We start from the raw sequence: 142,549 nt of genomic DNA, 5'->3' as shown, positions 1-142,549 counted from the left end.
AGGTAAAATTTGTATAATTATAATAAACATTCCTCTCGTTATGTTGTGTACAATTCAATTCAACAATTCAATTCAACACTCTTAGGATACGAAATTTGACACATTTCTTAGGTTAAAACAGTTTACCAAATTTGAGAGTAGTATACCCACAGCAATGGAACCGGCAACGCTTTAAGTAAACTATTCATTGTGGTTACTTTTCTTCATCCGCACTTTTAAAATCATTCATTGTTCAGTGTTCAATCCCCCTAGAAGTTAAAATTGTTTGAACAACGAGTCGTAAAATGTCCTCTAATGCAAGACTTTTTAGGTGCAAAGAAAAATGTCTCATTTAAGATACGCGGGGGGTGATTTACAAATTTGAATGCATACAGTGAGTGTTTGCGGTGAAAAGGGCCAAAGATGTTTTACCATTATCGGCCAAGTGATCTTTTCCAGCCTTCTTGATCGAGGTCGCAGCATATTAATAAAATTTTCTACGTGAGAAACACAGCAATGTTTGGTTCTTATGGTGATCTCTGTTTAAGTTTCTTTCTACAAGCCAGGCAAGTCTGTAAACTTAATGATTAAGTCATCACTGCCGTTAGATCTTGCACCACTGTCAGAATGCGCGTTCCTCTCGTGCTGGGATGTTCACGCTGACCACTATGTTATATATAGGATGCCCGTATGTACTCTATATCACGTATCTTTCCTTATATAACCATTCACCGAGCCGTTCATGTGCCGCTTTTTAACTTCAAAAACAGTCGACTCCGCATCGCTGTCCTCGTCCGTATCGCTTAACATCAAGCTTGTACTCAAGTATTTACCTGGAGGAAAAATAACTAAAATTGACGGATGATCTCATACCAACGTTATTACTGAGCCGATAATTATGGCGGCAATGACGTGATTGACAATTCAGAACTCAAAACAAGCATGAAAACCAATGGCAGGCACGAGAAAACATGAGACTAGAGGCAAGCAAGCGCGGGAAAACGTCTCAATGGTGCTAAGCGCGGAAAACACGTCACGGATGGTGAGCGCGGGAAAACGTTGATGAAGAGGGCGGGAAAAGTGCAAAATCACGCATGATTGGTCGAGGGAAAACAATCGATACTAAAAATGATTTTTGAGGTTGAAGAAGTGATCATAATGCGAAGCCCAAAAATAAAAATACTATATGGTTATCTTAAGAGATTCCCGTGAGATACTCTTAGCGGTATTTGCACAGGCTGGCTCTTGAACATATTTGAGAGTGAGGTTAGCAAACGAAATTCCAGCAGCAAAAGGGACAAACCCTTCGAGTCGCTTACCTCCTTTTGGTAGCATCTCCATACTCTCAAGCTTGTCATCTTCGTCCTCATCAATAACAGCGTACCGATGGCGCCTCTTCCCACGACCACGCCTCCTAAACAAAACCACATCAAAAAGTAAGCTCCCCTATCACAACCCAAACAATAACTTCTAGTAAACCTTTAAGGCACTCAAAGCGCAACTGATCTAAGTAAGCAACTCTGTTCAGTTTTGGAGACTACAATTTGCTGGTTCTCTCGGAGGCGTGATTCACATTCCCAAGGCTTTTAAAATCTTTACCATTCCTGCCTGTTTTTTGTTTTGTTTTATATTTTGTTTCATTTTTTTTTTTTTCTTTTGTTTATCACAACCTGTTTGGGGTTTTCTTTCTTATTGAAATAACAACTTGAGCTCATCTGTACGAAGCCAAGAACGACAGTATCATTATTAACAACAACGACCAAGAGAAAACAACAAGAAAAGGAAAAATGGAAAGACTTGCAAAAATAAAAGAAATGCAAGGGAAAAAGAAATATAGCGGATAAAACAAAGTGACAAAGTGCAAGAAAATAAAATATTTATCACGAGAAACAAAGTCGGAAATAACACAAGAACGGTTAGAAGATAACCAAGGCATACAAATCTAACTCGACCTCTAGATGGTCTAAGGAATAAAACAGAAAAAAAATCAAATGGAAACAGAACTGTGGAAGAAGTAAATAGCGTTATATTTCATGGAAGTTACAAGATTAAGTAACACCATTCCCAACGAGAGCGACGTTGTTGGAATAAAGCTGTTGTTGTTGACGCCAAGACTGCGGTCGAGAAGGGCAAGGACAAGGACACAAGACATTTAGTCTTGAAGATGATTGTAAGACCTAGTACACCAAGCTAGCGGCGTCATGCAGTTTAGTTCCCTTTATCCAATCAAGTCAGCTTATATAAATTCCCAGACGGCGAGGGTAGAGGGCTAACACATCAAGCCAGTTTTGTCATACAGTTTATTACCCTGTACCCTGTGCTCAAGTAAGTCTTTAAGTAGTTCCCAGAGGACGAGGGTAGAAGGAGCTAACATTCTTAAGGACGTTTAGAACATCTGGCACACCAAGCCAGTTTTGCCTTACACTTTACCACCCTGTACCCAAGAAAGTCTGTAAGAAGATTCCCACAAGACAAGCGTATAAGAGGCTCACAATCTTAATGACAATTACAAGGTTTCGCACACCAAGTCAGATTTGTCATGCAGTTTACATGTAGTACCCTGTACCCAAGCAAGTCTGCACATACATTCCCTGAGGACAAGGGCAGAAGAGGCTTGCATTGTCAAAGACATTTCAAGCCAGTTTTGTCATGCAGTTTACATGCAGTACCCTGTCCCCAGGCAAGTCTTCAGCATACCTATGGTCAGTTGAAGAGGCATCCTCTGTACTAGGAGGGTTAACAGAGACTATAACCTTCTTACGACGAAGTCTAAAGATAGAAAGAAACAGATACAGGAAAGAAAACAAGGCAGACGACAATGGAGGCGTTGAACAATAAAGGCAAGGAGAGGAGACACGTTGAATGGAATAGAGTAGAATAGAAAGGAATGACCATGACAAAATTTGGATCAAGGGAATCCCATTTGTGACAGAGTTCCTAATTCGGGCTCTAGTAGCAAGACGTCGTTAATATCACAACTGGATGTTCTAACAGGCGAAAATACATCATTTTATCACTTCAAAGCTAATCAAACATTACTTGGGCAACGGTGATTTATTATGCTAGGAAGATTCGTAGAATTGAGCTTTTGTTTCAAGCACAGTATAGATAGGTCTAAAGAGTGATTTGAGGACTGTGTATGTACACTGTATGTTAGGATCCCAAGCAGCGTGGACTGTAAGAGTCACAGAGAACTCACAAGAACAACAAACTACAATTAGCGTCTACATGCCAGCTAAAATCGTTTAAGAGATGGCAGAAAAAACAAAAACAATGTACTAACAGAGAAGAACGGCAAGGAAAACTGCTTCGTTTAAAGACTGGAAACTTGCGACGCCTACCATCATAAAAAGGAGAAAGTTTTATGAACATATAAGACAACAATTACTCAGTAAATGCATGCCAGGATATAATTTACCTTGGAAAGAAAATGAACCAAGGGTGTTTGTTAACAGGGTAAAAATTGACCTCCTAAGTGATCTATCGTGAGCTTTGATATAACCGCAGTCATCTAAGGTCACACTCATATGAAACACATTACTAGTGTTGCATGTGATACGTACCTTCCCATGCAGAAACATATTGCCCACACTATTCCGCCAATAGCCATGATGATTCCAAAGATAATCACAGTTACATACAGTATACTCCAGTCTGCGAAAAACACAATCACTCTTAACAACAAGGAAAATATTGTGCAAGGCACTTCTTACACAAACATAATTTTGTCACGCAGTCTCACGAAAACAAGAGGAAAGGCGTTGCGCGACACCGAACGGCTCACAGAAGAGATAGCATACGACAGAAATTCTAGCAGTGATGTTACCTTTAGGAACATGGTTTACACCAAGCTTATTCTACGAACAAAAGACAACAAAACGTCTTACCACAATTGCTCTCTTTAGTGCCAAAGTGAACTTTGAAAAAATCCTGCATCCAGAAACTCTCACAGACACACAGCTTGGTGCTACGATCACAGTAGCCATGACCTGAGCAGTTATTCCTGCAAACTGAAAACATAGGAGACAGTGAGAAACTAGAGAGCGACATACAATATGACTGTGCAGTACAGTGGAAACATGACTCTGGGCCACGGAGGTCCATCTGGAAACGATCTGTTATTCGTTATCCGGCTCAGTGTTTTTCAACAGTGACCATCCCTGTTCTGTTTTGGTTTTCTGTTATCACTGCGTATTGCCTTCCTTTGTAAACGGAAAGGAGAAGTGGGGGCGGGGGGGGGGGGGGGGGGAGGTAATTCTCTTATATAAACTAAAGAAATATCTGCGGAGCTAGAGGGTATGATTTTTTAAGCTGTTTACTGTGAAATATGGCATAAGCCTTAAGCATAATTTTTGTGTGAAATAGAATCTGCTCTGCCCTCTTGCCTGAAATTGGACATGATGTTTGAAGCTCTTCTCAAACGTTTATGCAAATGAAAGCTGATCATGTATTAAGGAAGGAATTCGCTCTCGAAAATGGCATAATTTTCGACTGAAAGAGGGTAACAGGGTTAAAGAAACAGGCTACACACCCCCACCAAACACTTTAAAGTAATCCCCCCTTCACCTTGGTAAACCTTTACTTTGAAATTCAGTTTGATTTGAAGGAAAGTGTACGATTTACGTCCGAAAAAAAGAGACTTTGGGTTGCTGGCCATAACGAAGCTTATAACGTGGACACTTACTGTAAGGTTCAACTTTCAACATTCCAAATTCGAAGAAGCCTTCCTCGTTACCAATCTTGTCTTTTAACATTCCAGCGACTTCATAACCGTCCTTAGCTTCGAAAACTTTGTCCTTAACGTAAAACATCACCATCAGACTGTGGGGACAAAAAAAAAACAACAACAAAAATTAGGAATCTCTTTTAAAAAAGTTGGCACACTATAATCCAGGCATTCTCAGGTACACTGCTGAAAAAAATTATTTGGGAAACTGGCCAAACGAACATGAATCGTTCTTAGGCCTTGTCCACACTATGCCAGAGGAATTTGAAAACACAGCTTTATTTCTAGCGTTTGGCCTACCGTCTACACTAATCCATCACGAAAACGGAACTTTTTGGTTTTCCGTTTTGGCGTGGGCGGAAAACATTTCGAAAACGAAGCTCTTCGAAAACGATGGCATGTGATTTCCCTAACCGAGTTTTCCTCAAACACAAATCCAAAATGACCGGTGATTGTTGCGCTTTCAAATTCCTCTGGCGCAGTGTGGACGGAAAACATTTGATGCGTTTTCAGAGTGAAACCTCCGTTTTCAAATTCTTCCGGCGGAGTGTGGACGAAGCCTTAAGCATAGTCACAGAAAACTGGCGCTGCAGCTCCTTTCACTAAACCAGTTCCGGGTTGCATTTGGTCTCTGTTTCAAAAACATTCTTATGAAAATGTGTTTCGCTCACAGATTCATTCTCACGCAAATCAAACTCATTTGTCATGTGAAAAGTTTTGCACGAGAATTAGTTTTGAAACAGAGGCTCAAGGCAACTCGGACTGAAATGCCCCATTGCCTGAACGCTTCAGTACACGCTTTGTCGATCTCTAAAGGAAAAATACTCTGCAAGTCAAGAATCATTGTCAGATCTCTTCGCCTTGAAAAGCTTGACTCCTTTCAGGGATTTTTGTGTGCTAAGTGGTGCTTGCTGTTTACCTGTGTCCAACTCCAGCTTCTTTCAAATGCTCCACTATGATGTCTTCATCCTGAACGTCAAGTATCACCGCCAGTTTACGAATCAACTGTTCCTGTTGAACCGAAAAAGATAAACCGAAAAGAAATTAATTTAGTGGTAAATAAATGCTCAGTTATCACGCTTCAATCTGGTTTCATTCTAAATACATGTGGGTTTTAAAGAGGCTTTAATTCTTTACAGTAAAAATCCATGCCCAGATACAAATACAAGCACAAGTATTTATTGTCATCTATGAGTCTCCTGTGTCCTGTACCTTATTCTCCTCTGTGAACTTGGTGATATCCACGTCCAGATATAACTCCACAAGATGAGCACTGTTTTGATCTGCAAAGTGAGAAAATATTACGCTTCCAGGCATGAACAGTCGGATTACATCGAAACAGTCAACTTGGAGAAATGGACTTGGTATGCGTGAGGTTTTATATGCGCTCTTACTTGGACCAGTACTTCAAAACTTTGTTGTGCCGCTTTCAACAGCCAATAACCGCTTGTTCAAGAAAGCGCCTAGAAAACCCTTGGTCAACGTAAAGTTCTGTCTTGATAACACAAAGTTATAAATCTGCATGGGGAAAAACGCACTTTCTCTTTCGTGCAGGTCTATCAAACCTTTATCGTGTAATAATATCGAAATGAGCCTCGTACCTTCCTTGACAGTAAGTACCACGTGATCATTTCCCTTGAGACCCTTCCCATCAGCCACAGTGAGCCTAAACTTGTACATTCCTTCTACTAGATTGGACAGGCGCAACACAGCTTGATGGTCGCTGTTGTTTATAACATCCTACAATGTGTCGACAAAAAAAACCGAATCAATAGTGGGCAATGTCTTAAAGAAGTTCAGTCACGTTATGTGGACTTTTTTAACCTCATACAAAATTAGCTTTAAATTGAAAGAAACTTGAACTTAGTGTTTACTTAGGAACAAAAAAAAACACTAAGGAGATAATAGTAAATCATAAAGGAAGAAGGATGGTTAAGGATGGAGAAAATTAACGCGAACTTAAAGAATTTAGTCTCAACTTTTCAATATGTGCAAACCGTGACGTATGCTAACACTTACACCAGCTGCAGGACTCTTGGGGTCACGTGACCACTCGTACTCGACAATCCCGTGATCATCATAGGACTTGGAACCATCCAGTGCAGCAGCTCTGTTTGGAAGATGCACAACAACATCTGGGCCGGCATTGGCTGTGGGCGGCTTATTGACATCTGGAAAGCCAATGTAGGATGTTGCAGAGTTAAATATCGTTTACATGAAGTAGGAAACAAAGATAACTATATCAAGGAAGTTCTATTGGTCGCCTTGTAACTTTTGTACAATAACTTGCTTCAGAACATGACAAAATTTGGGGATGCGTCTTGCTCGAAACAAAATAACTGTTCACAACAAGATTACCAATTAAACTTCCAGCGAATTGAAGGTATTGTAACAATTTTTTGCCATCTAAACACTTTAGCCTGCATGGAAGGTACATACAGCGCGGGTAAAAAAGTAAATGCGGGAAATGCAACGAAAAGGCATGAAGAAAAGAAAACCATTCCCTGTACGTCGAAAAGAAAATTTGCAAAAAAAACGCACGGATCTGTAAATCAGTGGTTTTAAATTTACGAATACCACGTGAATTGAGAGAGCTCAGTGGCCAAACGTGATTGTTCGGGTAAAGGCAGGCCTAAAAGAGTACTACTGAAAAGGGCTATTGTCAGTGGGTCAACAAAAGCAGTTGTTATACCTCCAAACTCAAATACGTTTTCCGACTGGAGGAGAACGTGTCACGTGTCATGGGTCAAAAACTCCCAAGGGCGAAAAAAATTCACTAACTCCCTAGGGAAACAACAACTTGCACTTTCGACTCGCACGTGATCAGGCCCTGTACCTTGATACCGCTGAAAAATTGTGTACTAGCCAGTATGAAACGAATAATTTTTTAGCAGTTTGTTCTATTTTTTAGTTGGGAGGTATACGGGAAACAGTGAGTTTTGTTTCTCTTCGACACTCAATGACTCGGGGAAACAAAACTCAATCTTTCCCTTGGGGCAAGTCATTCAGTGCTTATCAATCACTGAGTCCTAGTCAGGACTGCCATCCCTTAGACCATTACAGTAGATTAATTACCGATGCTTTATTTTGAACTTCACCTTTTTTAACATTAACAGCCACTGTATCACTTCCTGTGAGTCCTTTGTCATCAGTAACTGTCAGTTTAAACACATAGTGACCCTCCAGGAGTTTCTTTACTGTCACAATTTTCTCGTCGACTCCTGACATCTCAGCTTGGCGTGGACCGCTAGACGAATAGAGAACTAAAATTTAGTACAAAGACTTCTAAATCTGTATTACGTCTGGGAGTTTCTATGTACTACATTTTCAACAGATCACATCAACTTGTTCGACCAGTATCATTGCATCTGTGTGATGTTGTAATGACATGATGTACATGTACTGTGTTCTAGAGGATTTGTTTAGATTTTGTCTACTTTATGACATTTCAAAGTTGTAATTGTTCCTTTGCATTAACGACACAAGTAGAATGTAGACAATGATACAGTGAGCTGTGCTAACAGTGCGTAATAAAAACAAAACCATGGATTATAATGCCTGTAAGCAATTAAACCCAACTTCTTTGAAATCCTGGTAGTTACATGCATGATTTGAAACATCTAAACAACATTCTCAGGAAGATATACAGCTGTAGATGTATCTGTAGTAAGTGCTCAGTAAGCAGACTGCAGTTACGTCAAGCATCAGACATGCTCTCTATACAGTTATAGTCACCTTGACTGCTCCCAGTGGTAACTCACAATCTTCTGATCATCACGACTTGCCGAAGCATCAAGGACTGTAGAGTCATCAGGAAATACCAGGTCCTAATCAAACATGGAGGAATTTGAACGTAAAGCATCTTCTTCCTTTTCCAAGTATATTACAAATAAAACTGGTCGTACCAAAATATTTGAAGCAGATGGCTTAATGGGCAATTCCTTCAATTAGACCCACCTACTGGGAATCATGCTACAAAACAAATATCCAGTCTAAGTTGATGAATACAACTACCATGATTCCCAGCAGGTACGTCGCAAAGAGGGATTGGCCATTGTTAGAGAAGGCAACTGATTGCGCTATCTTTTTAAAGAATCTGGTGAATAACCCAGAAGAGTACCCAGTCCCAGTCATGAAGTGCATTGCTGTAGATAGTGATTTTTGCCAGTTGTTGCTGACTACGTTTTTAAAATCCTGAATTAAACAAATCCATAAAGACCATAGGACATCCTTCCTTACCTTATCTGAGCCAGCCACTGCCACGGGTGGTGCATTCTTCTCAGGTTGAACTACCACTGTCACACTGGAACTGGCTGTCTGTCCCCCTGTATCTGTCACTTTTAAAACAAACGTGTAGTCACCCACCACCATGTTGGACACCTTAAGAGTTGGCGAACTTGTACCCTAAACAAACAGAATTCATGTAACCATCATCATCTGTTCATGTAATCACACTGTCCACGTAGGCATGCAAGGCTTTAACCTAATTTACACAATACAGTAATTAAGATAGGAAACGTGTACCGTGTTTCTACCGAGTTACATGTATTGAAACAGGAGTGGAAGTTTGGGAGAGTGAGAAATGTTGTGGGAGTACGGGCTGAAAGGCAAGGATTTCCACAGCTTTCTTGAGTTCTCCCAAACTTCCACTTATGTTTTTATAACTCGATAGAAACACAGAGAAGAGGTTTTCTATTTCTTTTAGAAAATTCCGTGACAAAAAATGAAAACAACTTGTTTACTTTGATCATCAAAATGTAAATTGTCTTTCCTCATGCCATCATTATGTCAACAGCTCACGTACGAGTTCACTGTTTCTATCAAATTATTATTAGATTAAACATAATTTTAAACCAATCAGCATTAGCATTTTCTTTGAATGGACTATTTTTCTAAACCCATTCGGATTATGATGTATACTTCAACTTGATGGTACTGTGCATACCTGCATGTCCCCGACTGCTGGACTAGAGGGGGTCTTGCTCCACTCATAGCTGACAATCCCCTACAAAAAAACAGCACAAATGGTCCAGATCAAACAACAGTGGGATTATACAGTGTACTGTGTACATCAGTATACCAGTACTCATGTACAGTGGAACGCTGTTAATCCGGTCACCAACGGGTCACAAAAAGCTGCTCAGCCCCTGGACATACTGTTCATGTATTAAAAGTATAAATTAAATACGAAAATGACTGACTGAGGTTTTGGACCAGAATAAACTGACTGTAATAACAAGTTGGCGGTTTTAACAGGATGGCCGTAAGGCATGTAAGAAGCACAGTAGCCTGCATGACGAGCCCAACGAGTGTCTGTGTAGGAGGTTAAGGGGCACTGTGGCCTGATGGTTCATGTGCTGGACTGATGTGCCTGATGGGCCACCAGGCTCAAACACAGAATTGACAATGTACATACTTTATCATTGCTCATAGCTCACTGCATGTACATGCACATGTATTTGAATTTGTAGATTGAAACATAAAAACTGTATTGCAACAAATCATTTCAATCAGTCTACCTTGTCATCAGTACTTCCATTTCCATAAAGTGTCACATGATCCACAGGGAGTACAATCACCACATCATTACCTGCACGTGCCACAGGTGGGTAATCTTTCTCTGATAAGAAGAAATATGAAAAGCGACATTTGTTCAATGTGGATGTCTGGCAGGCCTTTGCAGGTAAATTCCAAGCATGACATCAAAATAATTATAAATTAACATATTTTCCAATTATCAAAATAATTTCTAACTATTAACAGTCATGTTAAATACATCTTCCTATTTGGATAAATTCCTTTTTAGTGTTCACTTTCTCCTGAAATGACCAGATCCTTCTTTCTCACAGTACACCCGCTTGTATTTGTCATAAAAGAGCTAAAGAGAAGTTACTGTACATGCAGGAATCAGAGACTGGTCCTTACCATCATTGACTGTAACTGTCGCTGTTGTGGAATCTGATTCACCATCTGAGTCGGTAACAGTCAGCCTAAAATTGAAAAGCACATTTAACACTCAAATTAATTTGCAGTAATTAAAGCTAGCAAGTAATAATATTTTTGCCAAATTGCAGGCACTTGAAAACTATTACTCATTGCGTTCTGGACTGGAACCAAGATTCATAGACAAACCCCAGCAAAACCTTCATGCACGATGAACATCTAACTTACAGACTGTGGTTAAAGGGTTTGAGTAGGAAAACTGTGTTTCTTAGGAAAGATACTTTACTATACCCCAGTACATCTCTTCACCCAAGAAAATAAATGATAACTGGCTAGCAGTTAGGGAAAGTAGACAATTTTGTTTCCCCAAGGGCCGTAGGGGAAGGTGAGATTTACAGTCAAGAAAAGTACATAGATCTACATTTGCACATGTAACACTGCAATGTGCCATTACTCGTAACCATCCACTCTTAGAAGAAAACAACGTACTGCACAGCACTGTAACTATTTTTTGTTAATTTGAGATAATTGCTGCAGTTGTTCTCATTTTACGTCTGTCCTCAAACCTACACTTTTTATACATGTACACCACATGGACATGTATATGTATGGCAACCACTTGGTGAGCGCATTTTTGTATTGAACACCATACAGCTAAAAGCTAAATAGCCCACTAGGTTTACCCGAGAAAAGACCTACTTAAATGTGTAGATTCCAGGCACAAGGGACTTGAGCTGAAGCACAGGAGTGTCCACTCCAGAACTCATCATCTTTGTCTTGTCATTAAGAGGACCTTTCACTTCTTCCCATTTGTACTGAGTGACTTTGTCATCATCAGAACTCTCTGCAACACACACATGTAACAGGGAATTTAAAAAGTTACAACATTTGCAGTTAGTTAGTCACTTAAGCATTTTTTTCACATAGCCTAAAAAAATTCAAAGTTGTGACACATTGCTGTAATTTTCATACCCATTTTCCCTGGCTACCAAAATTGGGAATGATCACTTCAATTGCTCGGTAAAACACATTATTTTCATGTTGAGCTGCACTTACAATGCTTTTCATATATATTTACTATGCTACTACACTGTATGTTTGCAAAATGTGTGCCCTCAGAGAGGGAAAAGGGCAACAACCATCAGAAAACCTGTTCATGAGTCTACAATAAAATGCACCTGCAGTACATGTACATGTAATGTTCACTGTACTATTAACATGAGTCTGCAGAGCCATACAAAACATGTTCAGCTATGATACAATGCATCTGCAATACTAGAAGTGTTCACTGTACTTGGGAGTCCAAAAGAATTTGTAACTGACATGAAATGACTTTAAAATTAGTTCAGTCTAGCATCAGATAACTTAATGTGGTCCTGTTTTAATACAACCAGATGTACCATACAATGAACATGCTACATGTATGATTAAAATTGCAACTACAACAATGAAACTGCTTTATTAAATTAACACACTCACTTGAGCCATCAAGAACAACCTCATTAGTTGGGAGAGTTATAGTCTGTTCCTTGGGTGAGATGTCAGCACGAGGTGGCTTGTTCACTCGAGGAGCTATAAAGAAAATCACAAAAAAAGTTGCAGTGATCTGACTCGATCCACATGAAGCTATTCGAGGAAAAGGTTGTTGTTATTCATCGTGGTGGATGCAATAATAAAGTGTATTATTGTTTGTCTCACGATGTAGTCACTTGAGCTGTTCCCTCAGTGGTCCGCTGAGGGAACAGCTACTCGCCGGAACAATGGAACAATAGGATCAAAATGCACCAATCACAGCCGACCTTTGTGATATAAATGATACCGTGCAATCAGTCGAACTTATCGCCTGAAGAAGACTAGCAGTAAGCAGTCGAAACATCGCTATCTACATCTCAAGTGACTACATCGTGAGACAACTGATAATACACTTTATTATGAAGCTATTCTCTGATAAGCAGACATTTACATAATCCACGCATACTGGAATGCAATCCATTTCAAACTCAACTCGTAAATAACAACTTTGACATTAACACCTCAGTCTTCAGAATGATGCTTGATGCATCAAAACATCAGTTACCAATATTTTTAATAGATTATTACCAAATAATCAGAATCCCTCTGTAATATAAGTACAGTGTGTATACGTTGCAAAAATGTGAAAATGCATCAAAATGTTAACGCAATCATTTGATGGTTCACAAACATTCATATAGTAACTTAAGTCAAACAGACCTTTTTACCAATTCAGCGGTCATTTTGAATTCCATTGTAAGTTTCAAATAGCCATTACTTACATGTATGGGATACTAGCAGGGCAAATACATACTAATTTGTATCCTGAGTATGCCATAATGTCTCTCAAAACAATAGAAATCAAAATGGCCCCAAGTTCAAATCCTAGGTCACGCTTTGCAAATAGCCAGCTGGTCTGCCTACTGCCAGTTGGGATTTTTAACTATGTTACGTTTATTAATTTTGAAATATTTGTTCCCTTTGTTTTGGTGGCATGTCTGTAAATTAGCTAAGCTTAGTGCTTGTATACAGTAGCTAAGTGCAAGACCAAATAAGATTTACATTTACATTTACAATGGTAAAAAAATCGACTATTATTTTTTTAATGGTTCTAACTTATGATCTATTGAGTACTGTAGATCTACATGTATAATTTTTTTTAGATACATGTAGACAATGTCATTAATAATGTTTTTTTGTTGTTGTTGTTTCTCTATAATATTATAGTAAAACAGCTTCATTTACATGTACATGTATGTAGATTCCTTGTTGCTGTGTACCTGTTCAGTGATAGATCACAGTCCTAAGATGTCAAAATGTCGTAAGAACATCATTGACGCAGTGGGCTATTGCTTTGTGTACCATTTTTTGTTCTTACCACATACAATGTCATCTGTGATCTATTACAGAACAGATGCATGTCAACATGGAACCTATTTGTTAAGGGCAGTACATGTAGATGTACTGTACATGTATATCTGACAAGTACTGGCAGCATTACCAAAACTAATGTGACTTCACAACATCACCAAAATATATGTACAGTAAAGATGACATACTGTCAGTAACATGTACATGTATATATGAGGTATTATAGCATACATCATTCGACTCAAAACCCACCTGGAAGAACAGTGACATTGATGAATGCAAATCCATAAGCTTGATTTGTTCCTGAAACCTTCACTTTGAACTGGTATGTTCCTGACTGATCAAGCTGTTAAGAATTAAGATAATTAATGGATTAATTAAATAACATTTAAGAAATAGAAAACATGTACCATGTTTCTGTCGAGTTTTGGTATAAATCTACTAGCATTCTATCACGAATGCCATCCTCTGATTGGCTATGCTACTCATGTTCTATTCTGTGAAAGATAGTGAGTTGCGTAGCAGCGTGTGCTAGGGGCCGCTTCTTTGTGTTTTCGAAGTGTCTGTGAAGAGGATTTAGATGAAAGTTTTGAACGACTAGTAGATTTATACTAAAACAATTAGATTATTTGCTCTCGGTTTCTATGCGTGATAGTTGACTCAGGCTGCACCCTCATCAACTATCACACGATAGAAATCTCGAGCTCATAATCTAACTGTTTAATAGAAACACGAGTGGAAGTTTGGGAGAATGAGAAATGCTGTGGGAACACAAGCTGCAGGCGAATGTTTCCACAGCTTTTTCAAGTTCCCCCAAACTTTCACGAGTGTTTCTATAACTTGATAGAAACACACAGAACATGTTTTCTATTTCTTTTAGAAAACACTGTTACGAAAAAAAGGAAAAAACTTGTCAACTTTGATTATCAAAATGTAAATTCTGTTTGCTCGCACCATCATTACATCAACAGCTCGTGCTACAATGTAGTTCTGTGTTTCCATTGAGTTATAGAAACACGATTTTTAACCAATCAGTGCACGTATTTTCTTACGACTGTTTTCTAAAAATAATTAATAATTGTATATAGTAGAATGCTACGTATAGTTGTAGCAGGGTATGTTTTGTAAAATACAAAAGAATGTAATCTCTTTCCATAAATGCATGACAGCAGTCGTCCCTTTGTACATAATATCATGTAATATTTGATGTTCATGCACATAATTAATTTTGTATTCACCTAATGTCTGCTTACTATCTTTTGTCAAGAAATCTTCTCCAAAAGAATATCATCTTCTTAAAACAAGCCCAATTTACATACATGTACATGGTACATGTAAAACTACTACATATGCTCTTGCATACATGTACATCACGTGAATGTTTTGGTTTCTTGTAAATCTGTGTTTATTTGCTTGTTTGTTTTTCCATTTGTTTGTTTTCAATATTTTCCAAATATTATATACCTGACTAAGTATGACTCTCCTTGAGTCCTGTCCTTCCATGTAGCCATGACTGCCTTCAGGGGCTGAAATTTGCTGCCAGTGATACGAGTATGGATTGTCTAATGAAACAAAATCAATTAGAGAAAAAAAAACTTTCAAACCTTATTAAAATGTTCATCCACATTGTGAAGGGTTTTAAATTAGTAATTTACTACATGTAGGTACATGTATGATTTTTTCTAAATTCATTTGAATTAAATATTTCTCTTTTACATGTACATGTAGTATTTCACTTTATGATAAATAACGTGAGAAAACACCCAAAGATTTAACTGCTCTGCAAATCTTCTAGCACTACACATACATGTGCAGGTCAACCAACAGAGAGAGTGATTTTCAAAAAAAAATGATTAAAATGCACAATTTACTGTAAAATGCTTTTTGTGTACTATACAGCTATATATTTTATTATTATTATTATATACATTGTACAGTAGCCAAAAGCATTCCTCTCAATTTAGTTCTCACCTGAGGTCTCCTTGGGCCAGGCACTTGCATACAAGCTTACTGTGTTCACAGGCAATGTTAACACTTTGTTGTCTCCAGCAGAAACTTGAAGAGATGGCCATGGTGCTAGGGGAAGAAAAATTAAATCTCAGTTCAAGATATGACAATAACTAACATGCACATAGTACATACGTGTACATAAATTTATTTAAAGCTGATGGACAAAATTTACTTTAGAACACACCACAAATTTAACTGACCTCCAGTGGGTGGTTTTAATGTGTTTTTGGACAAAGTTGTTTCTGTCAAAAAAAAAAAAAAACAAAAAAAAAAAAATGGATCAGTAATCAGAACATGTGTACATGATTTTACAATGTACTTAAAGATAGATTTAAACTAAGTTCATGACTGATCATACTTAAATGTACCACAAGAAATTAATTGTCCAAGGGAGACAGAGTAAGAAAAAACATACACAGCTCTGCACTTTTCTCTAGCATGCACAAAAATAATTCTATTTCAACGACATGTTCAATAAAAGGGTTTCAAACAAGTCCTGTGGTTGTACTAACTGCCAATAAGCTAACAAAGATAACCAACTTGCATCAAACAAGCAAAATGTTTTGAAGATCAGAAAAGGTATACATATGTATATCGTCACTGATTAAAATGCATGGTTTTGAAAAGAGCTCTTGAAACGATGTATACATGTACATGTACATGTTTACTAATGTTCCTAATTTCTACTTTTTTAATATACATACACGTACATGTAGTCTCAGACGTCTCATGCAGTGTGAAAGTGGTAATGTTTTAAAGCAGTGTTCATATAGCAATGAAATAAAATAAATGGGAGCTTCCCAATAATTATAACACCTTACTGTTTGTATAAATGTACAGCCACAGTAATATATTTTTTTAAATATTTTGCATTCATGCTAAATGTTACTAACTTACAGTAAACACTTACAAAGAAAAGTACATGTACAACTGTCATGCAGCTTAAAAACAAGAATGACTTCTTACCCAAATTATTCTCAGTGTGATTAGTGATCGGCACTGAAATCATGTAAAGCAGTGTTAACAGACAACCCTCCTATATTACTTTACGTATGGTGTATGTTGTACATGTAAACCTTAAGCTAAGAAAAACTTGTACAAAAGGATGCAGTTTTCTTATTGGTCTTCTTAAAAAAAAAGAAAGTTTAGTAGACCTGTACATTAACTAATTTATTAGCTATTTACAAGTCTACGTGATCTGTATCACAAAACTTGGCCCCCCAGGGACCAGTCAGAATGCTGAATAATTATTTTAGCTTATTAACCATGTGTGAGGTCTGTATTGGGAAAATATCTAACCTACAGTATGTGACAGTCTTGACAGCAGGGGTCAAACAGTGATTAAGGTCCATACAAAAAACACAGAAGGCCAATAAGAAATTACATGTATTATTCTCTCAATATGGTCCTGCACGGACTTGCTCAATTGCAGAAACTAATATTAAGAAAGTCCAAGATCTGGATAACTTATACGTGTACTACAATGCAGTGCTGTATGTACCATTCTGAATAGCCTTACATGTACATGCATTTAAAAATTGCCCCCACTTCCCAAGTTGTAATAGCAGAGATAACATGTACATCTGTACACTTGCCTGCAGTAACAACTGGAGGAAGTGCTGAAGATACATTGTCACTGCTTTGAGCCAAGTTAACATGATCAGTGTCACTAGTGATGTTGACAAGTGTTGGCTGGTTCACTGCAACTTGCAGTATGGAAGAAACAGTCGATACAGGGCTGGCTGGTGACGGCAGTGGGCCAACCTACAATAAAACACACCAACAAAAATTTATACATTCAATAGGCCACTTTCAGTGCAGCAATTAAAATTTCTAACTTGGTTACAAGGCTTGGGGAAACAAAACAAAGGAAAGTAATTATTTATCCCACAACCTTGATGTGCTTTCTTTTGCTTTATTACCCCCAGCCTAGGAGCCACGTTAGAATTTTAATTAATACATGTATATCAAAATGCCCTATTACAGTATTATAGAAACTGTATAGCACAGGAATATAATTTACAGTACTGAGCTAGATGTAAATGTAGAGTAGACGTGTACGGATCACCTGAGCTTACAAACTTTGATGAACATGTACATTACATGTACATGAACATTTTTTTTTCTTTTTTGTTACTCATTCTTCTCTTTAGAAGCTAATCTATTTACTAGGGCATTTTTATAAGAAGAAATTAATTTTTGTGTTTCAGAAAGTTTGGGGCTATAATTAATAAAATTAAACGGGACCAAATTTGCATTATCCTAAATCATAATAATTATTATGTTACAGCACTTGTGCACTTATAGCTAGGTACCACAATAAAATAAAAACATTCTTGAAAATAAAATGTCACTCACTTTTTCTGTAACATTACTTTGTCCATCCTGAGGAGGTGTTAGAGATGTGTTTTGAGGAGTAATGTCTCCAATAACAGATGATAGCTGAATTTGCTGCTGTTCTGAAGGGCTTATCTCTCCTAAAGAAGCTTGCAGAAAACTTTGATTTTGCATGGCTTCATTCTGCGTCATTGGTGTCAGTGATGAAGACCTGACTGTATTTGCGGCACTTGGTGGCCTTGTCACTGAAAGTTCTTTTGAAGTGTTTTGTAAAGAATAGTTTGTTACAGGTTTAGCAGTTGTAGTTGGTCCAGATTCATCATCGCTATGGGTGAGTAATTTCTTCAGGTCTTTGGAGCTGTTAGCATCCAGTGATTTCGTTTGCTCTTGTGTACTTGATTCTGAAAGAAATCCGTAACCAAAATGACTAATTAATGCAGATGTTTACAACACAAGAGAAAAAAGACATTCAGCATCGAAAAAAAAAGAAAGATATTTTCTCTTTCCTAAATTTTCAAGCTGTTGTTGTGCACCTCTTTGTCAGAATGGGAAATTAAATGATAATAAATTGTATGTACATGTTTTTCATAATTTAGTAATAAAACAGAAAAAGTCTTTAATCTCAAAGTTTGACTTCATGACTTGTACATCGTACAAGTATTTAAAAACTTTTTAAGGAGTTTGTTGTCACAAAACTTTCCAGAAAATGGAAAATTTCTTTCCTAATGTACATAGTAGCTTATACATACCTAATTCAGAAATACCAAGCTTGACACATCCTTTTGCCTCTGCAGATCCTTTGGGTGGTAAAGATGTGCAGTTCGGCAAAATAACAGCCAAATAGTCAAACTCTCTTGCGACCCTAAAATCTGATTCACATACAGTACTTTCCAGCACTTCGCAGTCTTCTTTACAAAGCCTGATTGGCTTAGGTTTACTTGAACTTGAACAATAGGGGTACGTACTAAGGCAAATAGCTTTCAGCGCATATTTTGCACAGACTTCCAGAAGTCGTGGCTTGAGAAGACTGAAGGGACTTCTAAGGCTCTCCTCTAGTATCTTGGGATTTTTGTTTATGTACAATAGTTTGTTTTTATCTAAATAATTGTTGCAGATGTGACCATGGTAGTGATGGCAACTGGCTTGTCTGAGGAAAAAGAAAAGAAAGCTTTGATTCAAAAACTACATGTACCCTCAATTGAAAATGTCTTATGCTATGCAGTGCAGGAAAAAAAAAAGCTGAAACCTACTTGCTCAGTGGACTAATAAATTTCAGTCTTCACTTGTCCTCACTTACATGTAAATATAATTACTAGCCTGATATATTTGCAACGAAACATCCAATATAGCAGCTATTATATGACAATCAGAGGAGAACGCAAACAAAGTACGCTTGGATTTTAAATCCATCCCTGCTTTCAACTCATTGTTTCGCTCATCTGAAAGTCTAAGTTTTTCTAAGTTTTTGTTTTTTCCTGACTGGGCAGGACCCAGAAAAACCAGACTGATATAATGTCTACAGGTTGCTCAGTCTATGAATTCATGAATTATGGACAGCTCCATAAAACAGACACTGTCCGTTTGAAGAGCTTAGACTGTAACTCTACCATTCTTCACTGATGAAATCCTTGCTTTATGCATATACTGTACAAGTTGTACACTGCATGGCACAACTTAGTATTTTCATTTTATATTACTACAGTTTTTTAATATTATAATTGACACCATACCCCAAAACTAAGGAAATTACCAAATTGTACCAAGGGTAAAATTGAATCACAACCTGTACAAGTAGGATTACTGCAAAATGTAAATAAATACTTATAACTATAAATACAGTCCAACTTATAGCAAGTAGCTACATGTATTAAGCGGCCACCCCTTACTAAGCAACCAGTTATCAAAGTCCCAAATTTATTGTCAGTAAAATACTGCCAATAAAATCCCCTATTAACTGGCCACCTTTAGGTCATACCAATGAGCGAAGACGTATAAGCATCTGTAATAGAAGGTGACGAGTGATAAAAACATTCAAATGTATGTTTATAATGATTGTCTTGAAGTGACTCAATGTTCACTAAGAAATTACCCTGATGTTGAAATTATTCAAAGTAGTCAAACCTCCATTAAGTGGCCACCTCCCATTTCCTCGAGGATGACCACTTAATAGGGGGTCGTCTGCAATACCTTTTCTCTCTAATAAGTTCCTTGTCTGGATCATAATCCAGGGCGTTCCTACTATAAACAAAACAAAAAAGTAAATTTAAAGTACATAGTAAATATTTTATGTATGCAGATGTCAAGTCAATTTATGATCAGAAAAATGGAAACACTAAAGAAATTATGTCTTGTTGGTAGAAAAACCACACATAATTAAGGTGTGTGTTGTATAGAAAAGAGAATGTGCAATACCAACCTCTCACGGTCCCTTTTCTTTAAAAACTTGGCTGAAAGGTAAACCAGAATTAATTACTTGATATTTCATATCAGAGGAAAAAACAAAGATCACTGCTACCAAAGGTATCAAAGATTACACCTTTGTGGTAGTGGGGGGACAGCTATATAAGGTCCTGTGTGTTTTAGTAAATTTAAAGAGTTAAATGAGTTATAAATACTTGTAAAAAACAAATAAATCTTGGTCTATGTGCACGGGACTTTTCTGAGGTTAGAGTGTTTTTCAAATTTGACATTTTCAGGCACCATAGTATGGCAGACTTTGTTCAAAATGCATTGAAACAGCAACATGAAGGTTAGTGAAAACAAAATTCATGATCAGGGGTGTTGAAAATGCAACAGTGATCTGCTGACCTTCCAAAATGATTTGAAACTCAGACAGGCGACAAGCCTACAGCAGCTCAATATTACTGCCAGTCATGTCAACATTCAATGATACAAACATGTCACAACTTGTCCCTTAAAGTGAACTATATAAACATACGGCAATGAAGAAATATGAGACTTCCCATTCATAAAGAGATAATGATCTGATGATAGGTTGCTGCTTGCACAATACTTCTACATTCGATTTTTTTCATTTTTCATTTGCTTACTGTCAAATCTTCACCTGAAACTTAAGATTAATAACTAGCTCCAAGGAAACCTTTCTCCCTCAAGAATTTAAAAGAAATAAATAATTAATTCCCTTGTTAAGCCGTGATCTTTCAAGCATTTCCTTAACTTGAAACTACACAAGCATAAAGTCTATTTAAGTTGACTCAGCTGCTTTTAAGATTTCGATGAAGGCAACCATAAATAAAGACAAAATATTTGATCAACTGGCTTTTGGATCGCTTACAACAATTGCAAAAAGCTATAACGGAGATTGTCTCCTATACAGGTACCAAGAGTACAACGAACAAATATGAACAGGGCTTTCAGCTGACCAGACAAAAGGCGCTATATTATAAACTTTTTAGTCTTTGATCACTTCGATTTTCTTCCAAACTAAGAAAAGTACATAGCTCCAGTAGAGATTAACAACCTGATTGCAACAGAGGTGTCAAGAGGATAAAAACTTTCCATCAGAATGCCACACTTTAAGTAGCTTTTAGTTAATCGGATTCAAGCCTACGTTGCAGGAATTCAGTTGTCTCATGCAATCAAAACCATTGTGATCTCTCGCAATTTCCAGCGCTGATGTGTGAAAACAGCACTTTCGATCGCTACTTTCCGTGGGATATTGCTAATCTGAGACAAAAATAAACTCAACTTACCAACGTTCCGCACGAAAATTCGAGGAGCCACAATCCCCGATCGCTTTACAACTTTCTGCGGCATACACGCATCAGCGCTTTTACACTGAACAGAAAAGCAACCACCATTGACAAGCAAGGCTAGTTCGCATGAGTCATTTGCACAGCATAGTTCTTTGCATGTTTTCATACTCGTAGTGCGTCTGAGAATTGAAAAATCGCCAGCCCTGGCGCCTTCTCGAAGAGTAGCTCTGTACCATTCGCGGCCATCTTTGGTACACTTTTTCGCGTCGATGTTACTCGACTTCGAAGCCACAATTCCTGCAATAAACGTTAGCTTGGGTTAAGAAAACTGCACCAGAAACACAACGAATCAACGAATTTTCCATGAACACAAATCCACACTAACCTAGAAATATTAAGACATATAAAAAACGTAGACCAGTTTCGTGTCGTGACTTCCAACAGAGCGCGCACTCCACAGAAGCCATTGCATATCCAACCAAGCTGAGTTTCATTCGAATTTATATCGCTAGAACTCCAAACGACACTGTGTAGCACCAAAACTGTTAACTTGAACGATATAACGTTCAAACGCTTCCTTGTAACTGATATCCATCGTTGTAACCCGAAGAATGAAATTAACAGTGCCACATAACAATTCAAATTCCCGCAAATCTTCACTTCCTTCAATACACGGCCGCCATCTTGATCGGAAGCTGTTTATGGTTTATTGATAACGATGACGTCACCTATACGGGAATCTGTGGATATTCGAAGCTCATTGGTTTGAAATCAGCTGAGTTCAGACGCAGAGTGAAATATGATTTTTGGATTTCAGTGGTGCATATTTCAAAGCATAAATACATGCTAGGTAACGTGCTAAAATAGTAAGATTTTTCTTTCATCGGTCTTGGTTTTGGGAGAATAATTTCTAAAGAGAATATTTATAAAGAAAGTCACGCTCTGGTTGATCACGTGACACTGACGTGTTCAAATCGAGCACGATTGGAAAATTAAGGGAAATTTGTGCTCAAATTAAATATTCTTCAAAAGAAACACCAAAAAAAGGCTTCTTATTTTAATCGTTCTAGTTCCCAGAGCCTTCGGTTCTTTTGGTTACGTATTTTAAAAAACGTAGCACTGGGGACAAGAATCATCCCCAGTGATCCAGGTACGGTCGCTACGGTCGCTTCGAAAAAAGGTTCAGCGGCGATCGTTGTGAATAGATATGACGATGGCAGCAATTATATATGGAAACTGGTAGTCGTGATTATAAGGATCGCTCAACATTTTTGGAACAATCGCTACAATATATATCACAGAGATCTTAGCAGTCTAGCTCGGCAGTCATGCGTTTTGCTTTCAGTACATTTTGGCGGCAAAAAAGCCCGCCAAAAGTTGGCAGACGCGCTCAACAGACGCGCGCCGGGGACTGTAGAAAACAAGTCGCTCAGAAATAAAAAAGAAAACTTGCAGAACTTGCGACTAGATTAGCTTACTGAATGCTAGCTGATCTTTTCATTATTAAATTGATTTTCAAACAAGATGTTATGTGGAAATAGAACTGTACAATCCTGGCCCTTGGATAAATATGCTAAGTTTATTATGACAGGCACAAACCAAGGACAACAGACAAAAGATCAGGGTCACTGGAAGGTTAGTTGTTCGCGTCGGTGAGGTGTTTTATAGATGTACAAAAACAGAGTCAGTGAAAGTTGATTTCACTTAAATTGTATTTTATTTTTCTTTAATGTACTCTTTGCAGCAATTTTTGCCCGCCGAAGATGGATCTAGCAATTTACAAGTGTCTCTACTAGAATCAAACATGGTCGTAAGCGATGGAAAAGTTATTCACGTATGTTTTCATTAATCTCTCTTTAGTCTTACTAGGCAAGTTATAAATCTTGTGTTAACTTAGCACAGTTTTGAGGCCCCATTAGGGGGGGGGGGGGTCTGAATATCCCGTATCCCATTAATTTTTGTCCCAAATATCCCGTATCCCATTAATTACTGTAGTTTGTATCCCTATAATTCAAGTTCGATATCCCACTATCTCTTTTCTAAATATCCCGTATCCCTATAATTTTTCCCCGAAATATCCCGTATCCCTATAATTTTTTTCGCAAATATCCCGTATCCCTAAAACCCCTAATGAGGCCTCAGTTTTTATGTTCATAGTTTCACATTTTGCACTATATGGGCTTAATAAGTACTCTTTGAAGAGCTTTAATATATGACCTGTAACACTGCTGTTTATTCGTGTTTTCTCCATAGGAAAGTTTCTCTTTATTTAATGCCAACAAGTGGTTGAGAGCTGTGGTTAAAGGTGACAGTATGCTATTCATGTACAAGATGAACGTAAGTTTTATGTAGTGTCACTGCTTGTTTGTCTTTAGAAGAGTGAGCGACCGTATTAATCGGGGGGGGGGGGGGGCAATTTTAACTACCAATGAAAATAATAAGAATCAGAAGCTCCTTGCACCAGCTTAGACTTTCCTCACATTTGTTTTCGCAACAGCAGTGCATGTCTTCATCACTTCGGTTTTTGGTAATGCTGCTTTCTGACTAATAACTGGTAAACACTTTGGCCACTATCATTTGTCTCTTTGTTGTCTTATTTCAATAGAACGACTGCCGAAGATTCAGAGTGAAATTCAGCAAAACCTCTGACCGATCAGCGATGGAAAACTGCCGTCATTTCATTTCCGCCGTCTCTCCCCGAATCCCCGTGCGAGAGATGCCGGTAGCTGCGGGACCCGAGTCCGACTCCCAGGTGCAGATGGAGGATTCACAGGTTATTTCCCCCGACTCGCAGCAAGTCAGTAGAGGAACCACACGCGGGGCCGGCTGCAGCTCTACACCAAGCGCTGCTGCGAGTGGATTGACACTGTCTGACTTAGCGCAGAAGGTAGCCTGTCTCCTTGATAGTCGTGATAGAGAACGAGGAGGGGTGGGCGTTTGTAAGGGTTTTGTGTAATAATTGGCTATCCCACAGTCGCTACTGACGGCCGAGGTAACGTATTCGAAGCTCAAAATTCAGGCTTTCCGTTTTTCCTGAATCTATAGCTACCCAAATAGCATCGATATTGCAAAGAGAACACGCCAAGAGCTCTTGAAAATACATATCGTCTACCCATAAAAATTAAGATTTTCAAACATCGCAAGGGGCGTTTTCCATTCGACAAAATTTCTAGTTTGAACTCCAGGAAATTTCTAGGGGCATTTGGAACATTCCAGAAAAGAAGATAACCCAGCGAGGTATACCTAAATTTTAAAAACAATTTTGCCTAGAATTTCCTGTATTTTCTGCCAAATGAATGCTTCGCATCTCGGAAATTCAACAATAATTATTCGAATTTTTTGGAAACTTTTCCAAGACATTTCCACTACATTTTCCTAGATTGTAAAGGTTATAGAATATTTGGTCGAAAAGCATCAACAGATTGACAAAATGATATCCTCATGCATATTTGACGATAATCAGACTTATAAAAACTCAACAGCTTAAGTAATCCGTCTCATTCCCTGAATGCTTTTGTATTTCAGGTTACTTCATTAGAGTCACACAGGGATACCAACCAGTCCAGTAGCCATATTGATATACCACAGGATCAGCTGAGTCTGATGATAAGACTTTGTTTAACCGACAGTAACTTCCCTGCCTTTGTTGAGGCTGTTGAAAAGGAGTTGACAAACTTGACCTCTTCGGAATAAAACTAAACGTTTGAGTGTTGCATTCTCCGTGTTTTACATAAGCTAAGTGTACCACGCGGTAGAAAATACGGCCTGCAATGCAGACAGATTCCAGCTGTTGATTGTCTCTGCAAAAAATAACGTGTTATTATTTTCGGCGGAGACAAGCAACAGCTGGAAATACGACGGTGTTCGCAGGCTATAGAAAACACAGACAAAGAGAATTTAGAAAAGCCGTTAACACTGGTCAAACAATCGAGAATACAGCCGTTACTGAAATACTCGCACAGAGAAGCCCTTGAATCATCAAGAGCGTAGGCGTTAAGTACTCGACAACAGTATTCTCCATTCTCCAATTTTTGGTTATATAGTTACGGCAAACAGATCGAGAAGAGGTCACACTGCCAAAATAGCTAACTAAAGTTATCGCTGTCTTGACTTTAGTCATAGCCTTTTTGATGTGATCACAGCCAAGATCACGTCCATCCATTGAAGCTAGACAAAACAAGCTGTTGTAGATTCTTTTACCTTTCGTGCGTTAGGCTCCGTCCACACTACGCCGGAGGAATTGAAAACGGAGGTTTCACTCTGAAAACGCATCAAATGTTTTCCGGTCCGTCCACACTACTTTGGAGGAATTTAGAAACTCGAGAATCACCGGTCATTTTGGATTTGTGTTTGAGGAAAACTCGGTCGGGGAGATCACATGATTATCGTAATGTTTTCGAAAAGCTTCGTTTTCAAAATGTTTCCCGTCCACATGAAAACGAAAAGTCGTCGTTTTCAAATTCCTCCGGATCAAAGAGCGTTTCAGAAAGCTCCATTTTCGTGACTGATTCGTGTGGACGGTAGGCCTAACCGTAGTTTTATAAAGCTGCGTTTTCAAATTTCACCGGCGTAATGAGGACGCTGTCTTAGAATTCGAAGAAAACAGAGATAGTACTAATGCACGGTTTTAAAAGTACAGAAAATGTTTGCAAGGGAAGTTAAAGAAATACGTACAGCGATAGCAGAGCGTATTTTGAATTGGGGGGAGGTGGGGGGTTTACAAGCGAGCGCCAGTGGTGCTAACTTGTAGGGGGTCTGGAGATATTTGTATTTTTTGCTTGAAATTGGGGGACTAAACCCCACCCCACCCCTCCCGGCTCCTCCCTCCCTGAAATAACCGTAAACGAACTTTATTGGATAACTCGGAAATAATATCAAGATGACGTGTAAAAATAAAATACAATTAAGTTATTAAAATAATTAACAACAATAACAAATCAGGACAGTGGTCCAAATTTTCAGAATATATAACTTTCATCACTTCATGGTCAGAGATATCCACCTCCTTTCAAAATATATGCAGTTCTTGATCAATATAGTAATGTTTGCCAAATATAAATATGTTGCAACTTTATTTAAAATCAGGATGTGTCATTGTTTTTTTCTGTTTTGTTTTTTTTTTCGCAACCAATCATGATCATTGCCATGTGAATATGATATCATCGAAGCTGAAATCAAGTCCAATATTGCGAATCTACAAAAACTAATTTTACAATCTATTATTGTAAACACGGAAAACTTTATATATCTAAGTCTCTTTTAAAACCATCATCTCAATTGAACTTATTTGAAACAAAAAAACCTGCTACTGCCGGAGGTAAGTGAAATTTGTTACATGAGACCACCAAGTGAACGCTCTTCATGATTCAACTGAAAACAAAACGTCGAAAAACTTGAATTGAAACAAATAACATGGCTGCTGTATGTAAAGAGACACTTGTACACTCCTTATTAGCGTATTGAAACTTAAACAATACCATGTGCACTAAAGGAAAGTTGTCAAGTTTCGCTTAGTGATCAGAAACACCGTGATCGAATCGAATAACAGAAGTACTGAGTTTAGCTTCTTTACGACAAAAAAGTCTTTCAAATTTGCCTCTTGAAAACCAGACCAATGCACAGTAATCAGCACATCGAATTTTGGATATTTGTCCACAATGACAGTGCGAAAGTTTTTTCGCTAAAAGAATTCTAAATATAGCATTGTAAGTTGGTTAAAACAGTGTACGCATTGCCTTTAACTGACGGCTTGAACTAACACGTTTTTTTATACTTGGCAAACAATAATAATTTCACTTTAGATATATGAAATCTCGCAGTCGATTTTTCGAACCTCCAAGTGAAACAAAAATTGGTTTGAAAAGTTGAGTAGTTCGAGAATTCGGGGGTTTGAAAATTACAGCGTTTGATTAGCGAGAATTTTGATTTCAGTTTTGGAACTTTTCGGTGAGGTTTTCGGTTTATATTGTTTGGCCTATAGTTTTAGTTTGAATAAAAATAAGCCGAAAAAAAAAAACATTATGCAAGAAAAATTAATAGCTCGGTTAACTTTTAATCCTGGGCAGGAGCCTGGGTTAGCGTTAACCGCTGAACAACCTGGTCCTGGGCCCCGTTTCTCGAAGGTCCCGAAAAGTTTTCGCACCCGAAAAGCCGTAGCAAAATCTCAAACCTTATGACTTCAGAGCTGTTTTATGCACATATTCTCAATAGGAACAGAAGTTCCCTTCATACAAGAAGTTTCAGGCGTATACACTTCTTTATCTTTAAATACCGATTAACAAAAAATGTCTTTGCAATTGCGGGCCCGAAAAGTATCCGGGGCTTTCGAGAAACGGACGCCTGGACCCGTGAAATTGTGCATGCGAAAAAAATCACTGAGTGAAACTTGACCGAAACTCCTCGTTGCGTTCTGAAGAATGCGCACAACCGTTACTATGGGTAAGTTAATGAAGAATGGCGGTATTACGTGGTTCTAGGGTGCCAGACATCTCGAATAGTTTATTTGAACTTAGTTGTAGCCTTTTTTAACAGGTGACTATCAAGGATGATGCACATCCGTATCTTTGATACTTTTATCGCCCTTTTTATCTGCTCAGGCGATGTTTCAGGACAACGGCGGGAGTGCTTGGGTAGCTCCAACTATATTGTTCTAGCCACCTTAGAGCCATGGGCTCCAGCTGTAGAGACAGATACTGCCTGTGTAGTGGACAAGACTATGATTACAATACTTGCTTTCGTAACTGTGTTTTGTTTTGTTCTCATTATCTATACAAAATATGCAATTTATCAACTACCTTTTGTAAAAGACATAATTTAATTTTCAAAAAATCGTGAAAACGAGTTATATTTAGGCGGACGGGCTTAGTTAGCTATTAATTATTATTTTATAGAATTTTGTTTTTTAACTAACCATTTAGTTGCGTAGATCGAGACGAAGCTCCTTTAAAAGCGTCCAGCACCGGTTATAAACTCGAAGAGTCCTTTCCAGGGTATTGTCTCGGGTTACAAAGGTTTCGTATCGTTGTGAACATGTAATGTTAGAACTTTTAAAGGAGGGTCTGAATGGGGTTAACTGACTAGCGACAAAGGGCGAAAAATATTACTGACTACCAAGAAAACGAGGAAAAAAGTCTAACCGACAATAGACATGGTCCGTGGTTATAGGGATTTATTATATGGAGAAGAGTGTTTTACTGGGAACTAAACCACTCGTAGATTCCATACGCCACTTCATCCGGGACCCGAGTGGCGTATTTTCCGTATGTCACCTTTGTGAGTGTCATATCGTTCAATGAAGTCACGATTCCCGCCTTTTGCTTTTGTTGAATTGGTTTCTCCATATAATAAAAAGAACATTACACGTTGGCTCAAAGATATGAATTTTATGTTCTCGTGGCAAGAACAATATCTCACGAGTGAGCGAAGCTCACTCGTGAGATATTGTTCTTGCCACGAGAACATAAAATTCATATTTTCTCGCCGCCGTGTAATATTCTCTATATACGTACTCAGAAAGGACAGCATTTTGAGTTTATTCCTGGCTCAGGAAATGCCCAGATACTTTGGTGGCCTCTATTTCGCCAGAGGTAACCACAACCTCGTTCCCAGGGTCTCTCATCTTACCGCCCCCTGGAGCGGTAGACGTGAATTTGTTTTCCTCGCTCGCTCCAGGAGGCGGTAAGATGAGAGACCTTGGGAACGAGGTTGATGTAACCACACTAATTCCAAATTTAGTCAATTATAAAATTTCCGGTCTTCAAATTACTTTAAAGCCCCGAGATCCTTCTTTTCGGGGAGCAGCGAGGGCCTTATTTCTAGAACAGCGGCTCGTAATCGAACCGAAAAGGCGCCCTGCTGTTGTATTTTCACCGCTCGTTGTTTGTTCATGCCGTGCCCCTTAACTTTCTGCTACAGCTACGATGACACCTTTGCCAGGTGAGGACATAACACCAGGTATGGAAAGACAGATCAAAGAGTGGCTAGAGAGTTATAGACCAGTACACCAAAGGACGGTTAGGAGCAAGACTACAAAAGATAAGGCTGAGGCCTTGCCGCCAGCTGTCTGCGCTGTTCATCGCACCGACAACGAGTCTGAAAAATTCGAATTTGAATTTGTGCGTTTCGACATGTGACGGTAAGAGGTGATAATAGTTGTAAAATCATTAAAGATCCATTAACTGGTGTAGATTGATATGTATGGCAGCGAAAAACCCAAAGAAATCCCACAATAAAGCCACGAGAGCCGTTGAATAATAGTTGTAATAAGTGTTCGTGGACGTCTTGGGAAAAAAAAAGAGACTTCGGTAGCTAACAAAATTCCGTATCCTAAGGGCTAGAGTGGGCGTTCCACTCTTTGTCTAATTTACCTCTTTTGATTTACTTTGATGTCCTGTAATCGACAGGAAAACAAATTTATATCTAGAATAAAAGCTTTGGGGATTCTATCGGTATACTAGATTTGCAAACAAAAGTGGGGTAGACGATCACGTTGCTAAAATATCGGGGTTAACGAGGTTTAAGTGCAATCAAATAATGAAAATTTCAAGTTTTGCACTTCGTCTAGAGTTTTTAAAAAGTCTTAAAACTGCGCAAATTACATAACAAATGTGAATAATAAACTTGCATTTTTAACTATTAACTGAAATTTACTGACAACCGACAAAGGTCAAAAATTTTAACCGACAAAGTAATGAAATTTTAACCGACAGCCGACATGTGGACTCCCCAATTCAGACCCTCATGTTTCACTCGGAAAATAAGCCACACATTTCTGTGGTTCATAATTCTTAAATATAGAGATATTACACACGGTGAAACGAAGATATAGACATGAATTTTATTTCTGAGTGGTAATAACAGTATTTTACGAACGAGCGCTGCGTCGAGCTGCGAGTGAGTAAATTGTTTTACTAAAATATCTTTTAAGACGAGAAAATACAATTTTTATCTTTAAGCCATCGAGTAATTTTCTCCGTTATTACATAGACAAACTGACTGTTTGCACGTCGTCAATATCCTTAGTTTCAAATGAATTTAACGAGTGTCGTATTTTCTAGTAAAACACTCGTATAGTAAAAACGCTGGATGTTGGATCGACGAGCACAAGAAAAAACCAGGTTGACCACTTGATACCGGGTGTGTCCCCTCATAACATTGTGACGTCCTTCACCTCCACTCCACCATGTACCTCTTCGGCTAATACGTTATACAATAGTCAACTTATTTTTATTTTGTTTTAGCTGATACATACGGATGTAAAGTCGTTGAGAATAGTGATGCAGCCTTTGCCAAACCACAGTGTAACAATCAACAGCCCCAGGCAATCTACAGCTGCGCGCCTGCTAGCAGTTCCACACAGTACGAAGTGCACGTACTGTCTGTGTACGAGGTTATTAACACGCGTCCGCCATCAGCCGGTAATACTAATGTGAATATTGTCAGCAGCGGCCAATCAGGACGACCTATTGTACTCGTGTTTGCCAGCTACGAGCCTGTTAACTGGATTCTTAATGTATTAGCAAACATTACCATCAGTAAAATTATCTTGGTGAGTACACCACGGGAGCTAAAACCGACGAAATCGTTTCAGATTTTAAGAGGGAATCCACCAGAAGTTCGAGTAACAAGTGGACAAAAACTTTGTAACAAGCTTATTTACTTTCTATTGCAAACTTCTGTGCGACTGTGTTAAATACCCCCTCAAAAGGAACAATTTGTAACAACACCAAATACCGAAAACCAATTCTGAAGTTCATATGAAACACTTGAAAGTACTAGTTCAATAAAGATGACGATGAAATTTTACCTGTGTTTCCACAATGTCTCTGAACTTTGAAATTAATTTCCTCGAGTTACCATGGGTAATTGGTTTTGGTGTTATTTCAAGCGACTATTCATATATTGAGTTTTTAGAAATGCAAACAGGACTGTAATATACTTAACATTATTCTGGTGTAAGATTTTTGTCCACTTAAAACTAAAATTGCTCGATTTCCTATCGGATTTTGTCTTGATTAAGACTTGAAGACATTGCGCAATCGATCATGCATCATAAGCAGAAGTATTATGGATCTCTGACGCAATAAATTAGAAAAAAAGTAAAACATTTAACATCAAACAAACCCTCTGCGGAATACTTCAGAATTTGCGGTTCAATAACCAAAAAAAGTCAATAAATCTACTCTTACTTTTCTTAACGAGATCTATTCCTTTTTTCCGTCTTTCTCCAATTGGCTCAACCAGTAATTTTAACATTATTAGCCTATGTTCACACTTGGTGCCTGAGTACAATTTAAGCTGGGCACCAATGTGAACACACCCTCCAAGTACTTCCTCCAGTGATTATTCGGGCTCAAACACGGACTGTGTATTTCCTCGCATTAACTTTGAGTAGAGTTCTCGTTAGTAATCCAGAATACCAACACTAAGTAATCTTGCTAATCAAAGTCCTATATGAGCTAAAAATGAGTTGCATTCTTTTTTTAGGTTGCTTACTCCATATACGAAAGTTCTGTTAGTGGAGACGTGAACCAAGTGCGAGTTGTTGACAGAAGGGAGACCCGCACTTGGGAATGGAGCTGGGGATATGGCAGCGATTCAGGGGGAGGAGATACCGTGGGACTTTTGAAGTAAGTAAACAGCAAATGTGTTGGAGTTTGCTCAAAGGACTGCAAAGAAGACGACAAAGACCGTAGACGGAGATTCCATCCATCCATCCATCCATCCATCCATCCATCCGTTCATCTATTCATTCATTCGTTCGTTTGTTCGTGCATTCATTTATTCATCTATTAATTCATTTATTTTAGTGGAAAAGGGTTAGATAGGTGGGGTAGCAGTGAACGCTGTATATCACTCTCCAGCAACTGCCACAACTGCTAATTATGTTTATTTTACTATATACGGCCACAAATGTCATAGCTGCTAACCCTGGAAAAGCTGTGGTCAGCATGATTAAAACATGACGCACTGATAGTCGTATAGATGTAGCTCTCCATGAACAATATATGTACACGCATTTATTTTCCTTTTTTTTTTTCCTTCGTTTTGGAGGCAAGTGTACAACAGGTTTGGTGTAGTAACGTCATTTACAGGAACATACAGAGCTGATGAATGGTCCCTGATGGTATCTTCACACACTGGTACATGTACATAGCTAACACTTTATTTGTTGCCAACTTATCAATCTCATTGGTATGAAACATATTTAAAGTTTTTTTTTAAAAAAAAAAAACCTTTTCATGATACAGGATGTATCTCTAACTGAAAGCCAACCCAGTTTGTAACCTGTTACGTACATTGTGCAACTAACCAAGCAAGAGAATATGCTCAAGTTAATCACGTTCCTGGTGCCTAACATGTATTCTTTCTCGAGGCTTATACTACCCTCAAAGGACGAAATCAGCTGCAAAAGTTTACTAAGGCCCGCGTCAAACGCCGTACTTCATGCACATGAGCCGAACCTAATGACAGTTTGGGTTGACTCAAATAATTAAGAACGCCTGTTTGAGTCAAACGTCGAACTTAATTCAGATAATTAAGAACTGAGATCGAACTGAGATCCGAGGCTAATTCATGATACATTAATTTGAGGTTGAATCATATATTAACATGACTTAAATTTGATTGCCTTTGATTATGCGTTTGGTTCGACTCTTGTGAAAATCGACGTTTGACCCAAAGTCGGTCTTCAGGCGTTGTTCACGGCTGGAACGCCTCTGTCGCTCCAAATAAAGTCAGTCGAACTTAATTGGATCAAGCGCCGAACTTCGCATGAGCCTAATTGGTTGAATTGGGTTTGGCTCAAGTGAAGTACGGCGTTTGACCCGGGCCTAAATATACCTAGTTGTGTTGAACTGAGCACCTTTAACTGATCTCAATTTCATTAATGTCGCTTCATTTATTGCTCGCTAAGATCTTCTTAAAATAACGAAAGCTTCTAAAAAATACGTGGTCTATAAGGCGCCTTATTTCGAAACCAAGCACAGTGGCCCCACATTTGTTATGTACTTATCTTAATACAGGTTCTAAGTTTGAAGACCTCGGTAACAGCTCCACCGCCACACCCACCACACCTGAGTTCCCCCAAAAACAATGTTCCTCTTTCTTCAACTAAAGCCGAGACGACGATTACAAGAATACTTGCTTCCGTAAGTACAGTTTCTACAGTTGATAACAAGTCTGGAAAGCAAAAAGGTATCTCCGATTCAACCTTAAAACGTATAGAGGCAACAAGGGAGACTGCTTTAAGTGAAAAATCAACGACATATCGCATGTTGAAGCTATTTGATCCAAAATGTCAGTACAGAAAACCAACGCTCGTACCCTCTCGTGTTGTAGTTAATTGGAAGATGAGCTATTTATTCTGATCAAGTTCTAAGAATTTGTCGTGATGCTGTCTTATCGATTTATTTATTTCTACAGCTTCTCAGCGGTCCAGAATCCAAATTTCTTGAGTCTGATTGGCTAATGGCGCACGCTACAGCGGTCCGGATTTTCCAGCTTTGGCAACTTTTTAAGCCTTTTGTTGCACCGTAAAACAACGTAAAACGTAAACATTCAACACTGAACAGTATCGCTTTTTGTGCGCGAAATGTCAAATGCACCCGTAAGCCAGACTTGAACTGAACGGCTGTAATTGAAATTCAACTCAAAAGCTGCTTTCAAAGCAATACCCTAGACAAAAAAAAAAAGAAAGAAAGAAAGAAAGAAAAAAAAAAAAACGTTTTTTTGCCAGTCTTGGTCGGTTAGTACTGAAAAAACCTTGCCCTCGGTCTTGCGGCCTCAGGCCGTACTCAAGACCTCGGACACAGTCTTCCCCAATACAGACCTCCCGGCCGGCAATTATCACATATGTATTCAGCAGCACAGTCGATCAGATGCCTGGAAACTTCCTTAATTAAGAGTTGTAAGTGAACAAGGAAATTCCCATGTGCAACTGTTAAGATGTAGCTGATATAAAGATACATGGAGATTTCCATGTATGTTTAGTCGGCAAAAATATAATTTCAGGAGCGAAAACAGTGCGCGATATAGAGAAACATGGAACTTCCCATGTATTTTTAGTCCACAAAGATGTAAAGGACTTTTACATTTCGGCAGTGACTATAATGATGAATACATACATAGAATTTTCATGTATGTTTAGTCAGCAAAAATGTAAAATGCTTTCACTGTTTAGTAGTAGATAAAGTGACGTAGAGATACGTGGAAATTTCTATCTATGTTTACTCAGTACAAATGTAACGCCCCAACCATGTAAAGATACATGGAACGTTTCATTTATTACTTTATGAACCACAGGTAAATAGAGAACGAGAGAACGTTGCATAACTATTTTAAACCATTCCATAGAAAACACAGTGGCCAACATAAATAATGCGACATACTCGTGGCGCACGGTGTGAAGGCTGGCTGTAATTAAACCGTCAAATATAATACGGCTTTCTATTTCCTATATTCTGATTAGCTGTATTTCCTATGGCATGGTATAAATATCTATATACTTATGTGTCGTACACTTCTCGTTTACTTACCTCAGAGATCTCACTGTTTCGCCTACACCTGAATCGCTTCCACATCCAGAATGCCACTTTGAATTTGACAGAATTGACAGTAAGAATTGACAGTAAGAGAACAAGTCAAACTATACATAATGATATTTGTACAACTCGGGACGAGATTATGTCACTAAATTTTAACCGGATACCAGTCAATGATTTTAGCCTCGTAATTTTGTGAATTTCGCAGCAGGAGAAGTTGCTCGAAATTTTGTGAATACTGGAAAATTTCCCAAAATTTCAGTTTTGATTCAAACTGAGCAAATAACCGCTGAAAATGTGTATTATCGTCTACGTTATTTGATTAGTTACTTGTTGTTTTGTGAAAAAGGCGTTTTAATGTAATATATCAAACACGAAAGACAGTGTTTGACCACATTTCCAAACACCTAGAAGAGAGTTGAAAATACGACGCGCAGCGGAGTATTTTTTACGAACTTCGAGTTGTTTGGAGATGTGGTCAAACACTGTCTTTCGTGTTTGATATATCCGTTCTCAATCAAAACTAAAACTAAGGAGAAAACAGAGAATTAAAATTGTAGAAATCTATGCTACTTAAGATCAGACAAAAAAAAAAAAAAAAAAAAAAAAAAAAAGATCAGACATCCAAACACCGTCACGATTATGATTTCCTTTGTTTAAACTTGACGAATTATTAATGAGTTTGAGAAGTTCACAGGGGGTCTCAGCTGTGTGCGGAATCGGACGCATAAAACCTGGTCGGAGAGCTGCGAAACCAGTACGTCCAAAATATTAATCGGAGCGGGGTAAAATATACATTTTAATAACAGTTCACCAAGGGCTATCTTGTGAATTGTTTTTCAGATTTTTCGACTTTTCACTTGGTATATACACTCGCCTAAAGGCTTTTGTAAAACCGAAAAAATACAAGTGACTCGTAGGATACTCCACGGTATACCACTCGAAAGCGTTCCGTAACTAGTTTATATATTGTTATGGCGCTCAGCTTTGCATCTTTGCATTTTTCTTTCTTTTTTAGACGACTACACAACAAGTTTGGTGTAGCGACGTCATTTACCGGCGCTTACAAAGCAGATCAATGGTCATTGACGTTATCTTCTTTACAAGGTAGCGATCCTTAAGTTATTGCCGACCTGAAATGTCAAAGAATGGACAATTGACGACTAAAAAAATCGTACCTTGATTACATTGCGGTTCACCACAGAACAGCAACACCCACGACAACATTTCTTGGTTGTTGCCCTCAAGAAGAAGATTAGGGATAGATTTTAGGAAGTATTGCCTGACAGTAAGATGTATAATGGCATTATTTAACATGCATCATTTGACAAGATGACAAGTTCTCTGTATTTTGAATTAAAGGGTTTGAATTTACCAGCGCCATAGCGGAAACTGCGGAAAAAGATGAGAAGCTGGGAAATTAAAGCCTGAAAATAAAAAATCAGGCTTATACTGAATTCGGTTCCACGACCCGTGCGATACCTGTGCAGTGCTCTACCGACTGAGTTCAGTCTTCGCACCAACCTTTTCACACCTACACGTACTGGCTGTTGTATTTTCTGTCGATGTATCAGTAGCAATTTTTTCATTTCTTCAACTGATGCATATTGATGTACAATATTCGCGAATACTGATAAAACCCTTGCCAAACCACGATATAACAACCAGCCTGTCCAGACGGTCTACAGTTGTACTCCTGGGAACAGTTCCGCCTAGAGTACGAAGTACACGCACTGTCTGTGTACGAGGTCGTCAACCGACGTTCTCCATCCGCCGGTGACGCTACTGTTGATGTGGTCAGTGACGGCCAGTCAGGCCGACCTATTGTACTCGTGTTTGTTAGTTACGAACCTGTTAACTGTATTCTCAATTTACCAGCTGGTGTGACCCGGCATCAGTAAAATTATCCTGGTGAGTACAGATTAGCAAAAAAAAAAATGTGAGTAAGAAAATAATCTAACAGATTTCAGACTCACGAGCAGCTCGGAATCCCTTCTTCAAATAAGAGCAACGACGCTAAATTTTGTTTTATAATAACTTCCGAGTGATTAGCAATACAGAATATCAAGTTGCGTAGGTCAGTTATGTCGTAAAACTAGTTACCATGAGTTCTTTTACTCAGACCCAGTCACATTCATCAGATCTGACAGGTGATATTTGTTCACACGTGTTACGAAGAACCTGTCTATGAATCCAGAAGTAATTTTTAGTGAAAATATTTTGTAATTATCCAGGAAAACATCTGTCATATTGACGGATGCCAGATACTGCAAGAAGGTCCACACGACATACTGATGGACATCACGACGATATGCAGAGTTATAACGAGTGATTTTGTTCTCATCATTTTATACGTTATTTGTTCCGTATCGAGACGAATTGGATAATACGGGCAAATGTTAATAGAAGGGAAGGTATGGTTTGCGCCTTTTTTTTCCGGGGAAGCGATTTGCATGAGGTACCGTCAAATTATCATGCTTAGTCACGACATCGTGTTCTGGCTGCCTACCTTATGTAAATGGCTGTCCTGGAAAAAGGCCCGAATCATCCCTCACTTACTACTATTTGTTCATTATTAATTTATTTAGTAAACCTTTATCCGCCGTTCTTCGATACTAAAACCACAAAATTTTTCTCCAATCCTCCAAATGAGAAAATTTGTATTTGTAGGTTGCTCCTTATGCTAATCAAAGTTCCGTTAATGGAGACCAGAACCGCGTGAATATAGTCGAACACAATTGGCAGTGGGTTATGGGATACGGCAGTGATTTTGATGGAGAGACATAGTAACTTTTTGAAGTAAGTTTGATAAAGAGCAGACATGCAATCAACCATCCAAACTTAAAGTTTTCATGAGAGCGCCATATTATGCAGAGTAAAGTCCTACTCCGACCACTGACGGCGGCTGTTTCACGCTAGACCCGAGACTCCCAGCTCAAACAAGCTGGTAAACAGTCAACTGCTCCAATCAGTTCAGTACGATCTCTAGGCTTGTCATGAATTGTAAATCACTTATAAAAAGGGCAAATAATTTTTCCCCCGGACTCTGGGTAATATTGAATCCAATGGACGTCATTATCACTTCTTTTCTAAAACAAAACATATATGAGACTGCATACAATTACGCTCCTTTTCTTTTGTTTTTGTTTTTTTCTTATAGACAAGTGTACAACACGTTTGGTATAGTTACATCATTTACAGGTACTTACAGAGCAGATGAATGGTCCCTGGAGTTATCCTCTCCACAGAGTAGTCCTAATTGTTTGTCACAGGTTTGTGCGTCTTGCGAATTATACTGCAACAGTTCTGCGCAAAAGCACTGGAAGCGAAATTCTATCGAATTTTGTCGAACTTTCGGCGAAAGTTTGCCAAAATTTCGCTTAAATTTTCATTTGGCCAAACGAAAAGGCGCTGCTTAATGCGTCTTAAGTCTTAATAACCTCACAAAATCGTACCCAAATGAAAGGCAAACTCGTTTGAATTATTTCGTTTTACGACCTTTACGCGCTGTTAACAATAACTCACCTGAATCTTTTCACGTCTGTTTCAGGAAATCGATCAAAAGTGTTCCGGTGTGTCCCCGCACAGGACCCTGGAGAAATTGTTAGGCTTTCTCGTAATACTAATAATGACAACAAATACTCTGTATATATGATAAGTTTCGATTCCTATTTAACCAAACTGTAGTCACACAACTCAATTTCAGAAAATGCTGACTTTGTTCTTGTTAACCGGCCTTCGGTTGCATGAATAGTCATTCTTTAGATTTAATAACTTTACCATTGAGGCATAAGGCAAATACAATACAGTCGAACCATTGCTAACGGACACCTCAATAATTACACCAATGTGGCCCGGGTTCAATTCCAACCCGGTGTCATATGTGGGTTGAGTTTGTTGTTGGTTCTCGCCTTGCTCTAAGGGTTTTTCTCCGGGTTCTCCAGTTTTCCTCCCTATTGAAAAAAACCAGCATTCCAATTCGATCAGGAAATAGGAAACACATGAAAACCTGCTAGGGCTGATATTGCTTCCTAAATATTTATTTTAGTACTCAGCCTATGCAACAGTCGAAATATAACGACTTGTATGGGAAGACGGTTGAATTCTTAAGCGTAAAAAATACGGAGGGATATGAATTAAGATATGTCTACCTTTCTTCAGTTGTGTATTTCCATAGCTCCTATGAGGTTTCTAGGCCGATTTATGGCAAGTTAGGAGGTTTTTAGTCTTATTATGTCGTTTCCCAGGGCTGGGTTCCACTGAAGGAAAACAGCTTTAATTTCGCCAATTTGACGTAAATGTAACTAGACCACTGGCAGTCTGTTTTTCTCTCGAAATTCAGTAGGGGTTATGGGGCGAGACGTTTTGACTAAAGGGGATTGGGACAAGACATGGGCGCACGCACGCTTTCTTCCTTACTCGGCCCAATCTCGTTCCCAGAGTCTTCGTTCACCTTGACCAGCGGTTGGACTAGAATGTAAGGTAAGTTTATTATTGTGTGATTTTGGAGACAAATCGTGCGGGGAATTATGCGGGACTATGGAACGCCAGAACTGTCTTATGATACTTTTTTTTATTATATTGGGTGGTTATGTCATTATATTGAGTAGTTATGTTATTATATTCGGTGATTAACTCATTATACTCGGTGCTTATTCCATTATACTCGGTGCTTATGTCTTTATATGCGGTGCTGTCTTCATTATATTCGGTGCTTATTCCATTATATTCGGTGCTTCCCTCGTTATATTCGGTGCTTTCTTCGTTATATTCGGTGCTTTTTTTCCTTATATTCGGTGCTGTCTTTATTATATTCGGTGCTTACTTCATTATATTCGGTGCTTACTTCATTATATTCGGTGCTTACTTCATTATATTCGGTGCGTACTTCATTATATTCGGTGCTTACTTCATTATATTCGGTGCTTACTTCATTATATTCGGTGCTTACTTCATTACATTCGGTGCTTACTTCATTATATTCGGTGCTTACTTCATTACATTCGGTGCTTACTTCATTACATTCGGTGCTTACTTCATTACATTCGGTGCTTACTTCATTATATTCGGTGCTTACTTCATTATATTCGGTGCTTACTTCATTATATTCGGTGCTTACTTCATTATATTCGGTGCTTACTTCATTATATTCGGTACTAACTTCATTATATTCGGTGCTTACTTCATTATATTCGGTGCTTTCTTCGATATGATCGTCACCAGTCTTCGCAAGGGGTCGTACAATTTGGAGGTAGTCTAGGGAAAGCCGGGAAAAACGGGTGTCACGAAAACTCAGACCCCGAAACAGACCCCGAAAACTCAGACCCCTCGAAATTAAAAACTCAATTGTTATCACCCGAATTGCTCTATGGCCACAATGGGGCGAGATGTTTATCTTCTCCGGTTTATGTTGTCGCGTCGATCGAACGGTGAAACACAAATATTTAACTTCTCAGGTTTATCGCTGTCGCGTCGGTCAAACAGTGAAGAACTAACAAGGTTTAGAACAGCAGCCGACACTGCTTTTCAAAACAGACCTTTTTTATGCAATCGTATGCAGCAAAAAAATGTGTTGTTCTCTGAAACATACTCGTTTGATCGCAATATGGCAAGCCGTTTGTAGCAAAATTCAATCCTTGCAATATATGTTTAATCCTTTAAATAATGGTTTTATTTAAACATATAAAAAGGCATTCAATCCAATGGCAAATAAAATTTTTGGTTCAATTCAACCTTTTAATTTTCATGATTCAATCCAATACCTGGAATATTGATTCAATCCAATACTTGAAATATTGATTCAATCCAATACCTGGAATATTGATTCAATCCAACACCTGAAATATTGATTCAATCCAATTCCTCGAATATTGATTCAATCCAATACCTCGAATATGGATGCAATCCAATTCCTCGAATATTGATTCAATCCAATACCTCGAATATTGATTCAATCCAATACCTCGAATATGGATGCAATCCAATTCCTCGAATATTGATTCAATCCAATACCTCGAATATTGATGCAATCCAATTCCTCGAATATTGATTCAATCCAATACCTCGAATAATGATTCAATCCAATACCTCGAATATTGATGCAATCCACCTCGAATATTGATGCAATCTTCCTGGGCCGAGCGCGGCCAACAGGAACGAGAGTAACTGAGCACTAGAGAGCACTGAAAACATGGCGGGCGAAGGAGAACTAGATTTAGAAGTCGAGTTTCCTAAGTTTCTTGCAGATGTCTTGGATAAAACGGAAATAATTTTTGAGAATTTTGACTCAGAAGTTGCAGAAGCGCACGCCGAAGTTCTTGATCAAACCATTAGTCTGCTTAGGTAAATGAGGCATTGCTACAACCGAGACACAAGGGACAACGAAAATTTAGATTCCATTGCTGTCGCTTTTGTCGATGTGCTCAGTGTGTTGCGTCGCAAAGCTATTACTCCGTCAATTTTTACTGCGGAATCCATTACGATAGAAAGCGAAAAAAGAGGAAAGCATGGAAGACCATTTCTTAAAATTCCTGTTGAGGTGCTTGAGAAACTTTGAGGACTAGGATTCGTCTGGACAACGATAACAGAGTTTCGAGATGGACAATTCACAGAAGAGTGACACACGGTATGGCCCGGGGGGGGGTACTTTGGGAATTTCTGGGTGGGGATGTGCCGCTGGGACCCTGGAACCCTTAGCTTATACCAGAGCTAGGTCAGCTGAATTTTGCTACCCTGTACTAGACTAAACTCCCCAAATCCCCCCATCTATCGACACTGTTGAGGCTGATTTGCATAAATTTAAACTTGCCGATTTGATTTTTTTATATTTTTGAGTGACAATTCCTGGTTTCCCTAGTCTAGATAAAATCTTCAACCAATTAGTCAGTTTTGTGAAAAATTATACCCTATTCTAGACCCAAACACTCTGATTTATATACCCTATCCTAAACTGCTTGAAAACCATACCCTTCAGAGCGTCACATACCTATATAGACCATATAGGCAATACCGCCCCCAGGCGGTATGGCTTAGAAGATGTGAGGGGTTTTTACAGCTTAGCTGATAAGGAACCAAAATCAGTCAAGAGTACATTTCTAACCACAGGAGTGCTACTGGATATAACTTCATTGCAGGTTTCTTTAAGTCCATTGGGTTATGGGTTCAACGGAGAAGAATAAGAGAAAGGTTAACAAAATTAGATCCCCAAAATACTGTCTTGAGATGGGGTGCGTAAATTCGCTTTGGCATCTGGATGGACATCACTCTCTGATCCGATGGAAAATACTAATTCACGGCTGTATAGACGGATTTTCTCGGAGAATAACGTTTTTGAAATGTAGTGCCAACAATAAAGCAGAATTGTTTCTGGATGCTGTTAAGAGAGACGGAGAATTTTGGCCTTTCAGAGTACAAGTATATCATGGTGTTGAAAACGTTGGTGTGTGCGATACAACAGTGCAGGTTAGAAGAGAGGAGAGGGGCAGCTTCACTGCTGGGCCATCAACACAACCAACAAACTGAAAGATTGTGGAGGGATGTTTTCCGTTGTGCTTCCCACTTGTACTTTTACACTTTTTATAGCATTGAATTGTCAGGCATCCTGGACACTGATAATTCAGTGCATCTTTTCACCTTAAACTTAGTTTTTCAACCAAGGATAAGCCAAGCTCTTTGCCAGTTCACTGAAGCTTTCAGCCACCAAAATGTAAGAACAGAAAAAAAACTGGTTGCCATACCAAATGTATGGCAAGCCAATTGTAGCAATATTCAATACCTAAATTCAATTTCAATTCAATTTCAATTCAATTTCAATTCAATGAAAATTCAATTTCAATTCAATGAAATTCAATTTCAATTCAATGAAAATTCAATTTCAATTCAATGAAAATTCAATTTCAATTCAATGAAAATTCAATTTCAATTCAGTGAAAATTCAATTTCAATTCAGTGAAAATTCAATTTCAATTCAGTGAAAATTCAATTTCAATTCAATGAAAATTCAATTTCAATTCAATGAAAATTCAATTTCAATTCAATGAAAATTCAATTTCAATTCAATGAAAATTTATTCAATGCGCAAAGCATCTTGGGTGGAACATCCGGGAATCGGCCAAATCTCCTCCCGCCACTTTAGCCGACAAAATGGAGGAAAGTCTTCGAAATCTTGCAGATTCGCTGGGTGAATGCTCGCGACTGGTTTCGCAAGTCTTAGCCAGTAGTAGTTCCAGCTCAAATGAGAACGTTACGGATTCAGTTACACAAGGGGTATCAGGAAATAACTTCAGTTCAACGAGCAACGTTTCCAGTGCTGTCGAACGAGCTCGGTCCATGTTGCAAAGAAGTCGAAGTACAGGATTGTGTTCTCGCTTGAGTCAACGGGAGCGACTTCGAGCAGCATCACCTTCTACTGTGCCTAGTAGTAGTGGAGCAAAGAAACAAAAAACAACTCCAGAACAGCCTAAACCGTTTGAATTTGCTCTTATGTATGTGGAGGACGACGATGACGACGAAGAAAATTTGTCAATTAACCATGACAACATTTTGCTTCGAGGATTTGTTAATTTAGTGAGCACGGATGGAGAGGCAGAAATTCGATCCAAAATTGGCGATGCAATTAGACTAAAACATCCATTAGTCGGTAATGGGGATTTTGTGTTTCTTCGTGCTAACCGGCGGAAGTTAAGCATACCTGTCAGTTGTGGAGAGTACTCGTACAAGCAAGTGAAACTGCTCTGCGGACAAGGAGCTATTTATGTTAAACTGAAAAGTGGACTGAACTGTTTAATATGCGATGGTGACGTAAATAGCTCATCAGATCATGATGATTTGCCTGGTAAGTATGTTATTGCTGTCATTAATTTGGGCCTAGTTAATACAATTTTAAAAAAACAATACTAACATTAAAACATTAAATTTGCGTCCTTTTTTGTATGTCAAGGTATCATGGACCATCCCCAGGGAACCTAAGACAAGGAGGGGACAACGTTGTTAATTTGCTAGTCCTGGATGTGGATAATAAATTATAAACAAGAATGAAAACTTTGTTAAATGGAAAATGGGTTGTTTGGCCCCCAAAGGTTAAACATACTCTCATACATTTGTGGAAATCGAAACAATGTAGATTGTGTGCCTATTAGTGTAATAATTTCCTGGTGTGCCAGCATTGCTCTGTAGAGTGACACTTAAGACAATTTGAAATTGCCTTTCTTCCTTTGCTAGAGTTATTTGAGGCAAAGTTTTAATGCCAAAACTAAATTGTTACCATGGTAACATTTCATTTTTACTACAGTACTTGAATTCTGTAAAATAGAGTAAGAGATCTTTTTTTCATTTTAAAATTTTTGCAGATCATATTTCTAGTGCTAATAGTAAACCGGCAATGTGTGTAACAGTTGCCCATGGTAAAAACTCTTGTTGGCATAAAAATCCATCTCCTTCTGTAGTCATAGTACAAAGCTTCTGGCTTGTTCCTCACAAGGCAAGTTGTCAGCAAATATTTATTTATCCTGTAATTTTACTTTTTTGGCAGAAATGTTGAGTCAACCAGTTTCTGAACAACAGAAGCAAAGTGAAATGCAATCAGTACCCATTTCTGAAGAGGGTAGTACAGGATTTCAGTCAGCAGGGGAGGAGACACTAGCTGATAACACTGAAGATCCATCAGTGGATTTGCTTGCAAAGCGTTGTGTAAATTACTGTAGAGCCAATGGCATTGAGAATCCTGTAGAAATTTTACGTTATGCACAAAGTGTGATTGTAAGCGGAAGGCCACTGGATGTGCAAGATGTTTCTGAAAGTCTAGAGGGTGAAACCAACTTCATCTTAATCGATCCACAAGATATTTTAAAATCAGCAATGGATGAAGTGCAATTTTTAAAAGACCCCAGACTAACACTCTCAGTTGGATTTTATGGTGAGTGTGCTGAGGATTATGGTGGCCCTCGAAAAAAGTTCTTTCGCCTATGTTTACGAGATATTAAAGCTACATACTTTGACAATGGTCTTAAAGACCATCTTGCTAATGATTATTCAACCATTGGACTTATTATGGCCCTTAGCACTTTGCAGAATGGCAGTATCCCCAGATTTGTGAAAGAAGATAACCTCCAAGCGCTTTTTTCTTCCCAAGAGCCATCAAGCCCTTGTATTGCAAAGCTTCGAATTGGTTTTAAAAATCTGGGGCTTTATGAAATAGGGAATGCTATACCTAACTTCCTTCATCTTTTCAGACCTTCCCAAAGTTATGCTTTATTGAGAAGAAAGTTGATGGCCCTTCTTTCACCAAATTTTTCTGAAGAGGGTAGCAATGCACGCCGTTTCGAAACAGAAATTTATGAGTTGTTCTCTAAATACACCAGACTTGCAGCAAGTCGGCAAAGGGGTGCAATCACTTTGGGGCATATACTTCAATTTGTTACTGGCAGTGACGAAGAGCCCCTACTAGGGTTTAGAGTAGCACCTTCTATAGAGTTCGTTGAGGCAACAAGTCATGGCACAAACCCCCACACAGAATGCCCTTTTCTACCTACTGCTAACACCTGTGCAAATACCTGGAGCTTACCAAGATGTACAAATGGTTCATTGCTGCCAAGTGAGGAGCAACTATTTAATCTTTATGATTTGGCCTTTGCAAATGCATATTTTGGAAAGCTGTAATGTTCTGATTATAGGTTACAAAAAGTTGACATTATTTGTAAGTGTTTTTAGTCACAAGAACTTTCACTAATTAATTCTATCACAGTGTCATATCCATTGAAATGCGAGGATAATATCTGTTCCACCAGAGATAACTGCTGATGTTACTGTTGTATTTTACTGAAATAAAATAAGTTGAAGTTACTTAAGTACGTTGTGTACTGAACTTGATTGGCAATCTTGCAGCCATATTGAATCCTGTTACATGATTGTTCCTGATTTTTTTGTCTCTGCACATCCCACACAGCAACTGCACATAGCTGCACAATTTGTCAATAAGGTATAGTGTTGTTAAATGTTTTCAATGCTTTCTTTTACTATCTGGTGAATTTAAGTGTATATATCCATGCCCATTTGTGTTGATGACGCCAGTGGGTCTATCTGCTCCAGAACTTTCGCTTGAACTGACTGATGTTCAACTGGTAATGTGACTGGGGGAACAACAACATTGTTATTGCTATCTTCAAATGGAGATGGCCCGTCAGGGTCAACACCGTAGAATTCCAGATCATTGGGATCCTCGTCTAGTTGCCCATGTGGTAAGGGGTTCTCCTTGTTTAGCATGCCATTTACCCACATCTGATACGGAGACCAATGGTTTGCTGTCCTTACCTTGTGATGGTTAAAAGCCTCCATATATTCGCGAAGTGCAAGGTTTATTCTTGGGATGAATGTCAAATGCAGCGCAAATAGATCCGTTGGGTTCTCGATGTTGAGCAAACTTGTATCTTCCAATGCATAAAACACGTAATAGAAAAGATGGCACACGCACCTGAACACGTCCCTCCAGAGTCTTTCAATTCTCTGATTTCTGGTGGAGGGACCTGCTATAAAACTCCCCCGACCTTCACCTCTTGCTTCCACCATAGCATCACAAACTTGTACATTCTCGACACCATAATCCACACGAATACGTGATGGCCACAACGCATCATTTTCAATTGCTTTCAGAAAAAGTTCCAGAACAGTTTGCGAAAGATTGTTATTACTGCATCTGAGAAACATAATTCGTCTGGATAAACCATCTATGCACCCATGGATTACAAGACCCCAGCGAATAAGAGAGTGGTGCCCATCTAAATGCCATAGAGAATTTGGCCACGGGACCGAGTATTGCCTACGAGAAACAACAATCCCCCACCTCAAGGCAGTATTCGCCGGATCCACCCTTGCCAAACACTCACGAATTCTTCTCCTTTGAACCCTCAGTCCAACTGACTTAAGGTACCCGGCTAAGTATGTTCGCCCTGTTGTAAATCCATGACGACTCATATATTCGAGAACTAACTCGTCCAATTCCGCATCCGACAACAAACTAAACTGCACCGTGTTTTGCAAGCCATATGACTGTATTCTGTGATAAATTGTCCAGCGAGACACGCCAAACATCCGAGAAATTTTTGCCATTGAGAATCCAAGTCCAAGAAGATCTTCTAACGTTTCGGCAGGTACGTAGAACTGAGGTCTCCCAGGATTTCCCGTTCTGAGGGTTTCGCATTCACTTCGTGAAATTAATGAAGGTTCTACTGCTAGAGTTTTGATGTGATTTTCGATAGCCCGTAGTACTTCTAAAAAGGCTGTAGCTAGGGACTCCCACTCCATCCGATCTTGCTCAATGTCAAAGGCAATAGAACGCAAAAGACTTACAGTTCTATCGAGAACTACAAATTGTACTTGCAAGTCTTTGATGTTTGTTTCATTGCTGCTTATATATTCCTCTGTCCTATCCAGCACAGACGACAAAAATTTGGGTAAATCCTTTTCCGCGTCAAACTCTGATTCGGCACGCGCCATATTGCCAGTAAAATGTTCCCGCGGAAAAATTAAAGCATACAGCTCCCGTATTCTAACTACCCCGAATGCAACTTACCATTTCCGGTCACTAACCGGAAGTGATTTTCAACGGGATGAGTAACTATATATACTTTCTTTGAATCGTGATTTAGTTTCTTCATTGAATAAATTTCGTTGCATTGAAATTGAACTTTCATTGAATTGAAACTGAATTTTCATTGAATTGAAACTGAATTTTCATTGAATTGAAATTGAATTTTCATTGAATTGAAATTGAATTTTCATTGAATTGAAATTGAATTTTCATTGAATTGAAATTGAATTTCACTGAATTGAAATTGAATTGAAATTGAATTGAAATTGAATTTTCATTGAATTGAAATTGAATTTCATTGAATTGAAATTGAATTGCATTGAATTGAAATTGAATTGCATTGAATTGAAATTGAATTTAGGTATTGAATATTGCTACAATTGGCTTGCCATACAAATGTGGCTTATCATATGATGCAGCTTGAAAACCCCCTTTCAAATGGAAAGTCATATGATTTTGAATACTATGGCGATGATCCTGATGGTCCAACTCCATTGGACAGTGATAACAATGTTGTAGTTGAAGAAATTGACCTGGGACAACATGATTCAGTGCAGTCATTTGTATTGGAAAGGTTAGATCCCTTAAAAGAATCAAGTCAAATGGGAGTAGACATCTTCCAAGAGGCTCTAGAACTTGTGACAGTTAAACTTGGGCAACTGACAATTGCATAATACTACATGTGTGTGGGCTGGGTAAAGGAGATTATGGCCCCACTAAAGTATTTTTGCAACTCAATTCACAACAGAAAACTTCAACCTGTATCAAGTAAATTATTTTCTCATCTTTCTTCTCATTGATATACAAAACTCAGAAACTGCTTGAATTACAGAATGCCTAACGTCTAGCAACACAACTAAACTGAAGAGAAATCAGGGCATCTTAGAACTGCCATGTGCACTACTCTGCCTTGTAGATTTTTCAGGTGCTTATGAAAACAGATGTTAAAATGTTGCAAGGTTAATTTGTTATCTTATTTTCAAAAGTACCCAGGACACAAGACTAAATTCTTGGTGCAATGGCATAATGGCTACTAACAGGTCTCATGTCACTAGCCAAAACTAACTTTGCACCAGCCAGCCTTTTTAATACACAGTTTCACTGACTTTTTTATGAGAGTGGTCAATCTTGGACATTTCTTGTTGCATCTAAAATGTTAATAATAATCATTAAGAAAATTTCACTCCCACAAACACGAATCCTGCTTTTCTTGAATATGCTTATGTTCAATCTCTGATGTACTTCTATCAGTGGTACCATTTTCTTTTATCTCCGTTTAATAGTTAAATATTTATCATGTGCTTATTAAGGCAATTATTTCCATGAAATCTGCTCATAGTTTCCCAGTTTTCATTAGTTTCTATTCTCTTCAGGTTTACTTTGTCAGGATAATTCTCAATTTTGTTTTCATCCAGTAGACCAGTACTCCATTCCATCATGATTGTCACAATGGCTAGCGAAAGTGCAAAATCTTCTATTCAAAACTGAAATGTGTGGCTAGTTGGCAGTAGTGTTAGCCTTGAGCACTGGGTACCCGATAATATTCACAACAAATTGGTGCAATGTTCGTCATAGAATATCAAGAAAAACAACGTTTTTAGGAAAGAAGTACCACAGGCAGGTTAAATAATGCAAAACATGAGACAACAACATTGAAAAACTTAAAACACATCCCAATGTTCAATGATTGCTGTCTTGTAAAATGTAAAGGTTCTTATTTCAAAAATAACATAAAGCCAGGTTTACACAAACAGTTTTTGTGAGGAAAATGTTTGACTGTGTACATAGCACTGCAAAAATTTTGTTTACAGTTCAAAGTTTAGTGTGCCAGTAATGATTGGACAGCAGAAATATGCACAATACCAAAGACCAATGTGGTAGCACAATTTACCACAGTTTATGTTATTTGCCACAAAAAGCTAGCACACACAGCTTTTAATAAACAAATATGTTCGTCACATAAAAATTGGTTAACTTACATCTACAAAAGCGACAGTAATGGAATCTAAATTCTCCGTGTCCCTTGTGTCTCGGTTGTAGCAATGCCTCATTTACCTAAGCAGACTAATGGTTTGATCAAGAACTTCGGCGTACGCTTCTGCAACTTCTGAGTCAAAATTCTCAAAAATTATTTCCGTTTTATCCAAGACATCTGCAAGAAACTTAGGAAACTCGACTTCTAAATCTAGTTCTCCTTCGCCCGCCATGTTTTCAGTGCTCTCTAGTGCTCAGTTACTCTCGTTCCTGTTGGCCGCGCTCGGCCCAGGAAGATTGCATCAATATTCGAGGTGGATTGCATCAATATTCGAGGTATTGGATTGAATCATTATTCGAGGTATTGGATTGAATCAATATTCGAGGAATTGGATTGCATCAATATTCGAGGTATTGGATTGAATCATTATTCGAGGTATTGGATTGAATCAATATTCGAGGTATTGGATTGCATCAATATTCGAGGTATTGGATTGAATCATTATTCGAGGTATTGGATTGAATCAATATTCGAGGAATTGGATTGCATCAATATTCGAGGTATTGGATTGCATCAATATTCGAGGTATTGGATTGAATCAATATTCGAGGAATTGGATTGCATCAATATTCGAGGTATTGGATTGAATCATTATTCGAGGTATTGGATTGAATCAATATTCGAGGTATTGGATTGCATCAATATTCGAGGTATTGGATTGCATCCATATTCGAGGTATTGGATTGAATCAATATTCGAGGAATTGGATTGAATCAATATTTCAGGTATTGGATTGAATCAATATTCCAGGTATTGGATTGAATCAATATTCCAGGTATTGGATTGAATCATGAAAATTAAAAGATTGAATTGAACCAAAAATTTTATTTGCCATTGGATTGAATGCCTTTTTATATGTTTAAATAAAACCATTATTTAAAGGATTAAACATATATTGCAAGGATTGAATTTTGCTACAAACGGCTTGCCATATCGCAATCTGCTTTTTGACTTTATGTGCGTTGCGTGACTGTCGGCACGTAAAAAGTCAACACGTAAAAAGCACGTGAAGGTCGAACCGATTGAACCGCCATGTCTGGTCTCGAAATGTGAGTGAACGAAAATTGAAATGAAGAATACAAAAGCAAAAACCGACACAACGTAGAGTGATTTTTTGAAGGTGTACTATATTTCGGCTGGCCAAACCAGCCTTCTTCAGGTACAATGGACGATTTTACATTGGTGCGTGTTTTTATGTAGCCGATATTTACGTAATACCGGACTACGCAAAAGTAATTGATCGTGTAAATTGAACATACGCATACGGTAAAATAAAATAACATGATAAAAGAACATAATAAAAGAAAACAAATGGAAACAATTAATATGTTTCTTCGCGGATGTTCAGACCATTAGGATCAATTGTTCTGCCTTTTTGAATTAAAAAAGCTTCCCTGGCCGTACGGATAGAGTCTCGGTTAGAAACGATTTTTTCGATGGGGATTAATTGCATGTCGTTAGCAGTGTGGTTAGGAGAGGACAGGAAATGTTCGGCGGCTGTAGTAGGTTTAGATTTGTTGTTAGGGTTATCTATGGTACGGCGGTGTTCATTAAATCGGTCTTTTAATCGTCGTTTCGTCTCTCCTATGTATTGTAAATTACAGCGGTTACATTGAATCATGTAGATGAGGTTTTTAGTGTCACAGGTCAGGTTGGATTTTATGGCGCGCGTTTCCCCGGTAGAAAAGAAGGTATATGTAGTAAGTCCGTGAGAAATGTGGGGACAAGTAGCACAGTTTTTGCCACAACGGAAAGACCCAGAAGTTGTGTCGGTTTTTGCTTTTGTATTCTTCATTTTATATGTAAAGCCGATTAGATCACTATTGATCCAACGTATACCAGCAGGATCATCGTTCCGGCTGCTTGCTTAAACATTTTATAGAAAATTGAAAACTGGCGCGAAGGCCCCGCCACGAGACAGATTTAATAATTAACTAATCCAAGCGGTATTTAAAAAAAAAAAAAAGAAATAGAAGTGTTTGGTTTGAAACTTACTGTTTCCTGTAAGAAATATTCACTATTCCCGTTATAAGTTGGAACGCAAACATGGCTATCTCTATGTACCCTTTTTTTCTTTTTTTTCTTTTTCTAAATTTTGTTAATTTCTGCGGGTTACGTGCCGACAGTCACGTAACGCACATAAAGTCAAAAGCAGATTGCGATCAAACGAGAACAACACATGTTTTTGCTGCATACGATTGCATAAAAAAGGTCTGTTTTGAAAAGCAGTGTCGGCTGCTGTTCTAAACCTTGTTAGTTCTTCACTGTTTGACCGACGCGACAGCGATAAACCTGAGAAGTTAAATATTTGTGTTTCACCGTTCGATCGACGCGACAACATAAACCAGAGAAGATAAACATCTCGCCCCATTGTGGCCATAGAGCAATTCAGGTGATAACATTGAGTTTTTAATTTCGAGGGGTCTGAGTTTTCGGGGTCTGTTTCGGGGTCTGAGTTTTCGTGACACCCGTTTTTCCCGGCTTTCCCTAGACTACCTCCAAATTGTACGACCCCTTGCGAAGACTGGTGACGATCATATCGAAGAAAGCACCGAATATAATGAAGTAAGCACCGAATATAATGAAGTAAGCACCGAATATAATGAAGTAAGTACCGAATATAATGAAGTAAGCACCGAATATAATGAAGTAAGCACCGAATATAATGAAGTAAGCACCGAATATAATGAAGTAAGCACCGAATATAATGAAGTAAGCACCGAATATAATGAAGTAAGCACCGAATATAATGAAGTAAGCACCGAATATAATAAAGACAGCACCGAATATAATGAAAAAAGCACCGAATATAATGAAAAAAGCACCGAATATAACGAAGAAAGCACCGAATATAACGAGGGAAGCGCCGAATATAATGTAATAAGCACCGAATATAATGAAGACAGCACCGCATATAAAGACATAAGCACCGAGTATAATGGAATCAGCACCGAGTATAATGAGTTAATCACCGAATATAATAACATAACTACTCAATATAATGACATAACCACCCAATATAAAAAAAAAAAAAAAAAGTATCATAAGACAGTTCTGGCGTTCCATACGGGACTATTGACGAACCAGTTTTTTTGCAAAGTCCTAGGGAAAATCTGCATTGACGATAGTTTAGCCAAATTTATTTCACTAGTAGTTCAAATATGCTTAGCAGTCTTAGTAATCGCCAATTCTTTTAGAAAACTGTGTCTGACTGCTAAAGAAAATCATGTGGCGTGACACGAACTAGACGAGTACGAAACCGAAATAAATAGCAAACAGAATGCCGCATTTTCCCTTTTAAAAGTTCCTTTTTAAAATTACTCCTGCCTCGATTCAGTAAAAATTTGTAGCTTGAATATTTCTTCATAAACTGCGTTAAGGGTAGCAAATTCTCGGAAGTTATTCGCAAAATACACAACTTGAAAGTTTATGCAAATTATGAGCAATGCAATTTGACGCCTTGTCATGCGACTGTTGTTTAGGCCAGGAGTTTATCATGATTCGTTTTGGCTCTCTAGAAAGAGATTATTCGCCCTCTAAAGGGGATATGACTCTTGGAAAGGGTTTAAGAATGCAACACGGCAAAGATGTTTAGCTCCACAATTTACTTTGATCGCCACACTTCGTGTGTACAATGTAATCGTCATAAGTTGTAAAAAGACCAGGAAAATTCTTTGCGAACAAGTTCTCATAAATGCGTAGACAACTGTGCTTGATTCTTGAACCAAAATGGTTTAAACTCACAACTTGCGACTGGATTAGGAGGATACACAACGAAGCAACTCGAGTAGTAAATATCTTAGCGGAAAATATCCTGATTCTTTTATTTGTTTTTAATGTGTTCAATACGAGTGCTCGTGAAGTACGATTTGATACTGCGGTACGAAGCCCGAGTAAGCGCTCTTAGAACGTCTAGTTAGAATTGTGAATGCGGAAATAAGCGATATTGTCAGTATCTCGTGGTTGCCTCAAGGGCAAATGGTGTTATTTTACTTGAATTGCGTCATGGATTTTCACGCAGCCAATAATAGAGCGACGTGGAACTATCAAGTTCAGTCTTGCGAATATAATGAAACCGAAACTTAATTTGCGCTATTCGTTCGACATGTTTGATACACTTCCTAAACGTTTGGACGTTTAATAGCTAAAAGAAGGACATTTTCTCATCAGCTGACTCAACTAACTTATCAACCGAAGCTTGCCACTGACTCAGGTAGGTGAGTAACACGCCGTTCACTAGTTAGCGCTTAAACGAGCTTAAACGCTATTCTTAAATAAATATAAGACTTGAGCATGTATACGCTTGCTGTGTAGACATCCCATAGATAGACTAATCAAAGTGGCTATGAGCCACTCAACTTGGAAAATGAATTGCCTGTAAACAGCGACAATTTTGATGCCTCTGAACTGAGTTTTTAATTCGTAGGTTGTAGATCATATATGTATCGAGCTAGCAACATACACCTTGTTCCAAAATGGCCGCAATTTTAGTATTCTCTTGTTTACTTGAAAATGAGCTCTTGTTGCCTCGTTTAAGGGAAAATATTCATTTGAATTTCGAGTTTAAGAAGGAGGCAACAAGGGCTAATTTGCAAGTAAACAATGAAAGGAATACTTAAATGGCGGCCATATTGGAATAAGGTGTATAAACGAGACGAGCCCGAGGATTTTTAACATTATTGAGAACCAGGTTTTGGCATATTACAATGCACAAAGATTGTTACAATATTTTGGCTCTACTTCAGAGTCACGTAGTGAGATAAAAACAAGTGGACTGCTTGTATATCAAGGCTCATTAGGCGTATGAACAAGCAATGACATAACTTGCGATGCATCGAGCTGGAAAGGCGAGAAACGAAGTTAAAGCCCGCTGCTATTGTTACGAAACAATGCAAAACGCAACAGTAAAGAGAATAATTGAGGAGATGTAACACCATTTAAAGCATTCATGAAGTCATCCTAGTCCGAGACGTTACAGTACCACAAAGAAAGTACCGCTTCTATCTGATAACCTAGTGGGTTAGTACTAGACGCGTGACTAAGTAATAAAATCTCTGTACGGCTGGTTCTCATTTTCTTTCCTATTTTAAGAGTAAAACGAGGAAGTACAAGTTAATTATGAACTCCCTTTTATTGAAACAAAAAGTTAAACTGCTTTTTGTACCAATAAAGATTCCGTATCAAAAAACGTGACATTCCCACGCTACATGCGTTACGTTTTGCGTTATTATTACACTTGTAACGCACTTTAGGTCACCTACTCAGGCTTCAAAAGGTCGAGTGCAAACATGCATAATAAACTCTCGGTCTTCGGCCATCGTAGCGTGATTAAAAATTTAACACAAACAAAATGCATGTTGACTAGCATACGAAACGTCAAGTTCATAAAATGCATGTTTTTAAAATGTTTATCACCGCTGTTTGTGTTATATTTTTAGTCATGCATAATAAATTTCTGTTGTTCAGACGTTCAGTTCCAACCCTCGGACGTTCAAGGGGGACTGGATGACATCCCCATCAGGCTGTTTCAAAGTTTTGTAAAGGCGATTTACCCTAAAAGGCTGAGACTTTCCAGTGGCTGTTCATTCATCATCCGCACAAATGTTGATACAGTGAAGCCTTTATTAAAGGGACCCCCAATCAAGCGGACACAATCTATTAAGTGGACACTTAGCCTGGTCCCGAAATTAACGTCTTATATTTCCTTTGCCTAGGTGGCAATCGAAAGGTCGCATACTGATTGTTCTGATTAATCGACAACAACGCGGAAGTCGTTTGCTCGAATGAGGAATACATTGTTTGGTACTCGTTACTAGAAAGTTGGAATCTTGCTACAAACAATGAGTATCGAATAGCTTTAATTATTTTAGTATTAATTAATTGACCGACAACTCTAGTTCCTCGTTCATATCGATTAAATTAGTTTTGCCTCAGTTTTAAATTACTAACGACAGAAGGAAAAAAGATGGCCACTGTTATATTTACCTATCAATCATAGCGGACGAAAACTTTAACAACGCTCACAAAAACATACAGGAAAGTTCTGACATCTTCAAAGCTAGTGTGCACTATGTTGCTTTCGTGTACTTTATGAGCTGTGTAAGGTTTGCATAGTGTTATGGTGAAATGTACAGCCGCCATCTTTTTTTGCTACCAGGGTTGACCTACCGTTGAATTTAACCCTTAGTGAATGCTCAGCTCAGAATCTGAGAACTTGATTCTTGAGAGCTGCATAGTATTGTTTCTAAACTTTAACGCTCGCTTCTTCAAAGCAGAACACCAAGAATCATGGACACGAATTCCTTTGCTCTTGGTATTTTGATCGCCCTAAGTTCGTGTTTGGCCAACGTTTCGAGTCAGCGGCAAAGGTGCTTTGGCAACTATTGCTCTGGCCAATTTGGAAACATGAAGGCGGTCTGCAAGGGCGGATACTGTTACTGTACTGGACAGGACTACGACTATAACACTTGCTTGCGTAAGTTGTTTAATATGGTTAAGAAATCTTGGTCTGATAAATAGTATCTCTTCTGTGAGAAGTTTCGCTGATCCGCTTATGTATTTTAACTTTTTCATTTTCAGCTGATGCTTATGGATGTCGAATCGAGGTCAATTCTGATAAATCCCTTGCAAAACCACGGTATAACAATCAGCAGCCCGGGACAATCTACAGCTGTACACCTAAGAGCAGTTCCACACAGTACGAAGTCCACGTAATGTCTGTGTACGAGGTTATCAACAGACGTCCGCCATCAGCCGGTGATGCTACTGTCAGTATCGTCAGCAGTGGCAAGTCAGGCCGACCTATTATACTCGTACTTGGAAGCAACGAACCTGTTAACTGGATTCTTAATTTACCAGCTGGCATTACCATCAGTAAAGTCATCTTGGTGAGTGACTAAAGGGCCACAGATTACCTGTTAACAGTTCAGTAAGGTCGTAAGGAGCATAAAGATGAAAAGTCTTAGTAATTTTTAGTAAATTAATTGATAGTTCAATTATGTTCAAGTATTTCATTATGATTTTTACTAACTATCTAGTAGTTTAGAACGAAACTAGCGAAAGTAATAACAAACGTTCCGCCGTCCTCATGACAGCATTGTCAAGTTCAAAATTTTGACAATATCGAGAGCTCAGGTTTAGAGCTCAGGTTGCATCGCCGGCTCAAGCCAGTTTAATTTATTGTAATCAGGAGTCCCGTTTTTAGGCCTAGCTAAATCTATATATTATTATTTGGTGGGTAAATTTGCCTTTCTGATCACCCAGCATATTCAGATCAATACTGAGTAATAATGTACATGGCTGTTTGTTAGGTTGCGTATTATATAGCTAAAAGTTCCGTCAGAGGGGATATGAACCAAGTTCAAGCGGTTGAACGAAAGACGTGGCAGTGGGGTATGGGATTTGGCAGTGACACTGGTGGAGGAGATACAGTAGCGCTTCTGAGGTAAGTCAAAGCACCCTTAATTAAATTTTTTTTTTTTTTTTTTTTCATAACTAACTGGATTCAAATATGCTACTCTACGGTGTAATTAAATTTCTAAGAATTGTGACATCGGAAGATGCTGGACAGCTAACGATGTAGAGGGCCCAGGCGGAATTAAAGTTCATCGAGGTTTGGGAAGGAGGTACTCCCTAAGGGCGACTGTAACCCCCATCAGTAGGGGTATAAAAATTTCAGGCATTCAGTATGTAGAAGGATATAGCGGACATGCATGCATAGAAATAATAGATGGATTTAGCCAAGCCTAAAAGCAGAGTCCTGGGTCTGCAAGTTGCACGGCAACTTTTAGGCAAATTCTTGTATTTCGATCAGATTGTTTCGTTTCGAGCAACTTTTTGCATGCTGAGCAATTTCGAGTTTCCTATCACTTCTGAGAAATCGGAGCAGCTTTTAGTGCGTAAATTGGCCTTGTTTCCATATTTCACAATGTTTTAGTGGACAATTTATGAATTTCCTATGAAAAAGAACCCAGATACCACTCCTCCATGTTGCAGATCATGGCTGCAGGATGCAAGCAGCCGGGCAACTAGGCCATTGACGAACGAAATAAGATTCACATTCGACTGATTCGAGTGTCTCAAGTGAAGAATTTTTACACGCTTTACATTAATATTGATGTGTAGTCTTTATTCGTGCATTTTTTTATTTTAATGGAGGACAAAGTTATTTAGCAACGCTGGTTACGCCGCAAAATTGCAGTAGAATGCTTAGAAATCTCACTTTTGTTGTACTTTTGCATCAGACGAAATAAAGGAAGAGAACAACAATTTTTGTTTTTTGGTTTTATGGAGCAACTTTTGAGCAACTTTCGTTACAAAAAGCAACTTATGACTTTTTTGAGCAACTCTTGAGCAACGTTTAGAGAAATTGCGGGCAACTTTTTTGGGAAATCTCGAGCAACTTATGGAAAGCTCTAGGCCGGGTTGTTCAAAGCCTGATTAACCTAACCCAGGATAAGCGAAAAATGTGATTTGAGGTTTTTTTAACTTTGCGGTGAGGTTTTCTGTTTATATTGTTTGGCCTTCTGAGTTTGAATAAACTCGAACTACACAAAAGATAAGCGGTCAAAAAAGAATTTTATACAAGAAAAAAACGTGCTTCGGTTAACTTTTAATCCTGGGTTCGCGTTAACCGGCTTCCAAACAACACGGCTCTGATTACAGAAAGTTAAGCTGGCTTGAGCTCTCGATCAGATGGAGAAACCAGTACTTGTTCAGCGGTCAACTATAGTATAGCGCGCGCGCGCTAGTCCTATCTAATTCCTATTGAACCGTCATGAACGAAATCTCTATGTACGCACGGCCGTGCGTTTATAAGATGACGAGTGCAGGTTCAATTTAGCTGCAAAATTTCCGTCGAGTTTAGTGCAAGTTCCTTTTGTTTCGGCAGTCTAAAGATTATTCTGAACAATCTAAACTGTACTTCTAGCCTTTGACTCTTGCCAAGCTAAGATGTAATATTTTGACTTTGTTTGTCTACATTTTCATCGAGTATTTTTGACTTTGTCTGCCTACATTGGCATTAACTTAAAATTAATTAGGAGAAACGAATCTTTTATTGACAGTTTTACAAACCAGGTTAAGCATTTTCGCTCAACCGTTGCTCAACTGATTATGGCGTGTTAGGATCCTAATGAGCTTTGTTTTTCTTCACCGTGCATTGTGAGAAATCTGTATACAATCACAAATAAAACATGTTTTAGCGCCCAAGTTGTTGTCGCCATGTTATAAAAGAATTGGTTTATACTTTTAGCTGTGCGTATATCGAGTTATGGATGCACTTGGGAAGTTTGGAGAGCACTCAAGAAGCTAGAGTTGCTCTCGGCTGTCGCCTCGAGCAACTCTCACGCTTCTTTCGTGTTCTCCACTTGCCGCGTGTATCCATAACTCGATATACGCACGCCAAGCATGAACCAATTCTTAAATGAAATATGAGTATTGAGGCATCAATGTAGATCCCGATATCTTTTATAGACGTTTGATAATATCAAGTTCATAAAAGGCAAGAGTGGCAGATTTTTACTTTATGCACATAACGGCAGAAGTTTCTTTTCGCAGACAAGTACACAGCTTGTTTGGCGTAGTGGCGTCATTTACCGGCACTTATAAAGCAGATCAATGGTCACTGACATTGTCTTCACAAGGTAAAAATTCTTTAGTTAAATTATCTAACATTTAAGTCGTAAATAAGGTATGGTTTTAAGGTATATTGTATCGCTGCAAATTGAACAAATGACATTATGCCCGGTATTATGTAATATCTGCGGTTTAACTTGTTCTTCTACTGTCAATTTAAGGCCTTAGTAACAACTACAGCAGCGTCGTAGTCACTACCACAACCACACCCACACCCAAAGCAACTCCTCCCAGACAGAAATGTCTCTCCAATTTTTGTCCTGGAAGTTACAACATGAAGTCTGTCTGTAAAGACGAATACTGTGTGTGCACTGGCAAAGGCTACGACTACAATACTTGCTTGCGTAAGTTGTTGTTGTTGTTGTTGTTGTTGTTTTTTCTTTTACTCTCCTAATAAATTACTTGGTTCTCTGGCTAGCTGGCTGACTTGTTGGTTGGTTGGTTGGTTGGTTGGCTGGCTGGTTGGCTGCCTAGCTGGCTGGCTGGCTGGCTACCTGCCTGGCTAGCTGGCTAACTGGCAGGCTGGCTGGTTGGTTGGTTTGTTGGTTAGCTGGCTGGCTTGCTGGCTGGCTTGCTGGCTAATGTGTTTGTTTGTTGGTTGATTGATTGGTTGGTTGGTTGGTTGGTTGGTTGGTTGATTGATTGATTGATTGATTAATTGATTGATTGATTGATTGATTGATTGATCAAATCCCTTTTAATAACTCAAAGTGCACAACTCAAGATAAAAGGCAAATAATACCTCGCTTGAAGATATAGAGCAAGTTCCATTGAAAACTCTAATAACCCAACCCAAAAGGCTGGTGCTGTTACTATACCAGACAAGACTGGGACTGCTATGCGTTATAAACTCGAATGTTGAATAAGCACTAAAAGAATAGGTAATCTCTGAGCACTTCAGGCTCCATATACCTCACGCCAAATTCCGGTCTTCGCCATGCATTTATACTAAGTTTCCTCATTTTTAGCTGATGCATATGAATGTCGAATCGAGATAAATACAAATAAAGCCCTTGCCAAACCACAGCATAACAACCAGCCCACAGGGACAATCTACAGCTGCACGCCTGGGATCAGTTCTGTAGAGTACGAAGTCCACGTATTGTCTTTGTACGAAGTCATCAACAGACGTCCGTCATCAGCTGGTAACGCTACTGTCAATATTGTCAGTGGAGGGAAATCACACAGATCTCTTGTACTGGTGCTTGCCAGCTACGAACCCGTTAACTGGATTCTCAATTTACCAGCTGGCATTACCATCAGCAAAGTTATTCTGGTGAGCACACCACGCGAACTAAAACCAACGAATCATTCAGACATACCGTTTAAAGACTTGAAGACTGTACACATCGTGTCATTCCAAGCAGGAATATTATGGAATTCGTTTATAGTTAATAATATTGAGAGAAAATACAATGTGCATATTTTTTGAAGAAGCCTTAACAATCTATAGCTAGACCCTTTTTGGCCAACTTCACCACCTCAACTATTTTTTAACATTTTGCTGCCCACTTCTTGGCTAAAGGAGGGGGAGGATTGTTTAGACGTAGACCAGTAGCGTGTTCACGAATGCAGACCACGAGTACAGATTTTGAAGTAAGAAGTAGCATCCGGAAGATATATAATACTGAGGAAACAAATACTGTATTATGTATTGTCTGCTTCACAACTTATTACAGTCCTTTCTTAAGGTCCACTGCAAAATTTTCTTAAATATGATTAATTCTATTTTAGTAGAAGTTTAGTCAGTGACTATAATGAATCCAGGGAATCGCCTTAATAATTATGAAAAAATAACCCTTCCAGATATAAATGAAGGCCTGTGTTCTATTTTTAGGTTGCATATTACTTGGATGAAAGTTCTGTTAAAGGAGATGTCAACCAAGTGCAAGTCATTGAAAGAAAAAGTACCCGAGATTCACAATGGGATGCTGGAATTGGAAGCGATTCAGGGGGAGGTGATACAGTAGGACTTCTGAGGTAGGCAAACAGAAAATTGTACGTCGTCGTAAAAGTGTATGGTTATCACTCACAGTTTTGCATGTACGCACTTATCTGCACTTTTCCTTCTTTTTCAGACAATTACACAACACGTTTGGTGTAGTGACGTCATTTACCGGCACTTACAGAGCAGATCAATGGTCACTGACCTTATCTTCCCCACAAGGTACAAACTTTTTAGTTATTGCAGACTTCAACTGTCATAGTATTATGGACAAATAAAGACCAATCAATCACACTCCGGTTCACCGCAAGACAGCCGCAACATTAGTGACAACATTTCTTGGCTTCCACATTTAAGTCGAAGGATAAAGGGTGTATGGCCTTGCCGTCTGGAAGGTCCGTAAAGTGACAAACTGTGAGCGAGGTCTTGAAAGTGCTGCTCGAAGCTAACGCCGAGGGCAGTATTTTTAAGTCCGAGGTCACAGTTCTTCTCTATACAGACCGACCCTAGTCCGGTAGATAACTTTTAGTACTGGCCAAGACTATGATTAGAATATTTGCTTACGTAAGTTGTTTTTCACTCTCGCAACAAATCAAGTGCAAAAACCTTGCTCGAATCCAACACGAAATGTTTGAAGGACAAATAAAAGGCGAGCAAAGAACACAAATTGCTGCAGTTATTTTGTTTTAAAGTGTTCAAGACAAAGTAGTTGTGAACATTTTAAGGTGTTTTGGCAACTATTGCTCTGGCCAATTTGGAAACATGAAGGCGGTCTGCAAGGGCGGATACTGTTACTGTACTGGACAGGACTACGACTATAACACTTGCTTGCGTAAGTTGTTTAATATGGTTAAGAAATCTTGGTCTGATAAATAGTATCTCTTCTGTGAGAAGTTTCGCTGATCCGCTTATGTATTTTAACTTTTTCATTTTCAGCTGATGCTTATGGATGTCGAATCGAGGTCAATTCTGATAAATCCCTTGCAAAACCACGGTATAACAATCAGCAGCCCGGGACAATCTACAGCTGTACACCTAAGAGCAGTTCCACACAGTACGAAGTCCACGTAATGTCTGTGTACGAGGTTATCAACAGACGTCCGCCATCAGCCGGTGATGCTACTGTCAGTATCGTCAGCAGTGGCAAGTCAGGCCGACCTATTATACTCGTACTTGGAAGCTACGAACCTGTTAACTGGATTCTTAATTTACCAGCTGGCATTACCATCAGTAAAGTCATCTTGGTGAGTGACTAAAGGGCCACAGATTACCTGTTAACAGTTCAGTAAGGTCGTAAGGAGTATAAAGATGAAAAGTCTTAATAATTTTTAGTAAATTAATTGATAGTTCAATTATGTTCAAGTATTTCATTATGATTTTTACTAACTATCTAGTAGTTTAGAACGAAACTAGCGAAAGTAATAACAAACGTTCCGCCGTCCTCATGACAGCATTGTCAAGTTCAAAATTTTGACAATATCGAGAGCTCAGGTTTAGAGCTCAGGTTGCATCGCCGGCTCAAGCCAGTTTAATTTATTGTAATCAGGAGTCCCGCTTTTAGGCCTAGCTAAATCTATATATTATTATTTGGTGGGTAAATTTGCCTTTCTGATCACCCAGCATATTCAGATCAATACTGAGTAATAATGTACATGGCTGTTTGTTAGGTTGCGTATTATATAGCTAAAAGTTCCGTCAGAGGGGATATGAACCATGTATTGTCTGCTTCACAACTTATTACAGTCCTTTCTTAAGGTCCACTGCAAAATTTTCTTAAATATGATTAATTCTATTTTAGTAGAAGTTTAGTCAGTGACTATAATGAATCCAGGGAATCGCCTTAATAATTATGAAAAAATAACCCTTCCAGATATAAATGAAGGCCTGTGTTCTATTTTTAGGTTGCATATTACTTGGATGAAAGTTCTGTTAAAGGAGATGTCAACCAAGTGCAAGTCATTGAAAGAAAAAGTACCCGAGATTCACAATGGGATGCTGGAATTGGAAGCGATTCAGGGGGAGGTGATACAGTAGGACTTCTGAGGTAGGCAAACAGATAATTGTACGTCGTCGTAAAAGTGTATGGTTATCACTCACAGTTTTGCACGTACGCACTTATCTGCACTTTTCCTTCTTTTTCAGACAATTACACAACACGTTTGGTGTAGTGACGTCATTTACCGGCACTTACAGAGCAGATCAATGGTCACTGACCTTATCTTCCCCACAAGGTACAAACTTTTTAGTTATTGCAGACTTCAACTGTCATAGTATTATGGACAAATAAAGACCAATCAATCACACTCCGGTTCACCGCAAGACAGCCGCAACATTAGTGACAACATTTCTTGGCTTCCACATTTAAGTCGAAGGATAAAGGGTGTATGGCCTTGCCGTCTGGAAGGTCCGTAAAGTGACAAACTGTGAGCGAGGTCTTGAAAGTGCTGCTCGAAGCTAACGCCGAGGGCAGTATTTTTAAGTCCGAGGTCACAGTTCTTCTCTATACAGACCGACCCTAGTCCGGTAGATAACTTTTAGTACTGGCCAAGACTATGATTAGAATATTTGCTTACGTAAGTTGTTTTTCACTCTCGCAACAAATCAAGTGCAAAAACCTTGCTCGAATCCAACACGAAATGTTTGAAGGACAAATAAAAGGCGAGCAAAGAACACAAATTGCTGCAGTTATTTTGTTTTAAAGTGTTCAAGACAAAGTAGTTGTGAACATTTTAAGGTGCTTTGGCAACTATTGCTCTGGCCAATTTGGAAACATGAAGGCGGTCTGCAAGGGCGGATACTGTTACTGTACTGGACAGGACTACGACTATAACACTTGCTTGCGTAAGTTGTTTAATATGGTTAAGAAATCTTGGTCTGATAAATAGTATCTCTTCTGTGAGAAGTTTCGCTGATCCGCCTATGTATTTTAACTTTTTCATTTTCAGCTGATGCTTATGGATGTCGAATCGAGGTCAATTCTGATAAATCCCTTGCAAAACCACGGTATAACAATCAGCAGCCCGGGACAATCTACAGCTGTACACCTAAGAGCAGTTCCACACAGTACGAAGTCCACGTAATGTCTGTGTACGAGGTTATCAACAGACGTCCGCCATCAGCCGGTGATGCTACTGTCAGTATCGTCAGCAGTGGCAAGTCAGGCCGACCTATTATACTCGTACTTGGAAGCTACGAACCTGTTAACTGGATTCTTAATTTACCAGCTGGCATTACCATCAGTAAAGTCATCTTGGTGAGTGACTAAAGGGCCACAGATTACCTGTTAACAGTTCAGTAAGGTCGTAAGGAGTATAAAGATGAAAAGTCTTAGTAATTTTTAGTAAATTAATTGATAGTTCAATTATGTTCAAGTATTTCATTATGATTTTTACTAACTATCTAGTAGTTTAGAACGAAACTAGCGAAAGTAATAACAAACGTTCCGCCGTCCTCATGACAGCATTGTCAAGTTCAAAATTTTGACAATATCGAGAGCTCAGGTTTAGAGCTCAGGTTGCATCGCCGGCTCAAGCCAGTTTAATTTATTGTAATCAGGAGTCCCGCTTTTAGGCCTAGCTAAATCTATATATTATTATTTGGTGGGTAAATTTGCCTTTCTGATCACCCAGCATATTCAGATCAATACTGAGTAATAATGTACATGGCTGTTTGTTAGGTTGCGTATTATATAGCTAAAAGTTCCGTCAGAGGGGATATGAACCATGTATTGTCTGCTTCACAACTTATTACAGTCCTTTCTTAAGGTCCACTGCAAAATTTTCTTAAATATGATTAATTCTATTTTAGTAGAAGTTTAGTCAGTGACTATAATGAATCCAGGGAATCGCCTTAATAATTATGAAAAAATAACCCTTCCAGATATAAATGAAGGCCTGTGTTCTATTTTTAGGTTGCATATTACTTGGATGAAAGTTCTGTTAAAGGAGATGTCAACCAAGTGCAAGTCATTGAAAGAAAAAGTACCCGAGATTCACAATGGGATGCTGGAATTGGAAGCGATTCAGGGGGAGGTGATACAGTAGGACTTCTGAGGTAGGCAAACAGAAAATTGTACGTCGTCGTAAAAGTGTATGGTTATCACTCACAGTTTTGCACGTACGCACTTATCTGCACTTTTCCTTCTTTTTCAGACAATTACACAACACGTTTGGTGTAGTGACGTCATTTACCGGCACTTACAGAGCAGATCAATGGTCACTGACCTTATCTTCCCCACAAGGTACAAACTTTTTAGTTATTGCAGACTTCAACTGTCATAGTATTATGGACAAATAAAGACCAATCAATCACACTCCGGTTCACCGCAAGACAGCCGCAACATTAGTGACAACATTTCTTGGCTTCCACATTTAAGTCGAAGGATAAAGGGTGTATGGCCTTGCCGTCTGGAAGGTCCGTAAAGTGACAAACTGTGAGCGAGGTCTTGAAAGTGCTGCTCGAAGCTAACGCCGAGGGCAGTATTTTTAAGTCCGAGGTCACAGTTCTTCTCTATACAGACCGACCCTAGTCCGGTAGATAACTTTTAGTACTGGCCAAGACTATGATTAGAATATTTGCTTACGTAAGTTGTTTTTCACTCTCGCAACAAATCAAGTGCAAAAACCTTGCTCGAATCCAACACGAAATGTTTGAAGGACAAATAAAAGGCGAGCAAAGAACACAAATTGCTGCAGTTATTTTGTTTTAAAGTGTTCAAGACAAAGTAGTTGTGAACATTTTAAGGTGCTTTGGCAACTATTGCTCTGGCCAATTTGGAAACATGAAGGCGGTCTGCAAGGGCGGATACTGTTACTGTACTGGACAGGACTACGACTATAACACTTGCTTGCGTAAGTTGTTTAATATGGTTAAGAAATCTTGGTCTGATAAATAGTATCTCTTCTGTGAGAAGTTTCGCTGATCCGCTTATGTATTTTAACTTTTTCATTTTCAGCTGATGCTTATGGATGTCGAATCGAGGTCAATTCTGATAAATCCCTTGCAAAACCACGGTATAACAATCAGCAGCCCGGGACAATCTACAGCTGTACACCTAAGAGCAGTTCCACACAGTACGAAGTCCACGTAATGTCTGTGTACGAGGTTATCAACAGACGTCCGCCATCAGCCGGTGATGCTACTGTCAGTATCGTCAGCAGTGGCAAGTCAGGCCGACCTATTATACTCGTACTTGGAAGCTACGAACCTGTTAACTGGATTCTTAATTTACCAGCTGGCATTACCATCAGTAAAGTCATCTTGGTGAGTGACTAAAGGGCCACAGATTACCTGTTAACAGTTCAGTAAGGTCGTAAGGAGTATAAAGATGAAAAGTCTTAGTAATTTTTAGTAAATTAATTGATAGTTCAATTATGTTCAAGTATTTCATTATGATTTTTACTAACTATCTAGTAGTTTAGAACGAAACTAGCGAAAGTAATAACAAACGTTCCGCCGTCCTCATGACAGCATTGTCAAGTTCAAAATTTTGACAATATCGAGAGCTCAGGTTTAGAGCTCAGGTTGCATCGCCGGCTCAAGCCAGTTTAATTTATTGTAATCAGGAGTCCCGCTTTTAGGCCTAGCTAAATCTATATATTATTATTTGGTGGGTAAATTTGCCTTTCTGATCACCCAGCATATTCAGATCAATACTGAGTAATAATGTACATGGCTGTTTGTTAGGTTGCGTATTATATAGCTAAAAGTTCCGTCAGAGGGGATATGAACCATGTATTGTCTGCTTCACAACTTATTACAGTCCTTTCTTAAGGTCCACTGCAAAATTTTCTTAAATATGATTAATTCTATTTTAGTAGAAGTTTAGTCAGTGACTATAATGAATCCAGGGAATCGCCTTAATAATTATGAAAAAATAACCCTTCCAGATATAAATGAAGGCCTGTGTTCTATTTTTAGGTTGCATATTACTTGGATGAAAGTTCTGTTAAAGGAGATGTCAACCAAGTGCAAGTCATTGAAAGAAAAAGTACCCGAGATTCACAATGGGATGCTGGAATTGGAAGCGATTCAGGGGGAGGTGATACAGTAGGACTTCTGAGGTAGGCAAACAGATAATTGTACGTCGTCGTAAAAGTGTATGGTTATCACTCACAGTTTTGCACGTACGCACTTATCTGCACTTTTCCTTCTTTTTCAGACAATTACACAACACGTTTGGTGTAGTGACGTCATTTACCGGCACTTACAGAGCAGATCAATGGTCACTGACCTTATCTTCCCCACAAGGTACAAACTTTTTAGTTATTGCAGACTTCAACTGTCATAGTATTATGGACAAATAAAGACCAATCAATCACACTCCGGTTCACCGCAAGACAGCCGCAACATTAGTGACAACATTTCTTGGCTTCCACATTTAAGTCGAAGGATAAAGGGTGTATGGCCTTGCCGTCTGGAAGGTCCGTAAAGTGACAAACTGTGAGCGAGGTCTTGAAAGTGCTGCTCGAAGCTAACGCCGAGGGCAGTATTTTTAAGTCCGAGGTCACAGTTCTTCTCTATACAGACCGACCCTAGTCCGGTAGATAACTTTTAGTACTGGCCAAGACTATGATTAGAATATTTGCTTACGTAAGTTGTTTTTCACTCTCGCAACAAATCAAGTGCAAAAACCTTGCTCGAATCCAACACGAAATGTTTGAAGGACAAATAAAAGGCGAGCAAAGAACACAAATTGCTGCAGTTATTTTGTTTTAAAGTGTTCAAGACAAAGTAGTTGTGAACATTTTAAAACTATCAATTCTGATAAGTTTAAACTGTAATTTTTTCTATAGTGGCCTGTCTCGGATTTTGCAGGAAAAGAAGGGCTTTTAAAGGTGTTGTTTGGAATCTGGTCCCTGTAGTTTTTTAAGAGTAGACTCTCAGTAAGTTACCTGAACTGACCCAAGTTAAAGGACACGTGATATGTCGCCTGAAAATACTAATAACTGAAAAATATATATGCAAAATAACTGTACGATCTAAAGTATTAAAGCTGAGGTCCCGACCACACTGTAGCGTGTTGTTTTCTTCTATAATCCACACTCAAACGCCCGAAAACGCTGATGAAAATGGAGGTTTTCGGAAACGGTTTCGAAAGTGGAGCGTTTTGAAAACGTTCCGTTTCTAGTGTGGACAGTTAAAACGGAGGTTTTGAAAACGGTGCCGAAAAGAACGCCAAATACTGTCATTTCCATCAGCGTTTTTGGGCGTTTTCTAGTGTGGACGATAGACGAAAACGTATTAAAAAGTATCTGTTTCCGAATGAATAAGTGTGGACAGGTGAAAACAAAACGAAAATACTGGTGTGGTCGCAAATATTTTCGTTCGTTTTCGCATTGGTGAGTTCGTAGCCTAAGAAGACAGCGTAATATTGTTATATCACGTGAAATGTTTGGTCTTAGCGCTAGCTTTTTGACAACTGCACACGTACTTCTCTTTAGCTGACGCAGATGGGTGCAAAATCCACGTGAATAGTGATAAAGCCCTTGCCAAACCATGGTATAACAACCAACCCGCCCAGACAGTCTACAGCTGTACTCCTAGGAACAGTTCCCCACAGTACGAAGTGCACGTCCTATCTGTATACGAAGTCAGCAACACACGCCCTCCATCACCCGCTGACGCCACTGTCAACGTCGTGGGTCGAGGAAGTTCAGACAGACCAATTATAATCGTGCTTGGAAGTTACCAACCTGTCCACTGGACTCTCAATTTACCAGCTGACCTGATTATCAGTATAGTTATCCTGGTGAGTAGCAAATAACTGTGAGGAATAGTAATAATCTAAGCTGATTCCAGACTTGCTGGCGACTCCGAATCCCTTCTACAAATAAGAGCAAGGACGCTACATTCTGCCTTACGTTAATCCCAGAGTTATTTACAATACAGTAACTATGTCTCCTCAGTTATGTAGTAAAACATGTTACCATGAGTTCTTATACTCAGGCCCAGTCACATTCATCAGATCCCACAGGTGGTATTCGTTTACACGCGCTACGCGTAACTTGTCTTTGAATACAGAAACAATTTTAATGTTTCAGTGGATGTTTTCCTTTTAGTAAAAGTTAGTCTGCTAGCAGGCTCACCTCTGAGTCACGCGCGCGAGCGGCGAAGAGCAAAGCAATCCGACGGGAGGGATTTCGCGCACGCTTGTGCTCCAACGTGAGCCTACTCGCAGGCTAAGTAAAAGTATATTGTAATTATCCTGGGCAATCGCGAGGAATATCGGCTGATACTAATTTGCAGAGCCACTAGGATTAAATCAGAGGATATTCTACAGAAATGAGTGGGATATAATTGTTTTGTTGTTCAAAAACTTGTCAATGTAGAGCACGTGTACCGAGGGATGAACAGTAGTAGTATTCAGTGCTGCGGAAGTTGTCCGACGATTCTTATTAGCAAACTGCGAATATTGCAGAACATAGACGGAAAACAAATACCAGGCCCGTCCACACCACATACTGATGTGCTGAGTTTTAACAAGAGATATTGAGGAATTTTAGCAATGACGATGACGACGGCGAAGACGACGCCTTGTAAAAACTGTATTAATATTTTACCCTCGAATGTCGCAACTTTGTAGATCTGTTCAGTACGCGAATGGTTCTAAAAACTTGCTCAGGTTAAATATGCAATGAAAACGTTCAATTCCAAAGGAAGACACGAAGTATTAGCCATCGAGGTACACGTTGTCCAAAATACGTACGACTTTGTCATTTCACGGGTTGTTGTTTTGCAGAGGACGGCAAAGATATGTTCAAAGATTCAAAACGCACGCGCAGGACCATTGTTTTGTTCATTAAACCTTTTGGTTGGTGACGTTCTCGTTGCCGTCGCCGTCGTGGTTTGCTAAAACTCCTTGTCCTCATTTTGCGCGTTATTTGTACCGCATCAAGAAGAATTGGATAATACGGGCAAATATTTCACGAGAGATTTACAGTATTTGTTTATTCAGTGACCCTTTATCCGCCAGTCTTTCAAAACCACAAATTAAAATTATTCTCTAATCCTCCAAATAAAAGAGGGAGCTTAAGCAACGACGACGACGACGACACCAAGGACGACGCCTGGTAAATAATGAATTTATATTTTGCAAGCGAAATTCGCTATTGTCTAGATCTTTGCAGTACGCCAATGGCTCTAAAAACGTGCTTAAGCTAAATATGCAACGACGGGGTTCAATTCCAAATGGAAATACGAAAAATTAACCGTCGTCGTCCACGTTTCACGTTAGGGAGCTTACTTTCGCACGACGGCGCCGTTGGGTCACTTTATAATCCCGCGTCGTCGTCCTGTAGAAATATGAATTTACGATTCGCAGTGAAGACGACGACGTTTATGCGCGACCGGCAAATTTATTTTTGTCTCAGGAGCTCGAGAAAAAAAATACACAAGACAGACCAACAAAATGTGCTGGCATGGCAGAAAAGAAAGCGTAGCTGTACGTCGAGAAAAACTTGGGTTCTAAAAGATTAGGCTGGCTATAAGACCACTCAAAACAACAGAGGAAAAATCGCCTAGCTCTGTAGTTGAGCTATCTAGTCCTTGTTTCTAACTGTCGACACGAATGCTAAAACTTTTCAGTCCTTTCAAATTCATTGTACACCAGAACATGTCTTATATTTTAGTGAAGCGTGATTAAAATGAAAGATTTTTCACACAGCAATTTGCTTTTCATTCATACCGTGTCGTGCTTTGACCGCTCTCAGAAAACTTGCTCCTCCTCCTCACGTCCTCCTGTTTCAAAGACGCCGGCAATTCGCTCTCACCAACGTCGTCGACTTTGGCGCGAAGCTGGGAAGTGCTCAGAAAAGCATGCGCAGTGAGCATGTCACGCAATCTAACGGCGGCGTCGTGCAAAAGTTGTCGATTCGTAAGCTCCCACAGCTATTGTTTTACTCATGAAACCTTTTGTTTGGTGACGTTCTCGTTGCCGTCGTCGTGGTGGTTTGCTTAAGTTCCCTATTTGTATTTGTAGGTTGCTCCTTATGGTAATCAAGGTCTCATCAGTGGAGACCTGAACCGCGTGAAAAGAGTGGGACACAATTGGCACTGGGGTATGGGATATGGTAGTGATTCTGATGGAGGAGATACAGCAGCATTTTTGAAGTAAGTCGGTTTGATGAAAAATAAACATTCAGTCAACCATCCAGACTTAAAGTTTTCATCAGGGTTCCAGATTTTGCAGATTCAAGTCCTGCTCTGACCACTTAATGCGGTTGTTTCACACTTGACCCAAAGCTTCTCAACCATGCTGGTACAAAGAGTAAAGAATTATGTTTCTTTGTTCTTTCCCCGTACTGTACGTAATATTGAACCAAATGGACGTTATTTGAATTTCTAAAACAAAACTTATAGGAAACGGCATATAATTACGTTCTTTTTGTTTTGTTTTTGTGTATAGACAAGTGTACAACAGGTTTGGTGAAGTTACATCATTTACAGGCACTTACAAAGCAGATAAGTGGTCCCTGGAGTTATCTTCTCCACAAGGACAGAGCAGTCCTAATTGTTTGTCCCAGGTTAGTCCGTCTTGCGAATTACACTAGGACAAAAGCAACGCGAGCGAATTTGTTTCGAATTCTGGCGAACTTTCAGCGAAAGTTTGCTAAAATGCCGGTTACATTTCCATGATATTTCGCTTGGCTAAGTGAAAAGAGTGCTGCTTAATTTCGCGAAGTTTCGTTTGACTAAACACGAACTTTAGCTCGGACTAAACCGAAGTTCTCCTTGGCCAAATGTGAGTAACGAAAGCTCACATACGGTGAGAGAAAATTATAGTTTACAGATGCCAAGCGCAAATTTGTCTCTATACTGAACTTGCGCGTAAGAGTACCTCTTATAATGAGGAATAAAAAAGTTCTATAATATAAAACTTTCATTTGTTTCTTGGACGTTGCATCAGGATTTCTAAGAGCAGCATTTTACATATGTATCTGCTTCAATTCCATTTCACTGTTTTGATGATGTTGCTTCAAATAATACCAAAATCAAAGCTTACCCAACATGACATCAAAACATAACTTCAATACGTATTTTGGTGTTATTTGAAGCAATGTCATCAAAATAGTGTTCAACTGTAGGTTTATTTATTATTATGAGGCAAAAAGTATGATTTGCCATGTTTTTACAATTTACTCGAGATCAAATATACAGAAATTCTTAATTCTTGTATATTCTACTTGCCATACACAATAGTTTAAGGCACTGGTATTTGTATTTTCATATCACATGCATTTGGTTCGGACAAAATTCATAGTTTTCGATTCTTTGGTTTATTGTTTCTGTAGTGTTTGTAAGGTACATTTCGGTGCATCATACATAATATACTTAAGCGCGCAATGTAAGTTGGGAAGTTGATTATTAAAGCAGCATGGCGGACTTCTAGATTGGATTCGTGTGTCGTATCCGTTCATTGCAATAATCCAGTTCCATCGGTTGTGTAACGTGACAGTTTCCATGGAAATATCGATTGCCTTAAGAAATACATTATGCCAATCTGCAATCCATTTCCAATTACTGATGTAATTTTCCTATCGATCTGATTAAGGCAAGATTGGTTAAAAGCTGTTTGAAAATGCTTGAGATGGTCCAGAAAAAGCTGTATCGAGAAAATGAAGTATCATTTTGTCGAGGGTATTCATATTTGTAAGTGGTTTGTTTAGAAAGTCGTAGCTCATTAGACTTTTTAACTAGTTTCGCAAACATCACAAGCAAACTCCCCACACATCAAAAATATCCAGTTTCTATGGTAATCACTTTTTTCTCCTATCGAGTAACCATTTAATAACCTCAGGAAATCATATTCAAATAGACATAGCAAGTTCCATTGAATTATTTTGTTGTACGCTTTTACGTGTTGTTAACAATAGCTCACTTGATTCTTTTCACATCTGTTTCAGGAAATCGATCAAAGGTGTTCCGGTGTGTCCCCGCACAGGACCCTGGAGAAATTGTTAGCCTTTCTCGTAATGCTAACAGTGATAACAAATACCCTGTATATATGATAAGCTTCGATTCCCACTTAACCAAACTGTAGTCACACAACTCAATTCCAGAGATTGCTGAATTAGTTTTTGTTCAGCGACTTTTGGTTGCATACATAGTCATTCGAGCTTTAGATTTAATAACAGTAGTTAGTAGAATTCTACTCGTATACTAATGCATATGCTACAATCTGATTGGCTGAGCTACCGGATCTCTATCTCCATTTTACAGAAACCCTCATGATATGGACGCTCAGCTTCACCAGTACGGTATACCTGTATTAAACAGGTTATAGAACGTGTACCTGGTTATAAAACCTGCACCTGTATTAAACAGATTATATGGCAAAAAATAATAATTTTAATAAGTAACAATACTGAGCTACTGCATGACTTACACTGCCTAGCGTATACTTAGAATTCTTAATTAGGGACTAGAATGCGAAGGAAAGTCAAGGCGTCTTTTTTGAATGGATCGAACCATGGCAAAGGTACTAAAAATCCTTGTCGGACAATCACTTTTCATTTCCCTGTGCTAGCAATATATGTGTAGCGTAAAATGCTGTTTATGAGCTCCTCCTTTTTAAGCTTGGTCATAGCCGGATTGCTTGGTTATAGATTGCTTTATATAACTTATACATGTAAGTGCCCTGCGGGAATAACCTGCCCCCACTGTAGGCTCCCTCGAACTGCGCTTACGAGGTTGTATAAGGAAAGTTTGCGTACGAGCCAAGTGGCCCATCAGGCCGGAGCTTATCCTGGTTTCTGTAGCATGAGGCGACTAAGAGTATTACTACACCCCCTGGGGCCCGTTTCTCGAAAGCCCCTGAAACTTTTCGGGCCCAGAAAGCCATAGTAAAATCTCGAACCCTACGATTACAGAGCTGTTTTATTCGCATTTTCTTAACATGAACATAGGTTCCCTTCATACAAGAAGTTTCAGGCTTATACACTTCTCCGTTTTTAGATACGGATGAACAAAGAATGGCTTTACAGGCCCGAAAAGTTTCCGGGGCTTTCGGAAAACGGGCCCCTGGATGGGATGTCAGTCCATCGCAGAATTACCCCCCAGCATTAAGTTTGCTGGTATCCATTTATACACCTGGGTGGAGAGAGGCACTTTGAGAGTAACGGGTCTTTCCCTAGGACACAACGTAATGTCCCCGGACAGGGCTCAGACCCGGACTGCACGATCCGGAGACCTAGCGCACTAACCACGAGGCGATAGCTGAGTGGATCCGCGGACTACTTTGACAATGTTATGACGAAATTCATTGTCAATAACAGGACAGACGCATGAAGAACTGACGTCAATTTGTTTTTACAATAACAAATTGTTAAATTAATTGTGCGCTCTCGCTTGTTGCGTGAACATTTCATAAATTATAAATTCATGCGTCTGTCCGCTTATTGACAATAAAAATTATCAAATGAGCGCGCGAGTATTTCTGCAACTCTGTAAAAAAGTTATTTTCATGATAGTATTGTATTGTAATGCATGGATTTAAGTTTTTTTGATTGTGGTGCATGTGGGCATGAAGTCAGGAGAAAAGATCATTGTGAAAGTATACTGTTAAAGTCACTAATTTTCTTTTAAAGAGGCTTACGTTATTGCTTACTGTAAGTTTTCCTCTTTAAAGCACGGGTGACTTTGTTTTTATGAAGAGAGTTATATTTCGCGAAGGTCAGCACATAGTAGTAGTAATAGTAGTAGTAATAGTAATGGCATTTCGGGCAGTATATCCACAGGGTGGCTCTTCGCCTGCCCGATGCTAACTAAATTTACAATTGTAAAAAGGTTAAAAGATATCTAAAAATTTATATCTATATGTAAACGAGATAAAATTGTGTTTTAAGATGTACAAAATAAATAAATGAATAAATAAATAATTAAAATTATGCCAGATGTTCTAAAGCTCTCATAAAAATAATGTTTTTGGTGTCTTTACAAAATTTAATATAGTCTTGGCAGCACCTCACGTTGCTGGGCAACGTGTTAAATAAACTTGCAGTCTGGTCCTGTAGAGTATTATTAATTAAAGATCTCTCTAACTGAATGCTGTTACTAGATCTTAAGCATCTTTCGTGTTGAAATACATTAAGTTTCAGATAACTTGGCCAATATGGGTTGTGAAGGGCTTTGTGAGTTGCCTTAAGTAGGTTCCATTCGCGTTGTTCCTTTACGGGAAGCCATTTGAGTTTCGTAAGGATGTCTTCGGATGACACAAATCTACCAAGCACAAAACTAGCTGTAACCTTTTGTACTCTCTGGAGACGTTTGATTAAATAATCCGGGAGTGAGTGGTATATTATGTCATTATAATATAGCTTGCTTAGAACCAGTGCCTGTGCCAGATTCTTTTTGATATGGAAAGGCAGGATGTTCTTTAACTTCCTTAGGGTTGTTAGAGTAGCATAGCAGGACGCTGCTACTTGTCTGACATTTCCTTCCCAGTTCAGATGCTCATGGATGTGAGACCCCAATAATTTAGTGGTGGTCACTCGTTCCAAGGTGATGCTGTTGATTGTGATGTCGAACTTTTCAGTGTTTAAATGATGGACCTTTGATAACTGCGGAGTAGATAATAACATCAGCTTAGTCTTGGAAGGATTAATGACTAAGTTTGCTTCACGTGACCACACTTCCAATTTGCCTATGCTTGCAGAAAGTTCAGTTAGAGTTGATTGAAGATCTGCTGGTTTGCAGTGTGTGTACAATGTGGTATCATCAGCATATTAATGACATTTAACTCCGCGTACATATGACTGAAGGTCAGCCACGTAGAGATTGAAAATGAGTGGCCACATGATAGAACCTTGAGGTACGCCGAAACTCACCATACAAAGCACAAAGTGTTTCCTTCCTGTAAGATATTGGATCGTCCATTTAAGATATTCCTTGGAAAAGCCCAACAGGCTAAGCTTTTCAAGAACAGTTTTGTACTTGATGGTATCAAACGCCTTAGAGAAATCGGCTAGTACCATGAGGGTAACTTCTCCTCGCTTCATGGCGCGAATAATGTCATCTCTAATCCCTAATAGAACAGTAGTCGTTGAGTGTCCTTTCCTGAAGCCTGAGATATTCTCTTTTAACAGGAAGTGAGAATCAATGTAATCGATGACTTGGTGGTGTACGAGTCTTTCAAAAACTTTTGAAAGGACCGGAAGTATTGATATCGGTCTCACGTCTGATACACTGAAGGTAGGGCCACTGGTCTTAGGGATTGGGGTTATCCTCGCAACTTTCCAAGCGTCGGGAAATGTTGATGTGACAATACAGGAATTTATCACGTCTGTCAAAGGTGCTACAATCAGGTCGGCTACAGGCTTTAGGAGCTTAGCTGGTATTTGGTCAGGTCCTGTCGATGTATCGGAACGAATTGATTTGACTTCCTTGAGGACCTCTTCATATTTAACGTGGCGCAAAGTGAATGATCTTTCCCCCATCAGGCATGGCTGCAAGCTATCAACAAAGTTCAGTAGGTCTTCTTTTACGTCAACGTCTGCATTTCCGGTGGTGCGTTGGGCAACTTCGGCAAAATGCTTGTTAAGCTCATTGACATCCAGACGTAAAGGCTGTGGACATGGGTTCAAAATACGGTGTATAATACGCGAGACCTCTTTCGGTTTCGTTGATGATAATGCCGTATTGATGAACGATCGTTTCGCCTCTTTGATCGTTGTTTTCAGACGATTACGGACGTCGCGAAAAGCTTGCCAGGCATCGGGTGTTTTTAACGAGTGTGCCTTGTGTCTTAGTACATTTCTCTGATTTTGAAGACCTATAATTTCCTCATCATGTAACCAGGGAGCTGGTGGCCGTGTGACCTTTGTGCGTGTCAGTGGAGCGTGTCGCTCAATACAGTCAGAGATGAGTGTAGTAAACATCTCTAGCTTTTCTTCAGGATCATCTGTTGCCTGAATGACACTAAATGGAAGGGATGTAAAGTCGCGAACGAACTCTTCTTCCTTGAACCCACGCTCTTTTCGAATCCTTTTAAACCTTGGAACAAAGCGCTCAGCACGAATGTTGAGGCACGCGTAAGGTGCATCATGGTCGCTCACATTTGAGCAAGGAAGAACATCAACATGTGTAACACGCTTAGGATCATTTGAGATTATGTGATCAATCAAGGTCTCACTGTGAGGTGTAACTCTTGTTGGCTTTTGCACGTGCTGTGTTAGGTTAAATGTGTTCAATAAATCTGTATACTGTTTTGTCAACGGCGCATTTGGCTTCAGCACGTCAATATTTAAATCCCCAGTAACAAGCAATAAACCGTCCCACGAAGTTGCCAGATCCGCCAACATGCTCTCCATTTGGGACATCCACTGCGGTTGGGTATCTAGTATTCTTGTGGATCTGTATATGGTTCCCATTAATAAGTGACTATGTTTATTGCGTCCTTGAATTTCAAGCCACAAGTGTTCTAATTCAGGGTATCTGAATTCAGGGTGGCACATGTAAATCAATACGGATTTGCTCATAGAGCACTTTGATTTTTTGTTTCTGCGTGTTTAGAATCTCGACTACGTCACGATCAATAAACAGGCAAAAACGAACTCGGCCAATACCAGCCATCTTGACCTCACGCTGGGGCAATAACCTAAATTTCTCAGAATGTTTTGATATTAATGCATCAAGTAGCATAAACAAAAAGATACATGAATATTTTCTTACCAGTTGCAAGTTGCTAAGAAGCAGGGATATTTCAATGTGCAACCGAAGAGATGCAATAGCTGATGAGGAGGTAGATGGTGGAAATTTCCACATATGTTTAGTCAGCACGAGTGTAAAGTAAGTAATTTACTGTTCGTGAGCAAATATAGTGATAAACAATGTTAGAGATACTCGGAAATTTCCATGTATTCTTAGAAAGAGCTGATGTAATGTACTTTCACATTTCAAGACCAGAAGTTCGAAGAATTTGTTTTCTATTATGAACGGATACAAAGATACATGACCATTTTCACTTATTTTTATGTAACAAAGAGCTGATAGAAAGTAAGGAGGAATGGAGAGTTCCTTGAACCTTTATGCAGCACTGGAGTAATTATACGTACATAGGAATTTCCAAGTGTTTTTCTCAGTGGAGTGCAGATATACAGATACGTGGAAGTTTTCGTGTATTTTTAGGGAGCAGTGATGCAGCGCCGATAAAAGGAACACAGAAATTTCCCAATACCTTTTATTTTATGCAGCACAGACGCCCACAATGTCAATATCATGAAGTCACTATCAATATCGTTACTCCGGTAAAATATTTAATAGGTAAATAGCTACGAAAATTGTATCAAGCTATTTTCGTATTCTCATGCAGGCATGAAATTGAGCTAGCCTGCGGAAGAGATAACGAAAAAGACCGACTGGGACCGCAGTTTACCCACAAACAGTACAATTAAACAGCGCTATCACCTTCTAAGTGCAAAACAAGAAATAATGAAAATCAACCAACTCTATATTTCTTCATTATCAGTTACTAGATCAGTATAGATAGCCGCGTTCATTTACTGTAAAAAAACCGTCGCTACTCAGAATTTTTATTGAATCGCAGAATATTTAGTTTTAGTTTTAGTTAGTTTGCTTGTTTGTTTGTTTGTTTGTTTTGTTTGAAGACACCTAAGTTAATAGCATACAACATTTACAAGCCTCTACCGTCAGCTTTCAGCTTTATTTACTGGTAGTAAAGTAAACTAAAATTTATTTTTAGTATGATTTTGTAATGAAATAAATACGAGTACTGAAGGAAAATTTATACACGCGCACTCACGCAAGACAGAAACAAAATATTCCTTTCCTTTAAAGAATATTGAGTTATGTAATAAAATCTCTAGCAAATAGCCGGTATTGAACCGGGTACAGAATATTTAATTTACGTTTTTTGTTTGTTTGTTTTTTGAAGACACTTAAGTTAATAGCATACAACATTTACAAGCCTCTACTTTCAGCTCTCAGCTTTATTTACTGGTAGTAAAGTAAACTACAATTTATTTTTAGTACGATTTTGTAATGAAATAAATATCATTACTATGGGAAATATTTATAAGCACGCACTCACGCAAGACAAAAACAAAATATTCCTTTCCTTTAAAAAATATTGAGTTATGTAATAAACTTTAAACAAAAAATAGTTTTGAACCAACCGAGGCGTTGCTTCTGCCGCAGCGTATAAGAGCCTGGTGGCAGGCTATATTGAACAAGTGCATTATGTTTCATACATGCTGTTCTCGGAGGCTAAGGGGCAGGTACACGGATGACGATCCTGAAGAGGTCAAACGAGCGAAAGCAGTACGGACGAACGTTAAAGTGACTATCTGTCCTTGGTTCTCTCGGAAAGGATACCTGAGCGCAGTTGTCAATTATCTATTAAAGATTTACATTGCCTTAAGAAGAGTGATTTCCTTTTTGTTATCCACTGGAAAGCTACCTTTTCAACAAATTCATTTAAAGAGAGTTTTTTTTTTTCAAAAGAATTTTAAGCATAAAAATATAGTGTTGGACTGATGAGTAATCTGCGTGAAGTAATTCATCTGCGCGGGAGAGCGGAAACCAATTTGTCAGTTGACGTATATTTAGTTTTAGTTACTATTTTTATATTTTTTGGTTATGTATTGAGCGTGTTACTAAATTGCCCTGCTGCGGGTATATTACGTAATAAAACTTATCTGTCCACACTACGCCGGAAAAATTCGAAAACGCAGCTTTAATTTTTTGGCTAGGCCTACCGTCCACTAGTAATCCGTCACGAAAACGGGGCTTTTCAAAATCGCTGTTCAAACAGGAAGAATTTGGAAACGCCGGCTTTGCGTTTTAGTGTGGACGAAAAAAATGCATTTTGAAGACGGAACTTTTCGAAAATTATGACGCCAAGATGATAATTTGATTTCCCTGACCGAGTTTTACTCAAACACAAATGCAAAATGACTAGCGATATCTCAACTTTTTCCGGCTTGGTGTGGACGGAAAACAGTTGATGCGTTTTCAGAGTGAAAACGCCGTTTTTAAACTTCTCCGGTGTAATGTGGACGGAGCAATAAAGTCCGGTTTATTCCACGATTCCAATAAATCATGCTGTATGTATTTTCGAGATGATGTGTTGTACGTTAATCGTGTTGTGTTTCATTATCGTTATCGATGATATCGGATAGTGGGAAATCTAACCACGAGGGCTCAGAGGAGCACTCCCAGAAATATTGGGTGCGACTCAAAGTCGGTGTATGCGCCCTGACAAGCCGTTGCGGCACGTGCATGGTTGGAGTCATGTAGCTGTCTTGAAACATACCCAATTAATTCACGTGCACGATTGGCGTAAAAATTAATGATAAAGAAATAGCTTCTTGAAACAAGACCAGAGCGCAAAAACCATACCCTATTTCAGATTAAAATGGCTAAAACCTATACTCTATTCAGACCAATACAGCTCATAAACCATAGCCTTTGAAGCCATACATACCTATATAACCTATATATAAAGCGGTTTTCAATTGAGTGTCGAAACTAATCAGGCAATTAATTTGGTTTTGGTTCTGGTTTTAGTGCGGCTTGAGATTGGCTGAGTGGTCTAATTGGTAAGTTATTGGTTTGGCGTTCGTTTTACAACACTCAATAAAAAACCGTTTTATAAAAGTAACAACCATCCCGGTAGGAAACTATGTGGCTGAGAAAATAAATAAAACGCCACAATTCGTGAGGGACGTGCCACGAAACTAGAAACGCTATATCAGGATCGATTGCGGGATTCATGTTTATTAGAGTTCTTATCAATGCGGAAATAAGTTATATTGTCAGCTTGTGGCTGCCTTAAAAGTGAATGTTATTTTACTGACCTTAGTCATCGTCAGCGTTTGTTTTTCGTAACCAATCACGCGGTACAGAAGATTGTCATTCATCATTCTTCATGCTATGTTGAGCCTTATAAATCTCGTGCGTTACTCGTTTGGTGCAAACTGCACAAAATAACAGGGCTTGTCACTGACTGAGGTAAGTGAGTTTACGTGCATTTGAGTAACGAAATGAGTTTAAACGCTGGAATGACAAACTGCAGCAACAAGTAAACTCTTTCTGTGTAGACATTTCATGGACCAACTGGAAACTGAAAAGTTTTCAGTCCTCTATAGACACGAACACCTGGAAGTCAGTGCTAAATTCTATGTATTTATAGCGCGTGAACATCTTTTAAATGCATTTATCTTCTGAAACCATTTTCAGTGGACAGAAACTGAATTGAAAAGCTTGTAGAGACATGATGCAAATGTTTAGCTTATGAGCGAATACATCGTTTATGATTCTGCAGAAAGCTAAACGAAACGGTAGGATTATAAAATAACCCTTTTGTTTTACATAACAACGTCGGTGATACTAACGTTAAGGCGTAAAGGAAAGGTATCCCTTACAATATTTGATTGCTAAGGTTTATAGATATTACGCCAAACAATTTGTAAGTTGAACCTAAATTGCAACAATCTAAGTTGTGTATTTTTTGTATTAGGCTAATTATGTTAAGTTTTGAGGGTCGTAGTTTTATACAAACAATTATTTTTTTAGAGGGAAGGTTGGGATTAAGGAACTTCTTAGTAGAATTTTGCGGTAGATGGCAAACGTTAACGTTCTCATGTGTTATTGGTTTCTATGCAACCAATCAGAGCTATTGAAGAAAACATTATACGATATGACGTCTTGTTCAATCTTGCAAATCTAACTCAAGTGTTTTTACATTCTGTAAAACGCACACTAGGCTCGTCGAGTTTGTTACAATTTGCATTATTTGTCTAATGTAAGTTTGCTTCTAGGTCTCATAGGAAACGAAAGATTCCAGTCTCCAAGCTTATTATTATTTTCTTATTTTATTTTTTTTATTATTATTATTATTTTAAGTCGTAAACGTGGGGTGTGGTTGCCCAATCTCCCGAGCCAGGGGATGATTTCTCCATCAGACCTAACGTGCCGTAAGCTTGGAGTACTCCTAAATAAGGCAAGAGTCAAACATATTGTTTGAAAAGAGACTCTTGTATTCGTCTTGACAACGAGCTCGAACTCAGTGAAATTCAACACCCAAATCCTGTTTAAGTTTCACAGGAAGTTTTAACCATTAGGGTAGAAAACACAAGGTCGAATATATGATTGTTAGTTGACCAAAATATAGAAATAATTTGCTCGAATAAGGACAATATAAATTGCCCAATATCTACTGAGTGTGGTAAAATGGGGGTCGAGATCAGGTAAGTTCTAGTTAGCAATATCTTTCTTTTTTTCATGATATATACAGCTGAAAAGAATGATATTTTGAAACTTGATGTCCAAAGCTTCTTTTCTGTGGCAAGCAGCAAAAATAAAATCGCGTTCCACTGAAAACTAAATGCCAAAGGATCGAAAGAATTGGTTCTCGCGATTATGTAATAACGGGCGCAGAATAATATATAAAGCATAATTCATGATGAATTAAACTTTTATTTCTCATTTCACAACAAAATCTTCAGTTTGAAAAATCGTGTTCTCGGCTTCTAACGAAATCACGATTCATGAGAAAACAAATTAGCTGTTTCGCATTTCACGGGTAAAAAAATAAGCACGAGATGATTACGAACCTTCATTCTTGAGCAATGTTTATTACCATAGGAATTCTTAATCCACGGCCAACTCCAATTCTTAGATCTGGGAAACGACAGAGCCATAGCTTCTAAATACCCCACTGTGGTTCAATTTAACTCTAACTGAAAGCATGTACAAGGATCTGCTTTCTGACAAGCGTTGACTTCGTTCCTTGTGCAGTGCATTTTGTTGTTTCTAAACGTTAACGTTCGTTTCTTCACAGCAAGACACCTAGGATCACGCCGCAGAACATGAATTCCTTTTCCCTCGGTATTTTGATCGGCCTTCTTTCCTGTTTGACCGGCAACGTTTCAAGCCAGCTTCGGAAATGCTTGGGTAGCTCCAACTACTGTCCTGGGCAATATGGAGCCCTGAAGGCGGTCTGCAAAGCCGGATACTGTTTCTGTACTGGACAGGACTACGACTATAACACTTGCTTGCGTATGTTGTTTGGTGCAAAAATCTTGGTCAGATAAAAAGCATAAAAGATGGCCCTTTGGTGCGGGATTATATATAAGTTATTAACCAAGCGTGAGGTCAAGATGGCTAGAGATTGACCAAGTTCTTTTTTCCACTCATTTTTGCGTGTTTAATGGCCGAGACGGGGTCGAGGTCCAAAAACAGGAAGAAAAAAAACAAAAGAACGAGGCCAATATCCAGCCATCTTGACCGCACAGGCTTGGTCAATAAAGGATTTGTTATATGGGATAAAGAACAAGTTTTTCTTGCGGCACACAGCACGTAATCCCGAGCGGACAAGATATCGCCATTTTGCCCGCCCCGGTAGCCAATCACAGCGCAGGATTTGGTTTATCTTGCCCGCTCCGCAAGCTACTAGCTATATAATAATAGTTACTATCACCTGTAGAAGTGTGGAAAGCACATCGTTGAAATATTTTAGTTTTAATTGCAGTTACACTGTACTGTGAGCTGATCAAAGGCGATTATCTCGGACTTTGTTAAGAGAAGAAAAGTTTTACTGTAAATTTCTACCGCCTGCCGGTAAAATATGGAATCAAATGGAAACCACGTCATCATTATTGCGGCCTATGCGCGCATAAAAAGGGGCCTTGTCCCTGCATCGCGTTCCCTTGTGTGTGCCGACCCTAATTAAGACATGCCTTTTGATTTTCAGCTGATGCGTTTGGATGTCGAATCAAGACTAAATCTAATACAGCCCTTGGCAAGCCACGGTATAACAACCAGCAGCCCAGCGTTATCTACAGCTGCACGCCTGGCAGCAGCTCCACACAGTACGAAGTCCACGTAATGTCAGTGTACGAGGGGAATAGACACACACGCCCTCCATCCGCCGGTGATACTAATGTCAATATCGTAAGCGGCGGCCAGTCAGGCCGGCCTATTATACTCGTGTTTACCAGTTACGAACCTGTTAACTGGATTCTTAATTTACCAGCTGGCATTACCATCAGTAAAGTCATCTTGGTGAGTATACAAGACGAGAAACTTAAACCAACGAATCATTTCAGATACAATTTAAAGAAGAACAAATTAATTTCGGACAAGACTATTGCTGCATATTCTCAGAATTTGCAGCTGAATAATCAATAAGTATCGAGAAAAATAAAAGAAGTCATATTCTTTTAACATCTGAGTTTTTTGGTTCACTTCATCTCAACCATATCTTAACATGTTGCTGATTCCTTCTGAGTAGAGGAGCAGAGTTCTTCAGTCGTAAACCAGTTTGTTTTTGTTTTTTTATTTATTCCATTCTAAAATTACAACGATAGATATAAAGTAAACAAGTAGAAGAATAGAAATGGAAAAGGGCAAAAATATAGCAAGCTAATTAGATGCCCTTGTTTAGATGACAATAACAATTAGGATGAAAAAGTTAACTTAACATAGGAGAGGAAGAAGTATGAATTAATTAACACTGAGCAAAATAATACTGGTAGAGTACTTTTTTAAAACGTTTTCTAGTTGCCAAGTTACGTATAGATAAAGGAAGGTCATTCCAATAGTAACATCCAATAACAGTGGGGCAAAATTTCCTTATATTTATTCTGGCAAAACCGGGATTTAAGTGTTGTAAGGATGCACTTCGAGTAGCGTAGTTATGTTGCTCAAATACCAGAGATAAGGTGTGATTAGACGGTTTTTCATCAGTTAAGTGGTCATATAATTGCTGGCAGGTACATAATTTAACAATGTCAGGAAGCTTAATAAGACCAAGGTTTACATAATGGGGAGTAATATGATCACGAAGTGGCACATTGTTAATTATTCTAATAGCTTTGTTTTGTAGTCTCACCAATTGTGACGATGGAGCCTCGTAATTATTACCCCACAGTACGCAGCCATAAGTTAAACAGGGATATATAAGTGCATACTAAATACTTGTTAGGGATTGGGATGTCACATAGGGTTTTAGGTTTGCAATAACATTTACACTTTTGCTAATTTTATTACTTATATAATCGATATGGTCGTGCCAAGACAGTGAGCAATCAATAATGAGTCCTAAATAGTTAACACTGAAAGACTGTTCTAGGTACCGGTCTGCTAGTTTAAGAGGGATATGTAAATTATAATTTCTTTTTTGTCGTGGTTGAAAAACCAGATATTTTGTCTTACTTAAATTCAAGGTCAATCTGTTTGAGCATAACCATTCATAAATAGCAGGCAATTCAGAGTTTATTCTCTGTAAAAGTACGTCTAAATCTTTACCAGTCGCAGTTAAAGAAGTGTCATCAGCAAATAGTCTTACGGAAAAGTAGTTGGTTGATTTAACAATATCATTAATATAAATTAGAAAAGAAAAGGACCTAAAATCGACCCTTGGGTACACCTGAGCTTATTAAAAGAGAACGTAAACGAAGAGTATGTGTAACGTGAATCAAAGAGTCGTAAACCAGTGTGATGTTAAAACATGTCTAGCAGTGGGAACGTGTAAAGTGTTCATGATCATTAGAATATTTGAAATATCACGTTTCAACCAGAAGATATACAATGTATAATACTGAGGAAACAAAAATTATATCAATAAAGTACTAGGTACTCGACCACTGCACGGTCAACAAGGCAATAAGCCTTTCTAAAGACCGACTGAATATAAAAAATATGATTAGTTTTCAGTGAAGTTTCTGTCAGTGCTAAATACTAAAACCACAAAATCATCAGTATTACGAATTACAGCTCTTCAAAATCTTGTCAAAGAGTTGTATTTTACTTCGTTGAACATCCGGCGTTCTTTAAACTGATGACGACACGTCTTTAGTTAATGTTATCTATAATACATGAGTCGGTGGCACAACTGTTACAAGGCGGATGTCCTGTCCTCACTGTCTCACTGTAGCTCTTCCATATTTGTGTCTTAATTTTTTAGGTTGCTTATTACATAAGTGAAAGTTCTGTTAGTGGAGATGTGAATCAAGTGCAAGTGGTTGAAAAACAAGGCACCCGTAATTCACAGTGGAGTAGGGGATATGGTACAGATACAGGCGGGGGAGATACAGTGGGACTCCTGAGGTTGGTGAACAGGAAATCACTTAATTTTCGTTGAAGTTATTGAGCGCAAATGTGCATTAATCTGTACTTTTCCTTCCTTTGCAGACAAATACACAACACTTATGGTGTAGTGACGTCATTTACTGGCACTTACAAAGCAGATCAATGGTCACTGACGTTATCTTCTTCCCAAGGTACAAGCTTTCTATTTATGGCCGACTGTTATAGTATAGATATAAAGTAATAAAACAAAAGTTGAATGATTTAAAAAGAACCGTAGCCCGCCGGAAAAAGTTTTAAAATTTGAAAGAAAGATTTTGCAGCTTTGTAATCCAACAAATACTTTTTCTCACACGCGACTGGTCTGAATGCGACACATGACAGAATATGTCCACCTCTAAAACTGAGAAATTTCCAAGTGGTATTCTTCAATTTTAAAAACTCTTTGTGTTAAGAAAAATATTTGAAGCATAATAAACACAAAAGCCCGCATTTGACTATAAAAATATGCTCGGATATATGTCCTGTTATCTGTTCCTCGATGCTCACTTATAGGTTCTCGGACAAGAAACTTTTCGCGACAAATTAATATCCTGGCTTATTTTGGCGTCGAATGAAAGCTATTGTTATGTGTGCTTTGACCTGAAAACTGTTTCACCTCCAGACTGCAACACCAGTGACAACAATTCTTAGTCACTACCCTCAAGTCGAAGTATGAGGATAGTTTTTAGCATGTATTTTTTTGCCGTGAGTTTTATAATCATGTGTAGTTTGCTAAAGTTCTCTCTGTGTTTTTTCTTTTAATTCAAGGGCTTGGATTCACAACCACCGTAGTCACTACCACAGCTACTACAACCCCACCTCCACCAATACCTACAACCACACCCAAACCAATTATTTCCCAACAGAAATGCATTGGTAGCATTAATTATTGTCCTGGGAAATATGGAGCCCTGAAGGCCGTCTGCAAAAGCGGATACTGCTTTTGTACTGGACAGGACTACGACTATACCACTTGCTTGCGTAAGTTGTTTTACTCTCACAACAAATCAGGGGCTCAGATGTCAAAGGCTAAAAATAAGACACAATCAGTTATTATCATCATCCAAAATGACGAGAAAAAATTTTCGCCATGTGGTCTTTATAGTTTAGATAAAAGTAAAGATGGAGTTCTGACTGAAACAGAGCATCAGCTGTTAACTTTAATTTGACAAGCTAACACTGTACATAGTTTTCACTACAGTCGCCATTATTGCCAGAGAGAAGTGTGTTTTTTTATAAGTTCTGTTCGCAATCTAATCCCTCCTAGAGCTTTCTAAGGATAGGCACTGCGAAAGTGATTACAACCCAGCAATCCAATATGAAAGGCATAAGATGCGCCGCCTGAACAAAGAGAAATTGATGAAATACACTAACCTTTACCGAAAGACCGATATTGTTTCTGTAACGAACAGGATTAAAACTGTAACACTACCTTTTGTAAGTTCGTTTGTGCAAAAATTTTTGCCAGAGAAAAGAGTGGCTCTTTGATGAGGCAAATTATCACACTTTTCCGCTAGAACAGAAAAGCACATCGTTGAAAATTAATCAATTAGTTCATTTTACCCTGGCTGACTAAAATTTTTTTGGGGAAAAATAAGCCCCAGTTTTCAGGCTTTGGAATCAGAAATCTCCTCTGATTAAACATTTATGTAAAATATAGCAAAAAATGTACAAGACAAGTTTCGAGCTCTTTTTGAGGTAGGAAAAATTCATATTTTCTTAGTTTGCAAAAAACTGATTTTTTTTTTTTTAAGATTTTATGCTATTTTGCATAGATGTTTAATCAGAACAAATTTCCAGTTCTTGAAATTTTGAGGTAGTGTCTTGAATTCTTGTCCCAACATGATTTTGTTTTTGTCAAAGGTATGATCTCTTAACAACAATTTTTTTCAAAATAAACATTCGAAGATAGAATACTACAGGTCGTTCGAAGGTAAAGAAAGTTTTATCTGATGAATAGAGCACGCAATTTTATCTAAACGTCGACGACGCAAAAACACGTAAAGAGTGAGTAAATCACTGTGAACTGCAAGCACTCCGGCATTAATTAATACGCATAAACTCAAACACCAATGCCCCATTCCCACCCTCGCCGGGACTTCTTTTGCTGATGCATTAAAATTTCCTTTCTCAATTTTAGCTGATGCATTTGGATGTCGAATCGAGGTTTCTTCTAATACAGCTCTTGGTAAACCACAGTATAACAATCAACCGCCCCGGCAAATCTACAGCTGTACGCCTGGCAGCAGCTCCACACAGTACGATGTGCACGTACTGGCTGTGTACCAGGTTATTAACACACGTCCCCCATCAGCCGGTGATGCTGCGGTCAACATTGTCAGCGGCGGCCAGTCAGGCCGACCTATTGTACTCGTGTTTGTCAGCTACGAACCTGTTAACTGGATTCTCAGTATTTCAGCTGGCATTACCATCAGTAGAGTCATCTTGGTGAGTACAGTATACAGCGGGAACTAAAACTAACGAATCATTGGCGATGTGATAAATTAGAGACTTAAGACAGCAAGCAGTTATGACAGTTGCAAAGAATACGAGATAATATTTTTCAACAAACTAACCGGGTTTGTAGTCTCTGTGGTACACTTTCAGAATTTGCAGCTGAATCATCAATCAAATTCGAGAAAATAAAAGAAGTCATACCTTTAGGTGTCCCCAGTTAGTATACATTGTATGCTAGCGACTTTGACACGTTAATAAAGTTCTTATCTTTTATCTTGCCTTTTATAACTGACTGGAAGAAAAGAATTGTTTAGAGGAAGTTGTTAGACTATAATTTTATAAAATAACTGAGATACCACGCGCGCTCTTCATTGGGCGATAGCTGTGTTTAGGCGAGAGTATGTAAACACGGTTGTGAAGTTTCTGATTCGCGCGTTTCTTTGAGAAATATTTTATAAAAGCAGTAGAGCACTTTTTCTTCGTGTTCACATAGCCTCATCTAATTATAGACACTTGGTGGGGTTGCGAGAACTCTTAAACGTTATGCAGACCTTCAACTGCATACGTGCGGAACTATACTTCATCAAAAATTGGAGGCCTATTACCCTTTTGAACACTGATTACAAAATCGCAGCAAAATCTATTGCAAACCGAATTAAATTAGTACTTCCAAACCTTATCAATCACGATCAAACAGGATTTTTGAAGGGCAGATTTATAGGCGAAAATATCAGACTCATTGACTCTATTATCCAATATGCCACAGAAAAGAATATCCCGGACCTGTTACTTTTTATTGACTTTGAAAAGGCATTTGATTCTCTCGAATGGTCCTTCATACATGGAACATTAAGATCCTACGGTTTTGGTACTTCGCTAATTAACTGGGTGAAAACCCTGTATAGTCATACTGAAAGCTGTATTCTGAATAATGGATGGGCAAGTAATTTTTTTGAAATTCAAAGAGGTGTTAGGCAAGGCTGCCCGCTCTCACCTTATTTATTTATCCTATCGGCAGAGGTGCTGGCCACGGCAATTAGGAAAAATACTAATATAAAGGGAATCACTGTAAATAATGTGGAAATTAAGTTAAGTCAGTATGCCGATGACACAACACTTATATTAGACGGGTCACGTGAATCTCTCCTTTCATCCCTTGTAATGCTTGACGATTTCAGCAAAGTCTCTGGCCTCAGACTCAATGATAAGAAAACGGAAGCTCTATGGATTGGCGCAAGTATTGGAAGTGATAAAATTCTGTTATCAGGAAAAGAGCTTAAATGGCCAAAAGACAAAGTAAAATCCCTAGGTCTATGGATTTCAACAGATCCCGAACTATCTGCCTCTTTAAACTACAATGAGAAACTTGAAAAAGTGAAAGAAATCCTGAGATGCTGGAAATACCGCCGACTCACATTGTTAGGGAAAATCACTGTTATCAAATCACTAGTGGTCTCCCAATTGGTTTATCTACTCTCGCCTCTTCGCTCAAACTACAGGGTTTTAAAAGAAATAAATGATTTACTCTACACTTTTCTATGGAATGGTAAAGGCGACAAGATAAAACGGAAGGTAATGATCAATGATTTCGGTGGTGGTGGCCTAAAAATGATTGATATTAGTTCCTTCAATAAATCTCTCAAAACCACATGGATTAAAAAATATTTAGATAACAACAATAAGGGAAAATGGAAAATCTTTTTTGATATAACCCTAAAAAAATATGGCTGTCAAAACTTTTTTTCCTACAACCTCAACGTTAGAGACACCTTATCGACAATAACAACTTCGGATGCCTTTTTAAAAGAACTATTAGGAATCTGGGCGGAAGTTAACTTTGAACCTGAAATAACATCGAAAGATCACTTTCTGGATCAACAACTTTGGCATAACTCCCTAATAAAGATAGCCAACAAAACAGTTTTTTTTAAAAATTGGTTCACCAAGGGAATAACTCGGGTGAAACATCTTTTAGGACCGGACAACAATTTTCTCTCGTTAAATGATTTCCGCTGTAAGTATGAAATAGACCCTCGCCCTCTCAGCTTCTACGGATTAATATCGGCTGTAAAGTCTCTTCGGACTGATTCTAATTTTCAAGATTTACAGAACACCGACCACGAATATGAGCCACTTACAACAAGAATTTTGCAGGTCAAAAAAGCAACTACAATAATATATAAAAAACTGATTAGTAACAAGAGTTTAACCCCAGAGTCAAGTCAAAAGAAGTGGCTAGAGGATTGTGGCCTACCAATAAATGACAACATAAATTGGAATGCTGCCTATCTTTTAGCTAAAAAATGCACAAAGAGCACTAAGCTGATAGAGTTTCAGTTTAAATTCTTACATAGACGTGTACCAACCAATAACTTTTTATTTAGAATAGGTCTACAGGGCGATGAAAAGTGCAGTTTTTGTCACACCTCCTCTGAGTCAATAATTCATCTTTTTTGGTCATGCCGTCAAACATCTTACTTTTGGAATAAACTTACTGAATGGCTGAAAAACTTAAATTTACTTCCTAGAGATTATGCTTTGACAAATATTACTGCTTTGGGTCTGGGGCCAGATATCTCTCAATTTGCGCTTCTTATAAATTACTGCTTTCTCTTAGCACGATATCACATATGGCTCGCTAAAACAAAAAATGATCATCCAAATCTTACGCTTTTCATATGCACACTAAAATTACAATGTGAGATAGAAACAAAAAGTGGGGACACGAAGAAATGGAAACCTCTTACAGGATACATGAGGATTTAATTAATATTTTAGATTATATTTTCTGTAGGGTTATCTATCTCCTACCCATTAATCTATTTCTAATCTCCTGTCAGATGCATAACTCATTTTACTTTTAATGTACCACATGCCTTTGGTCTGTTTTTTTATGTTTCTGTACTACAACCTCAAGCTGTAATGATAACTAGCTATTTTTCTTCTCAGTTTTTTTTTTTTTTTTTTTTTTCTTTGCCCCTTGTCGTCACTGTATTTCTTAATTGTGTAAGTCGTGTAACTGTATTTGTTAGTAATGTAAGTCGTTTAGTTATTGTAATTTAAATAGTGTAAATAATTAGAGCAGTATAATGTAAATAGAGTTAGTGTTGTAATTAAAAAAAAAAAAAAAAAAAAAAAAAAAAAAACTGCATACGTGTAAGGTTTGAGTAACTGTCTCGAATTCTTCGAACTCCCCTCGTGTTTAGATGAGGCCATGAAGACAAAAGAAAAGTGCTTTATTGCTTTTATAAAATATTTCTCAAAACTACGCGCGAATCAGAAACTTCACAACCGTATTTACATATTCTCATCAAAACACATCTATCGACTAATGAGAGCGCGCTTAGTATCTCAGTTATGTTATAAATTCTAGTCTAAAAACTTCGTCTAAACAATTCTTTTCTTCCAGTCACTGAAGCAGTGGGAACGTGTGCGTGGAGCGTTCATGATTGCAGATCATTAGTAGATATTTTATAATGAGAAGTTTCATCCAGTTGATATATTATACTGAGGAAACAAAACTAATATCGCGCATCAGGTACCAGACCAAGTTCAGGAATATACTAGAATTAAGTAAATTTTCAATAGACTTTTAATCCATAATAAAACCACGGAATCATCTTAGTCAGGTCTAAATAAAGAATTTTGTCCAATTCTTAGGTTGCTTATTACATAGATGAAAGTTCTGTTAGCGGAGATGTGAACCAAGTGCAAGTAATTGAAAAACAAGGAACCCGTTCCTCGCAGTGGAGCATGGGATATGGTTCAGATACAGGCGGAGGTGATACAGTAGGACTTCTGAGGTAAGTGAACAGAAAAGTGTAGGTCATAAAATTATATAGTTATTGAGTACATATTTACATGTGTATGCTTATCTACATTTTTCCTTCTTTTTCAGAGAAGTGCACAACAGGTTTGGTGTAGTGACATCATTCACCGGCACTTACAAAGCAGATAAATGGTCACTGACGTTATCTTCACAAGGTACGCGAATTCTTTTGTTATTGCCGACCTGAAATTTCATAGTATGGACATAGATAGTTAATAGAGGGGAATGGCTATCAGACCTGACCGAGTTCTTTGTTGTATGTCTTTTTGGCATTAACTGTCCACAAAGCGCAATAATCATTTGCTACTGACTCAGAAATAAACATGATATAAACGTTTTTATTACGTAATTCATGCGAAGTCCATGAGCGCAAAACAAAAGATTGTGCATGGTCGTGGACCTTCCGACATAAATCCTGGCATCTTTGTTTGCACATTTTGATGTTTGCCGGATTCATGACCAGTCTCCTCAATCAACAATGGTATGGATCAATTAAAATAAATAAATAAATGAATAAAAAATTAAGAACCGTACGTAGCCTGTAGAGAAAATGTTTGGAAGCGTTCTCTAGCTATGTACTTTGACTAGACAAGTTCACCTCAAGGCGGTGACACTCATAACATGATTAAAAATTATTGGCCGCTACCTTCGATTTTAGGATGTATTGTATCGCCCTTAGTTGTATAATGTCATTATTTAACATGTATAAGTTGACAGGTTCTTTTATTTTGACTTCAAGGACTTGGATTCACCACCACCGTAGTCACTACCCCAGCTACTACCACCCCACCTCCACCAATACCCACCACCACACCCAAACCAACTTTTCAACGACAGAAATGTTACTCCGGATCCAACTCTTGTCCTGGAAGTTCTAAAATGAAGTCTGTCTGTAAAGACGGATACTGCGCGTGCACTGGACAAGATTACGACTACCATACTTGCTTACGTAAGTTGTTTTTAATAATGGCCACGACAAATCAGGTGCTGCTTGTAATGTATGCGATTCGGTTCCCGCCTTCAATAATTATGTGCGCCTCGTTTTGGTGTGTGTTTACAGGACCGCCATTTTTGAATGTTGTAGTTTTTGAGATATGTTACAGAAAAGTAAAGGTTTAATTGCAAGAATACTTTACACTGCTCAGAGGCAACATAACGTGCATCAGTCAATAAGACATTTTCATGTACTGTCATCCAAACACTAGTGGAAATGACATGAAAAGTAGCAATTGAGTTCCAATTTAAAAACAACATTGATCGACTATCAATTCTGGCAAGGTCATCGAATTGCGGTTACGTTTTGAAACAGATGAAGTGGGTTATTTGGGATGTTGCAAGGAAACAAGGGTTTCTTATGCATATGAGTGCTGGTTTGGGATCTGGCACTTTTCCGAGAGCTTTTTAAGGTCAGGCTCTCGGCAAACTTACTAAACTGAGCAACCCAAGTTAAAAAGCATGTTATATACATCTCCTGAAAATAGAGTTTAATTAATGAAAAATGTAAGAGTATAAAAGCTAACAAGTAACGCGTAATTTTTGTTAAATCACGTAAAAAGTGAAGTTAAGTTCATTACTTGCATATAATTTCGGACGTTGAATTTTCGGACACTCTTATTATCATTTCGCACAAATTTCAGACAAGAGTTTCCGAATTTTTGCTAAAACATAATTAACGCAAATTTACGCCCACAAAACACGTTTTAGACTGAACCAACATCTGTGAAAATTAAAGTTTTACTGCGTCCTCAAGGTTTTACACACGCATCGACGAGAACTTAAAAAAATTCTGTCAAGCCGTTGCGCATCTCAAGCAGTGTCTTAATTAACTAGGGTTTTCTCAAAAAAGGAAACTAGCGGCTTTGGAGCTATTTCAAAGTTTTATACTGTACTGTAAATATTTCGGCACTTAAAAATTTCGGTCATTTTCATTTCCGGACACTTTTGTCTGAAATTAAAATCGTCCGAAATTTTTTGCAAGTACTGTACCACTGTCCCCCTTTTTAGGCTTTCATACGTGTTTCCTTGATATATATATATTCTTGATGCATCAATATAGCAACTTTCTTATTTTCAGCTGATGCATATGAATGCAGAATCGTTGCGAATAATGCTAAACCTCTCGCCAAAGCACAGTACAACAAGCAGCGTCCCCAGACAACCTACAGCTGTAAGCCTAAGTTCTGCTCCCCAGAGTACGAAGTCCATGTACTGTCTTTGTACGAAGTTATAAACACAAGTCCTCCATCCGCTGGTAACGCTACCGTCAAAATTGTCATCCGTGCAAGCCTAAACAGACCTATTATACTAGTGCTTGGAAGTTATGAGCCTGTTAACTGGATTCTTAATTTACCACCTGGCATCGTCATCCGTAAAGTCATATTGGTGAGTACCAAGAGATCTCTTGTGAGTACGCAATAGACAAAACGTGTCAAGGAAATCATGTAAGCTTATTCCATGACATTCCAGACCTGTCGACAGGTTCGAGCATTTTCTTCAAATACGGACGTGGTGTAACATGTTGCTGCAGGCTGTTAACCTTCCAATGATTGACTATGTAGTACATGGAGTATGTCCGTTCAGTTATGTAGATAAATTTGTCACCCTTACTTCATAAGGACTTTTTCTCAGACTGAGTTGTATCGGCTAAACCAGCGTACGGTTAGGAACAGACAGATAACGTTCGCTCACATAAGTTACGGATAACTTTCTTTAAAACACAAAACCATTCTTACTGTTTCAGTGCATGCAGTTTTGAATGCCATTTAATTAGTGGGAATGTTTAACAATTATCTTGCCCGCGAGTCGCCAGAAATATCACCGAATATTTAGTCTACCAAGCCGTAGGCCCACTGGAATAAAATCAGAAGATATTCTTCAGGATTGCAAAGATAATTACTTTTGATAATTATTCAACAACGTAAAGAACATTTACAACGGAATATTTGAACAGTGGATATGCGGCCGAAGCCTTGCAAGACGTCGAAAGGGAGGTTAAAAAGCCCCATGAATACGGCCGACCCGTCACTGATGTGCCCAGATGTTTGTGGCCTGTTTGTGGACGGGACGGCTATCCATTGTATTTGGTGATCCATCCATCCTTAGAACGGAGGTTGCACCAAATTCAGAATGTCATTTACATTTTCCACCGGCATTGTAGATTAAATCTAACAAATTCTTCTTCAATCTTCCAAATGAAATTTGTCTTTTGTAGGTTTCTTATTACGTGGATCAAAGTTCCGTGAGTGGAGATCCGATGAGGCAAGTAAAATCAGTTGAAAGACACAGTTGGCAGTGGGGTATGGGATACGGCACTGATTCTGGTGGAGGAGATACAGTAGCACTTTTGAAGTAAGTTTGGTTAAGTGTCCGTATCTAATCAATTCTCTCCTCCTGAGAGGTTCCAAGCGTTCGTTGTAGAAAGCCGCTGTGGGTGGTGAGTGCAGGTGCCAAGTCGATTCGTTCAGCGATTTTTCCCCACTCAAAAAAAAAAACACCTTTGAGCCTCCGCAGAGGAAAGAGTCCAATCAACTATTCGAGCTTAAAGTTTTCATCTTGAAACCCGAAGGGTCAGGGATTCAAGTACCCTTTTGGCCATGAAGCTAGAGTCGTTTCACAGAACATTGACTCGAGTTCAACTCCACTATTACTAAATAGCCAAATGGTACTGCTATTAATCTTGTTACGTTTATGCTTTTGTTTGCCAATTCTTCCCTGGAAAATTATTTGTGCACAATATTGCATGAAACAGACGTTATTATAGAAACTCTTGTACACGTCTGAGGTGACATGAAATTAATTTGTTTCTTTGTGTTTGTAGGCAACTGCACAACAGTTATGGTGTAGTGACGTCATTTACAGGCACTTATAAGGCAGACGAATGGTGGCTGCCGTTGCAGGGATATGCATCTCATGCAGTTCCTTCTAATGACTGACACGTCCCCAATCGGCCTCCTTCCCGACATCACGGCAGCCATATTTGTGTACCAAAACAATGAAACGGCGGCCATGTTAGTGTACTAAACCAATCCTGTGGGAGTTAAACTCTTTTTTTATGTAAACACTTTTTTTCGTTCTAATAAATTTGCATGGCTGCTCGCCACGTGAGTGAAAACGCCCTAGATTAAGTTAAAGCCGTATTTTCTCACACGAGACTGCTAGGAACGAGTCAGTTTTTGCGTCACGTGTCCCTCGCATGCATGAAATTGAAAGACACCTGCAGAAGCACCCAAAGTTTGACGAAATTGTCATTATTTAATTGAGAATAACGAGTACATCCCGTCAAGTGCAAAGTCTGGAGAGCGACAAGGATTAAGGATTAATAATTTTACATGAAGTATCATTTCGTCGAGGCTCTTTAGACGCCAAGGTTAGTTTAGAAAGGATAACTTCTTTAGGCTTTTCATCTAGTTTCTCGATTTTCAGTTTAATTCAACTAGATTTAAATTAATGGTTATTAATTTCATCTCGTCAAGTGCAAAGTCTGGAGAGCTTTTATAAAGCGACAAGGATTAAGCGATAATGTTACATGAAGTATCATTTCGTCGAGGTAGTCCAAGCTTCTTTTTACAAGCCAAGGTTAGTTTAGAAAGGATAGCTTCTTAAGGCTTTTCATCTAGTTTCTCAATTTTTGTAATTAAACTTGCTGTAAATTACAGGTAATTATACTTTATGAATAAGAATTGTCAAGCTTGGTTTGAAAACCAATAAAAACTCTTTTAAAAAATCTATTTTCTCAAAAAGAACGGCGAGAATCGCCATCCTTCCAAATTTCCTTTGTAATTTCTTTTCGTTTTTCTCGTATCAACTTGTCTCCCATTGAATAACCCCACAAAATTATCCCCAAGTTGGCAACAAAAACTCTATCGATCTTTTGCATGCTGTGAACAGTAACATCCGCGCTAAATTAAGAATATATTTATTTATACATCTACCAGTGTGCAAAAGTTAATTTCAATAGACCATTTCTAAGTTACCTATAGCCTCTGTCTCAAAACGAGTCTTGATGTAAAACCTGTCGTATGAAAATGAGTTTGATTTGCATGAAAATGAACCTGTAGCTGGAGCTAATTTCCATATGAATGGTTTAGAACGAAGACTCATTTTGACACCGGCGTCGACAAAAGCTGGATCGGACCGGACCGGACTGGATCACGGACCGGATCGCGGATTGGATCACGGATCGGATCACGGATCGGACCACGGATCGGATCACAGAAAAAAAAAAAAAAAAGTTTTAAAGAAAAAAAACAATCAAATCGTTTATAAGATCATAACAAATAAAAAATAAAAGTAGAAAACTAAAATATGTTAAATAAAAATAAGAATCCCGAATTTGACGCAATGACATGTTAATTACAGAGAATGACAAAAGGTCATTTAAAAAGCCACATAAGCGCCTAATTTAGGACAAATTTAAATTGTAATGAACAGGCAGCTGTAGTTATATTTGAACGTTAGTTGGCTCGAAGCTTGGGTGAACCTCCCATTCTCGCTTTTGAAATTGCTGTTAGTGTCAGTAGCTAATTCTCGACTACTTTTTCGTGTCAGATGTGAGTTACAGTTAGCGTTACAGTTAATGAGAAAGCTTACGTACGAAAGCTTAGGGACATGACTTGCTTTAGAGGAGCTACGTCACGATTTGCGCATCTTGAAAAAACTAGCCTAGTTTTTCAAGTTCGTCATTTGCAGTCCTCGTTAATCTTTGCCATCCTTAACGATCCTCATTCCGTTTTGATTTGTTCTATCCTAGAACACGATCATTTTAGGTTTTATTCCACATAAAGGCAACTCTTTACGACCCTAAAAATGACTCTAAAACTCGTGACGTAACTCCTAAAATGTTGTTTATTCTCGGGTTGCGTTATCGTTCACACTATCGATGTTATTCCTATAATTTTTTGTAAAACAGCTATATTTCCTTGAAATACAAATGATTTGTTTCATTTTATTCCAGTACGAAATATCGCATTCCAAACTCACATCTTGTAAAAGTATAGACCTGTCTCAGAAACGGACCGGAAATTGTTTGAAATCATCAGGTGTTTAATTTTTTTAGTGTTTTTAGTTTTTGTGTTTCGATTCATACGTTCGTCCTATTATTACCATGCTGACTCGTTTCATGACAGTTTACCTTTGATGCAAGCGAATATACGAAATATCATTTATCTGAACTGCGGGGAAAGCTATGAAGACATGATTGATCATCGCAATCAAAACCCAACAGCCTGAAAAATATTCATCTGTGACCAGCTCCCAGTTGGCTTGATATTATAAAAGAATAAAGGAATATCACACCTGAATTAAATAAAACGTTCTGCTCACAGTAGTCACTCTAGTGTAATTTGCTCAACAAAATTTTGAATTTTGAATTTTGAATTTTGAATTTTGAATTTTTTTTCCTTGATCCGATCCGTGATCCGGTCCGGTCCGGTCCGGTCCGATCCTGATTTTGTCGACGCCGTTTTGACACAGAGACAAAAGGCCACTCGGAAATGGTCTATTCAGTGCTTATCGTGAAAAACCAAACACCGGGCTTAATTAAAACATATTTATTAATAAAGACGTATTTATTATTAATACATTTACCAGCACGCAAAATTAAAGTTAAAAGGTCAAACCTCTTCAAGCGGCCTGTTTTCTACAACGACCAAGAGCAAGTCAAAAGCGACGAGCTAGGATGACCCTTACAATATTTGATTGTTAACCCTAGCTCTGACACGAGAACTAACCCGGTAACCTAAATCTAATTGTCCGCCTAACCCTAAACTAACCCTAAATTGCTGAATACTGAATCCACACTCCATGTCCGTGAGGTAGTATTTCCGGAGCATTTTCACTTATTCTACGGCTCTTCAGAACGACCGCTTCATTCTACCCGTGACAGCTGTTTGAGAGTTTCAACTGCACTCTAAAATTAAGAGCAAAGGTACATTTACAGATTAAGATGTAGCGGTGATGAAAGTGTCTTAGAAGCATATAGCCAACCTATTGGAGAATAGGAACTTCTTTTTTTCCCCGGGCAAAGAGAATAGACAAAGTATTTTATTCCATTTAGTACTCCTGAGAAAATGCAAATCTTCTTAGGGCAACTATGGTTTATGGTTTACGGACGCATCTGCATTCACTGTAACTGTAACGAACTACCATTTTCAATTTCTACTTCCCTGTGAGGCGTCTTGAATCATTTAAAACATTATTCTTAATATAGTTATTGTAAGCTAGCGACAGTCCGTTGTATGTGTCCAGGATGGATTCCTTTTCTGAAGAAATGCATTGATTCCTTCCTGTCCATCGTGTAGTTTCAGATTCTCGACCATTACTGACTCAGCCTCCCTGAGGAATAAAAATCAGTATATTGATCAAAATCAGTATATCCACAGACCCCCACTATGGACCGGGTCAGTGGCACATGGCAGGATCATGCGGGCTGGGGTTAATACTCAGTTAATACTGACAGCTTTACAGTACTTAATGAACCTTTTTGTGTTGATTTGACACTCACACGTAAGCCTCATCACGTCCCTTCACAGTTTGTGAGTAGAAACAGGTCTTCCCCAAGGCTACAACAGGCTGGCTTAAGGAAACAATCTTATTTGCAATTGCATCGACTTCTTGCTCCAGTTTATCCTCTGATACAACCTTGCTGAGGAGGCCATGCTTGAGAGCCTCTGACAAGAAAGAAAAACACGACAAGGTAGGTAAGGTAAAAACTGCACGCAAGTCAAGTGGCCCATCAGGCCACTTGGCTTGCATGTTCATCTCTGGTTTATGTTGCAGTGCTCATCTCTGGTTTACGTAGCATGAAGTGACTAGTAGTATTTCTACTCCCCCCTGGAAGGGATGCTAGTCCAACACAGGGTTACCCCCAACATTAAATTCGCCAGTGCTCATTTATACACCTGGGTGGAGAGAGGCACTGTGAGACTAAAGTGTCTTGCCCAAGAACACAACACAATGTCCCCTGCCAGGGCTCAAACGCGACCGCTCAATCCTGAGGCAAGCGCACTAAACATGAGGCCACTGTGGCTCCACAAAACACAACAAGAGGAATCATTAATTTTGTTAAAGAGCAAAATTTATGAATAGGGTTAAGTGTATTTACTTTGAGTGAGCATAACTGATGCTACTTGTTTAGCTTGTTTAAATGGCAATTCTATTTGCACCAGTCCATTTAGCCTGGACCAAACAATTAGTAAATACCTTTTCAGTTTTTTTTTTTTTCTTTTAATACCAACATTGCTACAATGAGATTTTCATGCCATGAAATGTGAGTTGGGATTGATTACCTTCTGCACTGATGGGATTGCCAGTAAATAACATTTCTAATGCAACTTTTCTTGGTACTGCTCGAGCCAGTGCAACTCCAGGAGTTGAACAAAAGAGGCCAATATTAACTCTGGTAAACAAAAATTAATAACAAACGCTTTGAATAACACACAACGTTGTACCTGGACCAGCCTGTTCTAAGTGTTCTTTTGGTCTGAGCAGCACAAAAAGGGGCAAGAGCAAAACAAACTGTTCAGAATTGCAGAGGACCCTAAATTTTCCTCTGCTTCAAAAATTCAAGATGGCAACCAAGCATTTTGCAAATAGAAGTACTGAGCTCCTGCTAAATTAATACACACGCACTGCACTGCACTAACCCTGGAGTAGCAAACTGTGACTTGGTGGAAGCTACTGCAATATCACAACTAGCCACCAGTTGACATCCTGCAGCAGTCGCAAGTCCTACATGTGTAAAGAATTGATAGACGAGTTTTGTTTTGATTTATTTACTTAATACTACACATAAGAAATGAGCACCTAAAATTGCCTTCGAAATTTCAGAAGATCAGAGGAGACTAAGCTGTCGAGAAAGAAGAGATTGGGTACGTAGTATAACATAACATCCCATGTTAAAGCCCCCTCGTTATAGCACCACCCCCCTCCCGGATATAAGCTCTTCTGTTTGGTAACAAAGATATTATTCTGGATATAAGCCCATCTAATGTTTAAGTGCGTTTCTTTTAAGTTTCTTTACAAACATCAAAAGTTTTAAATTAACCGAAAGTTATAGGCTAATAGGGCAATAAGGTATAAATAATAGGGTAAGTAGGGTAACAGCCGTAAATGTAATGGTATGTTAGCTTTAATTTGTTTCTCGTATACGTTTTAAGTTGTTGTTCCACAACATTTTTTTCATTCCGCTTAATATATACCCCCCCCCCCCTCCCCGGGTATAAGCTTCCCCCATTTATAAGCCCACCCAAAACCCCTCATGAAGTCAGGGCTCGAGACTAACGGTAGCCAACTAGCCAAAGACTAGTGAAATTCCATTTTGGCTAGTTTTTTTTTGCACTTCACTAGCCATTTTGGCTAGTGAAAATGAAAATTTGTGAGCACTGGAGGCCCAGAGGAAACCAATTAAAAATTAATTTCAAATTTTTCAGAAAATGAAATCCAGTCAAAGCATGCAGAATTTAAACATCGGCTGTAATAAATATCATATATAATTTATTGGCCCAAACAAGAACTTTAAATTACTAAAATGCGAAAGAATGATTGATTTTTTTGTTTGTTTTTTACCCTAATACATGTAAAAAGCAACAAACAGCAAACAAAATGCCAGCCACTAATGATAAGTCATGTGTGAAATCATGTGGAACTCTAGGGATCGTGTTTCATGCACGCAGCATCTGGAGGTCGCGTATGCTTTCAAAAAATTAAAAAATTCGCAGTTGTTCAAAAATTTGAATGATGCCTAATAGATAACATCAATGCCTATGTTTGCAACTTGTAAATAAAGTTAAGATGGAACGAATTGTTGTGTTCATGAGAAATCATGAATCGACATTTTGAAAGCAAGGAATGTTTTTCGGCGGCGAGTTGTGAAGTTCTGTGGCAATTTCTCACGGAAGCGGAAACTTCGGTTTTCATTGTTGAGCGACGCCTAATATTAATTATAACAGCGATGCCTCTGTTTGCAAATGTGTACATCAGGCTAGTGAAAAATTTGTTTGGGCTAGTGAATCAAACCTGTCACTAGCCACTGGGCTAGCAAGCTGAAAAGTTAGTCTCGATCCCTGTGAAGTTATATAAGTCCAGTGCTTTAATGTGGGATTTTACGGCACTTTAATCAGTCAGGAAATCAGTGCAACTTGTACATATCTGGTAGGTTGACTCAGGTCAGTTGGTTACATATAAGGACAAGTGTCCTTTCAAGTTCTATTTTGATGGACATTATACCAATTTGGTCCGATAAAATTAGCATTTGCATGGACAAATACATTGTATACTGATGACTCAATTCATCGTCACACATGAAATGATGCTTAGCAATTCATTATCTGCTGCTCAGACATGATGTCAAGCCATATTTTGTAAAATTAACTAGTCAGACAATAGTAAAAATTTGGTCATGCAAATTCCTGTATTTATTGCTCCTGAGTTAGCGGACAAATTTGCCAGCAGCTGGATCATAGCAGCATCCCTGTAGTCGGCTGGGGGAGAGCCAGGAAGGGGGGGAGGGGGGAGAGCCAGGAAGGGGGGGAGGGGGGGTGGGAGGAGGGTAAAAATATATGAGGTACCATATAGCATAAAATGTGGTCATTGCTAGTACATAATGTAAATTTACCATTCACTTGAGCTATAACTGGCACAGGGATATCCTGAAAATTTCAATCAAAATAGTTATGAGAAGCACTTGTATTTAATAATTATTGTTATTATTTATTCAAGAAATAAATTTATAAATGAAAAACTATCACATGTACAGGTTTTTTGCTTCTTTAGAAAGTAATATACGAGATACAGAGTCACAATTTACACAGAGTTGCAGCCCCAACTGAAAGCATTCCAAGTCCCATACACATATTTTCTGTTCTAACTTTTTACTAAATATTATGAATCTTAATATTCATCCATATTGCATGCACATACTTTGTCTTGACTTCTGACTATCTCTACTTAAAATAATCAGCTCGTGAAATTAGTGCAATAAATTAAATATTGTTAGTACTTAAATAGTCACGTTATTTAAATGACACAATTTACCTGCACAAGTTTCATAACTTCTGTACAATGATGAAATACTTTAGTATGGTATTCTGTTCCGTTCTCCTCAGTCTGCAAAATATAAATTGTGGCTGTATCACCCTTGCTTGCAAAATTATACTTATCAGATAGTGTAACCACATTTGAGTGATGGTCGCAATTCTCAAATACGAGTGATGTTAAACCAGGGGTTTCACTATATAAGATTTTCAGCAGGAAGGAACTTTCCTCCATGTGGTTGAAGTAGGCAGGTAAAATCGCCCTCACAGCTTCCAAATTTTCCTGGTGCATAGCCCTAAATAATAAAACAGTTTGGCAACTCAACTGTACCTGAATATATGCTGACTCATAAACAACTTTAGCTCATAATCTAATATCATAAGAGGTAAGTTGCTTTGTGTCACAACCAAATTACTAACAACTACATGTATAAGTACTAGCTGCCTTACCAGTTCTTTAAGGTCATGCCCAGAGGAAAAAACTCCTCCATTAGCAGACAAGATGATTACTCTTAGATCACAGTCAACATTGTGAAGCAAGTTTGACCTGATTGCTGTTAGCATTGACAAAGAAAGGGCATTCCTGAAAAACAAAAGGCTGGATTTAACAAGCATTAGATTTTAATTAATGGTTTTTTTCCCTCCTTTTCCTTTACTTGGATGTAACTTGCAAAGCACGAAAATCTTAATATATCATTGATTTTTCTGAAAGACTGTAAAACATTTGCCACTCTATATGAAGTGTTTTAATTTGCCTTCATAATAAGCATAACAATTTATCAAAAGCATCATTTACAATCAAGGGTGTAGAGGATTAACAAGTCCTTTCTCACTAAGCACGCAGTCTCAGTCTTTGCTGAGCAAAAATTAAAATTAGCACCCAGCAGGCTGTTAAATATAATTAATTTATCGCAATTTTTACCTTTTCTTGGGATTGTTCAGCACAATTCTCCTGATGCCATTTTCTTGGGTACAGATAGTAAGGCCTTCATCTCCTTCTTTTCCTTGACTCAGAAATCTACTGCATAGCTGAAGGGAGCCGTACAAAAGTTATTATTATAGCAGATCTAAACATCATACATTTGATGTGTATAACCCCAGGGGAGGGGAGTATTCCCTTATATGGGCTATATAGACCTGTGCATGTGGTCCCATAGGGTATGGTATTCAGCTGTTTTAGTCATAAATACGGTATTGATTTTGGCCATTTTGGTCTCAAGTAGAGCATGCATGGTTGTTACACTCTAGTCTTAAATTTGGTATGTTTTTAAGAAGAAGCTACTTTTTCATCATTATCGATAAGACATATCTGAAACAGGGTATTGATTTAAGGGTCAGGTCTTAAATTATGGAGCGTCAAATTTTTGGTCAGCTCATAAATCATAGGGTAGGGAAAATCACAGGTTTTGATCTTAAATAAGGTAAAGGTTTTGGGAAGTGGGCCGCACACTCCCACCCAATTTTTCTGGGAGTACCCCCAGGGTATGTAACATTATCCATAACCAATGCAAGGTAATCCCTAATAATAACATGATAAGAATATGCTGCTGGTTGGGATCACATTTTGATGAGTGGATTCACAGACAAAAGCCCAGAGGGGGGACTCCAATATGAAAAGACGGTGGAAAAGATTTGTTATACACACTGGATAATTTGATAATTTTCACATGCTCCCCTCCCACCCCCTCCCTAGCAAAAGCTCACCTAAGACCCCTACCCTTCCCCTTTGGAGCAGGGCAAGGGGAAGGAGAAGCCAATAACACACATTAGTATATGCTAGCTCCATGAGCGGGAAAGATGAACCAAATCCTGCGTTGTGATTGGCTACCCAAGCAGGCAATACGGTACTGTTGTGCCCACCCGAGATTACGCACTGTGTCCTACAAGAAAAAATTTCCCAACTCCATGTCATAAATCCTTTATTGACCAAGCTTGTCAGGTCAAGATGGCTGGATACTGGCCAAGTTCAATATCCAGCCAACTTGACCGAACAAGCTTGGTCAGTAACCCATATGTATATGTCTAGAGGTATGATGGTTAAAGGTTTCTTGAAAAAGACTTCCTTCGATGTTCGCTAAAAACTTAAGAGAAGAAAACTGAAGAAGAAGAGGGAGTGGAGGTGGCACGGGGGACGGAACATGTTAGACGTTTGGTTCAAGCTAACTAGGATCGGGTACGCAAATAGGCAACATTCTCGATCGGAAATCATGTTAAATGAAATTTTATTCTAAAAAGAAAAACTAAGACACTAGCTATTTTTATGGAATGAAGACAAATGTGGATGTAATTACCTGAGCAGATGGAATTCTTTTGCTGTAAACTCGTCTGCACAAACTCTGCAACATCTTCGTGTAAATTTTTATAATGTACGCTGTGTACGCGCCATAAACTTTCCATCCTGAATGTTCTCCTACCCAGTTTCCCAGCGCGTCAATTTGAACTGCTTTTTCACACGCGCCAAACAACCAGTCACGGGCACTTGCTCACCGGGCCCCTCCACGTGTACACCCAATTTCTCCAGAATTTCAACACAGTATTGAAGAGGGGAGGGGGGGAGAGACAGCAACTCATTTTGAAAAGGACAGCAGTGCTTTTCCAAACTCCGTTTTTAAAACACAGATAATTCATGCTATGACACAAGTGTTCTCCACCATTGTAGATCCATCATCTTATTTGCACTTTACAACCACCTGAAAGCGTCGAAAGTTGGAATCACCCAAAACTACCTGACTAGGTGTTAGTTATCGAACTGATAAAATAAAGATTCAAATAGCATAAGTTTCAAACAGCCTCCTTCGATTGTGACGTATATCGGAAGAAGGCCTTTTTTTTTCTGGCTCACAGATGGAAGGCTTTTTGTATCTTTGATAAAAAGTGTCCAAAAGATCTGTTTTAAAATTTCATGTGGACAGCTAAGAACCAGTTAAGCACTTACATTTTATTCTTTCGTCGCATACGTTTGATCATATTTTCAAGAGGATGGCAAAGGTGGGGTACCAATCACGTATCACGCTGAATTTTTCTATTAAATCAAGCATCACGGAGAATTTTTTTCGCCAATCACGCGTCACGTAAAAAGAAGTAAGTACATCGCCAATTTTACTTTCTCGACCCTTAAAGCGTCGTTAAAAGAAGAACTCTCCCGATTCAACCACAAAAATGCATCGGCAAATATGTGACCTCTCACGCGAAAGGGCAGTTCAAATTCATCGACAACGTCTACCGTCTACGAATGCCTACGAGCAAAAACAACTTCCGGTGCCTCGCCGCCTAAAGCATCACAATTTTCAATGTTATTTCACCAGATATCATTGTCTCCGCAACATTTAGATTTGAGGTCAATTAAGTGGCGAGATCCTCGAGAACTGGAAGCTATGGAAAGAGAAATACTGTAATAATTACTTAGTTTGGAGCGGCAAAGCCCCGAGTATCAACTCGCCATGTTCAAGGACGTTATTGACGACGACGGCTTTCAAGTGTTCAAAGCCTTAAGCTATCCTGAAGAAGAAGATGCAAACGATTGCCGTGTAGTAATGGGGAAGATGAAAAGGTATTGCATCGGCGAAGTAACGTAAACGAGATTAATATTGTTTCAGCAGGAGGGAAAAACTTCCTACCAAAACGCTCGACAACCTAATCGCTGAATTAAAAAAAACCTTGGCAAAGAGCTGCAATTTATGTGATTTTTTTACGGTTTTTACACGATACTCTCATCTGCATTCGATTGGTCTTGGGATAAAACATCATGCAAAGCAAAAAGTAGCCACAAGACCAGTGGGTGTCACAGATTAGCCAGCAAGACCATGGGTCCCTCAAATCAACCAGCAAGACCAGTGGTATAGACCGGTGGCTATTGACCCGTAGCTCGCAAGGCCGTCTAATTGTTAATTATTTCAATAACTTTCCCCCGAGAATAAAAGTGGCAACCTGTACGGGAGACCGGGAGATTTGGTCTGTATCTATGAGGCTCCTGGATAATCTGGAAGCGTTTTCAACTTCTGTAAGTGAACAGGCTCCAGACGAGCGCGAAAAACATAAAATAGGGCGAAACGTACGGCGTTCAGACCTTTTATACGGTAACCGGATTCGGATATGGTATGTCATATTCTCTTAGTCTGATGCACTGCCAAAAATGATCGGTCGACAAAATGGACAAAAATAACACTGAAGCTCATAGTCCTTTAATGCAAAGTTTAACTATTTTCAATTTGGCTTAGTATAGGTAATCATACGATTTCGAGTTCACTTTGGAATTAATTTGCACGAGTGAGTTTTTCAAAAAGCTGAAACTGCACGAGCCGCTTCGGCGAGTGGAATTTCAGCTTTTTCAAAAACTCACAACTGCAAATTAATTCCAAATTGAATGAGAAAAACCGTATGATTACTTATATATTAATATTATACACATGAAAAAATTCGCGTGGAGGAAGTGCCGGAAGATCTTTCAAAGTTTTTCAAAGTTTCCGCACAAAATTCTCGTCACCATTTTACGTGATATCATTGGCTTAGAAAATTTCCTATTGTATTTCAGCCAATCATAATCCAGAATTTCGATGTGTAATTTGCACTGGTGTAACAATTTTTGCACTGGTATTACACTTGAACTGCACTGCTCTCAGCCAATCAGAATTGAGTAATTTTTTCATGTATATTGTTATTTCTATAATTTATATACAATTGTTTGGACCTATAGTACCATGAAGATCCACGAAGACCAAAAACATCAGAGGTCAAGAAAAGGAAGAAAAAGACCAGAAAATGGTGTCACGTCTGCCACAATTTGATGATCTTGTTTAAGACTCTATTTACTATTTACTTTGAATGAATGCTATCCTTCTAGTTCAAAGAACGTTCACTTATCACGGAAATCTAATTGGCAAATCACGCATCACGTGCTTCCATTGTAAAGTAGCAAAGCACGCATCACGTTATGATGTCCTGTCCAGCGCCACGCGGATAATTTGGTCTCAATCACGCATCACGTGCACGCTGCTAATTTTGGGGCGATCACGCGTCACGCAAAAACCCTTTGCCACCCTCCTTCAAGAAATTAAATTTTTCATGAAAATCGCCATATTTTAGGGTACCATTCCACCTCAAGGCTCCATTTCTGCCGGTCCTCGAGTCTGGTCCACTAGCGCGGGCTCCAACCTCGCCCCACCCCCAAGCCAGGGAAAAGACCCTAGGAACGAGGTTGGCGCGGGCTCCTTTTCTGAATAGCGACTGGTAATCGCGCCTATTCCGACCACACCCAGATTGGTCTCCTTTAGGGATGTAATTCAAATTTTCCGACGAGCATTCCCGACCTTTTCATATGGAAGTCTCCCCCCAGGGTGGTCGCTTCGGCTTTTTGCCATGATATGTCTCAGCTGTCTTTTCATTTCCTGTCCCTCTCATTGCGTCCGTCGCCAGCTGGTTTCTTCGTTTTTGTTTTACGTTATTTTTAATGGGAAAACGCTAAAAGGCTAAATAACGACGTTTCGATGTCATCTTAACACCATTATCAACTTTAGAAATAAAAATAACGGTTAGCCTGTTTATATGCTGTACAGGTGAGGTGTGAATAGTTTCGTGAGTTAAATCATAATATCGGAATGAAAATTAGGCGCAACGGGTGCTAATTACAAAACATAGAGAAACGCAAACAGACTGGCACGACTGATGAACTCTTTTCGTGCCAAAGCCATTGTTTGACATTTCTCTCTGTTTTGAAGTTAGCACCTGTAACGCCTTAGTTTTAATCCGATCTTTTATTTTTTACTATATGTATTCATAAATAATGTATTAATAAATTTTCACTTATTTACTTAAAAGAAAAATACGAAAAAATACAAGAGAAAAATGATTAACATGCTAAAAGAGTAAAAGAAAGAGAAAAATAAAGAGGATTCCCCAGCCACGTACAAACTAGGGAAACCTAGAAGACGTCTTGTCTCACACCAGACCCACCCCCACGGTCCCAAAACCTCCGAAAAATAGACCCCATCGTAAACGTATCTCCTGCGATTGCTGAATATGTAAATAAATTGGTAGCCTACCTAGCAAGCGTTCCCTTCCAAAGAGCTTTTCCGCATTCTGACCGCGCTTATTAAAATTGGAGCAAGAGCAAAAATTCGACGAAACAGGGGGGTAGTGGGGCGAGAGAGGGAACGTTTGCCCGTAAACCCCTCGATTTTTGGCAACAACTAACTTACTTCCAAGGATGGTTCCGTATTGGTTTTTCATGGCTATGGTCCCTACCGAATTTCAGAAATAATTGATTTTTGCAATTCTGAAGATAGTCAGTAGGGAGGGCTGAGATGATCTTTTGACACGGAAACGAGATAAACGGCGCATGCGCACTAAAGTGACTCATCGCCGGTGAATTTACATTTCGTACGGATGGATAAAACTACGAAAAACAGCTAGAATTTCCCACACAAATCGACGAAGCATAATGCAAACTAAAGACTTAGTCAGTACGTTGAAGAAATTCGACGCCTACCCCAAGACACTTGAAGATTTTCGAGTGAAAACTTTCGGCGGTGCTGCAGGTAAGTTCAAGCTAATTTAGGCGTTGTGGCTGTAATGAGATTTGTATAATAGTGACAAATTTATTATACAGCCTGGCTAATGGACAAAAGACAAGATCGGTAATCTGTTTAGAGTATGAAGAAACTTCAAAAATAACCTGTAGTGTAAAAATAAACTTTGTTTCATTTGTGGAGAGGCTATGGGCATTGTTGTTTTATTGTGTAAACGTGGCAAGATTTTCCGGTAAATTTGTAGGATGCATGTGTAATTAGAATCTTGTCACTTAAGAAAATGAAGTTTTTAACTCGGGATCACTTCCTGTGACTTTCTTGTAATTTGAAATGCATTTTCAATGTAGTTTATTGTGGGCATGTTTCGGTTGAGGACTCTAATTTTGAATTTAACCTCGAAAATGCCCCTAGATTTGTGACAAGTACGATTGTCCAATCACAGGCATCCATGTGTTTCTTGGACGGTTTTATGTTGTTGTGGTGCGTTAGAGGTTGTCAAAACAGGCGTCTTTTAGTTTTACAACATCATGCTTCTTGCCAGACATAAAATGACAACAAAAGATGAAAACATGCTAGAGAAACAGGCCTCTTAAAGATTTATTTACATGTACAACTTGTGTTGTGTTTTCTTGTTCTGTAGCATCAAGCTACAGTGGGTATGCTTCCATTAACCATAAGGGTTTATAAGAATTTTAAGTTCTTGTTGTCATTTATTGGCCTTCTCTCTTGTGTTATAGTCAACTTGCGCACTTTTGTTGAATTTTAACCTCCTCGCATTTTTTGATGATCAAACAAGATTTTCTGCTTGAGTAAAACATATAGTTAATAGAGGGGACTGGTTATGAAGCCCGGCAAACATCAAAGGAGCAAACAAAGATGCCAAGATTTATGTTGGAAGGTCCACGACTGTGCACAATCTTTTGTTTTGCTTTCATACACTATGCATGAATTATGTAACCAAAACATTTCTATTGGCTAGTTCCTCGGTCAGTAGTAAACAACTATTGTGTTTTGTGCACGCTCAAGGCCAAAAACAGAGAGCAAAAACATACAACAAAGACCTTTGTCTAGTTTCATAACCATTCCCCTCTATTAACTATGAGTGAAACAAGAGTTACTTGACAATTTTGGCAAAGACACTTTGACATTAAAGTTAAACTGAAGTGAAATTTGCATATAAAGTAATCTGTTTGGTACCCATGGTTTCATGGCACTCAGTCTCAAAGCATGATGAACGATTATTCCACAAGTATGCATTAGATGTATGAGATGATACTGTAAATCGCCAATGTGTAACGCTGAGTTGGCTATAATCATCTCATATCTAACAAGCATGTGTGGAATGATTGTTTTAACAAAACTATCCCACAATTTAGAAAACTAAAATAAAATAGAAATATAAACATCCTCCCCCCCCAAAACAAAGTATGCACACGTTTACCATATTTGTAGAGCATAGTATAATTGCTCATACATGTATAACATGATAGCTAAGCCAATGAAAACTCTTGAACTGCATTATCCAATGATCCAGTTTTTAGTAATTAATTTTTGTAATGATTCACCAGCCTGACCTCAAAATAAGCTTGCCCCAGGCTATCGGACATGGCTTTATTTGCACATTGTGTACATGTAGCATATTATGTGTACAAGAAGAGTTCTGCCTATTTAGTGACTTTCTCTTTTGTTTTCTTTACAGTTACAATTGTTAGTGGACTTTTGATGTTTCTACTATTTGTCTCAGAATTAAGTTTCTACTTATCAACAGAGGTGAGTCAATGGATTGTAGAGTGAATGTTGTAACTACTATGAAGTCAACCCTCCCTCTGCCACTAAAATCTCTCACTTTTAATTTTTGAGTCAAACCTTTGGTTTAATGTGCAGGTTAAAATTTTTTATTCTGTGAAGAGAATCTGTAGCAGCTGTGACCATTTAATTTGAATCATTATCTTGTGTGTGGAAATTTACATGTAAATTAATGCAGTAACTGTTGGAATTATGTTGTATACGATACAGATGAAATTCAATTCAATTTTTGTGAAATTAATTTTAAAAATGTTTCAAATTAAAACTTGCAACTGTAGCCCTTTTGAAAGACAAACAAAAGTTTGCCAAAAGAACATGAGAGAAAATCCTCCCCCACAATCTCCTCACTTGACATTAAAGTTTATTTTCCCCATGAAATTAAAAGGTGCAATACTTACCATTAGTATAATTATAATGATGTAAACATAAATTTTATAACAGCCAAGCTAATAATTATGACAGCACCCAACATATCCCTACTCGTTGCCTCAGCAACATACAACTGTACAATCATGTATTTCTATCAGTTTAATGATCATCAAAATAATGTTTTTGTTTTCAGGTCACACCTGAACTCTTTGTCGACACAGCCAGAGGAGAAAAGCTTAGAATTAATGTAGATGTTATTTTTCCAAAATTGCCCTGTGTTTGTAAGTATATTGTCTTTGATTACATTATTAAAAAAAAATTATAATATATAGAATATGTACATGTAGTTATTAGATACAGGCCAGGTACTGAAAGTCTATTATACCATACATGTTTATTATTTTCAGGAATCTGTGATGTAACTATGTGAAGAACTTTATGAAATTGGTTGACTGGCATTAGTTTTATTTTAGTTACAAATAATTATATCTTTGGTGTTACTTTCAAGTAGACAGGTAATTACATGTATAAGAAAGAAAATAGTCGAACCTCTCCTTACATCTGTTACATACAGTGGAATCCCAATTTTGGTTTAAAGAATCTGGATCTGAAATCTGGGGTAAAATTACGGTGTTTGACTGAGGAGGGGAAACGACAGTTGTTGGTTCAAGTTATCGAGAAATTGGAATTCCGCTGTACGGTTCTCTTGTTTTCAGAGAAACCAGAATTCTCATGATCTGGACCTCCATAACATGGACATCCATCTTTGTCTAATGGGTGTCCGCAGGAGATGTTGTCTTGATCTGGCACCAAATCTCCGAACTAATATAAAAAGAAATGTATAGCATTCAGTGAAGAGAATTTGTATTTCAAACTTGCAACTGAAAATGGCAACATCAATGTTCTTTCAGATTTAAGTATAGATGCAATGGATGTCTCTGGAGAGCAACAGGTTTGTACATGTATATCTTACAGTTATTCACAGTAAAGTTAATGTGGATTAATAGTAATAGTGTTATACAAGTTAGTTTTGGTAACTTGGGACGACAGATTCAGCAAAGACAGCACAACAACAAAATTAATAGCAACACAACAACACATGGAAATTAGTCTGGAGAATGTAGCAACTGATTATTATTTATATGGGTTTTGAACATGTAACAGTGGTATTTTGTGAGTTTCATGATATAACGGGTCAGAATGTGACAGCTTTCTTAAATTGTAGACGTATGACCCATTGGAAGGACATCACATTGTGATGGTCTGCTAAATCTGACTACAATGTACATGTATGGCTGATTCTGCGAATGAAAGATTGATGGAATATGACATTGATTGCATTGTTTATTTCAAGTGCCATTCTCCAGTGAATGAAACCAAGATTGAAACTCTGACCTAAGCTCTAATTGAAATAGTGGCGTCTGGCTTGACTTGGTTATTTTAAATGGCCAATTTCTCAGAGTACGTCAATTACAAGTTGTAAAATGTATACATAATTATGTGATTTCCTTGTTGTTTCTTAGATTGATGTGATGCATAGTATATTTAAAAAGAGAGTGGATCTAGATGGGAATCCAATTGATGAAAATATAGAAAAAGGAGGTTAGTCAACAACAGTTTGCAGTTTGATGTAAGTTACTATGAATCTCAGTTGTTTGTAATAAATAAATACAGTATACAATGTACATACTAACATTATTATACATGGTAAGTGTTTCTGAGTTTTGTTTTCTTTGTTCTAAACAGATCTAGGTGATAAGAGTCATGAAGCTAAAGAATTACTTGAGGTGTGTGTTAAACAAACAAACTTTCATGTGGATTATGAAAAAAAAGGAAATAGTTAAAGCCGTCTGCAGATACTTGTCACAAATAATTGGAGACAGCTTTAACTAAGTCAGTAAGGGCTCTTATTAAAGTGTTTAAATGCACTTTGAACCCTGTTTATACGGTCACCAATGGGCCATGAAATTTGGCCATGTTTACAGGGTGGCTGTATCAATGGGGTAGGATAAATTTCATGACTGTTCTAAGCTGAGGAATTTAGCAGGGTTTTCTTACAAGAAAATGTATCCATGGCGTTTCGCCATGACATAAAATGTGGCAGTAGTAACAAGTTAACCGCATTAGCAAGGTGACCATAAGGTGGGGTATCACCGTAACAATCGTTTTTTTTTTCTTCTACAGCTTGATCCCAAAAGATGTGAATCTTGTTACGGTGCTGAGACACCTGAAAAGAGCTGCTGTAACACTTGTGAAGATGTTAGAGAAGCTTATAGAAGGAAAGGTTGGGCTTTATCTGACGTTGATGACATCAAACAGGTACTAATGAGCAGCTTACTCCTAACTTGGAAAATCACTCATGAATCATGGTAGTCTTTTTTCTTTCTTGCAATCGGTTAAGAGACCATGACATCACCTGAGAGTTTAAGGTTACTTCCCACCTTCAGAGACCAAAAAAATCATTTTTTCTTTTATTTGACAAAATTTAAGTTTGTCATTTTATCTTAGTGTTTCCAAAAGAAAAATGTTAAAAATCTCAAAAAGCGGCCAAGTTATGTAGGAAAAAACGTATTTTCAAATGAAGTTAATAAACTAGGAAGGTGTCATAATCTAGTCAACTGGCGAGAACCCTGGGGAAATTTTCGCGGCAAACGCTCATCACTCGTGTTTCATGTCATTTGCATATTTTTATATACGTCACGCACTTGACAAAAATTCCCACGTGAAAGCTCTTTGAGCTAACTCCTATGGAAAAATTAAAAGCAGAAAAAAGTCATTGGGTAAAGAAAACGAAAAAGAAACTGGCCCAAAGAAGAAAGAAAAAGCTCCATATTGTCAAGGAAAGAAAAAAAACCTTGGCGAAAGCGACAAAGGCTCTTGGTTTGGCCAAACGCCTTCGACAATCTCAGCATCTGCTGAAGATCCAGAGCATTCAAATATCCTTGGAACAAGTGGCTTAAAAATCAAAGTAAACGTCAGTGCAGGCTGCGAACAATATTCTTCGTCGGAATCTGGCGGAAGCGATGAAGAAAATGAAACCTACCCAAGGGAACTCATTTCAGCAAACAGGGTATTCATCGATACCAATAGGCTGTCCGTCGATTCCTTAACATCTTGTTTTTCAGCGGCAAGTGTTTCATTTTCCACCTGTAACATTTTTGGCACAGGTTTTGCCTTTGCCTTTGCCTTTGGCGTCTTTGCCCATTATATTACATTACCATCCTAAATTGAACTCCACTGAGCGAGATAAAAAAACATGTTGCAATGCGATGCTTTTCCCGGGAAATCTTGATCTATTGTCATAGACACTAGGAGGTCCTGTTGTTCCATTGGTTTGTGGTTTTATTAGGCGTGATAATCTCCAGGCGTGGCCCGAGTTGTTTGCAAACCTTTACAAGCTAAAATCTCCCATTTGATTTTTGGAGGAATATATCCACTTTGAGCGAATTTATGGGGTATGCACATTTGACGGATTTTCATGAAATTTCGCCAGAACATTCCAGAGATAATGACAAACCAAAGTGTGTTGGGAAATTTTGATATTTAACACATTTTTCCCATGGCGTCCATTTACGCAACACGTCTCACATATTTATAGCTACTCCAACTTTAGATATGGATATGTAGACAGTACCAATCAGAATATCGAAAAAGCCCGACACACTTTTGTTGATTGATGCCTTGTGAATAAGACTGTGCAGCCATTTTGCTCATACTGTGGAATCCGATACAGGATAAATTCAATAGAAGAAGCCTTGGTGGTTTCACGCCTTACTGCCTCCTGACACTTCCTAAAAGAAAGCATTTCTGAAATTGTATTTTTTTTCTTAAAGTACATTTATTAAGCTTTCTTATGGTACACATGTATATAGTTTGTTGGGGTTTTATTGAAACTGGCGCGCCTAAAATTTTTGTTTCCTGAAGGGCACCTGCGAAGGTGGGAAGTAACCTTAAGCCAGGATTTGAGAAGTGGGTGTGTCAAAATTTTCCACAGTGCATTGCATTGTGCAGTACAGCTGTACATACATGCACATGTACAACTCTGTAATTCTTTTAAGAGCCTACATGTACATGTACCCTCAAGGTTCATGTGTTATGGGTTAATCTGGCATCTGGGGAAGTGCTACCTACCCTAAAACAATAATTGCAGACTTAGAGCAATTGAGGTGCAATTCTGTAGTTTTCAGATATATGAGAACAAATTTATGTTTATTAGTAATGACTTCCAAATTTATTATTAACACTATGCCCACCAGAAATTCAGCAATCCAGATGTCAACAAAATAATAATTTATTTTCTATTCATAGTTTAAATCTTGTGGACTCCCATTTGGCTTTGCCTGTATCACCTGCAAATACATATGGACTTGAATGATTACATATTTGCTGCTGCTGCTGTTCACATGCAACTGTAAACCTGGCATATCAAATGTTGCCATATCTAATTTTCATGCATGTACAGGTAGTAAATAAACATGATATTATTGTTTTGTCAGTGTGTGAGAGAGGGCTGGAAGGACAAACTTCAAGAACAGAAAAATGAAGGTTGTGCTGTAACAGGGCACTTGGAAGTTAATAAGGTTTGTCATGAAATACAGTGTATGCCAGAAATTCAAAATAAAATGTTTCAGCTACTGCTAACACACTTCACTACTACCTCCACAACTACATGTACATGTATCACCATCATACATGTATATCAGGGACATTACGCATGTATGATGGCGACAGCGAGGATGGCGTATTAAAAAGTGTATTATATTTTCCTTTGGAATTTTGCATTTACTTAGTTCTAATTATTCAGTGTGTTTGTCCATATTAATTAACTTGCCCCTGCTGAATATGCTACAAATTACAAAAAATTAGTCGTGGTGGGTCCCATTGTCAAAAAATTGGAAAATTGGTCATTTTACGTTGTTGTTTTGCCAGGGATGGCAAAGAAATGTTCCAAGAATGATAACACATGTACACAGCTATTGTTCTGCTCATTAAACCTTCTGTTTGGTGATGTTCTTGGTTCTGTTGCCGTCGTGTTTTGCATAAGGTCCCTATTGTTTGTACCTCATCTGTGCTCTAAAATACACCTTTCTTGTCTTGAGAAGATCAGTTGTCTTGATTAATATTGCTTTAATTTACTGAACCTGCAATTTAACTATTGGTTAACTTTTAATTACATTTAACACAGGTTGCAGCACAAAACTCAGTCAGGTGTTTTCTTGTTGTAGGTTGCCGGAAACTTTCACTTTGCTCCAGGAAAAAGTTTTCAACAACATCATGTCCATGGTAAGGTTAAAATTCATGTACAGGAAGTAGCAAATTGATCATTATGTAGACCATATAATTTTTGGTGTGATCTTGAAATGGGATGTTCTGATCAGTTTCAACAGAGCACAGTTCAAAAGATTAAAATTAGATACAATACTTAGTTTACTTCAAGTTACAAAATTTAAATAAAAGTTATTTGGTTATAGATTTGGATTGCGCTAAAGTGGCAGTATACACATGTGTGAATTTAAATGTTGTATTTCACAACATCTAATCAGTCAAGATTGCATTTTTGAAACTTTTCTGTAACATGCAGTACTTGAGTGCTAATTTTACGGAAATTGAATACATCTATGAGGTGAAACCCAATTGCAGTTTCTGGGGTGAAAGTGAACTTACCTGTTAACAGGGATCAAAGCATGCTCTCTTTCACTAATTATCAGCTCCTGTTGTATGCCGACTCATTGTTTTGCTCTTCACATATAACCAAAATACAAGCCTGCTCACTCACAAGTGTTTCATTGCATCATATAATCCATTATCAATAACTATACTGTCTCGTTAATAATCATTAATAATTAATACTGGCTTAAAACACTGATAGCTTTTAAATAGATCTTCATGGACTTAATAAAATAATATAAAATAACAGATAAAAGTTTTAAATATTTTAGACAAGTAAGTAAAATGAGTAAATAAAATTAATGTTAAAATTCATATTAAATAATTTGTAAATAAACAAATAAGTAAATTATATTGTGTAGTTCCAGAAAATATCCATACCCTCCCCATGGAAGGAATTTTTTCTAACACCTCCCCACCCCTCTGGAAATTCCAGTTAAGCTTCATACATTTCCTTAAATTTTGTTGTCTCATAGAGCCCCCCACCCCCCCAGGAAATTCTAATCCCTTCTATGGGGGGAGTATGGATATTTTCTGGAACCCCACATTTAAATATATATAAATGAAGGTACTTGTGTACATAAATCAGTAAATATTGAATGTTATATGAATGAATAACAAAATAACTGCATGTAAAAAAAGTTTTGTCTGACTATTGTAAGCAAGAAATGTTTGACACTATCCCACACATTTTTATTTCATATGATGCTGTATGACCCCTCACAGCAACTATTGATTACATGTGGTGATCAGCTCAGTCTGAGCAGAACTCAATAAAACTTTAAATAACGTAGTTGACTTGACAGTGTTCACTTTATAAGAAACCTACATTACTGTACGTACAAGTACCAACTCATCAAAATATTAGGCAAATCGTTTTGACCGTTTTGTGCAAGATTTACCTGTAGAATTGAAATTGTCCCATTCCCTTTTGTTTTCTCAGTTGCACTGCATGTATTAATACATGTAACAGCAGTAATAATTACGCTTGAAGCAGCAGTAATTTATGTGCTAATTAATTTAAATTAATATTTAAACACTGGCTTTAAACTTTAAAATTGCATGCCAACTGTAAGCTTGGAAATCTTGAGTATTTTATCACTTCTTATATGCTGATACCTGTCATGATGGATTTACTTGCATCACTATGTCATGCATAATTGTTTTTAAAAACCTTTTTTTGCATTGTTGTGTTTTTGACTTTTTTCCATGTCAGTGTGTGGTTGTACAGTGGTTTTCTAATGACTGCAGCCATAAATTAAACGTAAATCAATTTACACTGTATAGAATCATCACAACAACTAATCAATGTCACTAACTTATAGTTAGGACTTGAATATCTAAAATGTAAGCACTAAAACACCACATTGAATAAGACAACTTCAATACTTCTTTACAGTCAAAACCGGTGAAGTGCACCTCTCCACCCGATAGTGGAGTAAAGAATTTACAAGCAGAAATTTGATTATTCCATTTTGCTTTCCAAACTTTGACTCTTCAAGTGAGACTTGACAGAAAATCTACATTTTGATTTCAGTATTAATGTCTGGCTGAACCATTTAGGCTGTTGATGGTGTACATCAAAAGCTATGTGCTACATGTATGTGTGCAAGTGTGCTGGTCGGCATGCATGCAGAAAATTCTCAAATTTCTTTTCACCACTGACCATTTCAAGTACACTAACATGTCTTGCCTCTGTCTTTATGTTGAGAGTAAAACGTGGTGTGTTGTAGTCACTGATATTGGTAGCCAAAGTTGTTCAAATTGAAGGCAAGTTTATGCATGTGTGATCACGTAGAGTCAAAAATCACATGTAGACCAATCACTGCTAAGTCTTGTATTTAGTCTTCAAATAATGAACTCTTCATTTAAAGGTGGAAGTTTAAACAATTTAATCATTGTAGTCGCTTTGTTGATTTAGCCCATCATTTAATTGGCAGGAAAACCCTTTAATTTAACTGGTTTTGACTGTGAAAACTTAAACTTCTTTGCAATAAATTAATCACCTCTCTAACTGCCATTTTGCACTTTTCAGTCGCCATTCTCAAGTTAAGCTCAGGGGGAAATGTTATAAGAGTCAATAGTAAGTAAAGGAGTTAATGTCTTGTTAGCCTGAGGTGAAGGGCAAATTATCTTTTCGTGCCATATAGTCATTTAGAACACATGCCTGTTTGCATTGACCTTTGAACGAAGAAATAGGAGAATTTGAGCAAGTTGGCTACATGTATAATCCCTTTTTCACCTTTGAACTTGCTTAATTCTCTTTGCTCTTCCACGATTGATGCAAACAGACTAATTAACTCATCCCTCTTTGGCACTCAGCACTGTAGTATGGAAGAGACTCTTTTCACAGAGCTGCAGAGTGTGTCAGAAAAGACCAGATTCTTAGTGATTGCTGGTCATTATGAAATGCCTTCACAGCAGGTTACCTACACCTGTATAGTAAATTAAATTAAAATCACATCACTGTAAGGTGCTTTTGTAAACTTAAAAAGCTTGTAGTAATGAGGAGCTAAACATGTGATTAAACCATAAACTTGAAAAGAAATTTGAAAAAATTTTTTTAATGCATCACCATCTAATGAAACCCCAAGTTAAACTAAAATCTGACATCTGTCTTATTGTTCTGTTGTAAACCTGAAACATGTTATCAAGAGTTCATAGTAAGTTTTGTAATATTATTAATTTCTACGTACATGTAAACAACCGTTTTCTGCTCAGACTGGGTAACCTTGTCGTTAAAGCGCATTAACTTGTGTTCTAACATCTCAATCTAAAACAAAAGTTAAGGTAATCAATCGTCTGTATGTACATCCTCGGCTGAACAGTCCTCACTGTTCTTGGTTTGTACTGTGTTCCCAAAGAAAAGAAATGTATGAGCAACATGCATTTAAGTGATAGACCAGAACTGACCTTGTACAGCTTGTGTGCAGTACTGAAGGTTGAAGGCCATTAAACTACTGTTCAACAATTTTTTTGTATAATTTCGGAAAATCAAGCGATTCACATTAGAGCGTTTCTTCGTGCACTGTCTTTCAAATGAATTTTGTTTTAGTGTTGCGTTTCCCAAGCTCTACAATTATTGGTTCAAAATTTCTAACCAATCATTTGATTTCTTTTGACCAATCAAACTCAATCTTTACGTGGCTTTCACTTGTTTTCCCACACTTGGCACCAGTGGCACAGTTATGCTGTAAAGTCTGATTGGCTCATTTTCTTTTTTCCTTGTGTGTGTGAACACTATGTCCTTTATGGCAGTCTTTAAAAAACTGTTCTACTGGTAACTGGAAAACAAGGGGATTTGTTTTAACTATTCCAAGAAACAAGCCATAGTGGCTGTTTTCTGTCAGCTAACAGTTTGAGACAAGAGTATTGAAGATTGAAGGGTCAAGTGTGAATCTTTTTACAAGTATGAACAATTTTTGTTTGGTTATTTTCATTGATTGTTCACTATTTTTTTACTGTTAACAGTGCATGATCTTCAGCCGTTTGGATCTACTCAGGTAAGCTGTGTCCTATTTTATGTCGTTGTGGCGTGATGTGCAGAAAAATTATTGATTGGTCTTGTAGTGGAGGACAAAATCAATAATCACTGCGTTGAGTTCAGTTTATCACCTAGAAATCAAGAATAAAAACACATGAAAGTATCCTGTGTTGCTTAGCGACATCTCAAACCAATCGTCGCCTCGTTCGATAATTATTTGTGACAGGATCTTGCCTTTTCTTAAAAAAAAATCAAATTTATATTTACGGTGTCTTTCAATAACGCGCGAACTTCCTCAATCAATGGTTTCGTGTTCTGCTGCCGTCAATCAACGTAGCGGACGTCTCGGGAAACGGAAGTCCAGAGGGTCACGTCTGTGGCTTGTGATTGGTAGATTTCGATCCATTTTGTTTGTTTCTCTCTCTCATAGTTCATTGGCTGTCATTGTAATCATGATTGATGTCAGCCAAAAACGTAATCCTTAGGTTTTGAACGTCAGATCGAGCGGACCGGGTTCGAGCCCTGTCCGGGGACATTGTGTTGTGTTCGTGGACAAGACACTACCCTCACCGTGCCTCTCTCCACCCAGGTGTATAAATGGGTACCAGCGAATTTAATGCTGGGGGGTAACCCTGCGATGGACTAGCATCCCATCCAGGGGGGAGTAGAAACAGGCTTTTAGCCAGGATTTGAGAAGTGGGTCTCCAAAATGTGCTAAAAAGTCTGCGCAAATCAACAATTTATAAGGCAACAAATGAAAGATTAAACAATTTTCTTTAAAAAGTGGCGTTCCACAGGACGCCTGGACACCCATCTGGCTAAAAGCCTCGGTAGAAAGACTCCTAGTCGCTTCATGCTACAGAAACAGGGATTAAGCTCCGACCTGATGGGCCACTGGCTCATACAGTATGCAGACTTTAATGTAACTTACCTAATCTTCCGTTTGTCATAACCGTACTATGTTTTACTTGCAGTTTAATCTGACGCATCATATTCGCCATCTTTCATTTGGTCATGAATATCCTGGCTTAAAGCATCCTCTGGACAACACTTATGTTGCAGCGGAAGATGGTAAAATGTTTTTGTTTGTATTCTGGATGTGCTTGTACACTCTTCGTACTTGTTTCATTCATTTTCTAAAACTCTTCCGTGGAGAATGAGGTTTTGCACCACTTATGGCCTGGTCTTAAATTCTCATGACCCCCTTTCAAGATGGAATGTCTGATGTGAACTTGTTTTTGAACAAGAAAATTCAGTCACTATTGTTAGTAAAGGGGATGCAGGAGTAGAAATTGTCCCTGACTGGTGATTCCCTTTGTAATTCCTGGCCTTGTTCTCCCAAGGGGGCTATGGAGAGAGAGAATGTTGGTCTCTTTTGCAGCCATCGTTTGGGGTTGTCACGCAACACGGCCCGCAGCACCCTAAAACAATGGCTACACACCAGACTTGTTGGTGAAATAGCGTTGCGTGACGAACCCAAAAAAAGGCTGCGAAGGAAGACTAAGACAATGCGAGCTTGAATTATAATCAGAAGTCGGCTGAGTGCATTTTTTGCGCAGCGGTTTTGAAATTCGCTTCGTGGTTTTAAATAAAATGCTCCATGTAATTTTCCTTTGCAGAAAATTGTTTGCTTAATTCTATCGAGAAAAGAGTGGGCTAAATTGTTGTCATCCATTTGAACTTGTAACGTTTATTCTGAATAAGATCTGTGTTGTAACTGTGTCGTTATTGTTATTTCTAGCCGGGAGTATGTACCAATACTTTGTAAAGATTGTTCCAACAATGTACAGAAAGTTAAATGGCGAGGTGAGTCCAAAAAAAACACGCCGCTTAACAGAAGTTGAAGAGCGCTGTAGCTCTTGTTACCGTCCGTGTCGGAGATTTGAGCTGTATTTTTTGCAAGATGTTGCTTCAACTTGCAACGTGGATGGTAACGCGCACAGCAATGCTTTTAAACTTGTATAATACATATGCATGTAGCAGTGCAAGAAAATGTTTGCCGTATGTCAATGAGTAGTTCATTAGTTCCGCACGTGCGTTGTATACCTTGTTACGGTATATTTCTTTTCTGTCCACTGAAGCACAACATGAAATCACCAAACGATCACCTTTGCTGCAAATTTCCAATAAACCTTGGCTTTTTGTTGGCTGATCAGAAAACGCTGATTCAGGCGACGATAAGCATACTATTCGCGGCAGTCCCTTTTACGCTCGCTGAATAAGAGATGGAGAAATGCGGCCGCGCTGGAGCGAGTTGGAAGTGTAGAATGATTGGGAAAGGGAGGGACGGGAAACGAGAAGCGCAGTAGTGTGTAGAAGCAAGCGAAAAAGAGAGAGACAGTATGTTACGACTGCCAACAGCCAAAAGATTCTTACGCGAACTGGACTGAAATGAGATGCAGAGCTCGCTAAAAATGCTAAAGTAAGGGACTGGTGCGAATATAACTGTGTTTTGTTTTTATCCCCGGCCGCTTCATAAACATCTCAGTCTTACCAGTGTGTTCAAACTTGTCCTCATACTTGCTTGAATTTGTTTGTTTGCAGGTGGTAAAAACGAATCAATTCTCGGTCACAAAGCACAAGAGGGTCATCAGACAAGTGTCTGGTGAACACGGTCTGCCAGGTATCGCTTCGCTTATTCTATCGTCAGTAAACTCTCTCTTTATCCAACGATCAACCCGGCCACCAAAATCCAAATTTGCTCTGAGTTAAGAGTTGAGATTATTAGTTTAGTGAAGCTTTGTAGAACTCAATTAGAATGATTTTCACCAGTCAGTGATACAAGCTTCCTTGTAAAAACAACCGGCTTTCTAGCAATAGGCCTTGAATATCTGAATGTAAGCTCCCGCATGACTTGTAAAGCTGGTAACCAGGCGTTTCGCACAATGTCAGTTTGCCCGGTCTAAAAGTCCGTTCGTCCGGACTTTAACTAAGTTCGAAGAAAGATATGCTTAAAATTTATCATTCTCTAACCGAGCGAAAAAGACAACATTGTGGGCAAATGGAAACAAAATTGTTTATTTCTCGTTCTTTACTCCATTGACCACGGAGAGTGTGCACTGGCATCGGGCGAAACGACCGCAATTCCTAAAGCTCAGCCGAAGACTGTCACGCGAGTGGAACGCCTGTCAGAAAAGCTCGCAATTTTTTCCCGAGTATATTGCGTTGCTAACCCTCAAACTAACAGGGTCGCCATAGGTCAGGAAATGGTCAAAGTGAAAAAATTCTTCAAGGTCAGGGAAAAAAAGACATTTTGAAGAAAAGTCACGGCAAATTTTATTTTTACCAGGGAAAAGTCAGGAAATAGTCAGAATTTGGATAGTGATGTCTGTGGCAGCCGTGTCGAAGTGTTTTCAATTTACCGTCGAAGTAGCGTGACGGTTTCATTCTGTTGCTATTGATTTTTCTTTGTAGGTGTCTTTGTATTGTATGAATTCTCTCCGATGGTCGTGCAGTATACAGAGAGTAGAAGGTGAGAAGCGTGCTACTTTCACTGCTTTTGTGTGTTTGTTTGTTTGTTTGTTTTAATTTTTGATCTTGTGCAGAAGAGAAAGAAAACAAAAACAAGACATATCTGTCTGCTGTGATCGGTAAAACTTATCTCACGTGACGAGTTTCAGTTTTAACCAACAACAAGATCTCAGCGAAACAAATTTGAGCTAGTTACTGGCGAGAGTAAGTGGTATCAAGTCTGTTGATCTCTGTTCTCTGTTGAATTTCAGATCCTTCATGCATTTTCTCACTGGTGTTTGTGCAATTGTCGGCGGTATTTTTACAGGTAGGAAGTCATTTGAGCCGATTCTGGGTCGTGTCCTGGTGTACCGGTACACAGAGGGAATAACCATTGTACTCCTTTCTTTACAAACCTTTGTTTAGCTGTTGAACATTGTTGGGTCTTTTGTTATCGGTTCTTGTGAACCGGTACACGAGGACAGAACCCGATTCTGTCTACATGTTGTTCACAACAAAATTAAAGTAACTCCCGATGAGCGCAGCTTTTTTACGCAGCTTTGTATCCTTAGCTATCGCGAAGGCTACACCGTGTATTTTCCATCGTTGTAAGAACCCAGTTTTTTATGAATTTTTAGCTACATCCCGCCATGTGACGGAAATATAATATATCGCGTCTCTGTTTCAAAATTTCATCCCGAGATAACGGCTCAGTTTATATAAGTTTATGTAAGTCTTTACTGTTTCCTCTTTAATGCTAAATGCACATTTCATTTTTGGTCTTTACAGTGGCTGGCCTCGTAGACTCCATGATTTATCACTCCGCTCGAGCACTTCAGAAGAAAATAGACTTGGGGAAAGCGAGCTAACAGGGAGAGACGAACTTGCGTGACTGGCTGATACATATCGCGTGACTTCGAGGTGTTCGGTTGCGTTACGCGACACTGGAATGTTTAAATGCCTTCTGGTACACCTTTAAAACTCAAGGCTGCGGGTTTTAGAAAGATAACTTAAAATACAATTATCAACCTAGGAACAGTTTTACAAGCATACACAATTCGCAATTCTTTCGCTGGTCCTTAAACTGGTCATATTTATTCATGACAAGACAGTTATGAGAATCAACAAAATCGATGAACAACGAATCATATTGTAAGAGCGTTCAATTTTTCTTCAACACGGCACTTCTGTGTTTTTTTTGTTTTTGTTTTTCTTTTTTTGCTAATGTAGCCGGCCTACGTGTGTGTTCTACTGTTTTATTGTGGGAAAATTATTTTAGTATATCTATGGTCCACTCCAAAAGCACTGGTAACTACTTGAACACAGGACATAAAACTCGATTTTCGGCACGCATCGCCCCAAGAACTTTTTGGAACGGAAAGCGTTCGTCGATATCAATAGAGCAGTGACATTTTTCGCCGCTTGGAGCTGGCACGAGACTTTCAGGAACATGTATTTGATTAAATGTTTTCCCTTTGTATTTGTTAATAAAGGGTTCCTAAAACGGTGATGAGATTTCATCTCTGCTCGATTAAACCACACCATTTAGAACATGACTCAAATGCTCTCATTTATCCCCTTCCCTGTCAAGTTAATGGGGTACGTTCCTTTGGGATGATGTGGATCAAGATCAGTGATCCAAGATCACTCAGATCATGGTGCATCAAAGCAACCGGTGAATCCACTCTTGTCAGGGATTCATCAGCCTGATCTGAGTGATCTTGGACTACTGATCCTGATTCAGATCATCCCAAAGGAATGGAGCCAAAAATATGCAGTTAAGTTCTAGAGCAAGTTTTGTTTTAGACCTGTTCTGGCATCACCAATGTTCTTTATCTCTTTTCCCATGTATTATTTGCCATCTCCAGTAATTGGAGAAAATCCATAGAGTTTGACCTGGTCAAAAGCTACCAAAATAGTGGCCGCCGTGTTGAATTTAAACTCGCACGCCCTGGGTACGAACAGTTGCCGGGCTCGGTAGAGATTTAAGACATGCGCAGCATGCCCTCAAAGGTACTGCCTTCACAGCTCGCAAGCCCATTATGTATCCAACGGGATATAACTGTATTGTACGTAAATTTAATTCATTAAGAAAGCAAGAATATTTCCCATCGTAGTCTTTCTATTTTATTTCTTCCCATTCACAGCATGTTACCGTTTAATCTAAGTGTTAACGAACTAATCTCTAATTTAAGTTTTCCACTTGATGTAGGGCAGCTGTTTAATAGTTGGTATGCTCAGCCTTGATCTGTAAGGAAAACACAAACATCGATCAAGAAACGATGCATTTAAAATGATAATTGATATTCTGGGTTATTTCTATTATTATTATTATTATTATTATTATTATTATTATTATTATTATTATTATTATTATTATTATTATTTAACAATAAAGATTAGCGAAAAAACTGAGCAACGACGTTTCGGTGTCATCCTGGCACCATTTTCAAGTTAAAAAATATTTGTGCGAAAAGTAAACTAATTTATACCAATGGTAGAGGTGCGAAATTGAATAAATTAAGATTAAGATAGCTGTTCAATGTTCATGTTCATTCCAATGAGGTGTCAAACACTGGTAATGAGTTCAGTGTCTGTTCAAAGCCTAAACAAATACTTTTGCGCGAATGGAGTCTGACTGTGTGTTAAGGCTCGGTTTCTTCTTGCGAATCCACAACATTTCGTGGATCAAGCAATCGAACTTTCCCTGACATTTCTTTAGGATCTTAAAGTTGTTAGTCAGGTCACCAACTGTATCAACTCGGTGTTCATTTTGAAGGTGTTTTCCGATGGCGGTAAATCGGTGTTCCTCAATGCGCTTGTAAAGATGACGGCTAGTGTAACCGACGTATTCTGCATCACACAGATCACATATATAGTTATAAACAACGCACTGTTGATTGATCAAAGGTGGTTTTGGCTCTTGTACTTTGAGATCATCGCCAATTTTACGGCTTCTGAACACCGGCTGTAGTTTGTGATCAAGTTTATTACTCAAGTCCGAGAGATGTTTCTTTACTATGTCCGCTGATTTCTGGTCTTTAAAAGGCAGGACAATGCGGTAGATATTCTCTGTTGGAGGCGTCGATCTTGAGTCTGGTGACATCACTGAATTAACGAAACGGGTGATGGTGGAGTTCACAAGAGAATCTGAGTACTTGAGGTTAGAAAAGATCAGTTTAAGGCGTTCGCATTCTGTTGAGAATAGTTCCCATGTTGAGGACAAGCGGTAAGCACGGTTTAACATGGTTTTAACTAAAGATCTTTTATAGCGGTTGTCGACATGACTTTGGTGGTGTAAGAGGAGACCAGTGTTTGTGGGTTTACGGTAAACACTTGTTACCAGCTTGCAGCCCTTCTTGCATATTTCAATGCCGACAAATGGTAGCTTACCGTTAGATGCGATCTCCATGGTGAAGGATATGGATGGATGACAGTTGTTCAAAGTCTTCTGGTCTCCTCTTACACCACCAAAGTCATGTCGACAACCGCTATAAAAGATCTTTAGTTAAAACCATGTTAAACCGTGCTTACCGCTTGTCCTCAACATGGGAACTATTCTCAACAGAATGCGAACGCCTTAAACTGATCTTTTCTAACCTCAAGTACTCAGATTCTCTTGTGAACTCCACCATCACCCGTTTCGTTAATTCAGTGATGTCACCAGACACAAGATCGACGCCTCCAACAGAGAATATCTACCGCATTGTCCTGCCTTTTAAAGACCAGAAATCAGCGGACATAGTAAAGAAACATCTCTCGGACTTGAGTAATAAACTTGATCACAAACTACAGCCGGTGTTCAGAAGCCGTAAAATTGGCGATGATCTCAAAGTACAAGAGCCAAAACCACCTTTGATCAATCAACAGTGCGTTGTTTATAACTATATATGTGATCTGTGTGATGCAGAATACGTCGGTTACACTAGCCGTCATCTTTACAAGCGCATTGAGGAACACCGATTTACCGCCATCGGAAAACACCTTCAAAATGAACACCGAGTTGATACAGTTGGTGACCTGACTAACAACTTTAAGATCCTAAAGAAATGTCAGGGAAAGTTCGATTGCTTGATCCACGAAATGTTGTGGATTCGCAAGAAGAAACCGAGCCTTAACACACAGTCAGACTCCATTCGCGCAAAAGTATTTGTTTAGGCTTTGAACAGACACTGAACTCATTACCAGTGTTTGACACCTCATTGGAATGAACATGAACATTGAACAGCTATCTTAATCTTAATTTATTCAATTTCGCACCTCTACCATTGGTATAAATTAGTTTACTTTTCGCACAAATATTTTTTAACTTGAAAATGGTGCCAGGATGACACCGAAACGTCGTTGCTCAGTTTTTTCGCTAATCTTTATTGTTAACTGTATTTCCAAATTTAATCTTATAAGAATTATTATTATTACTATTACTATTACTATTACTATTACTATTACTATTACTATTACTATTACTATTACTATTACTATTACTATTACTATTACTATTACTATTACTATTACTATTACTATTACTATTACTATTACTATTACTATTACTATTACTATTACTATTACTATTACTATTACTATTACTATTACTATTACTATTACTATTACTATTACTATTACTATTACTATTACTATTACTATTACTATTACTATTACTATTACTATTACTATTACTATTACTATTACTATTACTATTACTATTACTATTACTATTACTATTACTATTACTATTACTATTACTATTACTATTACTATTACTATTACTATTACTATTACTATTACTATTACTATTACTATTACTATTACTATTACTATTACTATTACTATTACTATTACTATTACTATTACTATTACTATTACTATTATTATTATTTTTTTTTTTATCGCACAGTAGACTATTAAAAATATAAAACTCAGATTGGGCTGCTTTGCAAATACGGATGCTCACTCGATATCTACTTTTTTAGAATGCTAATCAAGGACGAGCACGGCATTTTAGACATACATATTTGGCGGTCGTTTTGCTGTTAAGAGATGTTGGCCAACATCTAAACGTACTGCGCTAGAGTTCTTGTAAAGTTTAAAGCTCAGTTTGCAACAGACACCGTTTTATTCGAGTACTAGCTACTTCTAAAGTTTGATGCTAACTGTTTTTAGCAGACACCGTTACATACAGACTTCAAGAAAAGTCCTTCGTCCTCAGCTTGCCTCTCTTGCTTAGCTATTCTTCCCTAAAACTTTTACGTTAATACAATGAAAAACGTTTGCTTACTCATTTTGATGGGTAGCCATGGTAACAGCAGATGCGCCCCTGGCACGCTCCCATTCCGTACATTTTTTCCTCGTCCGGATCACACACGTACTTACAGGTGCCGTATATACCATGATAGATGGTGCATCCCAGTGGCTCCTCCTCTGACAGACACAAAGGATTGCCAGATTTCAGTAAAAACAAAAAGCTGAACAGCACAAAACATAGCATAACCTCAATACTTGGTGTGTCCACTGATGAGATTCTATGAACGTCCAGGGAAACATAGTTGATCAATGTAGCAATTTATATCACCCCTGTGGATTGTACCTTAAAGTACAGTATTGTTGTAGTATTTAGCACTGTGTTGCGACCTGGTCCCCAGGGCCTTCGATTCTCCAGTTTTTAAATTTAGGAAATCGTCGAGAAGGCCCTGGGGACGAGGTTGCACTGTGTTGCTAATGATGAAGGCAACCAAGTCAGGTTTTAGGGCTGTTTATGCGTTGAATCTTAAATCCCTCCATTCACACAGTGCTGTTTAATATAACCTTTGTTTTCAAGTATGCATATGCTGAGAGACGTGAAATGACTTCCACAAACACTTCCGATTTAATATACAGGCTATTAAATAAGATATTGAAAGATATAACAGCTTTCAATTCAACATTAGTTCTTGATCACATATTTTTCCTGGTTTTTATGTTTTGTTGCTTTTTTAAATTTAAAACAGACTGTGAAGTAGTTAAAAAGTAAAATTTTGCTTGTCAGACAGCGTAAATCTAACGGGTTTTTTCTTAACTTTTCCTAAAAACTGGGTAGATCGGGCGACTGGAAACGAAACATTCTATGGGGATGGTATAACTTTAAAAGTAGCTCTCTAAATTACAAATTGTAACGCAATAACTTACTGAACGGCTGATCACCAACTTGATTCGTGTTAAAAGTGATCTTAGGCCACGTTTACACGGGTCCGGACAAATTTTTGCATGGACAAAAACTTGCACGGTTCTACCATGCGTTTACACGGGACCGGCGGAACTGGACGATTTTTTGAACGGCTGATGACCACCAGTGTAGGCCCGGCTAGGGAAATGGGATACCAATGTAACGCGCGCGGGCGAAAACAACTTCCAGTCAAAGAGTCCAACGGCCAACGGTTTAATTACTCGACTCTTAACGTTTAGCTTACTTGTACATGGCAAGTCTACTAGCACACACACAGGCCACTGCATGACGTGAGTCCCCTATATATCCTGTATTACGAGTACATTGCGCATCCCGTACTCACCATATAACCGTTTCTTAGTTTTAGAACTCTTGCGAGTATACATTCAAATACAACCGTTATACATCTTAGCGCGCACATCATAGCTCGTGCCATCACTATATCAATTTCATTACACCAATATACCCAATTTTTATTTCCCTTAACATACCATTATACCTCAAAATAATTATGATAAATATTTAAAATAAACTTGACCAAACTTATACGTTTAATTAAAGTCTGTATACCGAATACGTAATTAAAATTCAGGGAAAACAAGATACTTTATACCCGAATATATCGTGACAAAATATACCATAAATCCGAATTAAAACGACTCTGGATACGACCGTATACCCAAAACCTCTGGCCGAGCCTGAAAATATTAGTTTTTGAGAGCAATTTTTACGTTTTTGCTATCACCGAAATCTGGCTTGATCCTAGACGTCGTACAATTCAGGGAATATTCGTGCTTTAGTGTAATTTCAATTCGGCTTTGGGCTGTACGTTCGTCCGATTTTGAAATGAACCCGGCGCCAGATTACTCCCTGAATTGTTTATATACTAGGCCCAGTTACTATTACTTATCAAAAAATTAAATATATCGTGTAGTATATTAGTCCTATACTCACTTGGCTGTTTGAAACACCACTTAGTGTTAGGAACTGTTGGGTCCCAACAACAAGATTTACCCAGACACTCCTCCTTTGTTATTCCATAATAACCGCATTCCTCGCGTTCAGAAGGAGCAACGGGGCAAAGTCCATCAGGGAGATCTGTATTAATTGTAATGTTTGAAACGAAGTAAAGGTAAAGACAGGTACAATTGTAATATTTGATTAATTCTCGTAAACCTAGACTGTTCAAAGCCCTCTATTATCTCGTATTTTTATTCGATCGTTGAACACGAGGATAGAATCGCCAGAGAACTGGAGGCCAGCGAAAAAACGAGAGATTTGACAGGGTACCATTCTTAGTTTGGCTTGCTTCGCTCACCTTCCCGCCCCCACCTCCACGTGCTTCGAGCTCACTTCACTCGCTTTTTCTTTTGCGTGCGTTGAAACATAGAGAGGCTGCAAACAGTCTATCTTAAACCACGATTTTAGGATTGTATTGACTGGGGAATATTGATTATATGTAGTGAGAAATATCCGGTTGATGTCAAGAATGGTCCTGCTTCCAACTGTACCATTGGTCTAACAGTAGATACAAATACAGTCAACTTTCTCGTAATCAGGCACCCTCGGGAACTGGAAAAACTGTCCTTTAGTAGAGATGTCCGCTTACGAGAATTATTCCCATAAGCGGACACCAAAGAAAAATAGGGTGGATGTCCCCATTACATGTTTTATTACGTAGCCAAAAATAACAACCGAAACTCTTTATTGATGTCAAATGTTCAAACTCAAAAAATATATATATATAAAGTTTAACTCCTCTATGTTCATAGCCAAGAGTCAATTCTTATACATTGGGTGTCCGCTCACGAGAAAGCGTAAACAAAAGAAAAATCCAATTTTTATTTTCAGAAGTGTCCGTGTCCGCTTACGAGAGTGCGCGCTCAGTGACGGGTTTGTGTAAATACAAAGTTCGACTGGGAGGTAAAACGGGAAATTGAAAAAGAGTGTCTGTAAGTAGAGCTGTCCGCTTACGAGAGTGTCCGTTAGCGGAGAGATGAATATACTGCAAACAAAAGACATTCTATAGAAGGTAGAGCATGGAACTCTCACGAATTGCCGTGACCAAAACCTTCACATATGTTTTTTTCTAGGTATTTCTTTTCTTCTGCCACGTTTGAAAACTCCTCTTTGCAAGGGTGCTCGTCGGAAATCTTGAGGTACCAAGATCCTGTTCTGTGGGCGTGGCTTCAATTTTTTTTTTTCACTGCAAAGAGGTAGCAATTTTTTAAAAACCTATTAACTGACACTTTCATAATTACTTTTTTTAGCGATAAATACCACTGAAGGGTACGACGAGTACTTCCATCCTTTTCATATAGAGTGACAAGAAGAGAACCAAAAATGTACATGTAATTTAAACAACTCTTACGTGTGCCTTTCTTAACGAAACAAAACTTCTTGGATGGATCGCTGTTATCCCAACAGCAGTTTCTTGCCAAGCAGGTTTGTTCATCTATTCCGAGCCACCCACACTCAAATCGGTAATCTTGATCACAACTGCCTGTAAAATAAAAACCAATCATTGCTAAATCCCCGACGCGTTGCATTAACCACAAGACTGTGATGTTAACCTGAACTGCTTGGAAAGATCTATTGCTGAACTCAAGCTTAGGCTTCTTCGGTTGATTAATACATACATCTAACCGAATTCGCAAAAACATGCCCGCATTGACTCAAAGACAGTCCCAGCGGCCAGAAGTTCTCTGACCACCCCCCTGGCTAGTCTTTCTCGACTGGGATGTTGCCAGCTGACTGGAAAATAGCAAACATAACACCGATTCACAAAAAGGGAAACAAGCATAAAAAAGAGAACTATCGTCAAATTTCCTTAACATCTGTTGTCTGTAAAATAGCCGACAAGATAGTACGTTCTAGAATTACAACCTTTTGGTCCACCCACCATGTCTTAAACCCAAATCAGTTTGGCTACTTGGAAGGAAAGTCGACGCTCGCACAACTTTTAAGTTGTTTCCACGACTGGTGCTTATCCAGAAACAACTCGAAAACAACAGATGCCATTTTCCTAGACTTGTCGAAAGCATTCGACAGTGTGCCTCACGAGCGCCTTCTACTTAAGCTTAGCCGCTACGGTATTGATGGGCCACTGTTGCGATGGTTTAGAAACTTTTTAACAAACAGGCATCAGAGGGTCGTAATACGTGGCACCTACTCTAGTTGGTCCCAGGTAACATCTGGTGTGCCCCAGGGCACAATTCTCGGACCTACTTTGTTCCTGATTTATGTCAACGACATACCAAACGTCGTTACATCTACTATCAAACTGTTTGCTGATGATACAAAGATCTACCGTGAACTCAACAATGTCGATGATACGTTTGCACTACAGTCTGACCTGGATTCTCTAGAAAACTGGACAAAGAGTTGGCAAGTTAAGTTCAACTCTGAGAAATGCGAAGTAATGAGAATAACGCATAAGCAGGACAAAAGTACACATCCTTATTACCTGTCAAATACAGGATTAAGATTTGTTGACTCATATAAAGACCTAGGTGTTAACATGTCAAGAGACTTATCCTGGTCGAATCACGTGGACGTAATTGTGAACAAAGCAAACAAAGAGCTGGGCTTGTTAAAGCGTACAGTTGGCAGTAAGAACAAAGAATTTTTCTCTATGCTTTACAAGTCATTGGTGAGACCGATCCTAGAATATGCGTGTCCTGTATGGTCACCGCGCCTAGTCAAAGATCTACTAGCTATTGAAAAAGTACAACGAAGAGCATCAAGAATTGCTCTTGGGCAAAAACCCCGTGAGATGCCATACGAAGAACGATGCACGTTACTAAATTGGAACTCACTTCAGCATCGACGAGAGTACCTGTCCTTAGTAGAATGTTATAAAACAGTGTTCGGATTAAATGGTTTAGACTTTAACGATTATTTTGAGTGTTGTAGAAGCAAAAGCACTAGAGCTAACCACCCGTTTAAGATCCAAACGAAATCAGCAAGAATTAATGCCTTCAAGTATTCCTTCTTTGTTAGAATTATTAAGGAATGGAATAATTTGCCAAACCACTTGTTCGGACACGACATCAACGACATTAATGCAAACAGGTTCAAATCAAGCCTTAAAAAGTGGATGAATATTCATTAATTATATGCCACAGTACCTAATATTATAGATATCATAGATATTTTAGATTTTAAATTTTGGACTGTTAATTATTTACATAATAGATATTTCAAATTTTTAAATTTTAGATTGTCAATTATTTACTTAGCAGATATTTCAAATTTTTAAATTTTAAATTATTAATTATTTATGTAATAGATATTTTAAAATTTTAAATTTTAGATGGTAATTTTAGTTAGGGGACCTAAATAGGGATGACCTCATGGTCCTCCTTTTCAAATACTCTTTGTACTGTCAACACAGAAGCCTCAAACAAGGTCAAACAACTGAGTAAAATACCCAGAAACACAATCAATATCAAGCTTATTTAACACTGAAAACACAAATTCTAGCTAGTTGGGGGTGTCAGTAAAAGACATCCTCTCCTACCCCCTGCTTTTGACAGCTGGCCCTCAGCAAGCCCCCAGCAGATAGGCCAGTCATTGGGCCATGTGCCCAGCCTAGCCTTTACGGAGCCCCCTCTGGGTTTAAGGTCGGGCATGTTTTTGCGAATTTGCTCAGACATATACATATACATATACTTTTTGGCAAGGCAGGTATGAATAAGGCAACCCTAGGGCTGGTGTGGACCCGCCATAAAATTTAACTGACCTAATATATTTTATACAAAGTGGGAAAATCTTAAAAGTATTAAAAAGAACGTCCGGGCTTTTAAAGCCAATTAAGCCAGCCTCTTTTCCAAATTGGATATGGTCGAGAGGCCTGGAGACATTTTTAAGTCTTCTTTTAAAAACCTTACACTATTTCTACCAAGTTTACCGTTATACCGTATAAGAGAAAAGTCATTCGTGCGTCTCAATTTATAGTTATTAATGAGGTTACTTCTCCCAAGCAGGGATCTGTACAAGAAAACAACTCAGTGGACGGAAGCCAGCATGGTTGTGTGTTTTTTGACGTTTTCTTTACTTATATTTATTCCAAATACTGTAAACACCCGCATATAAGAACAAATGGATTAAGAACATCAGGCTGAAATTTGGCACATAAAGCACCATATATATGAGAACCATTTCAGCCTGGTGAATAAAACATGTTCTTATATAATAAAGGAAAGGATGTCGGAATAAGAAAGCAATGTAACAATGGTTGCCGCCAGACGATCACAAAACTGATTTACTGATTTACTGATTTGTTTACTTACTCATTTATTTATAATAAAATATGCTAACTAAACCTCTAAGAACATGTTATGTGTCGTATTTCTGAAACAAAGTTTCAACATCTTAAGAATATCTTCAGGCTGATTTCTCACTGAACACCTTATAAACAAGAACTAGATCAACCTGAACCCCTGTAGTTGCTTGGTACCATTGAGTACCATGCCTTGCCTGATGGCATTGATCTCAATAAATGACCTGCTCATTGTATGATATTTACGTGTTTTTATTATAATTCTTTTAGGATTTAACTGTAGTGTCCTGAAGCTAGCATAATGTCAGTTTCTCCCTAGTGATCATGATCTCTTGATCCACACTTTAGTCGTCACTTTGAAAAAATACTAGTTTATGACAAGCCTGAAGTCTATAAATACCTTCATCATCTAATGGTGAGTTTCCCATCACAGCAACTGCACCAAAAAGTAACATGACAACCACGAATTGTCCTTCCATGTTGTTGTGCTATTGATAGAATAAAAGCATTTATTTCTGTATGTTTATTTTATTGCGTGCAAAAAAAAAAGCAATTATAACATAGAGTGCGCGCGGGTCCCACTTAATTCCTATTGATCTATCATGGTAAAAATCTCTTTATAAAATAACTAACATACTACGCGAGCTCTGATTGGTCAATAGAGTTGCAAAGCCTATGTTCTATTGTACCGGTAAACCACGGTTAGCGATTGGGAAGCTATACGCGGGAACTAGAGAACTCAGAGCAACTGTAATAATCAGTCTCGGCTTTCACTGGCTGAGATATCAATAACGCGAATATCTTTTCATTCAACATTAACATGGAAATTTAAAGGAAAAACAGAACCAGGAGTTGGTCGGCACATAGTCTTAAAGCTTTATGTTTTTTTCCACAACAAAAATTTTACACTGACTCCCGTTACGCTTGAGTTTAAAATTAAGGACGTTTTAAACGTTGTTTTCGGTGCCTTCCACGGTCTGTGGAGGACCAAGTCAGCTGGGCTTGACTGATCAATTTGGGTTGTTAGAAAAGTTCTTTCGATTTAAGTGTCATTGTCAGAGAAAACAGGGCAGGACCAAAAGATCGAGGTCGGCCGTTTACTTTCATCTTTTCACAGTATAAAAGATATCCGAAAAGATTAACTACCATGGCGTTTGGCGAGATAAGCGTTCGTTTTTCTTCAAGATATCATATCATGATCCTGGCCTCTCAAGCGGTCTAAAATGGCCGAAATTCCGGGCAACCTTAGGTGAGCCTAAACGATACTTCCTACAAATTCCAGAAATTCTTATTTTCGGTGCGATAATGTTTGTCCCCTAATTAGTTTTACTGAGATATATTTTAGGCCTTACCTTTTGGAATTTTTGCGTTAGATAATTGTGTAACAAAATACCTAAAAAAATCAAATAAGAAATGCCAGTGAAAAAAAAAAAAAAGAATTTAAAAGAAAATTTTAAGAAACCGTACGTTACCCAGTCAACAATCTTGACCTAGGTAGTGAGTGCAGACCAAACACAGTAAGGTCTGTACTAACGACCTCGGTCAAGGTTCTCCCATACAGATCGACCAAGCACTAAAAACTAAGAGGTGGAACATTTGAAGTTTGGGAGGGCTCGAAAAAGCTGTGGAAATACACACCTATCGTCTCATGTTCCCACAGCAATTCTCGTTCTCCCAAACGTCCACTCGTGTTTCTATAACTCAATAGAAACACGGAAAATGTTTTCTATTTCTTAGATAGTATACCGTTCAAAACCAGTGTATAAACAGATCTTCTCATTCACTACAGGGAAGTGTGCTTTTGAAAACTTGCGCAACTGATGTCACGCCAGAAGAAAAAGTTTCGTGTTAAAGACGTTAAGTGATTATTGACAGAATGACACGTCATTACCAAAAGAACAATCAACGACATCACCAAATAATTTTTAAGGTCATTCCCCAGTATTGCATTGCGCATCCCTACTGCGCATAATTTCGCGCGTAATTAGTGCGCCCGCATTAAGAAATGGCGGCTTTTTCTTTACGGCTGGACCTCGCCATAGAGGTAAATCGTCATTTTCTCTGAAACGAGTATGGTGATCTATCATTTTTTTTTTTCTGTTGTTTTGAATTGAGTTATAAATTGCTCTGTGTAAAATAGACTGATATGGACCGATTCTCAGTGTAGAACAAAAAACAATCGTTGGAAACGTGAATTTAGCAAGCAATTGTGACTACAATCATGGTGCTATTATAAGGATTATTGGGTATAAACAAGGTGCTGTTGCTCCTAAACGAACACGGGGACCCCTCATTTTTATTTCAAAATTTAAGTTCCCATAATATAAACAATCATTAGGCAAAGTTTCACAAAAATCTCAGTGCAGGTTCTATTTCAGTGGAATGACCTTAAAAGACTTCTGTTATCTGAACCAGATTAAGAAATAAGCCCTTGTTCTAATAAGGAGTCAGTTATGTATGGCTCAATTTTACGGAAAGTGGTTTCCGGGGGGTCGGTTTCTTACTGAATGTTAACAATAGCTCTGTTTCTACCGTTTAAAAATATGTATGAAACAATTAAGAATTGGTTCACGCTTAGCGAGCGTATATCGAGTTATGGATGCACGTGGGAAGTTTGGAGAGCACGAAAGAAGTGTAAGAGTTGCTCGAGGCGATAGCCGGGAGCAACTCTAGCTTCTTGAGTGCTCTCCAAACTTCCCAAGTGCATCCATAACTTGATATACGCACAGCTAAAAGCATGTATGAACCAATTCTTTTATAACATGGCGACAACAACTTGGGCGCTAAAACATGTTTTATTTGTGATTGACTACAAATGCAATCACGGGAAGATAAACATAGTTCATTGGGATCCTAACACGCCACAATCAGTTGAGCAACGGTTGAGCGAAAACGCTTAACCTGGTTTCTAAAATTGTCAATGAAAAATTGGCTTCTTCGAATTAATTATAACGAAAATGTAGGCAGACAAAGTCAAAAATACTCGATGGAAATGTAGACAAACAGTCAAAATACTCACGTTTAAGTAAACATCTTAGTTTGGCAAAAGTCAAAGGCTCGAAGTAGAGTTTGGATTGTTCAGAATAATTTTCACATTACCGAAACTCGACGGAAATTTTGCAGCTAAATTGAAACTGCACACGTCATGTTATATACGCACGGCTGTGCGTACATAGGGATTTCGTTCATGATGGCTCAATAGGAATAAGATAGGACTACCGCGCGCTATGTTTTAATGGTTTTTGTTTTCGCGCGTTTTTCGTGTTTACTGAAAGAATACTATAAGTCACAACAAAATTTCAATCTTTCAAAAATATATTATCTTGGTTAAAACAACCAGAAAAGTACAGCATGAAAAACGTTTGAATACATTCTCTAGACCTGCCAACCTGGCAACCGTTAAACACACAAAAATGTAATGGAAACGGCTTACATAAAGAGCTCCAAAATCTTCGAAAAGTACAACGATTATACAGAAAAATAGGAAAGTTAAATATGTTTGGCGGTTTAGATATATCAATTTTGCTGTTTCTACCGTTAGGAGTTGCTTTTTTAAAGTCGTTTTGTGGTTTATTCGAAGAATAATTAGCCATGTCTAATCAACTTAGTTTGTAAACAATTTGGACATTATATTACCATAACCTACCATGAAATGGGCACGTAAAAGGAATGGAAATCCTACTGTAAAAATTTCAGTCTGTTGATAATATTTTTTATATCTAGGTAAAAACAACTTGAAAAATCAGCTTGCATGTTAAACGTTAGGATATATACTTTAGCCGACAAAACCTGGTAACGGTTGAACACAAGAGAAGAATTTAATGTAAGCGGTCTGCCAAAAGAGTAACTGGTTTTATCAGTTATATCAATTTCTCTTCTTGTACCATAATGGATAAAAAGGCGCTGAGTAAAAGAATCATTAGCCAAAGCTAATCAAATAAATTTGTAAACAACTTGAACATTGGGTTGTTTGTCATGGCCTAACATGAAATGCCCCCGTGAAATGATGGGGTTTTTTTTAATTATTTTACTATAAGAATTTCAGTCTTTTAATAATATTATATATGTGTAGGTAACAATAAGTGGAAAAATTCAGCATGAAACAATTTTCTATACTCTCTTAAGAAAACACACTAGTTTTCCCTGGTAACGAATTAAACACATGAAAAACCTTTTAATAGAAATTAAAGGTCTGCTCAAAGACTTTCAAAATCGTTAAAAGTACAAACGCTATACAGAAAAATAGGAAGGTAGAATATATTTGACGTTTAGATATATCAATTTCGCTTTTTCTACCGTTTAATTAAAGAATGGCTTTAAATGTTTTCAAATCGCTTAGTGATTGTTCACAGAATTAGTAGAATAATTATTCCACGAGCGTGCGTTGCATATGCATAAGTTAGAGCTTTATTCATCTCATTTTCAACAAGCGGGTGTGGAATAATTGCTTTATTAAAAAAGAAAAACACCAAAGTAGAGAAACCTAAAATAAAACAAAAATAAAAACGCAAAAAAAAAAAAAAAAAACTGATTGTAGGCTTACCATATTTGTAGAGCATGGTGTGATGGCCCGTATACCATGATAGCTAAGCCAATGAAAACTCTTGAATTGCATTATCCAATGATCCACTTTAATAATAAGCCATAACTAATCAACTAAGTTTGTAAACAATTTGGACATTATATTGCCATAACCTAACATAAAATGCGCACGTAAGATGAATGGAAGATAGGCTTCAGGTTCTGCTGTAAAAATTTTAGCCTCTTAATAATATTCTTTATATGCACTAGAAAAGTCAGTTCAGTATAAAAAAAAAAAAGTCTGTAAACGTTCTTTAGACAAAACCTGGCAATGGTTAGACACAAGAAATTATTTTAATAAAGGCGGCGTAGCTGGGTAACGGTATGAACTACGAAAGCTTCAGTTTTAATTTCTACCATGCAAATGCTTTTAAAATGCGGTAAAATGGAGAAAATGTTTGTGGTGTTGTGTCAGTCTTAATGAATTAAACGAGCTGCATGCGAATTTCGATACAAATACTGACTGTTGATTTTCTGCCATATGGATCAGTTTATTGTCTGGAAAAACCGAACAGTGAAAAACGAACTGCGAACAGCTGTGACGAATAGTTATGTTACACATGAATGGTGGCTGAAATATCGTTTCGGATAACCTAAAAACGGTGGTTGGCTTTCAATAAGGGTGACACCTTTGAACCAGGAATGTGAAAATATAAAGTGGCTCTGACCGATAGTTATAAAATTTCACAGTTTAACCTTGTGGAAAGTGAGCTAACGTCTTGGTTTCTTTAAATTGTATTTTATGTGGTTATTTAAAGTGCAATTGCGTCAGGATAACATTGTTTTCGTTTCTTGTTTCAAATATTATTAAATTCCATGGTTTATCAATATGTGATGTAGCTTACCGTTCAAAAACAGTGTGTCAACAGGTCTTCTCACTCACAGCAGTGATGTGCTCTTTGAAAACTTGCTCAAATGAGTCACGCCAGAAGAAAAGCTTTTGTTTTAAAGGCGTTAAGTGATTATTGGCAGAATGACACCTCATTACCAAAAGAACCAATCAACGACATCACCAAACATTTAAGGCTTCTGTTATCTGAACCAGTTAAAGAAAGCTCGTGTTCTAATAAGGAGTTATGTATGGCTCAATTTTTCAGAAAGTGGTTTCTCGGTTACGGTTTCTTACTGAATCTTGTTACTATCTATAATATATAGATATCTATCTGCCGTTTAAAAATATGTATGAAACAATGCCGCGTTTTTGTTTTCGCGCGTTTAGTGTTCACTGAAAGAATAATATAAATCACAACAAAATTTCAATCTCTTAAAAATTTTATCTTGGTTAAAACAACCAGAAAAGTACAACATGAAAAACGTGACAAAACCTGGCAACGGTTAAACACAAGAAAATTTTAATGAAAGCGGTCTGCACAAAGGACCACAAAGAGTTTCAAAGTCCTCAGAAATACAAACATTACAGAGAAAAATAGGAAGGTAAAATATATT

At 38.3% G+C, this 142,549-nt stretch overlaps 10 protein-coding genes and 1 pseudogene across 20 annotated transcripts in view; 7 read left to right on the top strand and 4 right to left on the bottom strand.

Annotated features, from left to right (window-relative positions):
* The window catches only part of LOC110066099 (dyslexia-associated protein KIAA0319-like protein), a 23,839-nt gene extending 1,544 nt beyond the window's left edge, over positions 1-22,295 (bottom strand). The window contains exons 1-30 of one of the 5 annotated variants that reach the window (XM_089298984.1): positions 21,980-22,295; positions 21,592-21,891; positions 20,295-20,325; positions 20,066-20,116; positions 18,628-19,025; positions 17,900-18,279; positions 17,137-17,305; positions 16,508-16,540; positions 15,742-15,783; positions 15,503-15,607; positions 14,996-15,093; positions 13,784-13,877; positions 12,128-12,220; positions 11,348-11,492; positions 10,631-10,695; positions 10,225-10,325; positions 9,651-9,710; positions 8,945-9,109; positions 8,441-8,532; positions 7,804-7,952; positions 6,725-6,876; positions 6,307-6,445; positions 5,918-5,988; positions 5,625-5,716; positions 4,664-4,800; positions 3,867-3,989; positions 3,543-3,633; positions 2,677-2,748; positions 1,299-1,393; positions 1-812 (exon numbers count right to left, since the gene is read on the bottom strand). The exon at positions 1-812 is cut by the window's left edge and continues 1,544 nt beyond it. In XM_089298984.1, coding sequence (XP_089155110.1) covers positions 682-812; positions 1,299-1,393; positions 2,677-2,748; positions 3,543-3,633; positions 3,867-3,989; positions 4,664-4,800; positions 5,625-5,716; positions 5,918-5,988; positions 6,307-6,445; positions 6,725-6,876; positions 7,804-7,952; positions 8,441-8,532; positions 8,945-9,109; positions 9,651-9,710; positions 10,225-10,325; positions 10,631-10,695; positions 11,348-11,492; positions 12,128-12,220; positions 13,784-13,877; positions 14,996-15,093; positions 15,503-15,607; positions 15,742-15,783; positions 16,508-16,540; positions 17,137-17,305; positions 17,900-18,279; positions 18,628-19,025; positions 20,066-20,116; positions 20,295-20,325; positions 21,592-21,891; positions 21,980-22,088 — 3,783 coding nt within the window. In that variant the 5' untranslated portion in view covers positions 22,089-22,295 and the 3' untranslated portion in view covers positions 1-681. The other 4 variants (XM_089298987.1, XM_089298985.1, XM_089298986.1 and 1 more) reach the window with 4 other exon arrangements.
* A 261-nt stretch (positions 22,296-22,556) lies between these two features.
* On the top strand, positions 22,557-25,305 carry LOC110066084 (meiotic recombination protein REC114-like). Its single transcript, XM_089271829.1, has 5 exons — positions 22,557-23,229; positions 23,339-23,428; positions 23,848-23,931; positions 24,200-24,481; positions 25,120-25,305. The coding sequence occupies exons 1-5, from the start codon at positions 23,119-23,121 to the stop codon at positions 25,285-25,287; spliced, it is 735 nt and encodes a 244-aa protein (XP_089127955.1). The 5' UTR covers positions 22,557-23,118; the 3' UTR covers positions 25,288-25,305.
* Positions 25,306-28,260: 2,955 nt separating this feature from the next.
* Positions 28,261-32,829, top strand: LOC149104463 (uncharacterized). Its single transcript, XM_089272234.1, has 4 exons — positions 28,261-28,330; positions 30,834-31,141; positions 32,080-32,222; positions 32,647-32,829. Exons 1-4 carry the CDS (start codon positions 28,261-28,263, stop codon positions 32,747-32,749), a joined length of 624 nt encoding a protein of 207 aa, XP_089128360.1. The 3' UTR covers positions 32,750-32,829.
* A 3,384-nt stretch (positions 32,830-36,213) lies between these two features.
* Positions 36,214-38,587, top strand: LOC149104462 (uncharacterized; annotated as a pseudogene).
* A 2,579-nt stretch (positions 38,588-41,166) lies between these two features.
* Positions 41,167-45,979, top strand: LOC149104461 (uncharacterized). Its single transcript, XM_089271414.1, has 2 exons — positions 41,167-43,968; positions 44,665-45,979. Exons 1-2 carry the CDS (start codon positions 43,278-43,280, stop codon positions 45,789-45,791), a joined length of 1,818 nt encoding a protein of 605 aa, XP_089127540.1. The 5' UTR covers positions 41,167-43,277; the 3' UTR covers positions 45,792-45,979.
* Positions 45,980-46,055: 76 nt separating this feature from the next.
* Positions 46,056-47,682, bottom strand: LOC149104460 (uncharacterized). The gene has a single exon (XM_089271415.1). The coding sequence runs from the start codon at positions 47,622-47,624 to the stop codon at positions 46,161-46,163; it is 1,464 nt and encodes a 487-aa protein (XP_089127541.1). The 5' UTR covers positions 47,625-47,682; the 3' UTR covers positions 46,056-46,160.
* A 6,118-nt stretch (positions 47,683-53,800) lies between these two features.
* On the top strand, positions 53,801-75,220 carry LOC110039655 (uncharacterized). Of its 4 annotated transcripts, none has more exons than XM_089272167.1 (22): positions 53,801-53,966; positions 56,029-56,228; positions 56,333-56,640; positions 57,064-57,197; positions 59,312-59,397; positions 59,551-59,733; positions 60,358-60,665; positions 61,227-61,369; positions 61,468-61,556; positions 62,271-62,578; positions 63,236-63,378; positions 63,477-63,565; positions 64,280-64,587; positions 65,245-65,387; positions 65,486-65,574; positions 66,289-66,596; positions 67,254-67,396; positions 67,495-67,583; positions 68,777-69,084; positions 71,314-71,444; positions 71,740-71,857; positions 73,238-75,220. In XM_089272167.1, the coding sequence occupies exons 2-22, from the start codon at positions 56,042-56,044 to the stop codon at positions 73,340-73,342; spliced, it is 3,720 nt and encodes a 1,239-aa protein (XP_089128293.1). In that variant the 5' UTR covers positions 53,801-53,966; positions 56,029-56,041; the 3' UTR covers positions 73,343-75,220. The 4 variants fall into 4 exon arrangements, with proteins under 4 accessions (XP_089128293.1, XP_089128296.1, XP_089128294.1 ...); XM_089272170.1 differs by having other exon boundaries at positions 56,026-56,228; XM_089272168.1 differs by having other exon boundaries at positions 53,801-53,970.
* Positions 75,221-81,051: 5,831 nt separating this feature from the next.
* On the top strand, positions 81,052-97,290 carry LOC110066083 (uncharacterized). Its single transcript, XM_020773283.2, has 13 exons — positions 81,052-81,302; positions 83,134-83,351; positions 84,046-84,356; positions 86,260-86,402; positions 86,487-86,575; positions 87,192-87,404; positions 88,564-88,871; positions 92,541-92,683; positions 92,779-92,864; positions 93,449-93,658; positions 94,784-95,091; positions 95,921-96,057; positions 96,527-97,290. Exons 2-13 carry the CDS (start codon positions 83,162-83,164, stop codon positions 96,639-96,641), a joined length of 2,253 nt encoding a protein of 750 aa, XP_020628942.2. The 5' UTR covers positions 81,052-81,302; positions 83,134-83,161; the 3' UTR covers positions 96,642-97,290.
* A 1,952-nt stretch (positions 97,291-99,242) lies between these two features.
* On the bottom strand, positions 99,243-106,128 carry LOC110066111 (enoyl-CoA hydratase domain-containing protein 3, mitochondrial-like). The gene is made up of 9 exons (XM_020773309.2): positions 106,031-106,128; positions 104,662-104,768; positions 104,190-104,322; positions 103,741-103,812; positions 103,322-103,355; positions 101,352-101,436; positions 100,995-101,104; positions 100,211-100,376; positions 99,243-100,041 (listed from the first exon to the last, which is right to left on the bottom strand). The coding sequence occupies exons 1-9, from the start codon at positions 106,082-106,084 to the stop codon at positions 99,927-99,929; spliced, it is 876 nt and encodes a 291-aa protein (XP_020628968.2). The 5' UTR covers positions 106,085-106,128; the 3' UTR covers positions 99,243-99,926.
* A 3,934-nt stretch (positions 106,129-110,062) lies between these two features.
* On the top strand, positions 110,063-126,547 carry LOC110066102 (endoplasmic reticulum-Golgi intermediate compartment protein 3-like). 3 transcript variants are annotated; one of them, XM_089270884.1, is made up of 17 exons: positions 110,063-110,272; positions 111,963-112,033; positions 112,632-112,719; positions 113,350-113,390; positions 113,962-114,040; positions 114,185-114,225; positions 114,623-114,757; positions 116,935-117,018; positions 117,664-117,721; positions 120,141-120,188; positions 121,577-121,608; positions 122,564-122,660; positions 123,331-123,395; positions 124,134-124,212; positions 125,004-125,061; positions 125,312-125,367; positions 125,829-126,547. In XM_089270884.1, the coding sequence occupies exons 1-17, from the start codon at positions 110,176-110,178 to the stop codon at positions 125,906-125,908; spliced, it is 1,209 nt and encodes a 402-aa protein (XP_089127010.1). In that variant the 5' UTR covers positions 110,063-110,175; the 3' UTR covers positions 125,909-126,547. The 3 variants fall into 3 exon arrangements, with proteins under 3 accessions (XP_089127010.1, XP_089127011.1, XP_089127009.1); XM_089270885.1 differs by lacking the exon at positions 120,141-120,188; XM_089270883.1 differs by lacking the exon at positions 125,829-126,547 and having other exon boundaries at positions 125,312-125,783.
* A 596-nt stretch (positions 126,548-127,143) lies between these two features.
* LOC110066103 (uncharacterized) lies at positions 127,144-142,079 on the bottom strand. Of its 2 annotated transcripts, XM_020773303.2 has the most exons (7): positions 141,949-142,044; positions 137,875-137,915; positions 136,923-137,010; positions 133,610-133,741; positions 132,193-132,336; positions 130,315-130,457; positions 127,144-127,287 (listed from the first exon to the last, which is right to left on the bottom strand). In XM_020773303.2, exons 3-6 carry the CDS (start codon positions 136,999-137,001, stop codon positions 130,315-130,317), a joined length of 498 nt encoding a protein of 165 aa, XP_020628962.2. In that variant the 5' UTR covers positions 137,002-137,010; positions 137,875-137,915; positions 141,949-142,044; the 3' UTR covers positions 127,144-127,287. The 2 variants fall into 2 exon arrangements, with proteins under 2 accessions (XP_020628962.2, XP_020628963.2); XM_020773304.2 differs by lacking the exon at positions 137,875-137,915 and having other exon boundaries at positions 141,949-142,079.
* Between the last annotated feature and the right edge of the window lie 470 nt (positions 142,080-142,549).

Source organism: Orbicella faveolata, unplaced genomic scaffold, assembly GCF_042242905.1.
Source record: "Orbicella faveolata isolate gen_17 unplaced genomic scaffold, um_ofav_v1 contig_34, whole genome shotgun sequence".
Lineage (NCBI taxonomy): Eukaryota > Metazoa > Cnidaria > Anthozoa > Scleractinia > Merulinidae > Orbicella > Orbicella faveolata.
This window is presented reverse-complemented; position numbering and strand designations above follow the sequence as displayed.

What these genes read in the sequence shown, in the direction of transcription:
- LOC110066084 (XM_089271829.1), top strand. Translation starts at nt 23,119, where the DNA reads ATGTTATGTGGAAATAGAACTGTACAATCCTGGCCCTTGGATAAATAT. An exon ending in GCGATGGAAAAGTTATTCAC is followed by an intron (nt 23,429 to 23,847) that starts GTATGTTTTCAT and finishes TTTTCTCCATAG; the next exon opens with GAAAGTTTCTCTTTATTTAA. An exon ending in TGTCTGACTTAGCGCAGAAG is followed by an intron (nt 24,482 to 25,119) that starts GTAGCCTGTCTC and finishes TTTGTATTTCAG; the next exon opens with GTTACTTCATTAGAGTCACA.
- LOC149104463 (XM_089272234.1), top strand. Translation starts at nt 28,261, where the DNA reads ATGGGCTCCAGCTGTAGAGACAGATACTGCCTGTGTAGTGGACAAGAC. An exon ending in TGATTACAATACTTGCTTTC is followed by an intron (nt 28,331 to 30,833) that starts GTAACTGTGTTT and finishes ATTTTGTTTTAG; the next exon opens with CTGATACATACGGATGTAAA. An exon ending in CCATCAGTAAAATTATCTTG is followed by an intron (nt 31,142 to 32,079) that starts GTGAGTACACCA and finishes TTCTTTTTTTAG; the next exon opens with GTTGCTTACTCCATATACGA.
- LOC149104461 (XM_089271414.1), top strand. Translation starts at nt 43,278, where the DNA reads ATGGAGGAAAGTCTTCGAAATCTTGCAGATTCGCTGGGTGAATGCTCG. An exon ending in AGATCATGATGATTTGCCTG is followed by an intron (nt 43,969 to 44,664) that starts GTAAGTATGTTA and finishes CTTTTTTGGCAG; the next exon opens with AAATGTTGAGTCAACCAGTT.
- LOC149104460 (XM_089271415.1), bottom strand. Translation starts at nt 47,624, where the DNA reads ATGGCGCGTGCCGAATCAGAGTTTGACGCGGAAAAGGATTTACCCAAA.
- LOC110039655 (XM_089272167.1), top strand. Translation starts at nt 56,042, where the DNA reads ATGGACACGAATTCCTTTGCTCTTGGTATTTTGATCGCCCTAAGTTCG. An exon ending in GATACAGTAGGACTTCTGAG is followed by an intron (nt 61,370 to 61,467) that starts GTAGGCAAACAG and finishes CTTCTTTTTCAG; the next exon opens with ACAATTACACAACACGTTTG. An exon ending in GACCTTATCTTCCCCACAAG is followed by an intron (nt 63,566 to 64,279) that starts GTACAAACTTTT and finishes TTTCATTTTCAG; the next exon opens with CTGATGCTTATGGATGTCGA.
- LOC110066083 (XM_020773283.2), top strand. Translation starts at nt 83,162, where the DNA reads ATGAATTCCTTTTCCCTCGGTATTTTGATCGGCCTTCTTTCCTGTTTG. An exon ending in GATACAGTAGGACTTCTGAG is followed by an intron (nt 92,684 to 92,778) that starts GTAAGTGAACAG and finishes CTTCTTTTTCAG; the next exon opens with AGAAGTGCACAACAGGTTTG. An exon ending in TCATCCGTAAAGTCATATTG is followed by an intron (nt 95,092 to 95,920) that starts GTGAGTACCAAG and finishes TGTCTTTTGTAG; the next exon opens with GTTTCTTATTACGTGGATCA.
- LOC110066111 (XM_020773309.2), bottom strand. Translation starts at nt 106,084, where the DNA reads ATGTTGCAGAGTTTGTGCAGACGAGTTTACAGCAAAAGAATTCCATCT. An exon ending in AGTTATAGCTCAAGTGAATG is followed by an intron (nt 101,437 to 103,321) that starts GTAAATTTACAT and finishes TTACACATGTAG; the next exon opens with GACTTGCGACTGCTGCAGGA. An exon ending in GGACGTGATGAGGCTTACGT is followed by an intron (nt 100,042 to 100,210) that starts GTGAGTGTCAAA and finishes TTTATTCCTCAG; the next exon opens with GGAGGCTGAGTCAGTAATGG.
- LOC110066102 (XM_089270883.1), top strand. Translation starts at nt 110,176, where the DNA reads ATGCAAACTAAAGACTTAGTCAGTACGTTGAAGAAATTCGACGCCTAC. An exon ending in TCCAAAATTGCCCTGTGTTT is followed by an intron (nt 112,720 to 113,349) that starts GTAAGTATATTG and finishes ATGTTCTTTCAG; the next exon opens with ATTTAAGTATAGATGCAATG. An exon ending in ACAGAAAGTTAAATGGCGAG is followed by an intron (nt 123,396 to 124,133) that starts GTGAGTCCAAAA and finishes GTTTGTTTGCAG; the next exon opens with GTGGTAAAAACGAATCAATT.
- LOC110066103 (XM_020773304.2), bottom strand. Translation starts at nt 137,001, where the DNA reads ATGGAAGGACAATTCGTGGTTGTCATGTTACTTTTTGGTGCAGTTGCT. An exon ending in CTCACCATTAGATGATGAAG is followed by an intron (nt 133,742 to 136,922) that starts GTATTTATAGAC and finishes TTTATTTTACAG; the next exon opens with GCAGTTGTGATCAAGATTAC. An exon ending in TTTCGTTAAGAAAGGCACAC is followed by an intron (nt 132,337 to 133,609) that starts GTAAGAGTTGTT and finishes CAATTAATACAG; the next exon opens with ATCTCCCTGATGGACTTTGC.